Source organism: Argentina silus (assembly GCF_951799395.1).
Source record: "Argentina silus genome assembly, contig: scaffold_75, whole genome shotgun sequence".
Lineage (NCBI taxonomy): Eukaryota > Metazoa > Chordata > Actinopteri > Argentiniformes > Argentinidae > Argentina > Argentina silus.
In genome coordinates, this window is record NW_028152565.1 from 132,345 (window position 1) to 276,523 (window position 144,179).

The window sequence follows — 144,179 nt, forward strand, 5'->3', positions numbered from 1 at the left end:
AATAGGGTAACAAGGTTAGGGTGTTAGTTAGTGGGTTTAGGTGTGTGAGTAAGTGGGCAGGGTTATATGGATATTTAGGTTAGGTAATAAGGGTAAATTAATACCTATTTAATGAATGGTAGGGACAATGCTTATTTACACCGATCACAATTGTGACCACCAACAAAAGCTACTTTTTCACATACTATTTCATTGATTTCTTAAAAAATGATGTTAAAGAGTTACTAACAGCATATGATTTGCATAGTTTCATGTCTGGATAAAAAATGGGAACAAATAGGGTAACATTTTGACTGGTACAAGTTACTAAGTTTTGTTATTAGTCTTGAATGGTTTGTGAGCCAGCTTTACGATACACATTTGATTTGTTTGAGGCAAATATGTTTTATTTTGTGTGTGTTTAAATCATTGAAATGTGTCCTAAGATGTTTATTTTCATGATATTGTTTGCAGTGACAATACTTTAACAGATTTTTTTTTTACAAACGGAGTACACTGCCAGGAGAATGCCATTAGATGAATAATAGATTGCACTGAAAGTATTTTCCTTTAATTTATAGTTTAATAGTTTTTAACATTCATTGAAAACAGTTCAAAAGTTATCTTGCCACTCTAAACAATAGGTACATCATCAACCCTGTTTTCAATTAAACAAATTGCAAACAGACATATCTTTGTTTGTTTGATGGGAAAGTGTATGAAAAAAGCAACATACTGTAGTAGAATAGGCTGGTGAGTTTATATCAACATGCTCCTCCACTCAGTCTCTGATAGCAGGTGCTGTGTTGTTTCTCATTCCACTCTTTTCTTTCTAAGAGGAGAGGCAAGGACAGATCCAACCCCAATAAGAGGGTGGGGCCTAGGACAAGGGCCCCTTTTCCCCCCACAGGAACATTTCTTCTCACACTTGGAGTCAGACTTGCTTCTTCTTGTCCGAGTCCTCGGCTGTTATCAGGATGAAATTAAACAACTTTTTTGTAAACAAAACTACTTTTTATTACTATTACTTTGCAGCTCTTACCTTTTTACTGACGAGCGCTGTGAAAACAGATATGTGCCACTGCCTCCTCTGTTACGCTGTACCACTGCATATGTTTAATGTTCTGTCTAAATGCTAAATTGTGGGCTACAGGCGTTCTACTGTCACCAGACGCTTCCGAGTAGTCGGCTACGTTAGCACTACTGAAGGTATTTACAGCCCATTTGTATTACTGGTTGGTTAACATCAGGCTGCCTTGTTCAGAGGTTTCTGCGTACATTTAATAGCATGTCTTAACGTAGGTCTCGAGTGAAAAGACGCTCAGCGACAGTACTGCAGTGTTGCCTTGGAGACAGTCAACAAAGGTAAAATTATCCATACAAATGTTGTCTGTTAACTACGGAATTGGTATTCTGTCTTAAGCTGAAGCACAGCCTTTTGGTTATTGAACAGCTCTTGTGAGCTTACCATGTCATTAGTCTGTTATTTAAGTGTATAGTAGGATAATGCCTAGTGCACATTGTAATTAATATTGTTAATTATGTTCTTGCTGTGTATTTATGTATGGCTTACTCTGTCTGTTTGTGTCCTCAGGTAGCAGTTGCCACTGCTGTTTTGCCTACCATAAGTTCACGATGTAATGGTAGCTTTTGCCCCTTTTGGTTTGGTTTCTTTCTCTTGTTGTTTAGTTTTATATTATCTGAATCGGCCTTCTACTTAGTTGCCTCTTTTTGGCTCCCTCCCCCACGGCATTGAGATACATGGGGTATTGGCTGTCCCGGTAGTCTGCTGCATTTAAGACACCATCTAATGTCCAGCTTTCCTTGTCCCTTCTCCCTTCCAGAGCTAGTGAAGCTGTTCATGGGACAGGTCGCCGGAGTCAAGTCTTCCCCCTGCACTGCGCACCGTGTTTTTGTAGTGGTAATCTGCACTTATTCACCATATCTGTGATCACCTACATTTTGCAGTGTCTTGTGCCTGTGTGTGTTTGTGTGGATAGGCACTGGAAACGAGAGCACGAGTGGTGTGTCGCCCACTTCTCATGGACAGGTAACCGCCCCTTCCCCAACAGCTCTACTATATCTTTGCTGTGTTGTAACAGTTACCTATCTGGTGGCAGCCATTACCCCCCTCTCTTTGCTAAGGCATAACTAAACGAATGAGTGGCCTTTTACTGTTATTTATAAATAAATCTTGTTTATTTTTATAATTGAGATCACGTCTCTGTCCTTACTTTGTTTCGTATCTGTGTGGGAACCCGCTTGTCTCAAGCAAGGTGTGTAACAGCTTACCTCTGTAATATCCTGGTGGGAAAGGCCCCAGGTGGCGTTGTCGTGCACTCTAGAGCCAAGACCTTATAAACTACCAGTTGGTCACACATAGTTCTGCTGCAGCCGCATCTTACCCTTGACCAGCAAGATAGCCACCGTGAGCAGGAGAAATGATTTCATCTGCGCCTTCATCTTCCAAGTCTGTGTGTCCAACACTGAGAGTCTCAAGTTTTTTTTATAGTCCTTTGTCAAGTGCCAGTGTTGAGCAATCACAGGCTTCTGTGGAACCTCTCCTGCAATGTATTTTCATCCTTTGTACGTTTGCTTTCTGTGCTAGAGTCAGCATTTCTTTCCTGCTCTCATCAGAGGTGCATGTTTAAGCAAGAGCTGCTCTCCTTCGAAAAAAAAACACTGGTGAACTTAGCAACCACAAACATGCTGGTAAGCCATGGATGACTTCCACAGTGGATGACTGAAGAATACTCACCATAATTAAGAAAAAACCCAAAACAACTGTCACACAGATCAGGAACACTCTCCAGGAGGTAGTTGTGAATGTGTCAGAGACTACCATCCCCAAAATACATCACCAGCCAAACTACAGACACTTCACTGCAAGGTGCAAACCACTAAATCCTCAAAGAGGATGATACAGTTTGCTAAAAAGTACCTAAAAAGCCTGCAGAGGTCTGGAAAACGGACAGATAAGACGAATATTATCATGTACCAAAGTGATTGCAAGAGGAATGTTTGGAGAAAAAAGGATCTGCCCAAGATTTACAGCATACCACCTCATCTGTGAAACACGGTGGAGGGGGTGCTACCAAAAAGTGGAAAGTTTCTGACTGGCTAAGTCAATCTTCAGATTTAAATCCAATTAAACATGCATTTCATTCGCTAAAGAGGGAACTTAAGGCAAAAAGACCAAAAAACAAACAACTACTGAAGATGGCTGCAGTACAGGCCTGGCAGAGGATCACCAGAGAAAATATACCAAGTGCCTGGTGGGGTCAGTGGGTTGCAGACTTCAGGCAGTTATTGCATGCAAAGGATTGTCGACCAAATACTAAACATCAGTACTTCATTTGGATATCATCAATTTTTTCCCATTTCGTTCAGAGCCCTGAAATAGGGGGAGTATGTTTCAAAAAGGTTGTACTTGATACTAAATGATGAAGCCAATCTGAAAAAAAAACATTGAATTAAAACTGAGAATCTCTACTTTGACCCCATAGTAATTGTTTGATTTCAAATCCAAACTGTTGGAGCATAGAGCTAAAAGAAAGTCAAAATGCTTCCTCTTTCCAAGACATAAGGAGGGCATAGTATATACAGTACCTGTTTTTATTCGGCCTTATGTCCAGGGATACACCCGGTTTGTATTAGTTATTGAGCGTATGAGTATTCCTGGATCATACAGATATAATGGTATGCACTGCCAGAATAGTGCCCCAGTAATATTTCATATTAGTTTTGAGCCAACTTTACAATACACAGTGTATTTGTTTGAGGAAAATACATTTTATTTTGTGTGTTTTGATCATTGAAGTGTGTCCTAAGATGTATTTTTTCTTGATATTGTTCACAGTGGCACTTATTTCACAGATTGTTTTACAAACGGAGTACACTGCCATGAGAATGCCATTAATTGAAGACAGTTCAAAAGTTATCTTGCCACTCTAAACAATAGGTACATCAACCCAGTTTTCAATAAAACAAATTGCAAACACACAGATCTTTCTTTGGTGAAAAAGTGTATGACAAAAAAAGCAAACAGCAACATAGTAGAATAGGTTGGAGAGATTATATCAACACGCTCCTCCACTGATTCTCTGACAGAAGGTGCTCTGTTCTTTCTAATGCCACTGTTTCCAGAATAATTATAATAATAGCTTTATTTGTATAGCACCTTTCATACAGACTATGCAGCTCAAAGTGCTTTGACAGTTCAGCACGACCATATCACAATCATAATAATGAATAGTTCAGCAAAACCACATCACAGTAATGAATAGACCAACATTAATAAAAAGAAAAAAACAATAAAATATTTCTTTTAAAAATAAGAAGAGTAGGAAAAAAGTATTAATATTTATGTATGCCAGGTTAAAAAGATATGTTTTCAGCTGTCGTTTAAAAATGTCTACTGAGTCCACCTTTCTAATACCTTTTTCATATACAATGAAAAAAATGATAGGCGTCAAGAGAGCCACGCCCAGGAGAAGAGGCACAGAGAGAGCCAAGACTCCCAGTAAGAGTGGCAAACCCAGTAGAAGAGCCCTTGCTTTCCCCACTGGAACATTTCTTCCCCCTTCTGGAGCCTCTGCCATTGCTTCTTCTTGTCTGTACGGGCTGTATTCTTGACTGTATTCACGAAGAAATTAACATATTTTTGTTGGAAAAACAACTGTACTGAGATTATAACATAATGTAACCAATGTAGTGAGATGTTGCACAAGGATTTCCAATGCACTCAGTACCTGCAAAGCCTCTTTTGGCTTCATAGTTTCACAAACCAAGTTTCAGCTGAGAAGGTCCCTTTGACCCTGGATTGGATGAGTGACATCCAAATTGCACAACTTAAGTTCCTATAGAGAGAGATTGACAGTTAGCCAAGAATTAAGAGTGCTTCACTACTGCACTAATAAGTTGTGGTCATCACTCATCAAGCAAAGCCCTTGGTCAATCTCTTTATAGAATCAGAATCAGAATCAGAATCAGATTCAGAATTCTTTTATTTGACCAAGTATATTTGCACATACAGGAAATTAACTTGGTGAGGTTGGTGCATGGGAACAATAGCAAAAACAATAGCAAATATTGACAAAAGATTTACAAAATAGCAAAATATTAACAAAATAGCAATAACAAATTTACAAAATAGAACAATAAAACATTACATTTTGTAGGCTGTGCGAAGTTAAATGGCAATGAGGCTAAATGAGGAGGGGCGGTTGGGGCTGGGCTTCTCCTGAAGTCTACTACCATCTCTACAGTTTTTGGGGCGTTCAGCTCCAAGTTGTTCTGGCTTCACCAGAAAGCCAGGCTGTCATCTTCCTCTCTGTAGGCGGACTCATCCTCATTGGAGATTAATCGAATACATTTGGGATTGAGTGAGTGGTGAGTAAATTAGTTTAATCTTGTTTCTAGTCAGAGTGCTCTTAGTACTAGTTTGTTTTGCTGTGGCTATCCTTCCTTAAGCCTGTTCTTGAGTCTGAGTAAGTTAGTTTAATCTTGTTTCTAGTCAAAATGCTGTTAGGAGTTGTTTGTTTTGCTGTGGCTATCCTGCCTTACGCTCTGATAGTAGTTTCTGTTGGAAGCTATCTGTTTGAAGTCAATTGCTGTGACGTGCTGTCAATCTCCAGTGGGAGGGCCTAAACACTATTCTGCCAGGTAGTTAACTCTTCCTCACCCTGGACCAGGACTAATACATTTGGGATTGAGTGAGTGATAAAACCTGTCTGGTCGTTAACTGATCGTAAATAAAGGGGAGGGGTTGCTACCCTGCTAGTCATCAGCAATCACAGAATCTACATTTATATTGTGATGATTGCAGAGCGACAGCCTCTGCGACAGCCTCCTGACACAAAGACGAAGGAGTCTATCTGTGGAGTCCACTGGGGAAGGCCTGAGAGGAAGGCCATACAAATAAGTATTTTTTATTCTATTTTGATAATTTTTTCATTACCTTGAGTGTATTGAGCCTACCTATATCCTACATTTCCCACTAACCCTCTCCCTCTATACCGGCAAAAAATCACAATGTGCTTTCTCCCCATTCCTGTTATTTCATCCATCAGGAGGACACATCGAAGCTACACCTCCACCTGCAACCCTTCCAATCTAATCTACCCACCATGCTCAACTGACCACGACCTCACTGTCATGGGAGGACTTTGGAACTGCCAATCAGCGGTCCAGAAAGCAGAAGCTATCAGAAGCCTGCTTCATGTCTCTCCACTTCCTTGCTCTCACAGAGACATGGATTACACCGGATAACACAGCTACTCCGGCAGCCCTCTCTGATGCCTACTCCTTTTCTCATTCCCCTAGATTCTCTGGTTGAGGAGGAGGAACAGGACTCCTCATCTCACCTAAAGTGGTCACTGTAACGAGTCCCTTGTACAGAGAGGCGGACGCAGTGTGGTGATGAGGGAATGGTCCCGTTTATTTAAGATAATAATTGTAATTCCCACGTTGACTTTCCAGTCCTGGCTTTCCAGCCTTCCCTCCCGAAAGCAGAGGCACACACATCTTAAACCTTTTCGTCAACGAGGCTTCATTCGCAACAGGTGCACAACGAAGCCTCGCTTCCGTAACCCTGGCCACGGTCCTGTAGCTCCCTTTACAGGCCAAACGCTGCATGTCCCCCCACAGTCACATAATGTCCTTCCCCTGTCATATATCCACCTTTGATTTCCATGCTGTTTCTATCACCTCCCCAAACTCAAACTTCACATTGTTGTTATCTATCGTCCACCAGGTCAGCTTGGCCACTTCTTAGATGAGATGGATGTCCTTCTCAGCTTCTTCCCTGAGGACTGCACACCGCTCACAATACTGGGTGACTTCAACATCCAATCGGAGAAGCTTCACTCGTCTGGAGCACTTGACCTTCTCTCCTCCTTCGGCCTTACCCTGTCCCACTCTCCTCCCACTCATAAGGCGGGCAATCAGCTCGACCTTTCTTCACAAGATCCTCCCATACCTCAAACCTCACTGTTACCCCTCTTCCGGTTTCTGATCATCATTTCATATCCTTCTCCCTCCCTCTCAAATGCTCAACCCCCCCAAGCAGTCTCTACCCACACTGTATCCTCTCGTTGCAACCTGCGCACCCTCTCACTCACCGCTCTCTCTTCCTCTGTCTTATCCACCCTACCCTCTGTTGAATCCTTCTGTCTTCTATCCACTGATGCAGCTTCCTCCACCCTCCTGTCCTCTCTTTCCTCATCCTTCGACTCTCTCTGCCCACAGATCTCAAGGCCAGCACTATCCACTCCACGCGCTCCCTGGCTGTCTGAAACCCTGCAAGTTTGTAGAATTGGGCTCTGAGCAGCTGAGAGGAAATGGAGAAGATCTGGCCTTCCTGATGATCTAGACCCTTATCTCTCTCTCCTACCCAACTACACCTCATCTGCATCAGCTGCTAAAGCTTTATACTACCATTCCAACATTCAATCCTCTGTCTCTGACCCAAGGAAACTGTTCTCCACGTTTTCCTCACTCCTCAACCCTCCTCCTCCCCCCTCCTCTCTGTCTGCCGATGACTTTGTCACCTACTTTGAAAAGAAGGTTGATGACATTAACCCCCCTCCCTCTACCTCTCACCAACAATGCTACCTTTCCTCCCTAACCCACTGTGCAACACCCAGTTGGTTTATCAGATTTCTCCCCCCTCTCCCCTGATGATGTTGTACAACTGGTCACATCCAAGCGGGCAACCACCTGCCCCCTCGATCCTATCCCCTCCCCTTTTCTCCAATCCATCTCCAAAGACCTCCTTCCGTTCCTTACCACCTTAATCAATTCCTCTCTATCCACAGGATCTGTCCCAGCTGCCTTCAAGACAGCCAGAGTCAAGCCTCTTCTCAAGAAACCAACTCTTGACCCGTCTGCTATCCATAACTTCAGACCGGTATCTCTTCTCCTTCTTATCTAAAACCCTTGAACGTGCTGTCTCTAAGCAACTGTCTAACTACCTCCTTCAGAACAACTTCCTTGACCCTCATCAATCCGGCTTTAAAGCTGGGCACTCTACTGAAACTGCTCTCCTCGCTGTCATGGAGGCCCTCCACTCTGCTCGAACTTCCTCCCTCTCCTCTGTTCTCATTCTTCTGGACCAGTCCGCTGCATTCAACACAGTAAACCACCCTATCCTTCTCTCCACCCAGAGATGCCCTCAGAATTGGGCATCTCTGGCTCTGCACTGTCCTGGTTTGCATCCTACCTGGCCGGTTGGTCCTACCAGGTGACATGGAGAGGATCGCTGGCCTTTCCACGAGCCCTCACCACTGGGGTCCCCCAGGGCTCTGTCCTGGGGCCTTTACTGTTCTCTCTCTATATCAAATCTCTCGGCTCTGTAATTTCTTCACATGGTTTCTCCTACCACACCTACGCAGATGATAGTCAACATTTTCTCTCTTTCCCCCCTTCTGAGTCACAGGTGGCAACACGTGTCTCGGCATGTCTTGCAGACATTTCTGCTTGGATGTCAGCCCACCACCTCAAGCTCAACCTTGACAAGACTGAGCTGCTCTTCCTCCCAGGGAAAGCCTGCCCTCTCCAAGACTTCTCCATCACAGTAGAGAACTCTTCTGTGACCTCCTCCCATACAGCCAAGAACCATGGGGTGATCCTTGACAACCACTTATACTGTGTGGCGAAAATCACAGCGACAGCACGCTCCTGTAGATTCTTCCAAAACTTTAACGTGTTCCAAGGAGTCTGTCTTTTCAAAACGGGTTTCCACCCCATTGTAGCTACTTTCTGAGATCACTCGGCAGGCCTCAACTGTGGCATCTGGGACTACTCTGCCTCCTTCGTCAACAAGTTTGGTGAGCCCTCACTGAGTCAGATGTCAATGCTAAAGAAATTCAGGGGTTCATCCACAACATGGTAACTACCCAAGCCATGTTGTGTTAGAAAGGGACATGTTAAAATTCCCTTTGGAATGCTGTTCTGTACACCCTAGGCCAGTTTCCCCAACACAGATTAAGCCATTTTCAATCGGAAAAACTATCCATTGAGGATTCACTTTAGGTTACCATGGATTATGGTTACTGCTGTTTGTCATGGGTTATGGGTAATGGAGGTACTTTGTCGAGAAGACATGTCATGTAAGGGTTACTGATAATACTACATGGTTTTCTCTAGATCAGAAGACACATGTCATAAAAGGAGACAAATAATTTCATTCACTGGTTGGGGGGATATAGGTGTGTGATACCGTACCTGACCACCAAGAGGTACCAGTTGTACAGCAGGGCCGTGGCGATGATCACCAACCAGTGGTAGTACAGGTTATCAGCAGGAGCCAGGACCTTAACATCTGTCCTCTTCCTGTCAATGTAGAAAATATACCCACACATGCTCATACCCGCATGTCCGCACGCACGCACGCAATAGCATTAGAGTTATCCTTGACTCGATATTGACTTTCACTTCCTGAAAGTCTTGGTCATTAAAACTGGACTTTTGTCCCAAGTCAATCAGTCACCAAGAAACAAAGGAGCTTTGGCGCAATATCCTCACTAATGCATTAACAGTTATGAACATTTATCTAAATACTTTTCACATTATTCTGTGAAGACAAAATCATGACATTGGAATTGATGGAATGTGGCTAGCTGGGCCATAAAAGTAAAAGTACAACTGTTTAATGATCTAGTTGTTCATTCACATCCACTGTTTCATGCCCAACTGGGATGTGCATTGTTGGTCTATCTGGTCCAACCAGGGCTTTTACTTTTATCATTGAGGTACAGCTTAACCTTTTCTAGACATCGCTGAGTCAATCATTTTCATTTTGTAATGAAATCATTTTTTAATTTTTCAATATTTTTTCAATGCAAGAATACTTTTATTGGTGAAGTAGGTTTCAAAGTCCGGATATGATTTTTTGTGTTAGCCGCTTGGACCTCAAGCTGGGATGTGGCCAGATTTCTGTGCAGCCTCCTCAGCCCAGTGGGCCTTCAGCACAGCGACAGCTTCATCCACCTTGGAGTGCAGGGACTCTGGAGACTCCAGCATGTGGAGAAGATCACAGTTGTCCATCTCCAGCAGCATGCCGGTGATCTTTGGAGCGATGCTGGGGTGCATGTTGTGGACAGATGGGAAGAGACGCTCACCTGGAGGCAGGGAGAATAAATATCAGTAACAGTAACAGCTAATGGGGATCCATAGAAACAAACAAGCAGACTCACCTATCGTCTATTTCTGGTCCTCATGGGGAATGGCAGCCAGTATGGAGGCAATCAGAGGCTCCAGGTCCTGGACATGGACAGCAGGCTGCTGCATGAGGACCTGTGGCTGGGGAGCCATGTGCTGCTGGGAGTAGTGTACACCAGCTGTGTACTTGTTCTGGGGCACGACGCGGATCCTGGCTGTAGCTGCATCTGCACTGGCAGGGCGCTGTCTTAAGGCCTGGGTAGCTGAGAGGGAAGATCATCATAATCAAAGGGATATTCATGGCAAATACTGGCATATTGGTATTGTGTCTATGAGCAGCGTTGCTTCACTAAATATACTGACCTATGCGCTGAGAGGTCATCATACGGGGCACCTGGGAGAGTGTGGCCTTCATAGCATTGAAGATCTGAGGCCTGGGAGCCGATAGACACATGGTGTTGGGCATGTTTTGGAAGTGTTGAGGTTTCACACTCTGGGTAGCCAAGCAAGGAGTGGGTCTCAGCTGAGCCAGCTGGTTGGTGAAGTAAGGGGCAGCACAGTTCTGGGCCTGTGGAATGGCTGCCATGAAGAATCCAGGTGGGGGAGCAACCTGGTAGAGGTTGATGCCTGGTTTGGGAACGGCACAGACGCTGGCCATCCTCTGCATGTGCTGGTTGGTTCTGTGAGCCTGGCGCTCCTCCTTGCGCTTGGCCAGGGCCACATACAGGGGCTTGGTGGCCACGATACGGCCGTTCATCTCAGTCACAGCCTTGGTGGCTGCCTCAGGGGAGGAGAAGCACACAAAGCCAAATCCCTTGCTGCGTCCACCCTCCATCATCACCTTTGCACTGGTGATTGTTCCAAAGTGGGAGAACTCTTTGTGCAGCTGCTCATCATCCAGGCGATCATGCAAGTTCTTCACATACAGATTGACACCCTGCTAGAGAGAAACCCTGTTTAGTGAGATATTTTTCATGTCTCAAATACATCAACAATGTTTACCAAGACTATCAACTTCTTTTTCTTATATAGTCTTTTTTTTTTTAAATCTTTTTTTCTTATACACACACCTGGTATCTGGTCCTGCGGCCCTGCTTCATTTGCTCAAACTGGCGCTTCAGCACAGTCTGGCGCTCTCCTCTCTTCTGGGCGCGGCCCACATAGACCCGCCCCCCATTTATCTCCCGGCCATTCATCTCATCAATGGCCCTCTTGGCATCCTCATGCCTTTGGAAGTTGACAAATCCAAAACCAATGGACTTACCAGTGTCATCAGTCATGACACGGACGCTCAGGGCTGGTCCAAATCTCTCAAACCTCTCCTTAAGGCGCTGGTCATCCATATCCTCTCCAAAGTTTTTGATGTACACGTTAGTGAACTCTCAGACCCTGCATCCAAGTTCAGCCTCTCGTTCTTTGCAAGATTTGAAGTGTCCAATAAACACTTTTCTGTCATTCAATAACGTTCCATTGAGTCTCTTAATAGCTCTCTCAGCAGCCTCCTGTCTATTATACTGCACAAAGCCATAGCCTTTAGAGCCATTCTCATCAGATACTACCTTGCAGGAAAGGATGTCCCCAAACTCAGAGAACCTGTCGTAGAGGTCCTTGCTGTCAAAAGTCTCCACTAAATTCTTAATGAAGATGTTGCCTACCCCACTATTCCTCAGAGAAGGGTCACGCTGAGACCACATGATGCGTATAGGTCTTCCATTGACATCATCAAAGTTCATGGTGTCCAGGGCACGCTCTGTGTCAGCTTGCTGTTGAAAGTTGACATAGGCATACCCAAGAGATTGGTGTGTTATCATGTCCCTGCACACTCTTATAGAGATGATTGGACCACAAGGGCTGAATTTCACATGCAGCATTCCCTCAGTGGTGTCCCTGTGGAGATCTCCTACATACAAGGAGGCCATTGATTGAATGGGCGCACTAGGATTCATGTCTGATGGCCCTTTCAGACAGCAAAAGTTTAAAAAACTGTGAAAAGAACAAATAACATCTACCTATCTTGCTCTACACAGAGGAATTGCAGGTAAATGAATGTCAGGAGTACTGTAGCTGGATTTTAGAACCCCAGCTGCGTGTTCTACATTATGTCATCACATTGTGACATCCTTGACGACTGTATGTGTTGTGTGTAATGTTTTTGAAAAATTCAAACTCCAGTCATTGTTACCTCACAGACCACAGCCAGGGTCCATTTTGTAGCTACGGCCCTGGGTCCAACCATGGTGGCAGGGCCTTCTTTGAAAGTATCATTTCATAGGAAGCTTTGATAGAAGTTGAAACATTTAAAACATAACAACACTATTAATTGAACTAACAGACATTTGTTTGTTGATTCTCTAAACAACTGTTCAACATAGACACATACAGCACATTGTAAAATGTTTAAATAACTTTTTCCTACACTTTGCAAACACTGTATAGACATAGAGCTTCAGATGTAGGATTGACAAACATTCAGATATTTCTTCTAGCTGTTTCCCTTTTTCTTTTACTCTTTTATGGTTTGTAATAATAATAATACATTTATTTATAGAGCACATTTTCGTACAGAGACTGCAACTCAAAGTGCTGTACATAAAAAGTCAGAGAAACAATAGTACAATAGAAGACACAACACCCCCCAACTTTAGACCCTCGCAGAGGACGAGGAAAAACTCCCAAAGAAAAAAAAAAGAAAAAAAAGAAAATGGAAGAAACCTTGGGAGGGGCTACTCAGAGTGGGATCCCCCTACCAGGATGGTCAGGCGTGCAATAGATGTCGAGTTTGGGCAGGCAAAAAGTACAAAATACAAATTGTCATGATGAGTGTGGGACATCCCGATCTGACGTGACATCACAGCAGACAGCAACTCAGTCAGTGCCGCCCTGTGGGAGGGGGGTCTGGTTTAGGGAACTTGTGTAGGGAAGGTGTAGAATGGTGCAGGGTAGAAAGGAAGTGTTGATCAACTCAGGGTCCTTGGCTGGTGCTGGTGATGCTGGCTGGGACCGGGGCTTGATCTGGAGTCGATGGGTTGGGTCGTGGAGTGTGTGCACTGCTGCTCTGGTGGTGTAGGCAAGGGGTTAGTAAGGCAGTGTGTGTGTGAGGGAAGGTGCAGTGAACTTCCCTGTTGGGGCGGGGTGTTGCTCCTCTCCTGGTCCTTGTGCTGGTGCTGGTGTTGGAGTTGTTGGCCAGGGCTTGTGCTGGTACTGGTGCTGGTGGTGTTGCTGGTACTGATACTGATGGTGCTGTTGCTGGCGTTGGAGAGTGTAGATCATCGAGGGTGGGCGATGTGATGTGTGTGAAGGTGTGGGGGGACATGCAGCGTTCGGCCTGTAGAGGGAGCTACAGGACCGTGGCCAGGGTTATGTCGGCGAGGCTCCGTTGCACACCTGTTGCAAATGAAGCCTCGTTGACTAAATGGTTTAAGATGTGTGTGCCTCTGTTTGGCAGGAGAACGGCGACTGGGAAGTCGCCGAGTGTTTTGAGGAGGCTGGAAAGCCAACGAACTGACTTTATGAATAAACGGGACCTTTCCCTCACTACACCACTGCGTCTGCCTCTGTGTATCACGGACATTGTTACAGAAGGCAAGTTTAAATTAGTGTGTTTTGTTTCTTAAAGGTGTTAAGAGTTTCTACCTCTCTGATATGGCCTGGTAGGGCGTTCCAAAGCTTAGGGGCATAGCAGCTAAAAGCCGCCTCACCGCTTCTCTTACGGTTTGGAGTCACTAAGAGAGAGGCAGTGGAGGATTTAAGGGTTCTATTAGGGACATATTCCTGAATGCAATCACCCAAGTATCTTGGTGCTAAACCTTTCACCATTTTGAAAACCAGAAGAAGAACCTTAAAATCTATTCTAAAGCTCACAGGCAGCCAGTGTAGTGTACGGAGTGCTGGGATAATGTAGTCTCTCTTTTTTGTGTGAGTCAATACCCTTGCAGCCGCGTTCTGAACTAACTGTTGGTGTTTAATACTTTTCTGGGGGAGACCAGAGAGAAGGCTATTGCAGTAGTCTACACCAGGGGTTCTCAACCTTTTGCAAGCTGGGCCCCCCTAAAGCTGGTTCATTGCAGTTGGGGCCCCCCCTCCTCCCGGCGCCACCCCCCCCCCCCCTTCCCGGCGCCACCCCCACTACACCACCTTGCATAGATAGATAGATAGATAGATAGATAGATAGATAGATAGATAGATAGATAGATAGATAGATAGATTTCTAATGTGAGCTTGCAGGCATTATTATTATTATTATTATGAGTAGTGGTAGGCCTATTATCATTACTAGGCTATTGCTATATAATTATATGAGGTTACATGCTTTATTGTTGTTGTTGTTATTATTATTATCATCATCAGTAGGCCTATTATCATTACTAGGCTATTGCTATAATTGGGAATTGGCACCAGACCTCTGATATGAATTCATGCTTTATTATTGTTATTATTACTAGGCCTATTAGTAGGCATATCATCTGCATTTTTTACAGAAGCTTGCAGGTAGGCGATTTTAATGTGAGACCTGAGCCTGCTTTGCCTTGCAAAGATCCTCAATTCTTGGCGCAATGTCTGATAAACATAGCCTCAAATCATCCTCGATTTGTGCACGATTGCGGTATTTCATTTTGAGTGCAGTAATTTTTGAGAATCTTGCCTCACACAAATATGTCGACGCGAAAGGGAGGAGAATCTTCAAGGCGACGTCACAGAGTTGAGGGTATTCCTGCATCAATGCTGCCCAGAATGACGAAAGAGGGCAGGAGGTAAAGAGTTCCTTCAGCCTACTGTCACTCTTCAGCTCAATAAGCTGTTCCTGCATATCAATTGACAGCTCGTTTGCTGTGCACACAAATGGATCTCGAACCCACGCAAAAGAGCGATAATCCTCTTTAAAGTACGTCGCATATTGTTTTCTCATTGCTGACAGGTGCTCAGACGCTGATTGAAATAGAGAGGAGAAATCGTGTGACGTGCCTGCATCAGTGATAAAGTCTGCAAGGCTGGGGAACATGTCGCAGTTCCCTCGACTGATGCGGCCACGCCAGAGGTCAAGTTTTTGTGTGAAGGCGTCCACTCTGTCTGCGAGGAGCAAAATATGAGTTTCGCGGCCTTGCAAAGACAGGTTGAGGCCATTCAAGCGGTCAAATATATCGACCAAATAGGACAGAGACGCAAGCCACATAGTGTCATCCAGATGCTTCGCCAGATCTGATTTGATTTCTGTCAAAAACCACTTCACCTCCTCTCGCAGCTCATACAACTGCTGTAACACCCGCCCCCTGGAGAGCCAGCGAACTTCAGTGTGCAGAAGCAGCTGTTCGTGCCCTGACCCCATCTCCTGGCAGAGGACCCCAAACAAGCGAGAGTTTAGCGGCCGTGATTTGATGAGATTCATCATTTTCACGGATTGGTTCAGCACGGAGTCAAAGAGAACCGGCATTTTTTTAGCAGCTAGTGCTTCGCGATGGACCATGTAATGTGTCCATTTCACAAGTGGAGCTACTTGCTGAACGCGAGCAGCTAGGCCACACTCACGGCCCGTCATTGCCCGCGCACCATCCGTGCATAGGCCAACGCATCGGTCCCAAGCCAAACCATTTTCATTGATAAATATATCGAGGACATTGAAGATGGCTTCTCCTGTAGTGTGCGACTTTAGAGGCCGGCAAAACAGGACATCCTCCTCAATCGCCTTGTCCCGCAGATACCTGACATAGGTGAGGAGCTGGGCCTGCCCAGCAATATCAGTGGATTCGTCCAGCTGCAGCGCGTAGTAAGGACTCTTTTTTATGAACTCTATCAGTTGCTCTCTGATATCATTATCATGTCTGAAATTCTCCTAGCGACTGTGTCATTGGACAGTGGTACTGTACCGAGTTTGGCTGCTGCACTATCTCCTATCATTATTCTGCACATGTCTTGCGCGGCCGGCAAAATGAGAGTCGGCAATTGTATGCGGTTTACCCAGTTTACCTATTCTTTTGGCCACTGCATACGATGCCTCCAAACACTGTTTAGACACAGTGCTGTGCATTGAAATGGTTGCCTGTTGCTGATGGAGGCCATCAAGCTTTCTTTTAAAATATTCAGCCGGTTTATCCTTAATGCCAGCATGCTTTGTTTCGAGGTGCCTTTTTAGTTTGCATGGCTTCATGCTGTCGTTTGCCAGCACCTCGGCACACACGACACACTGAGGTCTCAGATCAGCCGTGACTGTAAACCCAAACTGCAGGTATGCTTCATCGTACCTTCAAAGCTTTTTTGCAGCTGGTGGTGCGTCGGTTGCCTTGTTGGTCCTCACAAGAAATCTCCCCATTTTTGTTTGGTTTTGAAATAATTTGGATGTGGATTAGTTGTGTTTTCAATAAAGTTTATGCTATGATGTAACGATGTGTGCGTGTGTGTGGCTATGTTGAGAGACTAGTATCGGGGGCTAATCAGTCGGGACTTAGGCACGATCTTTAATACAACAGTACACAATAACGATTTTGCAGGCAATGCAGATTTTATTTTAAGACTTAACAATTGTAGTCCTTTGTGAGTGAGTGAGTGGGTGAGTGTGTGTGTGTCTTAGTCGCGTGGGTCGTATAGTTGTGTTGCAACACGGTGAAAAAGTTGCTAGCTAGTTAGCTAAGTGCACGCCTAGCAGTTAATTTGGCTATGGCTGAGATGGGGATAATCTTTAAAAAGACAGTTTGTGGGGTTAGTCTTTAAAAAGACTGTTTGGGTTTTGAAGTATAGGCCTAAGTAAATCGATATCGATAACAGATAGACTAGCGAGAGCTGGCACAAGCGAACTTGGCAAGAGACTAGACTAGAGTGAATGGAGCTACTACGCGTGTGCGGACGCTTATATAGTAGCACTTACGTGACGTCGCGTCACAGGCTCAAAATACTACCCCCTGTATTGGTAGATTTGAAATGAAACTGTGTGGTTGATTTGTTTGTGTGTTATAATAGTCCAACCACTTGCATTTCGACATGGGGGGAATCTGTTGCATCTCCTTTGTTGGTCTACTAATAGTCTGTGAGTCCGTGTTTTTTCGTGTTTTTTTCCCCTGCCATCCTGTAGCCTACTCGCGCCCCCCCCGGGAGGGTGGATTCCAGGTGGAACATCATCTTAGCAGCTGTGAGGGGAGAATAAGGAGCCTATTTTTACTTCAACTTTCCACAGAGCCTGACTGTGTAATAGGAGTGTGTGTGTGTGTGTGTGTGTGTGTGTGTGTGTGTGTGTGTGTGTGTGTGTGTGTGTGTGTGTGTGTGTGTGTGTGTGTGTGTGTGTGTGTAGGAGTGAGTGTGTACGTGTATGGGTACGGGACAGACTATTCGTTATCAATCAAGTGTTGTTGCCAGTAGTTCTTGGGGGTTGGTAGGACTATTTTTCAGAGAGTTGTTGACTATGCCAGCTTGCAATATTGAAGAAAACTTTTTGGAGCTCCACTCAAGCAGGTATTTGATCGGTTTAACGCACATGTGTCAAACTCAAGGCCCGCGGGTCGAATACGGCCCGCCACGTCATTTTATGTGGCCCGCGAGAGCTTAAAAAGTACATAATTGTCTTAAAATAAAAGTCTACGCTGCTTTATAGCGTACAGTGACCATGAACTCCATCTCCCACAATGCATGTGAAATTTGTGACCCGCGAAATGACGGGATCCTGCCGCTAGATCGCATATCAGCTTTTGACTAAACCGGTGATGGATATGAAAAAGATCTACAAATAATCCCAAAATGTCCAAGAAGAGAAAAGTCGATGCAGAGGGAAGGCAATTTAATGAAAGGTGGGAAGGCGAATACATGTTTTTGCTTCAAGGAGAAAAACCGATGTCTTCTGTGTTACGAGGCAGTGTCGGTGATGAAGGAGTACACTCATTAGTTGGAGGTAAGCCTCTGTAAGGCTGTCTACAGCTATTTGTTTTTGTTAAATGCCACACATGTGCCACATGTTTTAGCAGCTCACAATTATTTGTTCTACCATAGTTCTGCCCTTCTCAACTGTGACAAAAAAGGTTTTTTAAAAAGTTGATTTGTAATAACTTGTTTAATCATATTTGTCTTTGTTATTCACTTGAAAAGTTTGATCTTTGATTGATGGAGTAATGTGGGTTTCTTAACCTGATAAATGTTATTATAAATGTTATAATAACAGTGCAATGTGCTTACATATATTTTTACATTTATGTAAATGCATGTACAATATTTGTACACTTGAATAAATAATAATCAAATGCAGAGTTATTTGTTACAATATGTTAAGGAGAAGTAACATGTATACAGTCTTACAGTTACAACCGGCCCTTTGAGGGCAACCATGATGCTGATGTTGCCGGGGGTGAAAATGAGTTTGACACCCCTGTTCTAGACTGACAACTATGAACTATGAGCTGTCGAGTGGTAAAGCAATGTTAATTGCAGTTTTGGTGTTTTCCGTGATAACTCCCTGCCTTCTGCGTATCAACTACAGTATTGTTTGTGTTGTAAAGTGGCGGGCGTCTCCTTTCCTTGACTTTATATACAGTACAGAGGGCTGTAGCTTCCGTTTACGGCCACACCGCCCTGAACACACCCGATCTCGTCTGATTTCGGAAGCTAAGCAGGGTCGCGCCGGGTTAGTACTTGGATGGGAGACCGCCTGGGAACGGCTCATGACCCCCCCAAGTCCCTATTGCTCAACCTGGGATCGGACGAAAATTGATCAGAAAGAAGGACGCCCCCTGGTGTTCACTGGCCTCAAGTTTTATTTACAGAAATGTCATGTATAAGAATTGATTGAAATCCACTTGGCTGCTGAATGTTGTTTGCATTATTTGCATAGTTTGAGTTGATGTAGATTGATGAGATTGATATATTTAGGTGGAAAAGTGTACATAAAGGGTGTAAGAATGTATTTAATGCACTCTCACTTTGTCTGGATGACATTTGAGCCATTCACACGACTCATTGTAATGACCACCCAGGGGGTGCAGCCAGCACAATCTAATTAGCAATGCATATTGACACCTCTGAGTCTGGGAGAAGACACAAAGACAACTTCTCTGTTTTATCTGGTTTTAACCTATGTAACTTGATTTCTTTCATTTGGTTTACTTGGTCACATTTAAGGTTATTGGTAACTGTTAAATAAACCACCATTCATATCTCTTTCCTCCGTAGCCCTTCTTAGCCTTACTCATGTGTTATTAGTTGATAAACTACATTCGAGGTCAACCTACTAATCTTATTGGAGTGTTAGAAATTATTTTTATAAAAACAGTTTATTATTGCTATAATAAAAATACATTACTGCAGTGTGCTAAATTTACTAATGTGATGGCCTGTTGATAAATGAGCGATGGATCAAGCATTAGTCCCATAGTACGTTGGATTAATACATGGAGAGGTTGAGCCAGGTCATCAAGAAAGATGTTGCAACACACGCTTACACAAAGAGCTATAGTGGAATAATACCAGGCCAGGGAGGACAGGCTAGGGAGGACATACCAGAGTAGGTATCTTATCTCTTACAGGGTGCTGACTCCGCAGATAGGACAATGGTGTGACCAGCCCGTGAACAACAAGGGATGCCAAGTCTAAACCGCGGTTCCTCCCCAACCAAATAGCCAATCACAATCATTTTGTATACTGTAAATACTTTGTTTGACTGTTTGAATGCATCCATTTTTGGAGGGTTGGTTACAGATTAACAGCTTGCTGACTGTGATTTTCTTCGCCAAAAGTGGTCCTTGTACAAGCCTAGAATTCTGACATATAATTAAATAGCTAAAAGTAAGAAGTAGTTTGTCTTCTCTTCAAATAAAGAACACATTTTCTCACAGGAGTCAGAGTAAATTGTAGTCTATAATACTTGATCACCATTGATGCATTGCTTTGACCAAAAAATACCATAGTGTATTTCCCCTTTATAAGGGGAAACTGATCATACAAACCATACCATTTCTGAATGCTTGCACCTCGTGTTATGATGTGTGACATGAGATATGCCCCACCATCCTACTTACCATGCAGCCCATAATTAATAAACTGGGTGTTGGTAAAAGTATTTTCTTAGAGCTTATACTCTAGGTGTTTGACCTACAATCATTTTTGACATGTCCCACCCTCCTCTTTTTTTCTGAAACCCAAGCATACAGAGATTCCAAAATAGTTTAAATACTTTCATAATACTTTTATTTATATTTTTACTTAAAAATGTTATTCACAAATTACCAAATAGTATTACAGTTTTATTCTTTAACTAGAATGTGTTTCGTCCCAACGAACTGCGAGAGTGTGGTTGCTAAAATGCCGCAGATGGTCACCAACAGTTACTGAATAAGACATGAGAACAGTGCATTTTGTGAAACGAAAATGCATTCAAAATTTACAAAGAACCCAATGTAAAGGTTTCAACATGCACATTTTTCCATTTACTACATATGCACTCAGATTCCATGTATGGGGCACAGATATATTATTTTTATGACACACAAACACAAGTAGGCAGACCTGTTTAGTTGAAAGCCCACTCACCACGTCAAGGTACAGGCCATGAGTGAGATGACGAGAGACAAACATTTACAAACATTTGTAAACATTTAGTTAAACATGGAGCTGACAAAGACATACAAACATCACAAGGACATGCACACAAAAACATTAATAATTGAGAACACATAAGATACAAATTCACAATAGCTTTGTACAGGCCAAAGCCCAATAAAGAACTACAAGATTATCCAAAGACACAGGTCACCAAGCAACAAATGCTCAAGCCATTCCTCTCTGTTACATTTTTTGTGTGTGTTTTTTTGGCAAACTTTTGTTAAACATGAAGCGGACAAAGACATACAAACATCACAAAGACATGAAGCTGACAAAGACATACAAACAGCACGAGGACACGCATGACAAAAACACAGGTTAATTGAACATAAACTAACAATAAAGGGTATGTAAATTAATTGTGTTAGATTGAAACAGAGGTTAGATTGGACCGGATATTGGACATAGACCAGAACATGTTTGTATAAAAAAGATACTACAAAGTGCATTTTTAACTACAATATAAATAATAAAAAAAGACAAGAACATTCTTTAATTAAACTACAAAGTGCATTTTAACTACAATATAAATAAATAGGCTGACTGTATTGCTCTACTTGCTAAAACACTTTGAAACACTTTGACTCAAACAAACAAACAAAAACAAGCTTTTTTTCTCTTTCTTTCTCTCTCTTAAAGATGGCATAGGAGAAGTGGCATCACACAGGTAAGTCACAGGTATTTTTAAATAGTTTTTCCTCTTTTCTAACTCGGCATGCTTCATCCACCACACTTTTGAAGTGTTCAAAACTATCGTACACAACATCTTCAAAACCAGAGGTAGTGGATTTTCTAGTTGCCGGGCAATAGGAGAAGATTTTCTGGAAGCTTCCAGCTGCTTTGTCTTTGGAGGGTGTGTACCTCTTACGCTGCCCACCACACTGAGGCACTTGGCAAGCCCCACATGGCCGCAAGGACTTATTAGGCATGTATGGCTTGGTTGTTGGTGCAGGGGGCTGTGCCACAGGTACAAAGCTCTGACTGCATGATGGCCCACGAAATATGATGGAGGGAGCCTGTGGCTGTGCAGGAAGAACCAGGAGTACGGGTGCTGCCGACACAGCGGGTGGTTGTTCCACTGCACAGCAAAGGCCATCAGGTATACCTGAAACACATGACCATTTTGACTGTTATTGGATATGCTTAGAAGTGATGACTAAAGCTGTGAAATAAAATGCATCATTGAAACTACGCTATATCGAAGTGTTTTTTTTTTTTAATTACTCACTTGGAATGGCATAATCCCACATCTCTGTGAAGGAATGGCATTGTACAGGTGTGCGTGCAACCCCTCCAAAGAGTTACTGCCTCGCCGGCACCTGTGCTTGTTCAGCCGAACGCCATTCAGCACCACCACCTTCACAGAAACATACAGCTGTATGCCAGGGGGATCCTGTAAAGCACAACGAATTGCAAGTTCCTTATTTATTCTGGTGTCCTTTGAAATGTTGCCATACAAGTTTGAATGGTTTTATAATGACACAAGATGACTGCAAAGACATTAACCCACCTGCATGCAACTGAGATGCTTGCTTACAGTTGCCCAGTGAGCATCAACTGCCTCTGTCGACTTGAACAGGTGGATTCCGTCAATGTCAAGGCCTGCTGGTCCCCTGAACTCGGCAATGATGGACTCAATCACCAAAGCGGTCTCCTGTAACATATATATTCTCAGCTTTGAGTGTTGTCACAACTAGAATGAGTGTAACACAACTGATGGACGGAGTAGGTTTTACCAATAACAAAACTGGCTTTATTTTCCCATATGGTGCAATTATCAAACAAACAAATGCACAAAACGTCTGCACCAAATCCAAATGACAAAGACAAAAGATAGCAAAGGCAAAACAAAGGAAACAGCATGACACGCCAATGCTGGGCCAAGACCAGCGGCGTAGGCAGTGTCTGCTGCAGGTCGAGTCTGCCGAAGGAGGAGGAGGAACCAGAGCTTTTAAACAGTCAGGTGAACCTGCGCGTCGGGTGCACCCAATTAAGGCTTGTCACCTCCAATCAGGCAAACTGCACACCTGGAACACTCACAGAAACAACGAGGACAAACAGAGGGTTAAATATGGTGAAGGGAAAGGCACAGGCCAGCGGGCCGTCACAGTGTTAAATCAGTCGTTACTCCTAATGATCTTACATTTATTTTCAAAACTAGATCTGAGTGACACCTTAGTCCAGTACAGTTGAATCCATATTGACAAATAAGCAAGTATGTTTGCTTCTTATTCATGAAATTCATACATGGATCAATATCACACTTACCACAACCCCACAGGTAATGCGCCTGACATACGACCTGACCTGGTGAGGCTTGAGGAAGGCCATCATCTCCTCGTCCGAATACCTGGCGTACAGCTCTTGGTTGCCGCTCCTGACCGCCTGGACTAGGAGCATCATGTCCGCCTTGTTGTAGGCGAGCACCGCACCTGCCAAGGCACTCATGAACACCCCGTACTTGGCGTGGCTCTGTTTGATGACAACAGCATCCCAGCGGTGCAGCCAGGGTCGGATGTCCAGTCTGACCACAGTACCCCTCTGCACCCAGTCACCAAACAGATTCTCCAGGAAGGATGAACCGCTGAAATTATATCAACATTTTGTGTACGTGTGTTACATGTTTTGATAACTGTGTTATCCATGTGTGTCTTGCAAAAAAATTATATGAAGTTAACTGATATGTACATCACTTGGATTATCAATTTCATCATAGGTTTCAATGGAATTGTTATTAAACTTACCGACAGCAGTTGTTGTCTGCATATAAGACTTTTGGCGCAGGAGCATTGGCACGTCGAAACCGGGCAATGAGACCTCTCGCCATGCTCTTGTTCTAAGTGTGTGGGTACACTTTTTATGGGATGTTTGTTCGTTCTCAACTCCGTGTCACCAGACCCGTTAGCTGCTAGCGCTAGCCAGCTAGCCTACTGACAGGTTGTCAATACGTTGTCATTACACATTAACAAGCCAAATCCCGCATATGTCAACGATGGTATGGTCAGTTGCTGATTTCCAGACAATCTTTTATCTTTTGACAAAATCGGCACAGGCATACATGCCTAACAAATGTCTAACTAGCGAAGGATGAAGAGGATAAAACTTACCTGAGTAACAGTAACGTCGTACATGAGATTCACCGATAGTGGCCTCCGGAGCCGTATAAATTAGATGACGTTTGAAATTCCTCGCTCAATGATTGGTGAGTTGAGCGCTACAAAATATTAAAACATCTTTCAATTCAACAAAAAAACCTGATCAGCTGGTTCATTTAGGAATAGAAAAGACAAAGTCATTGGTGGGTTAGCGCTCAACTTTGCTCAACGGCGCTCAACCATTGGTCGGTTGAGGATCCGGTGCCGTAAGCTTTTCCTCATTTCGACCAGTAGGGTGTACTATTGTATCACCACTGTAGTTATAACAGTGCTGTAGTGTGAACACAGCTCCAGTTTCATATTGCTGTTTTGAACAGTTTATCCAATTTGCTCCAAAACCACCTGCTAAGAATTGGTGACTCACTCAGCCTTCTCTTGATCTAGATTCTAGAGTCTATGGTCACGCACACCACTGCATGTCAGACATGCTTTTAAGGTATATACCCTGTAGATCCCTCAGGTCCTCAGGTACTGGCCTTTTAACTATTCTGAAGATTCCAACAACACCTATCTACTTCGTGTTTCAAATGAATAGCACTGGGCAGAAGTCTGCACAGGGATGCTACAGACACATTAGCACACTGCAAAATACTGTCACCTATCTAACCATCTGTTCCAAAGCAACAGTAATATATACTGTAGGAGTCTGCAGTGCACAGGGGTTACACACTCATCAGTACCCTCTAAAATACTGTCACTATCATATTTCCTGTTCCACATGAATAGTACTATATAGGAGTCTGCAGAGGGGTTACCTTGTTGGGAAACACAGTGTTTATCTCCTGCAGCTTGGTCATGATGTGAGGGTTGGTTGCCAGATTGTAGGCCAGGAAGGACAGAGAGCTACTGGTGGTCTCATAGCCAGCAAAGATGAAAATCATCGCCTGTGACAAGATCTCATGATCGCTCAATCCTATGACGATGGAGAGAGTGGGAGAAATGGGGTGGTAGGTGTGAGAAAGGGACTTATTAGAGTGTTTCCACAGTGTATGTCAGTCTAATCAATGAAATCGATAGCTTCATTTATTAAGCACAAAATGATTTAGACTGAAAGCTATATGGGGGCAGTTTTACCGACTGTGAGGAACAGTGGGCTGAAGATGTCAAACTTGAGCATTTTCTTGATGTTGGTCATAAAGGGGTCAGAGGGGTTGTGGACTGAGTCGATGTCGACACTGAATGAAGTGCTGACGACCACATCCATACTGTATGGTCCAAAGACCCTGGAACACAACCACACAATCTTTGACCACCAGAACCACAACCACAAAATTAAAGGGGGAGTTCACTGAAATTACAAATTCACCTTATCTTCTCGGAGAGAAATACTCACTCTTTTAGTTCAATGGGCTCTTCGTTATCGGACGTCTTCTTCAGATTGCTGACCAAATTACCAGAGTGCTGCTTCATGATCCCGAACATCTGAGTTGGGAAGGATACATGGAAAAACATGATGATTGATACATGGATTAATATGTGCAAAACATGGGTTAATATCATGTTTGAAACAGGAATTATTTTAATATTTATATAGCCTGAGAATATACATTCATACAGGATACATTATGTATATAGTCAAGGAATAAGTGACTCCAAAGATGAACTATTATTCTATACTCTGTCATCTGACCACTGAACTTATCTAAGATAAGATTAAATATGCTTTATTGTCCCGGATAGAAATTTGTCTTGGACAATTAAAGTTGCTGCTTCACACAACAACAAACAACAATGAATGCACACTATACACATAGTACAAATCACATAAACACACACATACGTCAGAGTTGTTAGTCATTCATTTATTTGTGTTGTTGGAATGAATAAAAGAAGGAGAGGAGAGATGGGACTGTACCTCTTTGATCCGCCCACTGGTGAAGGAGGGAGACAGGACACTGCGGATCCGTCTCCATGTATCATCCTCAGCGATAAACACGGCGTCATACAGAGGCCCGTTGAGATAGAAATTCTAGAAAAATAATAATAATTATATACTGCAAGATTAACCTAATATTAATAATGCTATAATAACAAGGATATTATCTATTTAAGAAGCCCTTATGTTTTTTCCCCATACAACAACTTCAATTTAGCGTATTACCCTCCTGTTACTGAAAAGATGGTAGCATTCCTTGATGAGGATGGTTTAGATCATGGCTGTGTCCATGATACACAGGACGGGCTGACAGCCATCATAGATCCTACAGACCAGCAAAAACAAAGATAGTTAGATACACACTCACCCAACACTTTATTAGGAACACTATACTAATACTGGGTAGAGCCTCCCTTTGCTCTCAAAACAGCCTCAATTCTTTGTGACATTGATTCCTTTGAGATTCTGGTCCATGATGACATGATTGCATCACGCAATTCCTGTACATTTTTCAGGTGCACTTTCAAGATGTGAATCTCCCGTTCTGCCACATCCCAAAGGTGTTCTATTGGATTCAGGTCCGGTGACTGGGAAGGCCACTGAAGAACACTGAACTCATTGTCATGTTCATGAAACCAGTTTAAGATGACTTTTGCTTTGTGACATGGTGCATTATCATTCTGGAAGTAGCCATTAGAAGGTGGGTAAATTGTGGCCATGAAGGGATGCACATGGTCAGCAACAATACTTAAATAGGCTGTGGCATTCAAGCAAATATACCGTGGATAGAGACAGACAGACCCATCACAGATCCTGCACTCTTAGAAAAAAAGTGCTACCTAGAACCAAAAAGGGTTCTTCTTCCACTGTCCCTTTGAAGAAACCTTTTGGGTTCCATGTAGAACCCTTTCCACAAAAGGTTATACAGTACCGTGCGTAAGTAATGGGACAGTGAAGCATTTTTTCTTCTTTTTGGATTTGAAATAAAAACGTAGAGATTTATTTTTTGATGCCCGTGATGGGCCTAACCCAAAACTCAAAGAATATCTCGCTGTCCCTCTCCTTAAATATCATTCCCAACAAAGGACAAGGTGTGAGATACATTACAATAGCAAAGCAATTGACAAATGGTGAAAGCTGAAAAATCTGAAACATAGTCAAAACCTTAGGCTTGCCAAAATCAAGCACTGATGAGCTCAGCAATCGCAAATGGCTGAGGCTTTACTGCAAGATGCAAACCACTAGTTATCCTTAAAAAGGATAGTCAGGTTACAGTTTGCTAAGAAGTACCTAAAAAGCCTGCAGAGGTGTGGAAAAAAGTCTTGTGGACAGATAAGATGAATATTATCAGAGTGATTGCAAGAGGAAAGTTTGGAGAAAAAAGGATCTGCCCAAGGTTTACAGCATACCATCTCATCTGTGAAACATGGTGGAGGGGATGCTATGGTTTGGGCATGTATAGCTGCCACTAGAACTTGCTAACGTATCATAATTGATGATGTTACTGCTGACAGCAGCAGCAGAATGTATTCTGAAGTGTACAGAAATATCTTGTCTGGTCGAGTAAAAGCAATGCTTCCAAATTCATTGGATGGCGCTTCGTCATACAGTAAGACAATGACCCAAAACATACTGCCATTGGAACTAGGGAGATTTTCAGGGCGAAAAAGTGGAAAGTTCTTGACTGGCCATGTCAATCTTTGGATTTAAATCCTATTGAACATGCATTTCATTTTCTGATGGTAAGATTATGGGCAAAAAGACCTAAAAAACTGAAGATGGCTGGCCTGGCAGAATATCACCAGAGAAAATACCCAGCACCTGGTGGGGTCAATGGGTCCCAGACGGTTAGTGCATACAAAGTATTGTCGACCAAATACTAAATATGAGTGCATCATTTCGACCATGTATACCAATACTAGACAAAAGAAAAGAAAAGAATCTAGCAAAAGCAAACTATGTTCTGACAGGGTTTGACTCATCTAATACGACATCAGATCTGGATAGGTTCCTTGATTTCCTCTGAAAGGTGACATAGGCATGAAAACATGTACACAACATCAAGAAGAAACCATTGATTAAAGCCAAATCAATTGACAGAGGCATGGCAGAAAATGTGTGTTGTCTCTTTAAAAGAAATGTTAAAAATCTCTTTGTTTTCCCTGAATGAAACAAAGCACAGGTGTTTAAGAGGCCAGCCCCACCCCTGATTACAATGATCCACACATGGAGACAGCCAAAGCAACATAGATCAATAAGACATCCCACATGTCACACCAGAATGTGTGTTGGCAAGAGTGTGCCCTTATAGCCAGGATCCACTCTCTGGTCACATCTCCCTGATGTTGGTTATGAAGAACTTTATCAAACGTTTGGATTTGAAATTAAACAATTACTACAAGGTTAAAGTAGAGATTCTCAGCTTTTATTTGATGGTATTTGTATACACATTCGTTTCACCATTTAGAAATTACCCCACTTTTTATGCATAATCCCCCTATTTCAGTGTACCCAAAAGTAATGGGACAGACTTATCAAATGTCCAAATGAAGCAGTCATGTTTAGTATTTAGTGGACAATCCACTAGTATTTAGTGGACAATAACTGCCTGAAGTCTGCAACCCACTAACCTCACCAGACGCTGGGCATCTTCTTTGGTGATGCTCTGCTAGGCCTGTACTGCAGCCATCTTTAGTTGTTGTTTGTTTTGAGGTCTTTTTGCCTAAATTCTTATCATTAGGGAAATGTAATGCATGTTCAATTGAATTTTAATCTGAAGATTGACTTGGCCAATCAAGATCTTTCCACTAGTTGCTATGGCAGTGTTTTGGGTCATTGTTTTATTGTATGGTGTGGCTCCATCCAATGCATTTGGAGGCATTTGCTTGCACTCAAGCAGACAAGATGTTTCTGTGCACTTCAGAATACATTCTGCTGCTGCCGTCAGCAGGTACAATCATCAATTAAGACAAGTTAGCAAGTTCTAATGGCAACTATACATGCCCACACCTAACACCCCCTGCACCATGTTTCACAGATGAGGTGGTATGCTGTAAATCTTGGGCAGATCCTTTTTTCTCCAAACTTTTGTCACTCTAGTCCATGATAATATTCATCTTATCTGTCCACAATACCTTTTACGAGACCTCTGCAGGCTTTTTAGGTACTCTTTTTTAGCAAACTGTGACCATCCTTTTTGATGATAACTAGTGGTTTTTGATGTGTGAGAAAACGTGTTCTTTATTTGAAGAGAAGACAAACTACTTCTTACTTTTAGCTATTTATTTACATGTCAGAATTCTAGGCTTGTACAAGGACCACTTTTGGCGATGAAAATCACAGTCAGCAAGCTGTTAATCTGTAACCAACCCTCCAAAAATGGATGCATTCAAACAGTCAAACAAAGTATTTACAGTATACAAAATGATTGTGATTGGCTATTTGGTTGGGGAGGAACCATGGTTTAGACTTGGCATCCCTTGTTGTTCACGGGCTGATCACACCATTCATCCCAGCTGCGGAGTCAGCACTCTGTAAGAGATAAGACACCTACTCTGGTATGTCCTCCCTAGCCTATCCTCCCTAGCCTGGTACTATTCCACTATAGCTCTTTGTGTAAGCGTGTGTTGCAACATCTTTCTTGATGACCTGGCTTAACCTCTCCATGTATTAATTCAACGTACTATGGGACTAATGCTTGATCCATCGCTCATTTGTCAACAGGCCATCACATTAGTAAATTTAGCACACTGCAGTAATGTATTTTTATTATAGCAATAATAAACTGTTTTTATAAAAATAATTTCTATCAGATGATAAATGTGTCTTCCTCTTAGTTATAAACAAACCTGAATTAAATGCATAGGTCTATGTATGTATGGATGGATGGATGTATGTACTCATTGGAACAGCTGGAAGACTTTCTCTGCATCCCCGAAAAAACACATGTACGCAAGCACACACGCACGCACGCACGCACGCACGCACACACACACACACACACACACACACACACAGGCATGTTTAAGATATGCGTAACCCATGTTTATTAGTTGACTTAGTTGTGGGGTTAGTTTAGATACAGCGCACGATGCAACAAACAGGTACAATATCAGCACACCTCAGCATTGCTACACCCACGTGCTACCACAGGGAACTGGTACCCGCATAGTTAGATATGGTGCTGGTCCCACACCAGAGAGAACTGGTATGTTCCAGATCATTATACGAGGTAACTAGCTAGTAAATTATTAATTACTAGAAAGTGCTCAGTAGTCCTAGGGCTACAAACACAAGCTGACCAACCCTCCTGCAAACAGGGTGCTAATATTTCTCAATATTACCTTGTCAAAGCTAGCCAAGGTTCTCAGCTGTCCGGAAACAACAAGTAACTTAGTTAGCCGTCCGTCCCAAGTGCTAGCTGTAGCCTACACATGTGACCTTGCAAGTTCTAATAATAACCTGAGGAATTATCGTCGAGCTAGGGTTCAACAATAACAAAGAATTGAGAGCTCACAGGTTAGCCTGCTAGCTCAGAGAGTTAACAGGTGCTCAGAAGGTGAAAATCGTCGTTGAGCTGAACCGTAAGATTCTATCAGAGACAATCTAACGCCCCGTGAGAATCATAGGCTGAGGTGTAGCCAGCTACAACAATACAACTACAGTACACTTTTCAACCAAATGCCCCATGAGAATCATGGGCTGAGGTGTAGCCAGCTACAACAACACAACTACAGTACACTTTTCAAACTAACGCCCCATGAGAATCATAGGCTGAGGTGTACCCAGCTACAACAACACAACTACAGTACACTTCAGACAGTCAGAGAGTGAAGAGTGGAAAGGATGAAATGGCGCGCTTGTAGCATCCCTTTATTGGGACAGGTGATAGGCGTTGCTATCACTTGCAAGTGTGTACGAGGTGTGATTATGTGAATCAAGATGTAAATACAGTGCTCTCGGAAAGTATTCATACCCCTTCACTTTTTCCACATTTTGTGATGTTACAGCCTTTTTCCTCATCAATCTACACACAATACCCCATAATGACAAAGCAAAAACAGGTTTTTAGAAATTGTTGCTAATTTATTCAAAATAAAAAACTGAAATATCACCTTTACATACGTATTCAGACCCTTTACGTTTTTTGTTGAAGCACCTTATTGCGTATTGTGTGTAGATTAATGAGGAAAAAAAATAATTTCATCTATTTTTGAATAAGGCTGTAACATAACATAATACGGAAAAAGTGAAGGGGTCTGAATACTTTCAGAATGCACTGTATGTGCCTGTTATAGTCCCATTGTGTGATTGGTGTGTGTACTGATTTCTGGCACAGGCCTTAACTGATCCAACAAGTTCACCAATCATCAATGGTGTGATATGAAGTTGATGGATTTTAATGTTACATGCTACACCAGTGTGTGTCTAAAGTGTTGACATTGCGCGGCTGCTGCAGCAGCAACGCAAAATGATTCTTGGAGTGCTTGGAAATGGTATCAATGCTTTTTGGACGCTTAAAAACATATTCAATTAGTTTCATAGTATGGTAAAGTAATAGAAACATAGATTATAGAAATACATACAATAGTGGTACCTGTATGAAAAACAAAGTGATTGTCCTCGTTTATATTTGGAGGTAGAGGACAAACCCCAACTCTAAGATATTCAGACTTGACAAGACAGAATCCATGTACAGAATCCATAAATTAGAAGTTCCTTGCAGAAACAGATTGGGAGGCTATTTCTTCTGCATCCACACGTGAAACTGGTCACGTTTCTGGTGTAAGAGTAAATACTGCCATCTAGGGTTTAGAGATGGTTAACAGGAAATGGATACATTATTTTACGGATGTACTTTAGGCCTACGTTTGAGTAATTTAGCAGAAGCTCTTATCCAGAGCGACTTAAAATAAATAGCTACATTCATCTTCAGCTACATACATCACGGTCATCACAAGTAAGACTTTCTATAATAATAAATGCCACAAGCAGTCACAGTGGTAGAGAAAGGAAGTCAATTTAATTTAATGTTCAACTTAATTTATTGAACTTAAGACAACTATATAACTTGATTTGCTATGTATCCCTAAATAGCGGCCAATTGTGTTGAGGTTTCCAGGCTAACGGTGTCGGCATGTGCAGTCCCCTGTCTTATCTCTGCACCCCCACACGCTCTCAGCCAGGGCCACATCAACAAGGCTTTTGACAGAAAGGCTCGTCCCCTGGTTTGCCTGATTGTGTACCAGCTGAGCCATCAGAGGAGTCGCTCTCAACGAGAACATGAGGGTTGGGGCATATCTGGAGCCATCGTTCATCTGAAATTAAAAAAGTAACATCAGAGGGGAGTGCAAGGTGAGACAAGAATTGGACAAATTCAACTGAGAGTTGAAGGTCATGGACTAAATGCTATAGTAAACTAGCAACAATCACCTTCATCTACTTAGTCTATAGGTTCTCTACCATCTCTCTAATCGTCACCATGCTCACCTTCTTCAATGTCTCCCTCTCCTGTTCTAGCTTCTCTTTTTCCAGACTCTGTTTCGCTCTTTCTTCAGCCACCATCACCAGGGCCTCTCTCCTCTTGATGGCCTCTATCTCTTTCTCCATCTGTTTCTTATCCTTTTTAAATGTCTCCTTCTCCTTCCACATCTTGAGCATTTCTCGCTCCACATCCTGCCCGTCTCTTTTGATTTTCATCCACTCCTTCTTTATCATTTGCAACTCTGCTCCGACCTTCTCTGTCTTTCTAAGCATCTCTATTGAGGTCTCCTTTTCCTGCTCTAGCGTCTCCTTTTCCTGGCTCAGTTTAAGTCTTTCTTCGGCCTCCATCACCAGGGCCTCTCTCCTCTTGACTGCCTCCATTTCTTTTTCCATCTGTTTCTTGGCCTTGAGAAATGTCTCCTTCTCCTTCCACATCCCGAGCATTTCTTGCTCCACCTTCTGCCCGTCTCTTTTGATTTTCATCCACTCCTTCTTTATCATTTGCAACTCTGCTCCGACCTTCTCTGTCTTTCTAAGCATCTCCTTTGAGGTCTCCTTCTCCTGCTCTTCCTTCTCTTTTTCCTTGCTCAGTTTAAGTCTTTCTTCGGCCTCCATCACCAGGGCCTCTCTCCTCTTGACTGCCACCATATTTTTCTCCATCTCTTTCTCCATCTGTTTCTTGGCCTTGAGAAATGTCTCCTTCTCCTTCCACATCCTGAGCATTTCTTGCTCCACCTTCTGCCCGTCTCTTTGGATTTTCACGCTCTCCTTCCTCATCATATTTAACTCTGCCTCTGCCTTCTCAGCCTTTCTAAGTATCTCCTTTGAGGACTCCTTCTCTTTCTCAATCTCCATCATGAGGATCTTGATCCCACTGTCCATCTCCTCCCTCTCCCTATTGAACTCATTCCTGTCCTCCTGCAGTCTTTCTGCCTTTCTGGCCAGGATCTCCTCCTCCCTCTGCCTAACTTTCTGGTCCCTTCTCTTTTGTTTCTCATATTCCTCTATCTTTTTCTCAAACTCTGCCTTCTCTGTCTTAATCCTCTCATGCTCCTTCCTGATATCCTCAATACTCATATATATTTTCACCTCCATTGTTTTTATGCACCTACAGTAGATAGAACACAAACAAAAATTATTGAAATAATCTCCACACACCCATACTATAATGCAACAGGAATGTCAGAAAGATTCCCCAAATGAGAATGGGATAACAATCTTTGAGTTTGCCCTCCTGAATCAGTCAACAAATACCAATACACCGATTGGCAGCAAAGAAATGTTATTATCTATAATGTGTGTTCGGCTGGCGTCATAATGGGTTTGGAATGACTATCATGGTAATTCACTGCCTAACAACTCTTATCAGCGTTCGATGCAATGGTTCGAAGTGACTTGGTCCTGTCAGAGGCCTATGTTAGAGTCAGCAAAAGCTTCCAGTGTGGGTTGGCTGGCTATGTTTGTTGACACGCCTTGAAATATAGCCTACAATTGTGGCCAACAGGTCAAATATCAGTGGCCATATAATGGGCACATTTTATTAACTGGAATCGGCCTGGTACAGGTAGGAGCCTATAGGCTAATAAGCAGAAGACCTCGGCAAAATTAAAATAGCCCTAATTCAATTCATGGGTTAGGTCTGGGTTAGTTCATTTAGGTCTCTCATAATAATAATAAAAAATATATTTTATTTGGAATGTGTTTTTCATTTGTAGCTGACAATTTCAAAGCCTGTGCAGTTGAGTGCAATAGACACACGAACAAAAACACAAACAAAACACTAACAACAACAAGAGGACAGGACCTAAAGGAAGGCCTTTCTAAAGATGTGAGTTTTTAGGCATATAGAAATATCCAACGCTGAATTCGATTTAATGGGAATATCATCTCCTAGTGACAGATATCTCTCAGTGACATTTTTACGCGTCCCTTGTCCAAATGCTGTAAAGGTAGTCGGCCTATGCCGTCTCAAGTATTTACAAATACAAGTGTTATAAAACTATACTATATGTCAACTATACTACATCTCTGGCCTACATTAGCCTACCTCAGTCAGTAGGCTGTGTATAAGCGCCGAATCTTCCGGTTATAATCTCTTTATATCTCACTCTGGTAATACTGATTGCACAGGTTCAGGTTGCGTCTTAGCTCGTTATGCCACTGAACTAAAAGTTCAAGAACTTTGTGTATTATTGCAGAACATTCTCAATTCTGTGTACATATCAACGTCATAATGATACCAATAGCAACGCATTTTGGGTGGAATCCTAACTCCAAATCCGCGCGCGTAAATCTTGCATTCATGTCAATGGGAAATTGATTCGATTTACACGCGGATCGGATTCCACTGCAATACACATTTAAGTTTAAGTTCATTTGAATTTATAGTGCATTTTACCCACAATATACGGCTTACACAAAAGTAGCCTACAAGACAAATACAACATTTGAAAAAACATATTGCATAGAATCAAATTTGGGGATATACAGGTTTTTTTTCTTTATAAAGTACATTACAAACATAAAGTCTCATAAAGTACATTACAAATACGAAACAATTATTAGTCATATTTTTTATTAGTAATAATAATAAGTATTTTATATTTAATACAAAATAGATTAAATGGTGAAATTGGTGTGTATAAATATATAAAACTTGACTCATAATCCGTATAGTGCTGTTTTTGGAGTAATTACTAATTACTAGTAATTACTAGTGTGTGCGGACTGAGCTCCCTGTCCCGTCTTTCTGCTGTGGGGCAGCGGAGCACTCTTGCCCCATCGTTGCGAGGGGAACAACGTGAGCGTGTTTGGCGTAAGCAGGAAAAACCTCACGCAAATTATATTGGGTATGAATTCTGCCTAGCAACAGGTGGCGAAAAACTATTAAACGCTAATGTCGTTAACGTGGTCTGACATGACAGGAAATAATCATAAAGCAATTCAGTTCATCTACTGTACGTCTATCGCTAATGCTAGCTAGCTAAAGTTTTCACAATGAATCGTGTAGATTATTTGTTGACCATGCGGTTTAGTACATTGCCTTTGGAAGAGAAGTTGGAGATAAAACGTTTAGGGCCAACAGGAATGGTTTGACAAAAAGAGATGGCTAACCGCTACCACCTCGAAACATGCGCTGTTCTGTTTCCCATGTATGATTTTTGGTGGAGACTATTTGGGCATCGGCTGGATTCAAAGACATTATACATCTGTCAGAACAGAACAGACACCAGCGACTGAACGGCCTTGACATGATTTCCATTGAAAATGCATTGATCCAGGGACAGATGGATTTCAACAGTAAAGTCATCGAGAGGTTTGCTGAAGCAACGAACCGCCGCGCTACTTTCCTATTCAAGTGAGCAGGTCTGTTTGGACATGTATGACAAATGGACAATGCGCCGTTCACTGTAGACTATATTGCTTTTGTTTTGTAGTCATTTTAAACGTTATACTACCTGTGATATAAAGTGGAGGACTAAATGTTACGTATAGGCCTAATATCTAGACAGTTGATGGGCACACTTGTTACTTGTCGCTTTCAGAACCCTGGACTGGGCTCGGGCTGTATATTCATATAGTTCCGTTAATTAGCCTAGCCTACTTTCCGTGATTTAATGTGACTTTTGTAGTGTGTTATAGCCTCTGCACTGATGATATTTATTTCACATTTAAAATAATACAATTGATAAAACCTGATTAAACTTTCCTACAAGTTAACGATGTGCCGAATGCTTGTATTTTGATTAAACATGCAAGTTATTGAAGACACGTGTCTGTCTCATCTTTTTACTTTGTTGCAGTATAGGCGTTCTGTGTCGCGCTGAAGCGTATGAAGTGTATTCAGTTATGGGGTTTACTGTACATACTTTTTCTCTGCACTGTTCCTGCTGCAGAGGATGCGTAAACGATTTTCCCATGTTGTTTTTTGGTTGTGGTCTGTGTTTATACATTTAGGCTATTAGTTGTATCCTACTTTTCAGTTTTACAAGTCAAATCTTATGACAGATGAGATGGCACTTCAACCGATAAAATGCAGGTACATTTTGACTACTGCTGCACTACGATACCCATAGATAGACCCAATACATTGGTAACTGCACTACTTATACAGCTCATATACTGCTTATACTGTTCATACTGCATTCTATATTTATTCTGCTTATAATGTTACTGTTAATACATATATTGCTTATACTGCACTACTTATACTGCTCATATACTGCTTATACTGCTCATATACTGCTTATACTGCACTACTTATACTGCTCATATATTGCTTATACTGCTCTACCTGTATATATTGTTCACATTGCACTTTTCTGCTTTTTTGCACTTCTGGTTAGACGCTAACTGCATTTCGTTGTCTCTGTACTTGTACTCTGCACAATGACAATAAAGTTGAATCTAATCTAACACCTATTTATTGTCATGTTTTGATGGCATGTTGTTCATTCTCATGTTATGATTTAGTTTGTGATTATACACACGTTTTTAGCGTGATGATAGAGACCCACTACCAGACGAGTACAAAACATGCACAAGTCACATGCAAATCCCTGCCCTGCAGACGACAGACAACAACTGTCTCTGTACAACTAGTCCTGGACCTCCACTATTAGACAGATACAAAGAGAGCAGCATACAGTAGCAGCAGAGCCCAGAGGCAAGGCGAGGCAAGGCAAGGCAAGGCAAGGCAAGTTTATTTATATAGCACATTTCATACACAGAGGCAATTCAAAGTGCTTTACGTAAAATAGATAAAAAGGAAACAGCATGAAAAATTTTTTTTGAATAAAAACGCATAAAAGACATAAAAAAATAATAAAAGTCACAGTGCATTTTAGGGTCACAGTGCAATTATTAGCGCCAATTTAGTTTCAATTTAAGGCAAAAGCGAAGCCCTTTTTTTTTTTAAGCCCATTTTTGAAAGTAGCCAGTGTTGGGGCTGATCCTAGATCTATGTGTAACATAATAACTGAGAGACCTGCAGCAGGGCAGGTCCTCATCACTGGCTGTCTGCTTTGAGCTGGTTGTTGTTGGACTCCTGGCAGCGGAACAGCAGCTTGAGTTTGATGGGCCGTATGGGCATCAGAGTGTTCTGTAGGTCCATCTCAATGGGGATCTGGTGAGAGTTGACACACAGTTAAAGTATGAAGGAACGAGTAAAACAGATGTCAGCGTTACACTATGAATGTTACCTAATACAGTGTCACTGTTACGTTCGGGTAGCATTGCACTATAAATTCAAATAAACTCAAACTCCTGGACAACCTCTCTTGGGTCGACATACATTAAAATGGCCCTATGAAGTCTCGAGGGAGTTTTGCAGAAATACAAATAGCTTTTTTTTAAATCTCACACTTCCATCATTTAGTAGGTAGCCTATACTGAGGATGATTGGCGCCTAGTACTGAAAAATGCAATCTGGGAAATTAAATGGGGAGTACATACTCATGCAGTACGCAAGTACAGAATTGTAGTATGGGGGTTCAAACCCGGGTCTCCCATGTGGAAGACACAAACGCTACTATTAAGCCAAGAGGACATCCTCAAGGTCTGAGGGCGACACTTCAGTTTACATGTCTCAGGCAGGGCTACCTCATCACCCGAGTGTGATTCCAAAATCACCTCTGCTACATATAGAAACGCAACAAAGTCATAGGTACAAAATTATATTTACAATCATTGTATCATTATTTTGTCTCACCTCTGTCTCTTTGCAGACGGTGAAGTTGAACCTCTGTAGAATCTCCACCATCGCCAGTTTCATCAATACCAGAGCGAATCGCATCCCGATACAGTTCCGTGGGCCCAACCCGAACGGCATGTAGGTGTATGGGTCGATGCTCTCCTTGTTCTCCTTACTGAACCTACACACGGAGAGTTCAGAGGAGGAGGGGTTAAAGAACATATCAATTAAATCACAGTAATATGATGGTTATACATGGTTGAAGAAACCTGTTTGTGTTTGGTCGTCGCATTTAGGTTTGTTTTATGGTTGTTTGTGGAACACTGCTCTTATCGTTGCTGTTGTGATTGATATTGTGGTTGTGGTTAAGATGTGGCCCATTACCTCTCTGGTTTGAACTCCTCTGGGTCTTCCCACACATCGGGGTCACGGTGCAAGGTCCAGATGGGTATCATGATGACCATACCCTTGGGGATGGTGATGCCGCAGATCTCAACAGATTTCTTGGCGACTCTTTCAAGTCGATGGGGTACGACCTGAGAGACTCGTTGATAACGCTGTCTAGATAGTCCATCTGCATCAGAGCCTCGTACTGGATAGGAGCCTGCACAGGGATATTACACTCACATGAGCACTAGTGATTGGTCGTTCACGTAGCCGTAGCCCAGAACTAACTCTTTTTCGTCGCAAATCTGAAGAGCTGTTAGTTTTTTGTGTTTTTTTGCGGGGAAATGAACACAGTACTATACTTATTCTAATCTGCATAGCCTAATTTCATGACACCCGCATACAGAACGCCATTACTTTCAATGTACATGTGTAATAGTGTCTTGCTTTTTTGTTATACATGAATAAACAAAAAAATCGCTAAATAATGTTATCTTGATAGTTAGAAGAAAATACATTTAGATTCCACTGAACAATGTAAATGATAGATGTACACAAGGATCAATCAGAAGTCAAAATGCCACTAAACTGGGCTGCTTTTAGTGGATTGACTGCTTGGAATACTGAATGTGCTATAGTCTATTATTTCCTATCACAGTCGACAGACTACAAGAAAACTGTCAGGTGGTTCAAATGTGAATAACTTGGTATCCATTCCATTAACTGTGGCCGGGCAGCAACGAACAGCCCAGAGAACATTACCATGGTGCTTTTGAATATTAGGTCCCTATCTGGCAAAACCTTTATTGATCTTATCTCAGAGCGAAAGCTGCACTGTAATGTTTTTATCTGAAACCTGGCTAAACATGAATGCATGTCAGTCTATAAGAAGTGGGGAAAAATATATTTTCACTCTATTATTTATCTAGCCATGTCGCTGAGCAGATGAGAATTTCATGATGAATATGAATATGAATAGTACACCATCAACAGCTTCCTCCTGTGATAATGATTTAGCAACCAGCTTCAACACCAAACTAAGGGCAACTATCGACTCTGTAGCACCAGTCAAACTGAAAAAGGCTGTGGCCAAATTTAAAAGAATTTGCAGAAAGTCTGAGCGGACAAAAACTGCAGGTCCACCTTGATATTCTTCGAGAGCATCTTTCTGCTTTTAATAAGGCAATAAAAAAACGCCAAGACAGACGGGATCATTTCTCAAAATTGATAATGAATCATAACAACTCAAACAGTGCTCTTTTCAACGATTGACAGCCTTATAAATCCCACCCACAAGACACCTGGTGATCTGCTCTCCACCTACAAATGTGAGGAATTTGCAACATACTTCTGAGATAAGAGAACCAATATTAGGTGAGGAGGATCACTCAGGCAAGACCTGAAGATGTGTTTGATGACTTGTTACCCCACCTTCCACCACACGGAAGCACTATGAACTCTTTTGCAGTGGTCATACAGAAATGCTCAGCAAAGTGGGGGTCTGTTCATCTGCACCTAAAACTACCATGGTGAAACCCCTCCTGAAGAAAAGTAACTTAGACTCTTCAGTCCTTAGCGATTTTAGGCCAATCTCCAACCTTCCCTTTTTAAGCAAAAAAATAATAATTCTTGAAAAAAAGGTGTTCAAACTGTTAAATAATCTCCTTATTCCCATTTGACATGTTCCAATCTGGCTTTTGTGCCGATCATAGCACTGAGATAGCACTATGTTGTTAAGTTATTAACTAGGTTCTTAATGACCTTAGAATTAATTAATTAATGCTGATGCCAAAATGCTCTTTGTCCTTGTCCTGGTCAAACTGTCTGCACACTTAAAGACACTACTTACAGTAACACTAAGCACCAGGCAAAAAAACAAGGTGTCACCATTGACTCAGATCTTAATTTTGAAACCCATATCAAGAATGTGACTAAAACATATTTGTATCACTTAAAGAAGAGTAAGTAAGTTTGCCGGAAATCTGCCATCGTGGAGAAATTCTGTCTGAAGTTTTCCAAACAACAACATCCTCCCTAATAATAATATATCCCCCCGAAATGAACTTGCAGTGTTGGACATTAGCTGTTGTTTTTCTGCATGCGCACACGATTGGGAGAGGCAGCCACCAGAGAAAGGTCAGTCTACTCCCCTAGAACACCCCTGGCACTCACAACATGTTTATATGCAAACCGAATGTCAGGTAGGACACTGCATTTTAAAAAGCGTGTTTTCCGAACCAAAACAGCGTTCGTAAATGAAATATTTATTCATAAGGGATTTATTATAAGGGATCTTGTTCCCTGATCGCTACCGATTAAAGATAGTCATTACAACCGTTAGGAAGCTTTTAGAAAGCTTGAATATTACATGGACCTTTACAGAACACAGCTGTAAAGGTGCAACCTTTCCTCTCCCAGGCTGACACTGAGAGACGAATGCATGCTTGTATTACTAGCAGCCTTGATTACTGTAACACTCTCCTGTCTGGTCGACCAAAGAAAGCTCTTGGCAAATGATACAAAATGCAGCAGCACGAGTCAGATGGAGAGCACATATCACACAAGTCTCTGCACTGATTACCTGTTAGTTTTATAATTTATTTTAAGATGATTGCATTAGTTTAGAAATCACTCTATGGTCATGCACACCACTGCATGTCAGACATGCTTTTAAGGTATATACCCTGTAGATCCCTCAGGTCCTCAGGTACTGGCCTTTTAAGTATTCTGAAGATTCCAACAACACCTATCTACTTCCTGTTTCAAATGAATAATACTGGGCAGAAGTCTGCACAGGGATGCTACAGACACATTAGCACACTGCAAAATACTGTCACCTATCTAACCATCTGTAGGAGTCTGCAGTGCACAGGGGTTACACACTCATCAGTACCCTCTAAAACACTGTCACTATCATATTTCCTGTTCCACATGAATAGTACTATATAGGAGTCTGCAGAGGGGTTACCTTGTTGGGAAACACAGTGTCTATCTCCTCCTGCAGCTTGGTCATGATGTGAGGGTTGGTTGCCAGATTGTAGGCCAGGAAGGACAGAGAGCTACTGGTGGTCTCATAGCCAGCAAAGATGAACATCATTGCCTGGGACAAGATCTCATGGTCACTCAATCCTATGATGATGGAGAGAGGGGGAGAATGAGAGGGAGGAGAGGGAGAGTGGGAGAAATGGGGTGGTAGGTGTGAGAAAGGGACGAAGTAGAGTATTTCCACGGTGTGTTTGTAGGTATAGGTGTTTGAGGCAGGTGTGTGTGTGTGTGTGTGTGTGTGTGTGTGTGTGTGTGTGTGTGTGTGTGTGTGTGTGTGTTTAAGGCAGGCACCTTTACTCTGCTCCTCTCCCTTTGAGTTGCTGTCTTTCTGTGAGTCTATCATCAGCTGCAGGAAATCTACCCGACTCTGGAAGCAGGCTTACGTCAGATCAAAATCACATGAGAACTACCAGATGCTACCAAATCTCTACAATTGTATTACACAATACTGGCTGAAGATCGTATATTTGATCAGTTATATTTACATACCTTCCTGGTGCTAGCCACGCGATTGGACTTGATCTTCTGAAAGACAGCGTAGAAGAAATCTGTGACCGAGGCAGGGAATAGGGATACCTCCATGTTTGCCATAACAGGACCCATGAAGGGGAAGAATGCTGGACGGACAGGAAATGCCACGGTTACAAACAGGAACAGGAAATACCATGATACGTGACTCCAATCCTATTCAATGCACAGCCCTGTCCAGAAACAACTCCTAGGCTCTATCCCTAGACACTTCTGTATCCAGTCCACTCAGATCTCCAAGTGTCCAGCATTTAGGAACTAGAGGTTGGTTCTGGACAGGGCCCATGTGTTTGTCAAATGAGTAGAGCGCAAACCATTGGCAGTGTGGTTTATGTCAGTCTAATCAATAAAATCGATAGCTTCATTTATTAAGCACAAAATGACTGAAAGTTATATGGGGGCAGTTGTACCGACTGTGAGGAACAGTGGGCTGAAGATGTCAAACTTGAGCATTTTCTTGATGTTGGTCACAAAGAGGTCGGAGGGGTTGTGGAGGGAGTCGATGTCGACACTGAATGAAGTACTGACGACCACATCCATACTGTATGGTCCAAAGAACCTGGAACACAACCACACAATCTCTGACCACCAGAATCACAACCACAAAATTAAAGGGGGAGTTCACTGAAATTACAAATTCACCTTATCGTCTCGGAGATAAATACTCACTCCTTTAGTTCAATGGGCTCATCGTTATCAGCCGTCTTCTTCAGATTGCTGACCAAGTTACCAGAGTGCTGCTTCATGATCCTGAGCATCTGAGTTGGGAAGGATACATGGAAAAATATCATGATTGATACGTGGATTAATATGTGCAAAACATATATTAATATCATGTTTGAAACAGGAATTATTTTAATGTTTATATAGCCTGAGAATATACATCCATACAGGATACATTATGTATATAGTCAAAAAATAAGTGACTCCAAAGATGAACTATTATTCTATACTCTGTCATCTGACCACTGAACTTATCGAAGATAAGATCAAATATACTTTATTGTCCCGAATGAAAATTTGTCTTGGATTAATTAATTAAAGTTGCTGCTTCACACAACAACAAACAACAATGAATACACACTATACACATAGTACAAATCACACACACACTCTCACACACACACACACACACACACACACGCGCGCGCGCGCGCGTCAGAGTTGTCTGTCATTCATTTATTTGTGTTGTATAAAGGAATGAATGAAAGAAGGAGAGGAGAGATGGGACTGTACCTCTTTGATCCGCCCACTGGTGAAGGAGGGAGACAGGACACTGCGGATCCGTCTCCATGCATCATCCTCAGCGATAAACACGGCGTCATACAGAGGCCCGTTGAGATAGATATACTAGAAAAATAATAATAATTATAAACTGCAAGATTAACCTACTATTAATAATGCTATAATAACAATGATATTATCTATTTAAGGAGCCCTTATGTTTTTTTCCCCATACAACAACTTCAATTTTGGGTCTGTTCATCTGCACCTAAAACTACCATGGTGAAACCCCTCCTGAAGAAAAGTAACTTAGACTCTTCAGTCCTTAGCGATTTTAGGCCAATCTCCAACCTTCCCTTTTTAAGCAAAAAAATAATAATTCTTGAAAAAAAGGTGTTCAAACTGTTAAATAATCTCCTTATTCCCATTTGACATGTTCCAATCTGGCTTTTGTGCCGATCATAGCACTGAGATAGCACTATGTTGTTAAGTTATTAACTAGGTTCTTAATGACCTTAGAATTAATTAATTAATGCTGATGCCAAAATGCTCTTTGTCCTTGTCCTGCTGGACCTGAGTGCAGCTTTTGATACTGTGGACCATGATATCCTTATTGATAGACTTGAGAAGTGGGTTGGCCTCTCTGGTCCAGTTCTTAACTGGTGTAGGACCAACCTAACTGGCCATTTTGTTTCCCATTGGTGACCACACCTGTGGGGTTCCTCAAAGTTGAATTTTATGGCCTGTACTCCTCGTCAGTGTCATCAGGAAGCACAATATTAATTACTGCAGTTACGAAGATGACACCCAGCTGTACATTTCTGTATCACCCAACAATTTCAGTTTGATTGATTTCCTGGTGAAATATGGATGTCACAGAACTTCATACAGCTCAACCAAGATAAGACAGAGGTACTAGTCATTCGAGCAAAAGCCGAAAGAGAGAAACTGTCTGCACACTTAAAGACACTACTTACAGTAACACTAAGCACCAGGCAAAAAAACAAGGTGTCACCATTGACTCAGATCTTAATTTTGAAACCCATATCAAGAATGTGACTAAAACATATTTGTATCACTTAAAGAAGAGTAAGTAAGTTTGTCGGAAATCTGCCATCGTGGAGAAATTCTGTCTGAAGTTGTCCAAACAACAACATCCTCCCTAATAATAATATATCCCCCCGAAATGAACTTGCAGTGTTGGACATTAGCTGTTGTGTTTCTGCATGCGCACACGATTGGGAGAGGCAGCCACCAGAGAAAGGTCAGTCTACTCCCCTAGAACACCCCTGGCACTAACAACATGTTTATATGCAAACCGAATGTCAGGTAGGACACTGCATTTTAAAAAGCGTGTTTTCCGAACCAAAACAGCGTTCGTAAATGAAATATTTATTCATAAGGGATTTATTATAAGGGATCTTGTTCCCTGATCGCTACCGATTAAAGATAGTCATTACAACCGTTAGGAAGCTTTTAGAAAGCTTGAATATTACATGGACCTTTACAGAACACAGCTGTAAAGGTGCAACCTTTCCTCTCCCAGGCTGACACTGAGAGACGAATGCATGCTTGTATTACTAGCAGCCTTGATTACTGTAACACTCTCCTGTCTGGTCGACCAAAGAAAGCTCTTGGCAAATGATACAAAATGCAGCAGCACGTGTCAGATGGAGAGCACATATCACACAAGTCTCTCCACTGATTACCTGTTAGTTTTATAATTTATTTTAAGATAATTGTATTAGTTTAGAAATCACTCTATGGTCATGCACACCACTGCATGTCAGACATGCTTTTAAGGTATATACCCTGTAGATCCCTCAGGTCCTCAGGTACTGGCCTTTTAACTATTCTGAAGATTCCAACAACACCTATCTACTTCCTGTTTCAAATGAATAATACTGGGCAGAAGTCTGCACAGGGATGCTACAGACACATTAGCACACTGCAAAATACTGTCACCTATCTAACCATCTGTAGAAGTCAGGGGTTACACACTCATCAGTACCCTCTAAAACACTGTCACTATCATATTTCCTGTTCCACATGAATAGTACTATATAGGAGTCTGCAGAGGGGTTACCTTGTTGGGAAACACAGTGTCTATCTCCTCCTGCAGCTTGGTCATGATGTGAGGGTTGGTTGCCAGATTGTAGGCCAGGAAGGACAGAGAGCTACTGGTGGTCTCATAGCCAGCAAAGATGAACATCATTGCCTGGGATAAGATCTCATGGTCACTCAATCCTATGATGATGGGAGAAATGGGGTGATAGGTGTGAGAAAGGGACGAAGTAGAGTATTTCCACGGTGTGTTTGTAGGTATAGGTGTTAGAGGCAGGTACTGTATGTGTGTGTGTTAGATGCTAGTATACAGTGTGTATGTGTGTGTGTGTGTGTGTGTGTGTGTGTGTGTGTGTGTGTGTGTGTGTGTTTAAGGCAGGCACCTTTACTCTGCTCCTCTCCCTTTGAGTTGCTGTCTTTCTGTGAGTCTATCATCAGCTGCAGGAAATCTACCCGACTCTGGAAGCAGGCTTACGTCAGATCAAAATCACATGAGAACTACCAGATGCTACCAAATCTCTACAATTGTATTACACAATACTGGCTGAAGATCGTATATTTGATCAGTTATATTTACATACCTTCCTGGTGCTAGCCACGCGATTGGACTTGATCTTCTGAAAGACAGCGTAGAAGAAATCTGTGACCGAGGCAGGGAATAGGGATACCTCCATGTTTGCCATAACAGGACCCATGAAGGGGAAGAATGCTGGACGGACAGGAAATGCCACGGTTACAAACAGGAACAGGAAATACCATGATACGTGACTCCAATCCTATTCAATGCACAGCCCTGTCCAGAAACAACTCCTAGGCTCTATCCCTAGACACTTCTGTATCCAGTCCACTCAGATCTCCAAGTGTCCAGCATTTAGGAACTAGAGGTTGGTTCTGGACAGGGCCCATGTGTTTGTCAAATGAGTAGAGCGCAAACCATTGGCAGTGTGGTTTATGTCAGTCTAATCAATAAAATCGATAGCTTCATTTATTAAGCACAAAATGACTGAAAGCTATATGGGGGCAGTTGTACCGACTGTGAGGAACAGTGGGCTGAAGATGTCAAACTTGAGCATTTTCTTGATGTTGGTCACAAAGAGGTCGGAGGGGTTGTGGAGGGAGTCGATGTCGACACTGAATGAAGTACTGACGACCACATCCATACTGTATGGTCCAAAGAACCTGGAACACAACCACACAATCTCTGAAATTACAAATTCACCTTATCGTCTCGGAGATAAATACTCACTCCTTTAGTTCAATGGGCTCATCGTTATCAGCCGTCTTCTTCAGATTGCTGACCAAGTTACCAGAGTGCTGCTTCATGATCCTGAGCATCTGAGTTGGGAAGGATACATGGAAAAATATCATGATTGATACGTGGATTAATATGTGCAAAACATATATTAATATCATGTTTGAAACAGGAATTATTTTAATGTTTATATAGCCTGAGAATATACATCCATACAGGATACATTATGTATATAGTCAAAAAATAAGTGACTCCAAAGATGAACTATTATTCTATACTCTGTCATCTGACCACTGAACTTATCGAAGATAAGATCAAATATACTTTATTGTCCCGGATGAAAATTTGTCTTGGATTAATTAATTAAAGTTGCTGCTTCACACAACAACAAACAACAATGAATACACACTATACACATAGTACAAATCACACACACACTCTCACACACACACACACACACACACACGCGCGCGCGCGTCAGAGTTGTCTGTCATTCATTTATTTGTGTTGTATAAAGGAATGAATGAAAGAAGGAGAGGAGAGATGGGACTGTACCTCTTTGATCCGCCCACTGGTGAAGGAGGGAGACAGGACACTGCGGATCCGTCTCCATGCATCATCCTCAGCGATAAACACGGCGTCATACAGAGGCCCGTTGAGATAGATATACTAGAAAAATAATAATAATTATAAACTGCAAGATTAACCTACTATTAATAATGCTATAATAACAATGATATTATCTATTTAAGGAGCCCTTATGTTTTTTTCCCCATACAACAACTTCAATTTAGCGTATTACCCTCCTGTTAGTGAAAAGGGAGTTGCATTCCTTGATGAGGATGGTTTTGATCATGGCTGTGTCCATGATACACAGGATGGGCTGACGGCCATCATAGATCCTACAGACCAGCAAAAACAAAGATAGCCTCAATTCTTCGTGGCATTGATTCCACAAGATGTTGGAAACATTCCTTTGAGATTCTGGTCCATGATGACATGATTGCATCACTCAATTCCTGCAGATTTTTCAGGTTCACTTTCAAGATGTGAATCTCCCGTTCTACCACATCCCAAAGGTGTTCTATTGGATTCAGATCCTGGGAAGGCCACTGAAGAACACTGAACTCATTGTCATGTTCATGAAACCAGTTTAAGACAACTTTTGCTTTGTGACATTATCATGCTGACATTATCATACTGGAAGTAGCCATTAGAAGATGGGTCAATTGTGGCCATGAAGGGATGCACATGGTCAGCAACAATACTCAAATAGGCTGTGGCATTCAAGCGAATATACCGTAGATAGAGACAGACAGACCCATCACAGATCCTGCACTCTTAGAAAAAAAGTGATACCTAGAACCAAAAAGGGTTCTTCTTCCACTCTCCCTTTGAAGAAACCTTTTGGGTTCCATGTAGAACCCTTTTCCACAGAAGGTTATACAGTACCGTGCGAAAGTAATGGGACAGTGAAGCATTTTTTCTTCTTTTTGGAGTTGAAATGAGAACGTAGAGATTCTCATCTTTTATTTGATGTTATTTGTGTACATATTGGTTTATCATTCAGAAATTACAACACTTTTATGCATAATCCCCCTATTTCAGGCTACACAAAAGTGATGGGACAATTGGCTTGACAGGTGTGTTCGTCAGGTGTGTTCCGTCACATAATTTGTGCAGTCTGCTATTGGTGTCTTGTCAACATGAGGACCAAAGAGATGTTATTGAAAGTCAGGGAAGCCATTATGATGCTGAAATATCAGAAAAAAATGAAACATTAAAACCTTAAACCTACCAACATCAACAGTTTGGAACTTCATTAAAAGGAAAGAAAGCACTGGTGAGCTAAGAAATCGCAAATGGCAAGGAAGACTTCCAGTGGATAACCAAAGAATGCTCACCATAATAAAAAAAACAAAAAAAAACAACAACTGCCCCATAGATTAGGAACACTCTCCAGGAGGTAGGCGTCAATGAGTCAGAGACTACCATCCGCAGAAGACTTCACCAGCAGAACTACAGAGGCTACACTGCAAGGTGCAAACCACTACTCAGCCACAAAAACAGGCTGGCCAGGTTACGGTTTGCTAAAAAGTACCTAAAAGAGCCTGCAGAGTTCTGGAAAAACATGTACCGGAGAAAGTGTGGAGAAAAAAAGGAACTGCCCAATATTCACAGCATACCACATCATCTGTGAAATATGGGGGAGGGGGTGTTATGCCTTGGGCATGTATGGCTTCCACTGGAACTGGCTCACGTCTCCTTTGATGAGGATGAATTCGGAAGTGTTCAGAAACATCTTGTCAGTCCAAGTACAAGTTAATTGCTCCAAACTCATTGGACGGCATTTCACCATACAGCAGGACAATGACCCAAAACATACTGCCATAGCAACTAGGAAATTATTCAGGGCCAAAAAGTGAATCCTATAGAATCCTATAGAACATGCATTTAATTTGCTGAAGAGGAGGACAAAACATCCTAAAAAAACAAACAACAATCGCTACAATATAGGTCTGGAAGGAAGTGGAAGCCTAAAGAGGCAGTGCAACAGGCACAGGCAGCCCTTAGCCATAGGGATATCATTGGGCAGGTTCAGCATGGACGTGGAGGTCTAGGGCTGTGTGCAGGAAAACCTGTGTGGAGTAAGGCAACAGCAGTAGAAAGGAGGAAACTGGTAGTGGAAGAAATACACAGACAGGAGGAGATGATAAGATGTACAAGGGCGGTGGCACAGGCAAAACAAGGCCAGTGGGTAAACTGGGAGAGTGTAGTGAAGAGAAGCTTGAAGTGGAAGGATTTGTGGAGCATGGAGGCAAGCAGAATTAAATTTATCGTAGGGGCTACTTATGACGTACTGCCATCTCCCCAAAATCTTAATCAATGGTTGGGTGAGGATGCTGCCTGCCCGTTATGTTCCAGCGTATGCACACTTAGGCATATAATGACTGGGTGTAGAATCAGTCTTTCTCAAGGGCGATACACGTGGCGTCACAATCAAGTGTTGAAATGTTTAGCTGCTGCAGTTGAGGGAAAACGGCTAGAAGTAAACTCGCTAGCTAGTAGTGGCCAGCGGAAAGACATTGCATTTATAAGAGAGGGAGAGACTGGCGTAAGGAGGCCAGGGCGCAGCTGCGCGCAGGGACAGTTGCGAACTGGCGCAGATTGGAAGTTAAAGGTAGATTTAATTGAACAGCTAATCGTACCGGCTGAAATTGCTAGCACTAATTTGCGGCCGGACATGCTGCTGTGGTCTGAAGCACAGAAGCTAGTTTATATTATCGAACTCACGGTCCCTTGGGAAGACCGGGTTGACGAGGCTTATGAACGAAAGAAAGCTAAATATGCAGAATTAGCGGCAGACGCGACACAGCGTGGGTGGACCGCTTTTGTTCGCCCAGTGGAAATTGGTTGTCGAGGATTTGTGGCCAAGACAACCTATGCACTGCTAACGGAGCTGGGTATTCGCGGACGAGAATTGAAACTGGCGATAAAGAATATGTCGGTAGCAGCGGAGAGCGCTAGCCAGTGGCTGTGGCTGAGGCGGAAGATCAGTAGCTGGGGTTCCCGTTAAAGGTAAGATGCAACAGCGACTTGACTAGAGCATGAGGTAGCATAGCTTGGCATTGTTTGGCTATATTAATGAGAAGGCATCGTGTCATATTGTGGTGGTGAGGGGTCTTGTACTGCCATTGTTTGGCTATATTTATGAGAGGATATCGTGTCATAGTGTGGTGGGGGGGGTTAGTACTGCTAGCCAGTGTAGGCTAGCCATGAAGTTGCACGGACACAAACATTCCCCCACAACATAAATAAAGGGCACACTCACCCCTCCTTTCCCTAATCCGGGACCGTATCCACCCGGGGGCTTCCCCACCTCTAACCCTTCCCTCTACCCTAAATTAGGGTTTGAATCCCTGCATCTACACTTATATAAAGACATAAACATAAACACATGCACACACTATTTAGGCCCCCACATACACCGTTCCCTTACCTTACAGAAAACATTTACCCTAGATAGGGCATCACACACACACACTGATGGGGTGGGTAGGCTGATAGGTTGGTTGTAGGGTTTAAGTTAAAGATAGTATTGAGGTAGTGGTGTTGAGGGGGGTGTTTCCAGGACGCTGGACTACACAGTTAAGCCTTCTCGAGGTGTCGTGGGCCTAACTTAACGAAACACCGGTGACAGAAGGTGCCCACTTGATAACCCCAATGACATGCTGCTTACCTCAGTTGGCTAGAGTAGGTAACCGGTGAATGGTACCACCTGAGGAATGACTCCGTAGACCTATGACGGCGTAGCCTGATGTTTGCTATGGTGTTGCATCGAATGGTGGATATATCACTCGCTTTGTTGGTTTGATTTGGCCTTCTACATCTGTTTTACCTTGGATCATGGCACAAGGGATTATAACATCTTGTCCTGTGTATTAATAAATGGCAGAGCATTACCAGAGAAGATACCCAGCGTCTGGTTGGGTCAATGGGTCACAGACTTTTGCACTTTTGCATACAAAGGATTGGGGACCAAATACTAAACATGAGTGCTTAATTTGGACATTTGCATAATGCAAAAGAAGAAAAAATGCTTGTCCCATTACTTACGCAGGGCACTGCAAATGGAACCCATAAGAGTTATTCAACCAAAGAATCCTTTTAGAACCCTTTTTTTCTTTATTTTTTTAATTACATTTTTGCCCTTTCAATGACATGGAGGGAAGACACAATCACTTCCGATTTGAATTCTGACGTGTCGTGGCTCCTCTTTATTCATGCAGTTTGAGACGTGCTCAGAGGCAATATAGGAGCCTCAACCAATGAGAATCCAGGATGTTGTCAAACATTGGCAACGCACAAGTTGTGTTTGGGACTGTAACAAGTCCGTGACACAGAGGCGGAGTCGAGGTACTGTTTTCTGGGAGTATCCCGTTTATTTTCATAAAATGTTAGTAATAATTCCAATGTTCGTAATAATTTCAATGTTCGTAACACAACGCCACTCGGCGACTTTCCAGTCGCCCTCCTTCTCCCTCGAACGCCGAGGCACACACATCTTAAACCATCTAGTCAACGAGGCTTCATTTGCAACAGGTGTGCAACGGAGCCTCGCCGACGTCACCCTGGCCACGGTCCTGTAGCTCCCTCTACAGGCCGAACGCTGCATGTCCCCCCACATACCCCCACCACCCGACACAGGCCGGGGACACGACGGCTGACAACCTACTCCCCCCCCCCCCTGCACGGGAGAGGAAGTCTGCCACGACCATCTGCGCCCCCGGTCTGTGCACGACCGAAAAGTTGAAGGCGAGATACCACCGGTGGAGCCACTGGAGGGGAGCATGGTCGGAGTAGAGGGTGAAAGCGCGACCCAGCAGATAGTAGCGGAGGGCGCCGACCGCCCACTTGATGGCCAGGCACTCCTTCTCCACAGTGCTGTACCGGCCCTCCCTCTCCGATAGTTTGCGGCTCAGGTACAGCACCGGCCGGTCAGCCCCCTCCACCCGCTGGGTCAGCACTGCTCCCAGGCCTCTATCCGACGCGTCCGTCTGTAGGGAGAAAGGGAGGTTAAAATCAGGCGCATACAGGACCGTTTCTCCACAAAGAGCTCCCTTAAGGGCCTCGAACGACCCCTGGCACTGGCCCGACCATTGGACCGGATCCGGGGCACCCTTCCGGGTGAGGTCCGTCAAGGGACTGGCCAGCTCTGAAAACCCCGGCACGAACTGCCGGTAATAGCCAGCCAGCCCCAGGAAGGCCCTCACCTCCTTCTTTGTCTTGGGCCGCGGAGTGGCTGCGATGGCCGCAGTCTTTTCAATCTGTGGCCGCACCTCCCCCCGACCCAAGTGGTACCCCAGATACCAGATCTCCCTCCGCCCGATCACGCACTTCTTCGGGTTGGCCGTCAGCCCCGCCTGCCTCAGGGACCTCAGGGTCCATGAGGCGCTGAAAAGTGGCTGGGGCTCCGAACAACCCGAAAGGGAGCACCGTGAACTGGAATAGCCCGACGGAGTGGAGAATGCAGTTTTCTCCCGGGATACCAGCGAGAGTGGAATCTGCCAGTATCCCTTCGTGAAATCCAACGTCGTGAAATACTTGGCCGTGCCAAGCCGGTCCAAGAGCTCGTCAACCCGGGGCATCGGGTAGGCATCGAACTTGGAGACCGCATTAACCCGTCTATAATCCACACAGAACCGTATAGCCCCATCCGGCTTGTTGACAAGCACGATGGGGCTACACCAGTCACTGCGGGACTCCTCGACCACACCCAGCTCCAGCATGGCTTCCAATTCCCTGCACACAATGTCTCGTTTGTGTACCGGCAACCTATAGGGACGCGTGCGCACCGTTAAACCCGGCTGCGTTTCTATGTGGTGGTCGATAAGCGTAGTCCGACCGGGCAGGGGAGAGAACACGTCCGCGAACTTAGCTTGCAAATCTGCAACGTCCGTGGCCTGGCTAGCAGAGAGATGGTTATCAATACCGACCGGAGTGCTAACTTTTGATTTTGGGACTTCCGGACCGAACTCATCTCTCTCTGGAATTATTGTAGCCAGAGCAACAGTGACCACGTCGTTCCATTTTTTTAGGAGATTTACGTGATACACCTGCAAGCTATCCCCCTGGTCCGAGCGTACTACCTCGTAATCCACGTCCCCCATGCGACGTGTGACCACAAACGGCCCTTGCCACTTCGCTAGTAATTTTGTGCTGGAGGTGGGCAACAGTACGAGCACCTTATCTCCCGGTGTAAATTCTCGCAGGTTAGTTCCCCTGTCGTACAGTCACTTTTGACGCTCCTGGGCTTGCAGCAAATGCTCGCGTGAGATAACCCCTAGGGCGTGGAGCTTTGTGCGCAAGACCCTTCCTCCCAATTTTCTTTAAGAAGGTCTAGGACACCCCGAGGCTTACGCCCGTAGAGTAATTCAAACGGGGAAAACCCGGTGGAAGCTTGGGGGACTTCCCGTACCGCAAACAACAGGGGATCTAGCCATTTATGCCAATTCCGACTATCTTCGTGTACGAACTTCCGGATCATTGACTTCAAGGTCCGATTGAACCGCTCACAAAGGCCATCAGTGGCCGGGTGGTAAACACTGGTTCGAATCGCCTTGATGTTCAACAAGCCATACAGTTCCTTGAGGGTGCGTGACATAAAATTAGTGCCCTGATCGGTGAGAATCTCTTTCGGGATTCCCACGTGGGAGATTACTTGAAACAATGCCTGCGCTACACTCCTGGCAGAGATATTGCGCAGCGGTATTGCCTCGGGGTATTGGGTTGCGTAATCTATCAAGACCAACACAAATCGATATCCCTGTGTACACCGATCAAATGGCCCGATAATATCCATCGCAATGCGGTCGAATGGGTTCTCGACCAATGGTAAGGGCCGCAAGGGGGCCCGTGGAATGGGATTTACCAACTGACATTCGCGCACCACCTACGCACCTCTGCCCGAATTCCCGGCCAATAAAATCGAGCCATTATACGGTTTAGTGTCTTATCATAACCTAAATGGCCCGCCATGGGGTTGAAATGAGCCGCCTGGAAGACCATTTCCCAGCGGCTACGGGGAACCAACAACTGGGTTACTTCCTCCTGGCTATGTGAGTCACAACTTACTCGGTACAACCTGTCGCTGATAATCGCGAAATAGGGGTGGGCGCGTACTGCGTCTGGCCGTACCAAAGTACCATCAATCGCTATCACTTGGTCATAGGCCGATCGTAGGGTCTCGTCACGAGACTGCTCGAGGGGGAAGTCACCTAGCAACGGATAGTTCGGCGGGGGAATCTCGGGTTGAGACCCCCCCGCCCGCTCCGGCTCCTCGGCAGTGTCGCGAGGCGCCGCCTCAGCACAGAACACATTACCCGCCTCACACCTCCCTCTCTGTCGTGCACGCACCCCGGTAGCCCTGCTTACCGCTTGAGGAAACCCCTCCCAATCTACACCCAGAATAAGGGGATGCGTGAGGCGCGGGCTAACCGCCGCCTGTACACTATGCTTTTTCCCTTCAAAATGAATCTTGATCGTGACCACGGGATATTCGTGAATGTCCCCATGCACACACTTCACCAACACCCTCGATGCCTTTAACAATGCCCCCGGTCGAACCAGGCGCTCCTGGATCATGGACTGCATGCAGCCCGAATCCAAGAAGGCCTGGTGCATATCATGTTGTATCCTTACCGGAACACGATACGCCGCTCCTGGTCCGGGGGGAGGGCCCGGTATGTCGCCGATGCGGACGACCTGCCCCACCTCCCTCACTGGGCACTCCGCCTGTACATGGCCCGGCCGTCCGCATCGCCAACACACCCCCCCTGTCGCTCGGGGTGCTTCCTGTGGGGCCAGGGCTGGTTCTCGACATGCCTGCCCCTGCCATCTCGTCCTCGGGGCCGGCGCCGGTCTCTCCTCCTCCGTCACCATGGCTCCTTCCGGGCACCGGACCCCCGCCCCCTGGCGCGGGGCCGGGGTTGGTCATCGGGGCTCCTGCGGCGGGAAGGAGAGATCGTCCTCCACCAAGGTAACGGCGGCCGCGAGATCCTGGGGCCGGTGGTACTGGACCCAGGCGGCGGTCCGGGCCGGGAGCCCTGTGGGGAATTGCTCCAACACCACCCGGTCCCCGACCTCCTCCGACGAGCTGTTCCCTGGGTCCAGCCACCGCCGCGCGCTGTCCCGCAGCTGCTGGGCGTAGGCAAAGGGCCGGCTCCCCTCCTCCATCATCAGGGCCCTGACGAGCTCCAGGAGGAGGGTACGGTCCTCAGCCCTTGCCGTCACCATCTCCCTCACCGCGGTCTGGTGCTCCTGCTGGAGGTGGGCCTGCTGCTCCAGTATAAGGGCCATCCTTCCGATAGCCGCGCTTAACGCCTCCATTCCCTTTTTTTCTCCGCCTTTGCTGTGCCCCACGTTGGGCGCCACTGTAACAAGTCTGTGACACAGAGGCGGAGTCGAGGTACTGTTTTCTGGGAGTATCCCGTTTATTTTCATAAAATGTTAGTAATAATTCCAATGTTCGTAATAATTTCAATGTTCGTAACACGCCACTCGGCGACTTTCCAGTCGCCCTCCTTCTCCCTCGAACGCCGAGGCACACACATCTTAAACCATCTAGTCAACGAGGCTTCATTTGCAACAGGTGTGCAACGGAGCCTCGCCGACGTCACCCTGGCCACGGTCCTGTAGCTCCCTCTACAGGCCGAACGCTGCATGTCCCCCCACAGGGACCATACTACAGAATACTTAAAAGCTTAAAACTTAAATCGCTCAATAACAGATTCAAATTATTAATGTGGAAGCATGAAATTGTTGCTTGGGCAGTGTACATTGCATCAAGACAGATCATTTGTCTTGGTGTACGAGACCATTTCGTCGGTTGGATCGTCTGTGTTTGTGAAAATCGCACGGTGTCCGCCTGGTTTAAGAGTGTATACTGTAGACACTGAGAGATACATATATCCATCATAGTTAACAATAACCAGGATCAGTTTAGCAGACTCAGCCCCACAGTTTCCCATATTTCTGGAAGCTCTCTGTGTCAAAATTGGTGAAACCACCCTGGGAACAAAAAACAAAACAAAAAAATAGCCAGATCATAAATGCTTGTCATAAACCTGAACTGTGGCTTAGTTTATGATGGCCCTTTTCCACTACAGACCGGCTCCCACTCCTCTCTTTTCGTTTTCGTTCAAAAGCTTTATTGCCCATTTTTCTGGGTAAAACAATTCATATTCAGCTCCCATGGCTTTCACCACAACAACACACATCATGGATGAGTCTACAATGTTGTTGTTTATGGGCTTAATCTCTACAAACCTTCTTATATCCCATCATCGTCCCGAGGAAAGGGATGGGTTTGAGACAAGGAATGCCTAGTTTTTTTAATATTCCATATGGCCAGTATCCATACCTGGTCAGAACAAATATAAATCAACAATCTGACTTGAAACAAAAGCAAAACGATCAAGTCATAGGTATCATTGAAACTGTTAGATAACTGTAATTATCAATACTATCATTTGTATGTATTATCACAACTAACTAACTAACAAATAATATTTTTTATTAAAACTTCTTACACTACGATCAGAGTGATGAGTAAGGCAAGGAGAGTTCATGTCTCGGTGGAGAAGTACGGAAGGTAACCCATCTTTACAGGTTCAATCGCTTCTTCTGAGTAACCCCGGACACGTCTGCTGAAGTGATTATTTTATCCCGTCATGACACCTGTGTTTCAGATCATGAAACACAGGCGAAAGAGTATGTGAGAGGTGAAGTTGAAGCCATGGCTAGTGAATGATTGAAAGGGGATCCCTGCGCAGAGGGCAACACTCAGTGATGTTATTGTCGGCCTTTATCTTAACATCCTGCTAATAGTTGCTGCCTGTTTGATCCCTATCGGGTTTTAATAGTTTGCAGACCCATTGATTCAAGAAGGACTATGGGGCAAATATTTTTGGGCAAATATTTTCTTTCGAGTAATACTGAATTTTACATATTTGAACTCCTCTAAAAATGTGTTATGTTCTTTACATGTATGCACTTGTTTTATATCATTGGCTCCTAAAAACAGTATTTCAAAATACTAGTTCAAAACACATCACATATTACAGTAATGAAGCAACTGATTAACATGAATACAGTGCTCTTCATAAGTATTGGAAAGAGGAAGCATTTTCGGTTCTTTTAGCTCTACACTTGGATTTGAAATCAAACAAATATTATGGGGTCAAAGTAGAGATTCTCAACTTTAATTCAATGGGTTTTTAAAAAAACATTTGTAAACATACTCCCACTATTTCAGGGCTTCAAAAGTATCATATAATGTCCAAATAAAGTACTAATGTTTCGTATTAGGTCAACAATCTGCCTGAAGTCTGCGACCCCACCAGGCACTATCCACTATCCACTATCCACTATCCACTATCCACTCATCTTTAGAAAATCATTGACATTTCCACATGGTATTGTGTCATAGAGTAGCTTCCCTACAGCAATATTATCTTGACATTGGGATCCTTTGTCCAAACCATATTTCAGGGTGTATGTTTGGTTGCAGGGGCCCAGGCTGTGCTCTCTGACTGCTCCAACTGTAGTAGACCCTGCAGTGAGGAAGAGGTCAACATGCTGCAGTACCGTCAGCCAATCACACACAAGAACCAACAGATCGCCAAGACCTCCATTGCACCATGCACGCACGCACACACACACACACACACACACACACACACACACACACACACACACACACACACACTGTCTCAACAGCCCCTTCCTTCACTCTCACTCTCTCTCTCTGTAGGTGGGTCAGGCTGCGTATTCAGCCTCTAAGGGGGGTATTGTTGGGATGACTCTACCCATCGCCCGAGACCTGGCACCCATGGACATCTGTGTGGTCACCATCGTACCCAGTCAGTAAACACACACACATACATACGCACTCCTTCACACACTCCTCCCCCCCCCCTTCCTCTCCATATCAGACAACCTCTCTCTCCCTCTCCTTAGGTTCTGTTCTCCACTCCTCTCCTGGTGGGTTAACCTGAGAAGGTGCGTTCATTCCTGGCCCGCCAAGTGCTCTTCCCCTCGCGCCTGGGAGACCCTGCAGAGTTTGCCCACCTGGTGACATCACTGGCTGAGAACCCCATGATCAATGGAGAGGTCATCAAACTGGATGGAGCTATCCGCATGCAGCCCTGAGAGAGAGTGAGTGTGTGTGTGTGTGTGTGTGTGTGTGTGTCTGTGTGTGATCCAAGGTATACCACTGTGACAGCTCCGATGTGTGTGTGCATGTGAGGTGTGTGTTCATGTCTGGTACTCCAAGCACTGCTGTACTGTACGCTCCATGCAGTTTTGTTTTGTTTTGTAAACTGATCCAGTAATAAACTTCTAATGAGTCTGAGTCTCTCCTCCTCTGTGTCTGTGTAAAGTGAGGTCAGTAGGAGCTAATAGGACAAATGAAACAAGAATGAGCCTTATGAGGCAAGTGTACCTTCATTTGTCCTATTAGAAGTGAATAGAACGCCTGGACACAGGAAATGCTAAATGCTAAAGCTCTCATAACATCACACCTGCACCAGTGTGTAGCTTTATGTACATGTCATCCACAACATTTGAGTGAAGGGAAAGGGACACATTTCTTTTGGAATGGAAAGGAGTCGAGGTACAGTATCTTGGTATACACACGTTTGCTCCAGTTTTGTACCCATTGACTGTGACCCTGTTTGTGTAAGAGGCTGACCCATTCTGATTCAAGATGTGTAAAAAAGGTATTTATTGCATATATTGTCCACTAAAAAGCAGATGATGGTACAAGTGTAAGGGACCAAGTGCTCCAACCTCAGTCTAGCCTGAAGATCATTCCATATCTGAGGAGCACAGCAGCTAAAACGTTCTTCTCAATTCTGTAATCACTTGTAGCACATTAAATAGTAACAAGCTGCAAGTTTGATCGCCAATAAGTCGCCATAAAAGCAATGATGTGAGGTAAAATGGGAGTTTTAAAAGAACTGCTTTATATACAGATGAAATCCAATGATAAGCCCTTCTCAACGTCAAAGAATCCCAACCCACAGACAGATACAAAAGACAATGGTGGGTACAGAAAACATGCCTACAAATGAACTGCAGAGCAGAGTGATAAATCGGGTCTAGTGGTTTAAGAATTGAGGCTGTCGTGTGATTTTAAATTGTGTCACCATAATCACGAACAGGGAGGAGCGTTGCCAAGACAATCTTCCTCCTATTATCAAAGGTGAAGCAAGACATTTCTTTACAAAACAAGTACAAGTCTAACTCGCAAACTGTTGATCACTTTTTCAACATGTATTTTAAAAGTGTATCATCTATCTAAATGCCCAGGTACTTATAATGGGGAACTTGTTCAGTTTGGGTTCTTTTCAGGGTACAAATATGTTGATCATTGTAATCAATATTATGGGATATAGAGAAAAACATAACAGACCTCATGCATACCTCTTCAAATTAAGGTTTACCCAGATTGTTTCTAATCTAACCCATGTGCATACATGTGCCATGTTTTTTCTTCCTCAACTTGTAAATGTAAAAAACACAAACACCACCACTTTGTCTTTTTGTGGTGTTAGGAATACAGACCTCACAGATAAAAATGTTTTGATAAAGGTCATAAACCGAAACGTCGACACAATAAATAAGCAGAGGGAACAATCGTGTGTGCAGGAGTATTCATTTTTTTACATACCTTTTCTTCCTAAACTCATCATCACTCAACATAGTTTACAGCTATGCAACTTGTAAAATACAGCATTTCAAACATGACACACAGTTTGCCTTTGAATATGACTTTAATGAAAGAGAATTGAAACGGCAAGTGTAGTTATAGTGGTAGTATGCAGGGTAGTTATTGTGGTAGTAAGTTTGGGATAGTTGTGGATTTCCAGAATTGTCTCTGTGTTGAAATATCTGAAAGAGAAAAATTGTCTTATCATTTGTATAGATAAAATCTAAATTATTTTGAGGTGATTTGAGAAGCCAAAATGATCATGCTTAGAATGCACTGTAAGCAGATAATGGAGGGCATACCTGTATTTTGTTTCCCTTTATGGAAAGCCCTCTCCATGCTCTCTCTGGCAAACTCCAGGTTCGCCGCCATTACTCTTTTCTTTTCAGTCTTCTCCTTCTCTCTCTCCATTTCTGTCTTCATCCTCTTCATGACATCTTCTGTAATCTTTGTCATCAACTCTTTCACTTCCCTCTCCCTCCTTTCCACCATATTATTTATCATCCCATCCATCTCTTCTCTCATGCGTTTAACGTCATCTTCTTTCTCCTTCAGGATTTTCTCCATCTCTTTCTCGACCACTTCTACTCTCTTCATTGCCTCCAATTCCTTTTTCACCCATTCAATATCCTTTTCTTTCTCCTGTTCATTCCTGTTTCTCTGTCTCTCCTCCTCTGCCCATTTCATCACCTCCATCCTCTCTTTCACTTGTTTCACCTCCATTTCTTTCTCCTCCAGGATTCTCTCCATCTCTTTCTCGGCCTCCTCTACTCTCTTCATCGCCTCCAACTCCTTTCTCATCCATTCAAAATCCTTTTCTTTCTCTTTCTCACTCCTGTCTCTCTCTCTCTCCTCCTCTGCCCATTTCATCATCTCCATCCTCTTTTTCACTTGTTTCACCTCCATTTCTTTCTCCTCCAGGATTCTCTCCATCTCTTCTACTGTCTTCATACCCGCCTCCATCTCCTTTCTCATCCATTCAATATCGTTTTCTTTCTCCTTCTCAATCTTCTCCATCTCCCTCTCCATCTCTGTCTTCATCCACTTCACGACATCTTCTGTAATCTTTCTCATCTCCTCTTCCACTTCACTCTCCCTCCTTTCCAACATATTCTTTATCACATCCATCTCTTCTCTCACGTGTTTAACGTCACATTCTTTCTCCTCCAAGATTCTCTCCATCTCTCTCTCCATATCTTCGACTCTCTTCATCGCCTCCAACTCCTTTCTCATCCATTCAAAATCCTTTTCTTTCTCCTTCTCACTCCTGTTTCTCTCTCTCTCCTCCTCTGCCCATTTCATCACCTCCATCCTCTCTTTCACTTGTTTCACCTCCCTTTCTTTCTCCTCCAGGATTCTCTCCATCTCTCTCTCCATCTCTTCTTCTCTCTTCATACCCGCCTCCATCTCCTTTCTCATCCATTCAATAACCTTTTCTTTCTCCTTTTCAATCTTCTCCCTCTCTCTCTCCATCTCTGTCTTCATCCTCATCTCCTCTTTCACTTCCCTCTCCCTCCTTTCCACCATATTCTTTATCATCACATCCATCTCTTCTCTCACACGTTTAACGTCGCATTCTTTCTCCTCCAGGATTTTCTCCTTCTCTCTCTCCACCTCCTCTACTCTCTTCATCACCTCCAACTCCTTTCTCATCCATTCAATATCCTTTTCTTTCTTCTTCTCATTCCTGTCTTTTTCTCTCTCCTCCTCTGCCCATTTCATCACCTCCATCCTCTCTTTCACTTGTTTCACCTCCATTTCTTTCTCCTCTAGGATTCTCTCCATCTCTCTGTCAACCTCTTCTACCCTTCTCTTCATCACCTCCATTGTTTCGGTCTCCTTCTCACTCATCTTTAATCTCTCTTCGCTCTTCTTTACCTCCTTCTCTCTCTCCTGCACCACCCTCTCTCTCTCCTCCACCTCCTTCTCTCTCCTCTTCATCTCATTTCTTGTTTTTTCCATCTCCCTCTGGAAAGTCTCCTCCATCTCCTTTGTCACTTTCTCCACCTCCTCCACCTCTTTCGCCTTTATTTCCAACTGGACAATCCTCTCCTCCAAATCCTTTTTGTTATTTTCCTGCGTCTTTTGAATGCGACTGAGTATTGCATTGCATTCATTCACTTTCTCAGTGTCTCTATCCAACACTTTCCTCTTCCTCTCCATATTATCTTTAAGATGGTTGACTATCTTCCTCTTCCTCTCCACCATTTCTCTGTCCTTGTCCACCATTTCTCTGTCCTTGTCCACCCTCTCTCTCTCCTCCTTCAGCCTCTCCTTCTCTGCATCGGTGTGCTCCTTCACCTTATGCAGAAGGTTTTGGGCTCCCTCCACCTCTTCCGCTCTCTCCTCCATCTCCCTCCTCCAACCCTCCTTCTCTTCCTTTCTTTCTTTAGCCACTCTGGCCCTCTCTCTCGTGTGCCTGGCCCGTCTTGATGTCCTCTGTGGGAGTGGGGTGTAGGCTGCGAAAGCTGCCGGTCCTGCTGCCTCCATCATCAGGGCAGCCTGATCCTCTTTACACTCCTGTGGACATACAGTGAACACACTACAGGTGCAGTCTCGAGAATGTCTCTATGAATGTATTTGTCTTTTCTGAGTATAAAACCATTCAATTGTCTCCAGTGATCTTTACATATTGTCTATGTTTAGCCATCCTGAATGGGGTGAGTGGGTAGTTATCAAATACAGTAGCATAGGGCTTTGAAACTTCCTGATGGAGATGACAGACACAATGACAGGGAAACGTCAAGAAATATGATTGCGTTAGATAACAGGCTTCCCTCGCAAAGAGATTGCAGTACCTCACAATGTTCTCAAGAATAGGCTGTTGCGTTCCCAATTTCCCAAAAGGGGCTCTCTAGTTTTGCCTTTAAAAAAGGCCTACATCTACCTTTTATTCAACATATCCGACACAATTTATATTGCAAATCATGTAGGCCTGTACAGTAAGTAATTGTAGGCCCTTTGCAAAGTCAACTTACGACTTACTTAAGGAAAGGTCCTGTCGATTAAGACCTATTAGTGCCAACTATGTTTGGTTATATTTTAGATAGGGCCTACCTGAAAACATCAAATTAACCATTTTGATATTGTTCTGTCAATCATCTTTCTTCGATAGTCCATCCTCTATAGGTTATTTATAAAGCTGTCTCGTTTTAATGTTGATCTTTAAAATGGTTGATTTTGCAGCCACATTTCTCTCTGTAACAACGATTGAGCTCGTCCCGTTTCACTTTTTAGGCTGTTACGCTGCTCTTTCACTGACAAACAGCTGTTTTTGGAATTGCGCGCTCACCGAAATTACCGCGATTTGACTTGATGTTGGGATCAAACTGTCTGCCGAGTCGGATGAATTACTTCCCAGAGATCTAACAACAAAGAGTAGCCAATTAAGGGTATTTCTTTGCAGTAGGTCTAGGTCCTGATTGTGGGGGAAATGTTGCTTTGAATTGTAGGCTACTTTGACTGGACGATAACATACGAATACAAACAAGTGTACAGTAACATGTTGTCACCACGGATGATAGAGCTTGATTTGATTAAATTTGATTAATTTTCAGCCCTGCTTCTGAAAATATACAGGAGCTTGTCGGCCTAGTGCTTATTCGATTAAGGTAGGGGGGATCTGCGCGAAGCCCACACATCGTGTCGCTCACCGGCCCCGCAGCCCACAGATCGACCGGCCCACCAGCAGCCATGGCACAGCCCTTTACACAACATTTAGGCAGCACCCCCTCTCTAAAGATACATCCTACGTCCTTGGACATTTGGCCCAAGTATTGGGGCAATTTAATGTAAAGTATTCCCGTTTATTTAAACTAAAATAGAGCAAGGCAAACTTACCTGCGGCGGGTCCCACCAGTTTTTCTCCATTGTGTTGAAATGTAATTGAATCTATTTCCACTAATGAGCGTACCACATTACAAATGACAATCAGCAAAGGCTATTTGACAACAACTGGAGGTTCAAGTGACCAAAGTGACTTTTACATAAATTTACGTCATTGCTAGCAGCGTCATCAAGACAACAGCATTATGACGCAGGAGATATTTATTTGATTACAGATATGCTCATGTTGTTTCTTGGAAAATATACGTCGTTGGGATTAATCATCATCATATTATTAATTAATAGACAAAACACAGACATAGATATAGGTATATAGATCAGTGCTAGGGGCTCGGGGTCGTTTCTGGACATGGCCCTCCATTGTAATTTACATTTACATTCATGGCATTTAGCAGACGCCTTTATCCAAAGCGACTTACAACAATACATTTGTTTAAGTAATTGAATCATCTATCCAACAGTCATCATAAGACAAAGTAATCAATGCTCACACCAGGGGCCATAGGCAGTCGGCTATTTCATTTTATTTGTATTAGCAGGAGAGAACTTGTACAAGGGGGGTAGCGGGGATGAAGAGGTCTCTGGGTGGGGTTGGGGTTAGGGTTAGTATAGGGGGAGGGGGGGGGGATAAATGGAAAACATACTCGTGGTTCAGGTATTAACTGCCAACTGAACTTAGTTGGAACAATACAAATTACAATGTAAAACAATAACAATATAATATCAACATTTCAGTATTATATCAAAATAATGATTTAGAAATATGGTACAACCTGTGAGCTGCCTGGTTGCCTTGGCAACGGTAAACTACAGCGCTGTTCATCAGCGGTTCGGACTCTGGCTCTAACCGTCTACCTTCTCTTAACCGTTAGGAGAAAACGAAGAAAAACAAAGAAAATGTAAACTACAAAACACTCTAACATTAAATCCTACACATACATCTGTATCAGTGGAGTCAGGCAAACGTTACACCAGACTCCCTTCGACATGTTTTGTCAGGTGTCATTTGACAACAACCACTCATCGTAAACGGCAAGCTAGTGCTAACTCGTCCTCGTTTAGGATACCAAGCTAGCGCAATTACCGCTAACAGACTACAAACTTCATATGCTACTATGCCTAACGGTACACTAAATAGAAAGCCTACATTAATGACAAACTGTATTAATGCTTATGCTTAAGAATAAATGGAAAACACACTAGTGAGTCGTCTGGTCCTCAGTCTTTACTGGTTCAGGTATTAACTGCCAACTGAAGAACGCAGCGCAAGCCACAGCTTATATACCCGCAGGTGATCTAGTGCCTTTTATACTCCAAATAGAAATGCGTGAAATTGAATGGGGGGAGTCTGTAAACATGCAAGATAAAGTGCATACATATAAAATAACACATTTGGGCGATTCTTCAACTACAGGCACTTTTGGCCTTGTGAACTTGAGGGAAAAAAAAATGTTCAAATCTAAATTGTCACAGTCTAATAGGTTAATATAAGTAGTCTAGTTTCATGATCCATAAGAGAACGCACTAACATTACAAGACAAATTGATGTTTTTTTTACATATTGTCCGACCCGCATTGAACAAATGTAATTTACATCATATGTAAACATTTGATTATTATTTTAAAAAAGTATGATATACATAATTTCTCAACAGTGTAAGACCACTTTCACACATAGTTTTACCAGTTTATACCTATATTGCAATTACCATACATTTGTGGATTAGGTAAATTAATTGAGATGAGGACCAAACACAAAGCTTACATCAACCACAACCTGAAATATAATATTGGATTGGTTAGATACATTTCAGGAAATAACTACTTGTGTTATTACATTAAGTGGAACATTATCCCATAAACTATGCAGAAGTTTTTAATGAGTGATTAGAATTTTGTAACTATTTTTAAAAAAAGGTATGAGGTGGTGGAAATGACTGGGTCATTTCTGGGTCATTTCTGGGTCAACCCCTCTTTCTTTTTTCCTCAGGTATCTCTCCCTGTCTCTTTTCAGTCGCTCTTCATATTTGACAGGGTCCTCTTTTATTCTGTCCCTATAGGCCTGAGACCTTTCTGCAGAGAGGTCCGTGGCATCTTAAAAATAGATGAAAATGCATTTCAACAAATATGCATTTGAATAAAACATTAACATTGTACATTTTAATAAATAAATTACACATATGTAGCCTCACAATCTATGAATTGCACCTTGTAAGCATAAATGTAATTTCAACCTCACCTTTGTCATTTCCACCCAAGAAGGTAATGTGTTGGAAATGACGGAGGTGGAAATGACAATCTTACAGTATTTTGTAAAAAAATCCAAGCTAGCATCACAGATTAGCTATGAATTGGTACCTAGCATTTCATGCATGCAAAATACATCTATGTACGTTAAAAAATCGATTTATTTACAAACTCAATTGATGTTACGTCATGTTTGGAAATGACATACAATAAAAATATTTTCATTTCAAGCAATATTTACCTTGAGTTTTCTTCAAAAGTTGGTGAAGAAATCCAAAATATCCTCCATATCAGACATGTGCTGTGATGTAACTGTTCATCTCCATAGAAACTACCCAAACCATCTTTCACACAAACCTTTTAAAGGGACATTACAGTGTTGTGGTGGAAATGATGGCAATACTGTGGGACAACTACATTTTGTATATAAAATCACATAAATAGTTGTTTGACCTTAAATACCCCAATTATGTGTTGATTATTTTACTGATACTTTATTCAGTCACATTTTAAAAAAAATAGATAAATCATTTTTTTACACTTCATTTTCATTATTGAAGATCAGAAGTCTGGGTGTGAGACAGGCACAAAACAGCAATATTTGCATCTATAACGATGTTGAAAAAGGTGAAAAAATCATCATAGACTACCGGTAAAAAGTTCCTAAAGTACTTTCATTGTAAAGATAACTATGAAAGTGTGAATATTCCCTTTTTCTTTTTTTTTTTTATAAAATATGATCAAAGGACATGAAAGTGCCCGTAGTAAGAATCGCCCATTTACGTAAGTGGCCAATTACATATAAATATCCTATGTGCCACATAAACAGTGGAAAAAGCAGTGAAGCCCTTAGCAGACATAGGGGAAAATGTACAGTATATACAAACATGGACAGGAGCAGGACGTATTGTGTCTCTGTTAACACAGTTGTGTCATGTGTAATTGTGTTAAATGATCCATAATAAGTGCTGTCCAGTTTCCTCTATATTATATATAACATGGTGAATAACTCTTCAGATATTTCTTTAAGGCCAATATCAGATATATCTGTCAAGCTCTAATTACAATGAGCTGTCCTCCCATTTCTACCTCCATCAGCCTCCTGTTGCACAGTAATGAGTGATAAAGACACCTGATGACAAGGATGAGAAATGTAAAGATCACGGTTTCATCCAAGGCCCATCTACCTTTCATTCAAATTATGCTAAGATTATTATCATTGGTGATTTTAACCTACATGTGGACAATGAGACTGACTCGACAGCCATGGATTTGATGAATCTCTTGAATTCTACGGACTTTATTCAGTGAGTTACTGGGCTCACCCATAACCACTGCCACACCCTGGACCTAGTGATTACAAAGGGTCTTACTCCTGTTGCATCCTCTTTATCTAGCCATGTCGCTGAGCAGATGAGATTCATGATGATGAATATGAATAGTACACCATCAACAGCTTCCTCCTGTGATAATGATTTAGTAACCAGCTTCAACACCAAACTAAGGGCAACTATCGACTCTGTAGCACCAGTCAAACAGTTTGATTGATTTCCTGGTGAAATGCATTGCGGACATATGGATGTCACAGAACTAGTCATTGGAGCAAAAACCGAAAGAGAGAAACTGTCTGCATACTTAAAGACACTTCTACTTACAGTAACACTAAGCACCAGGCAAAAAACAGAGGTGTCACCATTGACTCAGATCTTAATTTTGAAACCCATATCAAGAATGTGACTAAAACATATTTGTATCACTTAAAGAAGAGTAAGTAAGTTTGTCGGAAATCTGCCATCGTGGAGAAATTCTGTCTGAAGTTGTCCAAACGACAACATCCTCCCTTATAATAATATAACCCCCCGAAATGAACTTGCAGTGTTGGACATTAGCTGTTGTGTTTCTGCATGCGCACACGATTGGAAGAGGCAGCCCTCAGAGACAGAAAGGTGAGTCCACTCCCCTAGAACACCCCTGGCAGTAACAACATGTTTATATGCAAACCGAGTGTCCAGGTAGGACACTGCATTTTAAAAAGCGTGTTTTCCGAACCAAAACAGCGTTTGTAAATGAAATATTTATTTCAAGGGATCTCGTTCCCTGATCGCTACCGATTAAAGATAGTCATTACAACCTTTAGGAAGCTTTTAAAAAGGTTGAATATTACATGGACCTTTACAGAACACAGCTGTAAAGGTGCAACCTTTCCTCTCCCAGGCTGACACTGAGAGACGAATGCATGCTTGTATTACTAGCAGCCTTGATTACTGTAACACTCTCCTGTCTGGTCGACCAAAGAAAGCTCTTGGCAAATGATACAGAATGCAGCAGCACGAGTCAGATGGAGAGCACATATCATACAAGTCTCTGCACTGATAACCTGTTAGTTTTATAATTTATTTTAAGATAATTGTATTAGTTTAGAAATCACTCTATGGTCACGCACACCACTGCATGTCAGACATGCTTTTAAGGTATATACCCTGTAGATCCCTCAGGTCCTCAGGTACTGGCCTTTTAACTATTCTGAAGATTCCAACAACACCTATCTACTTCCTGTTTCAAATGAATAGCACTGGGCAGAAGTCTGCACAGGGATGCTACAGACACATTAGCATACTGCAAAATACTGTCACCTATCTAACCATCTGTTCCAAAGCAATAGTAATAGATACTGTAGGAGTCTGCAGTGCACAGGGGTTACACACTCATCAGTACCCTCTAAAATACTGTCACTATCATATTTCCTGTTCCACATGAATAGTACTATATAGGAGTCTGCAGAGGGGTTACCTTGTTGGGAAACACAGTGTCTATCTCCTCCTGCAGCTTGGTCATGATGTGGTCTGTCATCTGACCACTGAACTTATCTAAGATAAGATTAAATATACTTTATTGTCCCGGATGGAAATTTGTCTTGGACAATTAAAGTTGCTGCTTCACACAACAACAAACAACAATGAATACACACTATACACATAGTACAAATCACATAAACACACACACACACACACGTCAGAGTTGTTAGTCATTCATTTATTTGTGTTGTTGGAATGAATAAAAGAAGGAGAGGAGAGATGGGACTGTACCTCTTTGATCCGCCCACTGGTGAAGGAGGGAGACAGGACACTGCGGATCCGTCTCCATGTATCATCCTCAGCGATAAACACGGCGTCATACAGAGGCCCGTTGAGATAGAAATTCTAGAAAAATAACAATGATTATATACTGCAAAATTAACCGAATATTAATAATGCTATAATAACAACGATATTATCTATTTAATAAGCCCTTATGTTTTTTTCCCCATACAACAACTTCAATTTAGCGTATTACCCTCCTGTTAGTGAAAAGGGAGTAGCATTCCTTGATGAGGATGGTTTTGATCATGGCTGTGTCCATGATACACAGGACGGGCTGACGGCCATCATAGATCCTACAGACCAGCAAAAACAAAGATAGTTAGATATACACTCACCCAACACTTTATTAGGAACACTATACTAATACTGGGTAGAGCCTCCCTTTGCTCTCAAAACAGCCTCAATTCTTCGTGACATTGATTCCTTTGAGATTCTGGTCCATGATGACATGATTGCATCACGCAATTCCTGCACATTTTTCAGGTGCACTTTCAAGATGTGAATCTCCCGTTTTGCCACATCCCAAAGGTGTTCTATTGGATTCAGATCCGGTGACAAGGAAGGCCACTGAAGAACACTGAACTCATTGTCATGTTCATGAAACCAGTTTAAGACGACTTTTGCTTTGTGACATGGTGCATTATCATTCTGGAAGTAGCCATTAGAAGGTGGGTAAATTGTGGCCATGAAGGGATGCAAATGGTCAGCAACAATACTTAAATAGGCTGTGGCATTCAAGCAAATATACCGTAGATAGAGACAGACAGACCCATCACAAATCCTGCACTCTTTGAAAAAGTGCTACCTAGAACCAAAAAGGGTTCTTCTTCCACTGTCCCTTTGAAGAAACCTTTTGGGTTCCATGTAGAACCCTTTCCACAGAAGGTTATACAGTACCGTGCGTAAGTAATGGGACAGTGAAGCATTTTTTCTTCTGTTTGGATTTGAAATAAAAACGTAGAGATTTTTATTTTTTATTTGATGTACATATTGGTTTATCATTCAGAAATTACAACACTTTTATGCATAATCCCCCTATTTCAGGCTACACAAAAGTGATAGGACAATTGGCTTGACAAGTGTGTTCGTCAGGTGTGTTCCGTCACATAATTTGTGCAGTCTGCTATTGGTGTCTTGTCAACATGAGGACCAAAGAGATGTTATTAAAAGTCAGGGAAGCCATTATGATGCTGAAATATCAGAAAAAAAATAAACATAGCCAAAACCTTAAACCTACCAAAATCAACAGTTTGGAACTTCATTAAAAGGAAAGAAAGCACTGGTGAGCTAAGAAATCGCAAATGGCAAGGAAGACTTCCAGTGGATAACCAAAGAATGCTCACCATAATTGAGAATCATTTATTTACATCTTGTCAGTCCAAGTACAAGTAAATGGCTCCAAACTCATTGGACGGCATTTCATCATACAGCAGGACAATGACCCAAAACATACTGCCATAGGAACTAGGGAATTTTTCAGGGCCAAAAAGTGGAAAGTTGTTGACTGGCCAAGTCAGTCTCCAGATTTAAATCCTATAGAACATGCATTTCATTTGCTCAAGAGGAGACTTAGGGCAAAACATCCTAAAAAAACAACAACAGTCACTGCAACATAGGTCTGGCAGAGCATTACCAGAGAAGATACCCAGCGTCCGGTTGGGTCAATGGGTCACAGACTTTTGCACCTTTGCATACAAAGGATTGGGGACCAAATACTAAACATGAGTGCTTAATTTAGACATTTGATAATGCAAAAGAGGGAAAAATGCTTGGGCAGCAAAATGGCTAGAGCCAGCCCTGATTAACAGAACCTTTATCGAGCGCACAACATCACATTAATGCCCATAGGAAGAATGAGAATAGAGTATCAACAAAATAACCAATTTAACACAATTTAAAACAACATACGTCTGTAAGTTTTAACCATACGTTAACGTGCGTCAAGGACAACGCGGGAGAATGATGCCCGTGATGGGCCTAACCCAAAACTCAAAGAATATCTCGCTGTCCCTCTCCTTAAATATCATTCCCAACAAAGGACAAGGTGTGAGATACATTACAATAGCAAAGGAATTGACAAATGGTGAAAGCTGAAAAATCTGAAACATAGTCAAAACCTTAGACTTGCCAAAATCAAGCACTGATGAGCTCAGCAATCGCAAATGGCTGAGGCTTCACTGCAAGATGCAAACCACTAGTTATTCTTAAAAAGGATAGTCAGGTTACAGTTTGCTAAGAAGTACCTAAAAAGCCTGCAGAGTTGTGGAAAAAAGTCTTGTGGACAGATAAGATGAATATTATCAGAGTGATTGCAAGAGGAAAGTTTGGAGAAAAAAGGATCTGCCCAAGGTTTACAGCATACCATCTCATCTGTGAAACATGGTGGAGGGGATGCTATGGTTTGGGCATGTATAGCTGCCACTAGAACTTGCTAACTTATCATAATTGATGATGTTACTGCTGACAGCAGCAGCAGAATATATTCTGAAGTGTACAGAAATATCTTGTCTGGTCGAGTAAAAGCAATGCTTCCAAATTCATTGGATGGCGCTTCATCATACAGTAAGACAATGACCCAAAACATACTGCCATTGGAGCTAGGGAGATTTTCAGGGCGAAAAAGTGGAAAGTTCTTGACTGGCCATGTCAATGTTTGGATTTAAATCCTATTGAACATGCATTTCATTTTCTGATGGTAAGATTTTGGGCAAAAACACCTCAAAAACTGAAGATGGCTGGCCTGGCAGAATATCACCAGAGAAGATACCCAGCACCTGGTGGGGTCAATGGGTCCCAGACGGTTATTGCATACAAAGTATTGTCGACCAAATACTAAATATGAGTGCATAATTTCGACCATGTATACCAATACTAGACAAAAGAAAAGAAAAGAATCTAGCAAAAGCAAACTATGTTCTGACAGGGTTTGACTCATCTAATACGACATCAGATCTGGATAGGTTCCTTGATTTCCTCTGAAAGGTGACATTGGCATGAAAACATGTACACAACATCAAGAAGAAACCATTGATTAAAGCCAAATCAATTGACAGAGGCATGGCAGAAAATGTGTGTTGTCTCTTTAAAAGAAATGTTAAAAATCTCTTTGTTTTCCCTGAATGAAACAAAGCACAGGTGTTTAAAAGGCCAGCCCCACCCCTGATTACAATGATCCACACATGGAGACAGCCAAAGCAACATAGATCAATAAGACATCCCACATGTCACACCAGAATGTGTGTTGGCAAGAGTGTGCCCTTATAGCCAGGATCCACTCTCTGGTCACATCTCCCTGATGTTGGTTATGAAGAACTTTATCAAACGTTTGGATTTGAAATTAAACAATTACTACAAGGTTAAAGTAGAGATTCTCAGCTTTTATTTGATGGTATTTGTATACACATTCGTTTCACCATTTAGAAATTACCCCACTTTTTATGCATAATCCTCCTATTTCAGTGTACCCAAAAGTAATGGGACAGACTTATCAAATGTCCAAATGAAGCAGTCATGTTTAGTATTTAGTGGACAATCCACTAGTATTTAGTGGACAATAACTGCCTGAAGTCTGCAAACCACTAACCCCACCAGACGCTGGGCATCTTCTTTGGTGATGCTCTGCTAGGCCTGTACTGCAGCCATCTTTAGTTGTTGTTTGTTTTGAGGTCTTTTTGCCTAAATTCTTATCATTAGGGAAATGTAATGCATGTTCAATTGAATTTTAATCTGAAGGTTGACTTGGCCAATCAAGATCTTTCCACTAGTTGCTATGGCAGTGTTTTGGGTCATTGTTTTATTGTATGGTGTGGCTCCATCCAATGCATTTGGAGGCATTTGCTTGCACTCAAGCAGACAAGATGTTTCTGTGCACTTCAGAATACATTCTGCTGCTGCCGTCAGCAGGTACAATCATCAATTAAGACAAGTTAGCAAGTTCTAATGGCAACTATACATGCCCACATCTAACACCCCCTGCACCATGTTTCACAGATGAGGTGGTATGCTGTAAATCTTGGGCAGATCCTTTTTTCTCCAAACTTTTGTCACTCTAGTCCATGATAATATTCATCTTATCTGTCCACAATACCTTTTACGAGACCTCTGCAGGCTTTTTAGGTACTCTTTTTTAGCAAACTGTGACCATCCTTTTTGATGATAACTAGTGGTTTTTGATGTGTGAGAAAACGTGTTCTTTATTTGAAGAGAAGACAAACTACTTCTTACTTTTAGCTATTTATTTACATGTCAGAATTCTAGGCTTGTACAAGGACCACTTTTGGCGATGAAAATCACAGTCAGCAAGCTGTTAATCTGTAACCAACCCTCCAAAAATGGATGCATTCAAACAGTCAAACAAAGTATTTACAGTATACAAAATGATTGTGATTGGCTATTTGGTTGGGGAGGAACCATGGTTTAGACTTGGCATCCCTTGTTGTTCACGGGCTGATCACACCATTCATCCCAGCTGCGGAGTCAGCACTCTGTAAGAGATAAGACACCTACTCTGGTATGTCCTCCCTAGCCTATCCTCCCTAGCCTGGTACTATTCCACTATAGCTCTTTGTGTAAGCGTGTGTTGCAACATCTTTCTTGATGACCTGGCTTAACCTCTCCATGTATTAATTCAACGTACTATGGGACTAATGCTTGATCCATCGCTCATTTGTCAACAGGCCATCACATTAGTAAATTTAGCACACTGCAGTAATGTATTTTTATTATAGCAATAATAAACTGTTTTTATAAAAATAATTTCTATCAGATGATAAATGTGTCTTCCTCTTAGTTATAAACAAACCAGAATTAAATGCATAGGTCTATGTATGTATGGATGGATGGATGTATGTACTCATTGGAACAGCTGGAAGACTTTCTCTGCATCCCCGAAAAAACACATGTACGCAAGCACACACGCACGCACGCACGCACGCACACACACACACACACACACACACACACACACACACACAGGCATGTTTAAGATATGCGTAACCCATGTTTATTAGTTGACTTAGTTGTGGGGTTAGTTTAGATACAGCGCACGATGCAACAAACAGGTACAATATCAGCACACCTCAGCATTGCTACACCCACGTGCTACCACAGGGAACTGGTACCCGCATAGTTAGATATGGTGCTGGTCCCACACCAGAGAGAACTGGTATGTTCCAGATCATTATACGAGGTAACTAGCTAGTAAATTATTAATTACTAGAAAGTGCTCAGTAGTCCTAGGGCTACAAACACAAGCTGACCAACCCTCCTGCAAACAGGGTGCTAATATTTCTCAATATTACCTTGTCAAAGCTAGCCAAGGTTCTCAGCTGTCCGGAAACAACAAGTAACTTAGTTAGCCGTCCGTCCCAAGTGCTAGCTGTAGCCTACACATGTGACCTTGCAAGTTCTAATAATAACCTGAGGAATTATCGTCGAGCTAGGGTTCAACAATAACAAAGAATTGAGAGCTCACAGGTTAGCCTGCTAGCTCAGAGAGTTAACAGGTGCTCAGAAGGTGAAAATCGTCGTTGAGCTGAACCGTAAGATTCTATCAGAGACAATCTAACGCCCCGTGAGAATCATAGGCTGAGGTGTAGCCAGCTACAACAATACAACTACAGTACACTTTTCAACCAAATGCCCCATGAGAATCATGGGCTGAGGTGTAGCCAGCTACAACAACACAACTACAGTACACTTTTCAAACTAACGCCCCATGAGAATCATAGGCTGAGGTGTACCCAGCTACAACAACACAACTACAGTACACTTCAGACAGTCAGAGAGTGAAGAGTGGAAAGGATGAAATGGCGCGCTTGTAGCATCCCTTTATTGGGACAGGTGATAGGCGTTGCTATCACTTGCAAGTGTGTACGAGGTGTGATTATGTGAATCAAGATGTAAATACAGTGCTCTCGGAAAGTATTCATACCCCTTCACTTTTTCCACATTTTGTGATGTTACAGCCTTTTTCCTCATCAATCTACACACAATACCCCATAATGACAAAGCAAAAACAGGTTTTTAGAAATTGTTGCTAATTTATTCAAAATAAAAAACTGAAATATCACCTTTACATACGTATTCAGACCCTTTACGTTTTTTGTTGAAGCACCTTATTGCGTATTGTGTGTAGATTAATGAGGAAAAAAAATAATTTCATCTATTTTTGAATAAGGCTGTAACATAACATAATACGGAAAAAGTGAAGGGGTCTGAATACTTTCAGAATGCACTGTATGTGCCTGTTATAGTCCCATTGTGTGATTGGTGTGTGTACTGATTTCTGGCACAGGCCTTAACTGATCCAACAAGTTCACCAATCATCAATGGTGTGATATGAAGTTGATGGATTTTAATGTTACATGCTACACCAGTGTGTGTCTAAAGTGTTGACATTGCGCGGCTGCTGCAGCAGCAACGCAAAATGATTCTTGGAGTGCTTGGAAATGGTATCAATGCTTTTTGGACGCTTAAAAACATATTCAATTAGTTTCATAGTATGGTAAAGTAATAGAAACATAGATTATAGAAATACATACAATAGTGGTACCTGTATGAAAAACAAAGTGATTGTCCTCGTTTATATTTGGAGGTAGAGGACAAACCCCAACTCTAAGATATTCAGACTTGACAAGACAGAATCCATGTACAGAATCCATAAATTAGAAGTTCCTTGCAGAAACAGATTGGGAGGCTATTTCTTCTGCATCCACACGTGAAACTGGTCACGTTTCTGGTGTAAGAGTAAATACTGCCATCTAGGGTTTAGAGATGGTTAACAGGAAATGGATACATTATTTTACGGATGTACTTTAGGCCTACGTTTGAGTAATTTAGCAGAAGCTCTTATCCAGAGCGACTTAAAATAAATAGCTACATTCATCTTCAGCTACATACATCACGGTCATCACAAGTAAGACTTTCTATAATAATAAATGCCACAAGCAGTCACAGTGGTAGAGAAAGGAAGTCAATTTAATTTAATGTTCAACTTAATTTATTGAACTTAAGACAACTATATAACTTGATTTGCTATGTATCCCTAAATAGCGGCCAATTGTGTTGAGGTTTCCAGGCTAACGGTGTCGGCATGTGCAGTCCCCTGTCTTATCTCTGCACCCCCACACGCTCTCAGCCAGGGCCACATCAACAAGGCTTTTGACAGAAAGGCTCGTCCCCTGGTTTGCCTGATTGTGTACCAGCTGAGCCATCAGAGGAGTCGCTCTCAACGAGAACATGAGGGTTGGGGCATATCTGGAGCCATCGTTCATCTGAAATTAAAAAAGTAACATCAGAGGGGAGTGCAAGGTGAGACAAGAATTGGACAAATTCAACTGAGAGTTGAAGGTCATGGACTAAATGCTATAGTAAACTAGCAACAATCACCTTCATCTACTTAGTCTATAGGTTCTCTACCATCTCTCTAATCGTCACCATGCTCACCTTCTTCAATGTCTCCCTCTCCTGTTCTAGCTTCTCTTTTTCCAGACTCTGTTTCGCTCTTTCTTCAGCCACCATCACCAGGGCCTCTCTCCTCTTGATGGCCTCTATCTCTTTCTCCATCTGTTTCTTATCCTTTTTAAATGTCTCCTTCTCCTTCCACATCTTGAGCATTTCTCGCTCCACATCCTGCCCGTCTCTTTTGATTTTCATCCACTCCTTCTTTATCATTTGCAACTCTGCTCCGACCTTCTCTGTCTTTCTAAGCATCTCTATTGAGGTCTCCTTTTCCTGCTCTAGCGTCTCCTTTTCCTGGCTCAGTTTAAGTCTTTCTTCGGCCTCCATCACCAGGGCCTCTCTCCTCTTGACTGCCTCCATTTCTTTTTCCATCTGTTTCTTGGCCTTGAGAAATGTCTCCTTCTCCTTCCACATCCCGAGCATTTCTTGCTCCACCTTCTGCCCGTCTCTTTTGATTTTCATCCACTCCTTCTTTATCATTTGCAACTCTGCTCCGACCTTCTCTGTCTTTCTAAGCATCTCCTTTGAGGTCTCCTTCTCCTGCTCTTCCTTCTCTTTTTCCTTGCTCAGTTTAAGTCTTTCTTCGGCCTCCATCACCAGGGCCTCTCTCCTCTTGACTGCCACCATATTTTTCTCCATCTCTTTCTCCATCTGTTTCTTGGCCTTGAGAAATGTCTCCTTCTCCTTCCACATCCTGAGCATTTCTTGCTCCACCTTCTGCCCGTCTCTTTGGATTTTCACGCTCTCCTTCCTCATCATATTTAACTCTGCCTCTGCCTTCTCAGCCTTTCTAAGTATCTCCTTTGAGGACTCCTTCTCTTTCTCAATCTCCATCATGAGGATCTTGATCCCACTGTCCATCTCCTCCCTCTCCCTATTGAACTCATTCCTGTCCTCCTGCAGTCTTTCTGCCTTTCTGGCCAGGATCTCCTCCTCCCTCTGCCTAACTTTCTGGTCCCTTCTCTTTTGTTTCTCATATTCCTCTATCTTTTTCTCAAACTCTGCCTTCTCTGTCTTAATCCTCTCATGCTCCTTCCTGATATCCTCAATACTCATATATATTTTCACCTCCATTGTTTTTATGCACCTACAGTAGATAGAACACAAACAAAAATTATTGAAATAATCTCCACACACCCATACTATAATGCAACAGGAATGTCAGAAAGATTCCCCAAATGAGAATGGGATAACAATCTTTGAGTTTGCCCTCCTGAATCAGTCAACAAATACCAATACACCGATTGGCAGCAAAGAAATGTTATTATCTATAATGTGTGTTCGGCTGGCGTCATAATGGGTTTGGAATGACTATCATGGTAATTCACTGCCTAACAACTCTTATCAGCGTTCGATGCAATGGTTCGAAGTGACTTGGTCCTGTCAGAGGCCTATGTTAGAGTCAGCAAAAGCTTCCAGTGTGGGTTGGCTGGCTATGTTTGTTGACACGCCTTGAAATATAGCCTACAATTGTGGCCAACAGGTCAAATATCAGTGGCCATATAATGGGCACATTTTATTAACTGGAATCGGCCTGGTACAGGTAGGAGCCTATAGGCTAATAAGCAGAAGACCTCGGCAAAATTAAAATAGCCCTAATTCAATTCATGGGTTAGGTCTGGGTTAGTTCATTTAGGTCTCTCATAATAATAATAAAAAATATATTTTATTTGGAATGTGTTTTTCATTTGTAGCTGACAATTTCAAAGCCTGTGCAGTTGAGTGCAATAGACACACGAACAAAAACACAAACAAAACACTAACAACAACAAGAGGACAGGACCTAAAGGAAGGCCTTTCTAAAGATGTGAGTTTTTAGGCATATAGAAATATCCAACGCTGAATTCGATTTAATGGGAATATCATCTCCTAGTGACAGATATCTCTCAGTGACATTTTTACGCGTCCCTTGTCCAAATGCTGTAAAGGTAGTCGGCCTATGCCGTCTCAAGTATTTACAAATACAAGTGTTATAAAACTATACTATATGTCAACTATACTACATCTCTGGCCTACATTAGCCTACCTCAGTCAGTAGGCTGTGTATAAGCGCCGAATCTTCCGGTTATAATCTCTTTATATCTCACTCTGGTAATACTGATTGCACAGGTTCAGGTTGCGTCTTAGCTCGTTATGCCACTGAACTAAAAGTTCAAGAACTTTGTGTATTATTGCAGAACATTCTCAATTCTGTGTACATATCAACGTCATAATGATACCAATAGCAACGCATTTTGGGTGGAATCCTAACTCCAAATCCGCGCGCGTAAATCTTGCATTCATGTCAATGGGAAATTGATTCGATTTACACGCGGATCGGATTCCACTGCAATACACATTTAAGTTTAAGTTCATTTGAATTTATAGTGCATTTTACCCACAATATACGGCTTACACAAAAGTAGCCTACAAGACAAATACAACATTTGAAAAAACATATTGCATAGAATCAAATTTGGGGATATACAGGTTTTTTTTCTTTATAAAGTACATTACAAACATAAAGTCTCATAAAGTACATTACAAATACGAAACAATTATTAGTCATATTTTTTATTAGTAATAATAATAAGTATTTTATATTTAATACAAAATAGATTAAATGGTGAAATTGGTGTGTATAAATATATAAAACTTGACTCATAATCCGTATAGTGCTGTTTTTGGAGTAATTACTAATTACTAGTAATTACTAGTGTGTGCGGACTGAGCTCCCTGTCCCGTCTTTCTGCTGTGGGGCAGCGGAGCACTCTTGCCCCATCGTTGCGAGGGGAACAACGTGAGCGTGTTTGGCGTAAGCAGGAAAAACCTCACGCAAATTATATTGGGTATGAATTCTGCCTAGCAACAGGTGGCGAAAAACTATTAAACGCTAATGTCGTTAACGTGGTCTGACATGACAGGAAATAATCATAAAGCAATTCAGTTCATCTACTGTACGTCTATCGCTAATGCTAGCTAGCTAAAGTTTTCACAATGAATCGTGTAGATTATTTGTTGACCATGCGGTTTAGTACATTGCCTTTGGAAGAGAAGTTGGAGATAAAACGTTTAGGGCCAACAGGAATGGTTTGACAAAAAGAGATGGCTAACCGCTACCACCTCGAAACATGCGCTGTTCTGTTTCCCATGTATGATTTTTGGTGGAGACTATTTGGGCATCGGCTGGATTCAAAGACATTATACATCTGTCAGAACAGAACAGACACCAGCGACTGAACGGCCTTGACATGATTTCCATTGAAAATGCATTGATCCAGGGACAGATGGATTTCAACAGTAAAGTCATCGAGAGGTTTGCTGAAGCAACGAACCGCCGCGCTACTTTCCTATTCAAGTGAGCAGGTCTGTTTGGACATGTATGACAAATGGACAATGCGCCGTTCACTGTAGACTATATTGCTTTTGTTTTGTAGTCATTTTAAACGTTATACTACCTGTGATATAAAGTGGAGGACTAAATGTTACGTATAGGCCTAATATCTAGACAGTTGATGGGCACACTTGTTACTTGTCGCTTTCAGAACCCTGGACTGGGCTCGGGCTGTATATTCATATAGTTCCGTTAATTAGCCTAGCCTACTTTCCGTGATTTAATGTGACTTTTGTAGTGTGTTATAGCCTCTGCACTGATGATATTTATTTCACATTTAAAATAATACAATTGATAAAACCTGATTAAACTTTCCTACAAGTTAACGATGTGCGGAATGCTTGTATTTTGATTAAACATGCAAGTTATTGAAGACACGTGTCTGTCTCATCTTTTTACTTTGTTGCAGTATAGGCGTTCTGTGTCGCGCTGAAGCGTATGAAGTGTATTCAGTTATGGGGTTTACTGTACATACTTTTTCTCTGCACTGTTCCTGCTGCAGAGGATGCGTAAACGATTTTCCCATGTTGTTTTTTGGTTGTGGTCTGTGTTTATACATTTAGGCTATTAGTTGTATCCTACTTTTCAGTTTTACAAGTCAAATCTTATGACAGATGAGATGGCACTTCAACCGATAAAATGCAGGTACATTTTGACTACTGCTGCACTACGATACCCATAGATAGACCCAATACATTGGTAACTGCACTACTTATACAGCTCATATACTGCTTATACTGTTCATACTGCATTCTATATTTATTCTGCTTATAATGTTACTGTTAATACATATATTGCTTATACTGCACTACTTATACTGCTCATATACTGCTTATACTGCTCATATACTGCTTATACTGCACTACTTATACTGCTCATATATTGCTTATACTGCTCTACCTGTATATATTGTTCACATTGCACTTTTCTGCTTTTTTGCACTTCTGGTTAGACGCTAACTGCATTTCGTTGTCTCTGTACTTGTACTCTGCACAATGACAATAAAGTTGAATCTAATCTAACACCTATTTATTGTCATGTTTTGATGGCATGTTGTTCATTCTCATGTTATGATTTAGTTTGTGATTATACACACGTTTTTAGCGTGATGATAGAGACCCACTACCAGACGAGTACAAAACATGCACAAGTCACATGCAAATCCCTGCCCTGCAGACGACAGACAACAACTGTCTCTGTACAACTAGTCCTGGACCTCCACTATTAGACAGATACAAAGAGAGCAGCATACAGTAGCAGCAGAGCCCAGAGGCAAGGCGAGGCAAGGCAAGGCAAGTTTATTTATATAGCACATTTCATACACAGAGGCAATTCAAAGTGCTTTACGTAAAATAGATAAAAAGGAAACAGCATGAAATTTTTTTTTTGAATAAAAACGCATAAAAGACATAAAAAAATAATAAAAGTCACAGTGCATTTTAGGGTCACAGTGCAATTATTAGCGCCAATTTAGTTTCAATTTAAGGCAAAAGCGAAGCCCTTTTTTTTTTTAAGCCCATTTTTGAAAGTAGCCAGTGTTGGGGCTGATCCTAGATCTATGTGTAACATAATAACTGAGAGACCTGCAGCAGGGCAGGTCCTCATCACTGGCTGTCTGCTTTGAGCTGGTTGTTGTTGGACTCCTGGCAGCGGAACAGCAGCTTGAGTTTGATGGGCCGTATGGGCATCAGAGTGTTCTGTAGGTCCATCTCAATGGGGATCTGGTGAGAGTTGACACACAGTTAAAGTATGAAGGAACGAGTAAAACAGATGTCAGCGTTACACTATGAATGTTACCTAATACAGTGTCACTGTTACGTTCGGGTAGCATTGCACTATAAATTCAAATAAACTCAAACTCCTGGACAACCTCTCTTGGGTCGACATACATTAAAATGGCCCTATGAAGTCTCGAGGGAGTTTTGCAGAAATACAAATAGCTTTTTTTTAAATCTCACACTTCCATCATTTAGTAGGTAGCCTATACTGAGGATGATTGGCGCCTAGTACTGAAAAATGCAATCTGGGAAATTAAATGGGGAGTACATACTCATGCAGTACGCAAGTACAGAATTGTAGTATGGGGGTTCAAACCCGGGTCTCCCATGTGGAAGACACAAACGCTACTATTAAGCCAAGAGGACATCCTCAAGGTCTGAGGGCGACACTTCAGTTTACATGTCTCAGGCAGGGCTACCTCATCACCCGAGTGTGATTCCAAAATCACCTCTGCTACATATAGAAACGCAACAAAGTCATAGGTACAAAATTATATTTACAATCATTGTATCATTATTTTGTCTCACCTCTGTCTCTTTGCAGACGGTGAAGTTGAACCTCTGTAGAATCTCCACCATCGCCAGTTTCATCAATACCAGAGCGAATCGCATCCCGATACAGTTCCGTGGGCCCAACCCGAACGGCATGTAGGTGTATGGGTCGATGCTCTCCTTGTTCTCCTTACTGAACCTACACACGGAGAGTTCAGAGGAGGAGGGGTTAAAGAACATATCAATTAAATCACAGTAATATGATGGTTATACATGGTTGAAGAAACCTGTTTGTGTTTGGTCGTCGCATTTAGGTTTGTTTTATGGTTGTTTGTGGAACACTGCTCTTATCGTTGCTGTTGTGATTGATATTGTGGTTGTGGTTAAGATGTGGCCCATTACCTCTCTGGTTTGAACTCCTCTGGGTCTTCCCACACATCGGGGTCACGGTGCAAGGTCCAGATGGGTATCATGATGACCATACCCTTGGGGATGGTGATGCCGCAGATCTCAACAGATTTCTTGGCGACTCTTTCAAGTCGATGGGGTACGACCTGAGAGACTCGTTGATAACGCTGTCTAGATAGTCCATCTGCATCAGAGCCTCGTACTGGATAGGAGCCTGCACAGGGATATTACACTCACATGAGCACTAGTGATTGGTCGTTCACGTAGCCGTAGCCCAGAACTAACTCTTTTTCGTCGCAAATCTGAAGAGCTGTTAGTTTTTTGTGTTTTTTTGCGGGGAAATGAACACAGTACTATACTTATTCTAATCTGCATAGCCTAATTTCATGACACCCGCATACAGAACGCCATTACTTTCAATGTACATGTGTAATAGTGTCTTGCTTTTTTGTTATACATGAATAAACAAAAAAATCGCTAAATAATGTTATCTTGATAGTTAGAAGAAAATACATTTAGATTCCACTGAACAATGTAAATGATAGATGTACACAAGGATCAATCAGAAGTCAAAATGCCACTAAACTGGGCTGCTTTTAGTGGATTGACTGCTTGGAATACTGAATGTGCTATAGTCTATTATTTCCTATCACAGTCGACAGACTACAAGAAAACTGTCAGGTGGTTCAAATGTGAATAACTTGGTATCCATTCCATTAACTGTGGCCGGGCAGCACCGAACAGCCCAGAGAACATTACCATGGTGCTTTTGAATATTAGGTCCCTATCTGGCAAAACCTTTATTGATCTTATCTCAGAGCGAAAGCTGCACTGTAATGTTTTTATCTGAAACCTGGCTAAACATGAATGCATGTCAGTCTATAAGAAGTGGGGAAAAATATATTTTCACTCTATTATTTATCTAGCCATGTCGCTGAGCAGATGAGAATTTCATGATGAATATGAATATGAATAGTACACCATCAACAGCTTCCTCCTGTGATAATGATTTAGCAACCAGCTTCAACACCAAACTAAGGGCAACTATCGACTCTGTAGCACCAGTCAAACTGAAAAAGGCTGTGGCCAAATTTAAAAGAATTTGCAGAAAGTCTGAGCGGACAAAAACTGCAGGTCCACCTTGATATTCTTCGAGAGCATCTTTCTGCTTTTAATAAGGCAATAAAAAAACGCCAAGACAGACGGGATCATTTCTCAAAATTGATAATGAATCATAACAACTCAAACAGTGCTCTTTTCAACGATTGACAGCCTTATAAATCCCACCCACAAGACACCTGGTGATCTGCTTTCCACCTACAAATGTGAGGAATTTGCAACATACTTCTGAGATAAGAGAACCAATATTAGGTGAGGAGGATCACTCAGGCAAGACCTGAAGATGTGTTTGATGACTTGTTACCCCACCTTCCACCACACGGAAGCACTATGAACTCTTTTGCAGTGGTCATACAGAAATGCTCAGCAAAGTGGGGGTCTGTTCATCTGCACCTAAAACTACCATGGTGAAACCCCTCCTGAAGAAAAGTAACTTAGACTCTTCAGTCCTTAGCGATTTTAGGCCAATCTCCAACCTTCCCTTTTTAAGCAAAAAAATAATAATTCTTGAAAAAAAGGTGTTCAAACTGTTAAATAATCTCCTTATTCCCATTTGACATGTTCCAATCTGGCTTTTGTGCCGATCATAGCACTGAGATAGCACTATGTTGTTAAGTTATTAACTAGGTTCTTAATGACCTTAGAATTAATTAATTAATGCTGATGCCAAAATGCTCTTTGTCCTTGTCCTGGTCAAACTGTCTGCACACTTAAAGACACTACTTACAGTAACACTAAGCACCAGGCAAAAAAACAAGGTGTTACCATTGACTCAGATCTTAATTTTGAAACCCATATCAAGAATGTGACTAAAACATATTTGTATCACTTAAAGAAGAGTAAGTAAGTTTGCCGGAAATCTGCCATCGTGGAGAAATTCTGTCTGAAGTTTTCCAAACAACAACATCCTCCCTAATAATAATATATCCCCCCGAAATGAACTTGCAGTGTTGGACATTAGCTGTTGTTTTTCTGCATGCGCACACGATTGGGAGAGGCAGCCACCAGAGAAAGGTCAGTCTACTCCCCTAGAACACCCCTGGCACTCACAACATGTTTATATGCAAACCGAATGTCAGGTAGGACACTGCATTTTAAAAAGCGTGTTTTCCGAACCAAAACAGCGTTCGTAAATGAAATATTTATTCATAAGGGATTTATTATAAGGGATCTTGTTCCCTGATCGCTACCGATTAAAGATAGTCATTACAACCGTTAGGAAGCTTTTAGAAAGCTTGAATATTACATGGACCTTTACAGAACACAGCTGTAAAGGTGCAACCTTTCCTCTCCCAGGCTGACACTGAGAGACGAATGCATGCTTGTATTACTAGCAGCCTTGATTACTGTAACACTCTCCTGTCTGGTCGACCAAAGAAAGCTCTTGGCAAATGATACAAAATGCAGCAGCACGAGTCAGATGGAGAGCACATATCACACAAGTCTCTGCACTGATTACCTGTTAGTTTTATAATTTATTTTAAGATGATTGCATTAGTTTAGAAATCACTCTATGGTCATGCACACCACTGCATGTCAGACATGCTTTTAAGGTATATACCCTGTAGATCCCTCAGGTCCTCAGGTACTGGCCTTTTAAGTATTCTGAAGATTCCAACAACACCTATCTACTTCCTGTTTCAAATGAATAATACTGGGCAGAAGTCTGCACAGGGATGCTACAGACACATTAGCACACTGCAAAATACTGTCACCTATCTAACCATCTGTAGGAGTCTGCAGTGCACAGGGGTTACACACTCATCAGTACCCTCTAAAACACTGTCACTATCATATTTCCTGTTCCACATGAATAGTACTATATAGGAGTCTGCAGAGGGGTTACCTTGTTGGGAAACACAGTGTCTATCTCCTCCTGCAGCTTGGTCATGATGTGAGGGTTGGTTGCCAGATTGTAGGCCAGGAAGGACAGAGAGCTACTGGTGGTCTCATAGCCAGCAAAGATGAACATCATTGCCTGGGACAAGATCTCATGGTCACTCAATCCTATGATGATGGAGAGAGGGGGAGAATGAGAGGGAGGAGAGGGAGAGTGGGAGAAATGGGGTGGTAGGTGTGAGAAAGGGACGAAGTAGAGTATTTCCACGGTGTGTTTGTAGGTATAGGTGTTTGAGGCAGGTGTGTGTGTGTGTGTGTGTGTGTGTGTGTGTGTGTGTGTGTGTGTGTGTGTGTTTAAGGCAGGCACCTTTACTCTGCTCCTCTCCCTTTGAGTTGCTGTCTTTCTGTGAGTCTATCATCAGCTGCAGGAAATCTACCCGACTCTGGAAGCAGGCTTACGTCAGATCAAAATCACATGAGAACTACCAGATGCTACCAAATCTCTACAATTGTATTACACAATACTGGCTGAAGATCGTATATTTGATCAGTTATATTTACATACCTTCCTGGTGCTAGCCACGCGATTGGACTTGATCTTCTGAAAGACAGCGTAGAAGAAATCTGTGACCGAGGCAGGGAATAGGGATACCTCCATGTTTGCCATAACAGGACCCATGAAGGGGAAGAATGCTGGACGGACAGGAAATGCCACGGTTACAAACAGGAACAGGAAATACCATGATACGTGACTCCAATCCTATTCAATGCACAGCCCTGTCCAGAAACAACTCCTAGGCTCTATCCCTAGACACTTCTGTATCCAATCCACTCAGATCTCCAAGTGTCCAGCATTTAGGAACTAGAGGTTGGTTCTGGACACGGCCCATGTGTTTATCAAATGAGTAGAGCGCAAACCATTGGCAGTGTGGTTTATGTCAGTCTAATCAATGAAATCAATAGCTTCATTTATTAAGCACAAAATGACTGAAAGCTATATGGGGGCAGTTGTACCGACTGTGAGGAACAGTGGGCTGAAGATGTCAAACTTGAGCATTTTCTTGATGTTGGTCACAAAGGGGTCGGAGGGGTTGTGGAGGGAGTCGATGTCGACACTGAATGAAGTACTGACGACCACATCCATACTGTATGGTCCAAAGAACCTGGAACACAACCACACAATCTCTGACCACCAGAACCACAACCACAAAATTAAAGGGGGAGTTCACTGAAATTACAAATTCACCTTATCGTCTCGGAGATAAATACTCACTCCTTTAGTTCAATGGGCTCATCGTTATCAGCCGTCTTCTTCAGATTGCTGACCAAGTTACCAGAGTGCTGCTTCATGATCCTGAGCATCTGAGTTGGGAAGGATACATGGAAAAATATCATGATTGATACGTGGATTAATATGTGCAAAACATATATTAATATCATGTTTGAAACAGGAATTATTTTAATGTTTATATAGCCTGAGAATATACATCCATACAGGATACATTATGTATATAGTCAAAGAATAAGTGACTCCAAAGATGAACTATTATTCTACACTCTGTCATCTGACCACTGAACTTATCGAAGATAAGATCAAATATACTTTATTGTCCCGGATGAAAATTTGTCTTGGATTAATTAATTAAAGTTGCTGCTTCACACAACAACAAACAACAATGAATACACACTATACACATAGTACAAATCACACACACACTCTCACACACTCTCACACACACACACACACACACACACACACACACACACACACACACACACACACACACACACACACACGCGTCAGAGTTGTTAGTCATTCATTTATTTGTGTTGTATAAAGGAATGAATGAAAGAAGGAGAGGAGAGATGGGACTGTACCTCTTTGATCCGCCCACTGGTGAAGGAGGGAGACAGGACACTGCGGATCCGTCTCCATGCATCATCCTCAGCGATAAACACGGCGTCATACAGAGGCCCGTTGAGATAGATATTCTAGAAAAATTATTATTATTATATACTGCAAGATTAACCTAATATTAATAATGCTATAATAACAATGATATTATCTATTTAAGGAGCCCTTATGTTTTTTTCCCCATACAACAACTTCAATTTAGCGTATTACCCTCCTGTTAGTGAAAAGGGAGTAGCATTCCTTGATGAGGATGGTTTTGATCATGGCTGTGTCCATGATACACAGGATGGGCTGACGGCCATCATAGATCCTACAGACCAGCAAAAACAAAGATAGTTAGATATACACTCACAGAGCACTTCATGAGGAACACTATACTAATACTGGGTAGGGCCTCCCTTTGCTCTCAAAACAGCCTCAATTCTTCGTGGCATTGATTCCACAAGATGTTGGAAACATTCCTTTGAGATTCTGGTCCATGATGACATGATTGCATCACTCAATTCCTGCAGATTTTTCAGGTTCACTTTCAAGATGTGAATCTCCCGTTCTACCACATCCCAAAGGTGTTCTATTGGATTCAGATCCTGGGAAGGCCACTGAAGAACACTGAACTCATTGTCATGTTCATGAAACCAGTTTAAGACAACTTTTGCTTTGTGACATGGTGCATTATCATGCTGGAAGTAGCCATTAGAAGATGGGTCAATTGTGGCCATGAAGGGATGCACATGGTCAGCAACAATACTCAAATAGGCTGTGGCATTCAAGCGGATATATACCGTAGATAGAGACAGACAGACCCATCACAGATCCTGCACTCTTAGAAAAAAAGTGCTACCTAGAACCAAAAAGGGTTCTTCTTCTACTCTCCCTTTGAAGAAACCTTTTGGGTTCCATGTAGAACCCTTTTCCACAGAAGGTTATACAGTACCGTGCGAAAGTAATGGGACAGTGAAGCATTTTTTCTTCTTTTTGGAGTTGAAATGAGAACGTAGAGATTCTCATCTTTTATTTGATGTTATTTGTGTACATATTGGTTTATCATTCAGAAATTACAACATTTTTATGCATAATCCCCCTATTTCAGGCTACACTAAAGTGATGGGACAATTGGCTTGACAGGTGTGTTCGTCAGGTGTGTTCCATCACATAATTTGTGCAGTCTGCTATTGGTGTCTTGTCAACATGAGGACCAAAGAGATGTTATTGAAAGTCAGGGAAGCCATTATGATGCTGAAATATCAGAAAAAAATGAAACATAGCCAAAACCTTAAACCTACCAAAATCAACAGTTTGGAACTTCATTAAAAGGAAAGAAAGCACTGGTGAGCTAAGAAATCGCAAATGGCAAGGAAGACTTCCAGTGGATAACCAAAGAATGCTCACCATAATTAAAAAAAACAACTAAAAAAAACTGCCCCATAGATTAGGAACACTCTCCAGGAGGTAGGCGTCAATGAGTCAGAGACTACCATCCGCAGAAGACTTCACCAGCAGAACTACAGAGGCTACACTGCAAGGTGCAAACCACTACTTAGCCACAAAAACAGGCTGGCCAGGTTACGGTTTGCTAAAAAGTACCTAAAAGAGCCTGCAGAGTTCTGGAAAAACATGTACCAGAGTGATGGCAAGTGTAAAGTGTGGAGAAAAAAAGGAACTGCCCAATATCCACAGCATCCCACATCATCTGTGAAATATGGGGGAGGGGGTGTTATGGCTTGGGCATGTATGGCTTCCACTGTAACTGGCTCACTTGTCTCCTTTGATGAAGATGAATTCAGAAGTGTTCAGAAACATCTTGTCAGTCCAAGTACAACTTAATTGCTTAATTGCTCCAAACTCATTGGACGGCATTTCACCATACAGCAGGACAATGACCCAAAACATACTGCCATAGCAACTAGGAAATTATTCAGGGCCAAAAAGTGAATCCAATAGAATCCTATAGAACATGCATTTAATTTGCTGAAGAGGAGGGCAAAACATCCTAAAAAAACAAACAACAATCGCTGCAATATAGGTCTGGCAGAGCATTACCAGAGAAGATACCCAGCGTCTGGTTGGGTCAATGGGTCACAGACTTTTGCACTTTTGCATACAAATACGAGTGCTTAATTTGGACATTTGCATAATGCAAAAGAAGAAAAAATGCTTGTCCCATTACTTACGCAGGGCACTGCAAATGGAACCCATAAGAGTTATTCAACCAAAGAATCCTTTTAGAACCCTTTTTTTCTTTATTTTTTTAATTACATTTTTGCCCTTTCAATGACATGGAGGGAAGACACAATCACTTCCGATTTGAATTCTGACATGTCGTGGCTCCTCTTTATTCATGCAGTTTGAGACGTGCTCAGAGGCAATATAGGAGCCTCAACCAATGAGAATCCAGGATGTTGTCAAACATTGGCAACGCACAAGTTGTGTTTGGGACCATACTACAGAATACTTAAAAGCTTAAAACTTAAATCGCTCAATAACAGATTCAAATTATTAATGTGGAAGCATGAAATTGTTGCTTGGGCAGTGTACTTGCATCAAGACAGATCATTTGTCTTGGTGTATGAGACCATTTCGTCGGTTGGATCGTCTGTGTTTGTGAAAATCGCACAGTGTCCGCCTGGTTTAAGAGTGTATACTGTAGACACTGAGAGATATATATATCCATCATAGTTAACAATAACCAGGATCAGTTTAGCAGAATCACCCCTACAGTTTCCCATATTTCTGGAAGCTCTCTGTGTCAAAATTGGTGAAACCACCCTGGGAACAAAAAACAAAACAAAAAAATAGCCAGATCATAAATGCTTGTCATAAACCTGAACTGTGGCTTAGTTTATGATGGCCCTTTTCCACTACAGACCGGCTCCCACTCCTCTCTTTTCGTTTTCGTTCAAAAGCTTTATTGCCCATTTTTCTGGGTAAAACAATTCATATTCAGCTCCCATGGCTTTCACCACAACAACACACATCATGGATGAGTCTACAATGTTGTTGTTTATGGGCTTTATCTCTACAAACCTTCTTATATCCCATCATCGTCCCGAGGAAAGGGATGGGTTTGAGACAAGGAATGCCTAGTTTTTTTAATATTCCATATGGCCAGTATCCATACCTGGTCAGAACAAATATAAATCAACAATCTGACTTGAAACAAAAGCAAAACGATCAAGTCATAGGTATCATTGAAACTGTTAGATAACTGTAATTATCAATACTATCATTTGTATGTATTATCACAACTAACTAACTAACAAATAATATTTTTTATTAAAACTTCTTACACTACGATCAGAGTGATGAGTAAAGTTTTTACAAAACAAAACAAAACTGCATGGAGCGTACAGTACAGCAGAGCTTGGAGTACCAGACATGAACACACACATCGGAGCTGTCACAGTGGTATACCTTGGATCACACACAGACACACACACACACACACACACACACACACACACACACACAAACACTGTCTCAACAGCCCCTTCCTTCACTCTCACTGTCTCTCTTTGTAGGTGGGTCAGGCTGCGTATTCAGCCTCTAAGGGGGGTATTGTTGGGATGACTCTACCAATCGCCCGAGACCTGGCACCCATGGACATCCGTGTGGTCACCATCGCACCCAGTCAGTAAACACACACACATACATACGCACTCTTTCACACACTCCCCCCCCACCCCCTTCCTCTCCATATCAGACAACCTCTCTCTCCCTCTCCTTAGGTCTGTTCTCCACTCCTCTCCTGGTGGGTTTACCTGAGAAGGTGCGTTCATTCCTGGCCCGCCAAGTGCTCTTCCCCTCGCGCCTGGGAGACCCTGCAGAGTTTGCCCACCTGGTGACATCACTGGCTGAGAACCCCATGATCAATGGAGATCAAACTGGATGGAGCTATCCGCATGCAGCCCTGAGAGAGAGTGAGTGTGTGTGTGTGTGTGTGTGTGTGTGTGTGTGTGTGTGTGTGTGTGTGTGTGTGTGTGTGTGTGTGTGTGTGTGTCTGTGTGTGATCCAAGGTATACCACTGTGACAGCTCCGATGTGTGTGTTCATGTCTGGTACTCCAAGCTCTGCTGTACTGTACGCTCCATGCAGTTTTGTTTTGTTTTGTAAACTGATCCAGTAATAAACTTCTAATGAGTTTGAGTCTCTCCTCCTCTGTGTCTGTGTAAAGTGAGATCAGTAGGAGCTAATAGGACAAATGAAACAAGAATGAGCCTTATGAGGCAAGTGTACCTTCATTTGTCCTATTAGAAGTGAATAGAATGCCTGAACACAGGAAATGCTAAATGCTAAAGCTCTCATAACATCACACCTGCATCAGTGTGTGGCTTTATGTACATGTCATCCACAACATTTGAGTGAAGGGAAAGGGACACATTTCTTTTGGAATGGAAAGGAGTCGAGGTACAGTATCTTGGTATACACACGTTTGCTCCAGTTTTGTACCCATTGACTGTGACCCTGTTTGTGTAAGAGGCTGACCCATTCTGATTCAAGATGTGTAAAAAAGGTATTTATTGCATATATTGTCCACTAAAAAGCAGATGATGGTACAAGTGTAAGGGACCAAGTGCTCCAACCTCAGTCTAGCCTGAAGATCATTCCATATCTGAGGAGCACAGCAGCTAAAACGTTCTTCTCAATTCTGTAATCACTTGTAGCACATTAAATAGTAACAAGCTGCAAGTTTGATCGCCAATAAGTCGCCATAAAAGCAATGATGTGAGGTAAAATGGGAGTTTTAAAAGAACTGCTTTATATACAGATGAAATCCAATGATAAGCCCTTCTCAACGTCAAAGAATCCCAACCCACAGACAGATACAAAAGACAATGGTGGGTACAGAAAACATGCCTACAAATGAACTGCAGAGCAGAGTGATAAATCGGGTCTAGTGGTTTAAGAATTGAGGCTGTCGTGTGATTTTAAATTGTGTCACCATAATCACGAACAGGGAGGAGCGTTGCCAAGACAATCTTCCTCCTATTATCAAAGGTGAAGCAAGACATTTCTTTACAAAACAAGTACAAGTCTAACTCGCAAACTGTTGATCACTTTTTCAACATGTATTTTAAAAGTGTATCATCTATCTAAATGCCCAGGTACTTATAATGGGGAACTTGTTCAGTTTGGGTTCTTTTCAGGGTACAAATATGTTGATCATTGTAATCAATATTATGGGATATAGAGAAAAACATAACAGACCTCATGCATACCTCTTCAAATTAAGGTTTACCCAGATTGTTTCTAATCTAACCCATGTGCATACATGTGCCATGTTTTTTCTTCCTCAACTTGTAAATGTAAAAAACACAAACACCACCACTTTGTCTTTTTGTGGTGTTAGGAATACAGACCTCACAGATAAAAATGTTTTGATAAAGGTCATAAACCGAAACGTCGACACAATAAATAAGCAGAGGGAACAATCGTGTGTGCAGGAGTATTCATTTTTTTACATACCTTTTCTTCCTAAACTCATCATCACTCAACATAGTTTACAGCTATGCAACTTGTAAAATACAGCATTTCAAACATGACACACAGTTTGCCTTTGAATATGACTTTAATGAAAGAGAATTGAAACGGCAAGTGTAGTTATAGTGGTAGTATGCAGGGTAGTTATTGTGGTAGTAAGTTTGGGATAGTTGTGGATTTCCAGAATTGTCTCTGTGTTGAAATATCTGAAAGAGAAAAATTGTCTTATCATTTGTATAGATAAAATCTAAATTATTTTGAGGTGATTTGAGAAGCCAAAATGATCATGCTTAGAATGCACTGTAAGCAGATAATGGAGGGCATACCTGTATTTTGTTTCCCTTTATGGAAAGCCCTCTCCATGCTCTCTCTGGCAAACTCCAGGTTCGCCGCCATTACTCTTTTCTTTTCAGTCTTCTCCTTCTCTCTCTCCATTTCTGTCTTCATCCTCTTCATGACATCTTCTGTAATCTTTGTCATCAACTCTTTCACTTCCCTCTCCCTCCTTTCCACCATATTATTTATCATCCCATCCATCTCTTCTCTCATGCGTTTAACGTCATCTTCTTTCTCCTTCAGGATTTTCTCCATCTCTTTCTCGACCACTTCTACTCTCTTCATTGCCTCCAATTCCTTTTTCACCCATTCAATATCCTTTTCTTTCTCCTGTTCATTCCTGTTTCTCTGTCTCTCCTCCTCTGCCCATTTCATCACCTCCATCCTCTCTTTCACTTGTTTCACCTCCATTTCTTTCTCCTCCAGGATTCTCTCCATCTCTTTCTCGGCCTCCTCTACTCTCTTCATCGCCTCCAACTCCTTTCTCATCCATTCAAAATCCTTTTCTTTCTCCTTCTCACTCCTGTCTCTCTCTCTCTCCTCCTCTGCCCATTTCATCACCTCCATCCTCTTTTTCACTTGTTTCACCTCCATTTCTTTCTCCTCCAGGATTCTCTCCATCTCTTCTACTGTCTTCATACCCGCCTCCATCTCCTTTCTCATCCATTCAATATCGTTTTCTTTCTCCTTCTCAATCTTCTCCATCTCCCTCTCCATCTCTGTCTTCATCCACTTCACGACATCTTCTGTAATCTTTCTCATCTCCTCTTCCACTTCACTCTCCCTCCTTTCCAACATATTCTTTATCACATCCATCTCTTCTCTCATGTGTTTAACGTCACATTCTTTCTCCTCCAAGATTCTCTCCATCTCTCTCTCCATATCTTCGACTCTCTTCATCGCCTCCAACTCCTTTCTCATCCATTCAAAATCCTTTTCTTTCTCCTTCTCACTCCTGTTTCTCTCTCTCTCCTCCTCTGCCCATTTCATCACCTCCATCCTCTCTTTCACTTGTTTCACCTCCCTTTCTTTCTCCTCCAGGATTCTCTCCATCTCTCTCTCCATCTCTTCTTCTCTCTTCATACCCGCCTCCATCTCCTTTCTCATCAGAGAATATAGTATACACTTTGTGACAAAAAGTGATGACGTCACATAAATTTAATCATCGAAAATAATACTTGAAAATTATAAGTCCCGCCCCCTTTGAGGGCGGATGTGGTGTGCTGTTGATGCTGGTCCAATGAGACGTGGGGGGAGAGGCTAAAGGTGTTCTGGTGTTTGTCGGAACTTGACATTTTTATGAGGCTGTGGTCACCCCCCATAGGATGTAGATCCGTGAGAATGGAATGTATGGGTTAGGGGGGAGGGGAGGGGAGGGGAGGGTAGGGGATGTGGAGGGGGCCCCCATGGGGGGCCCTGAACTGCCTGAAGAACCATAGGGGGTTCAGCTAAAGTTTGTCACTGATAAGGGGTGTTGGGAAGGGTGTTTATTGCCCTATGAGACATGGGTGAGAGTCTAAGGTGTTCTGGGGTTTGTCGGAACATGACATTTTTATGAGGATATGGTCACCCTCGTGCGCTATAGAACCGTGAGAATGGATTGGATGGAATAGGGGGGAGGGGAGGGGGCCCCCATGGGGGCTCTGAACTGTCTGAAGAACCATAGGGGGTTCAGCTAAAGTTTGTCACTGATAAGGGGTGTTGGGGTGTGATGATGATGATGATGATGACTTTATGCTGCATACAGGCCTCTATGTCAAAATTGCATGTGAGGCTTAAAATAAAACTTCAATACTGGGGGTTAAAATGAGCAATTAAAAAATGGCTAGGCTGCTACTCTAGTGCTAGTATTGTGTTCAATAATGAAGGGATAGGGTTGGTAAAAGGGGGGGGGGGGGGGGGGCTTAAAAAAAAAAAAGGTTCAATTTTTAAAAATGTTTAGTTTCAAACGTGGGTCTGACCCGTGCCTCGGACGTGACGTTGATAAGATCACGTGTTTCCCGGGCAAAAAAGGTGTATATATATGACCCATGGGTGGGAACTGTAGTAGTAAGTAGTTGTGGCTGTATGACATTGTCTAAAATGGCGTCTACAAGGAGGATGGGGGAAATGGAAGGGTGTTTATTGATCCATGAGACAAGGGTGTGAGGCTAAGGTGTTCTGTTGTTTGTAAAATTAGTTGTAGCATCTTGACATTTTTATGAGGAAGGGGTCACCCCCGTAGGATGTAGAACCGTGAGAATGGATTGGTTGGATTAGGGGGGAATCACAGGGCCCTGAACTGTCTGAAGACCGACCGACCGAAGTTTGCCTCTGATAAGAGCATGTGTTTCCCTGACAAAAAGATGTATATATATGGGACCCTGAGAGCTGGTCACAAAGGGCCGAAGACTTGGGACTGCTGAATCTGACCAATCTCTCACTCTCTCAGCCATGGAAGATGTACGTACGTTTTTCCTAAGGGGTTTCCCATCCAGAGGGTGTAAGGGAGGGTTTCTGTAAGAGAGGTAATCTTTAATCTTTCCAGATCAAACAATTGACTCTACAAGTCTTCAATCGTCACCTCATCGTGAACGTCAAATAGCACGTGTTTCTCCATATCGTCCCTGGAGGGATGCTGTAGGTATGTTAAATAAATAAATAAATAAATCAACAAATTATTAAATACATAATTAAATAAAAACAATCTGTAACCTGCTTCTCTTCTTTTTACAATGGAAGCAGAGGGTTACAACGTTGAAGATTCTGGACCCCTTGATACATTCAGGCAGTTCCTATCGGCTGAGAGCGACAGTGAGGCGTATTTGCCGACGTCACCACAAGCTTCTCTCCACAGCGAGGATGCGCAGCTGCCTGGACTGAACCATCTTGAGGAGAATCGCCAAGGTTTTTATAATAATGATGATGATGTTCAACTGTCTCCCGTCCCCAGTCAAGATGCGCATGACGATGATGGTCGCCCTGATGCGGTTCTCTCAGCTTATTATGAAGGTCTTAATGAAGGTCTGGCTCTAGCAGAAGTGTCTGATGAAGATGAGGATTCAGAGACCGATTCTGTGAATAGTCTAGATTTTGAACAGAGTTTGATCAGTATTGAAATGAGATTGCATACGGCCCGGTTGTTACGGGTGAGATCCAGAAATATAGCACAACCTGTTGATCGCCGTAGTAGGCTTAGACATATACGAAAGCGTACAGGCGTATTGAAACGTATCGCAAGACGTCTGTTTACTGTTTAAAAAGTCACAGTTTCATTCAAATTAATAATATAAAAAAAAAAAAAAAGAAAAAAAAAAAAAAAATGGCTGAATCAGACAGGGTTAATCATCATGATATTCCACATGACCTCAGGCAAATGGTCAATGATCTTAATACGTCTAGTGTTGTTAGAGAGTTTGAACCTGTAGACCGTCCATTACATCAGATGCTTCCCGATGTCCCTGTAAACAGGCCTCAGGAGCACTACTTCCTCCCGACCGAGGAGGCGTTAGATGATATACTCGCCGCTTATAGATATCCTTTATCTGACACGCTTCCGTCGTCTACCTGTATGGAGGATGGGTCTGATTCGACAGAGGATGTTATGGATCCCAGTCGTGATATGGACATGGATTGGAGTCCTATACCCCTTTCCCAGATAACTGACTATGAGTCCCCCTGGACTCCAATACCCCTTTCCCAGATAACTGACTGTGAGCCCCCCTGGACTCCAATACCCCTTTCCCAGATAACTGACTATGAGACCCCCTGGAGTCCCGCTGATAATGTATGTTGTCAAGCCCTCAACGATGTTGAAACTCAACACGGGAGCGGTGGAGGTGTTGGAGATGGAGAAATTAATGATAATGTAATGGGTAATAACAACCAGCAATTACCAGAGGAGGGTGAAGCCGGAGTGTCTGTACCGTCCTGTAATGGAGGTAACGGGGAGGATTTTGCGGAGCGTATGGAAATTGACCGAGGCTCTATTGACACGCTTGATGGCATGCAGGTAATAAACAGAGATAGCTTCAATAATGTTGAGGTGAGATCATTTTTAAATTTCCCAATGCCAGATAGGGCACTTACCAACCCTAATTTTGGAGAGTTTTACCACGCTGTAGTAAATGGTTTTCAGAACCGAATGTCTGCGATAATCGAAAGAGTTGGGGTAAACCCTCGCGATATTATCCAGCTCAATTTACGAGCTGATAGCTTACAAGATGACGTCTCAATGACTGTGCGTTACGGTGAAGGTAGGCTAACAGATTTCAACCAAATTCTTGACCGTCTTGTTCAGTCTAACATGGCTATTTTCAGTGGTTCTGGAATACATCTTTCCGTGAACATTGTCAGGCCTCCGGGCGGTTCAGGTAGGCGGAAAATTAATACATTATTTATCACGGAGATCCTAAAAAAAAAAAGCAAACATTTATTTGTAATTCCAAATCTGAACCATGCATGCTTCGGAATAAACCTAGCTCTACTTGCAAATCCCGGTTTAACCGTTGAAGAGGCAGGGAGGGAGGGTTACAATATTCATGTCGAAGCCGGGCTCGGGGCTAATGATAGGACCACATTTGAAGATGTGATCAAATTTGAACAGCTGTTAAACTGTAAAATCGTTATTTTTTACAGAGCCTCAGATAGAGTTAATCTGATTACGTTCCATACTGAAACAGAGTCAGAGACAATCCGTTACATGCTTTTGCATGACAATCATTTTTACGGGATAAAAAATGTTAAAGGATTCCTTGGCTGTGCATTTTTCTGTATTCATTGTTACACGGGGTATAGTCGAGAAGGAGGACACTATTGCGAAAAAGCTTGCAACGTCTGTCTTTCAGACTGTAAACAACAAGCTGCATTTCAAAAAGTCCATTGTAATGATTGCAATCGTAACTGTTCAAATAGTGTGTGTTATAGGCTGCATAAGGTGTGCAGATGGCACCCAAAAGCTAAAAAGATGGCTAGCAATTGTCAAATAAATAAGAAATGTCTTAAATGTGGATTTACATACCGTATAAACCTCATAGACTCTAAACCCCATGTCTGTTCAATTAAAGTTTGTCACATCTGTAAACAATTCCTTCAGCCCGTTAAACCCCCATCTTTGTCAGCTGTTCAGACTTCTGAAGAAGTGTCAGAGTGCGTGGATATTCATCAATGTTACATGCAATCTAAACCTCGTGTAGCAGAGGAGAGGATTAATCAGAAGCTGGTATTTTATGATTTTGAATCAAGCCAGACAACTGGAACACATATCCCTGTCTATGTGGCTACACAATCCCTGCAAGGGGCTCGATGGTGTGCGCAGGGTCCTAATTGTGCTCTAGAGTTTTTATTGCATTACCGGCAAAACCAATTCAAAGGCACGGTGTTCTTAGCCCATTATAGCAAAGGTTATGACAGTTATCTAATTTTAGAGGCATATGTAAAACAGGGGATAACACCGTTCGTCATAGCCCATGGGAGTAAAATCATACTCATTATTGATAAACAATTCCGGCTCAAATTCATTGACACATATTCCTTCATCCCCATCCCCTTAAGACAGTTTCCAAAAGCGCTAGGATGTAAAACTGAATCGAAAAAGGGATATTTCCCTCATAAAATGACAGATTATTCAAAAATGTTAAATAAGTACAAGGGGCGCTATCCAGAAGCAGAAATGTACGGATGTGATGAAATGTCGATAGAACAGAGAAACAGTTTCTTTAAGTGGTATAACACAGTAAAAGATCAGGAATTTGACTTTTTAACCGAGTTAAAGGCTTATTGTCAGAATGATGTGGAGATTTTAGCCGAAGGTGCCAGCAATTTCCGCAATGAATTTATAAAGACAACTCAATGCGATCCTTTTGCGAGCGTGACAATTGCGTCAGCAGCTTTAGCTGTTTTTCAAACCAATTTCTTAATCAAAAACACAATCGCATTACCAGATGCTAACAACTACAGACGACAATTCAAGGCCAATTCCCATGCTTCGATACAGTGGCTTGAGTATCTAGCGTTTTCACGCTGCATAGACATTGAACACGCATTAACACCTCAGGGTGAACGTTGTTTCGGCCCTCTTCATGTCGATGGGTATGCTGTGATAAAAGGTGTGAAAACAGCATTAGAATTCTATGGATGTTATTTTCATGGTTGTCCGACTTGTTATAACCCTCACGACATATCGCCGCTTACAGGAATAGAGTTTGGCGTGATGTACTCTAACACTCTGAAAAGGCTAACTCGGTTAGAAACAGAGTTTAAGCTGAAAACAGAGGTTATATGGGAACATACATGGAATTCGATGAAACAACAGCAACCTTCTGTTAAATTATTCCTAGAGAGATACCGGGAGCCTAGCCCTTTAAATCCTAGGGCCGCGCTATTTGGAGGCAGGACTGAGGCTATTGTCTTAAGACGCAAAATTGAACAAGGGCAGACCATCCAATATGTCGATTTTACCAGCTTATACCCGTATTGTAATGCAGAGTTTGATTATCCAATTGGTCACCCGGTTATAATCAGGAAAGATTTTAAACCGGTTGAAAATTACTTTGGCTTTATACATGCTAAAGTTCACCCGCCGAGGGGTTTGTTTTTCCCTGTGCTACCTATGAAAAATGACGAAGGTAAATTGCTTTTTACACTCTGTCGAACATGTGGGATTGAAAATAATCAGAATTCGAATTGTTTGCATTCTCTGGATGAGAGATCGCTTCAAGGCGTATGGGTTAGCATTGAGTTATTAGAAGCTCAAAAAAGAGGTTACATTATAGCTGAAATTTATGAGGTCTGGCATTTTGAACAGAGATCCGATAAATTGTTTAAAGATTACATCCATACATTCCTTAAGCAGAAGCAGGAGGCCTCGGGGTATCCTGAGGATGCCACAGACGAGGTTAGTAAACAGGCTTATATAAACGATTATAGAGAGAATCAAGGTATCCAACTTGACCCGCATAAAATTGTGTACAATGCTGCAAAGCGTCAGATCGCAAAACTTTTACTTAATTCCTTCTGGGGAAAAATGGCTCAAAGATCTAATCAACTTACAACCAGTATCGTGAAAGAACCCAAAGAGTTTTTTCAGTACCTCTTTAGCAGTAAGTATGATATAAGCCAGTTCCATTTCATAAATAATGATATTGCAATCATTCAATGGCGTCATAATTCCAAGTGTGTCTTACCACCCGGTGACTCAAATATTTTTTTAGCGGCGTTTACGACAGCATATGCAAGAGGTGTATTATACAAACAGTTACATTTATTGCAAGAGCGAGTACTATACTATGACACCGACTCAATTGTTTACCTCTCCAGCCCTGAAGATCTTTACACCCCTCCGACAGGCAATTATCTAGGTGATTTGACATCGGAATTAGCGGCTGATGATTATATTTGTGAGTGGACCGCAGCGGGTCCGAAATCCTACGGCTTTCTCACCCTGCAAGGAAAGGTGTGTTTGAAAGTCAAAGGTTTTATCCAGAATTATGAAAATTGTAAAAAACTTAACTTTAATAATTTGACTGCTCTGGTAGAAGACTATATTATAGATCCTAACACGCGACGCGAGATCCCTGCCCGTTACAATAGAATTAAACGTGATATCAAAGCTTTTTCGCTCGCTAATAAACATCAAGTTATCAACTTTTCTGTTGTTTTTGATAAGAGACGCCTTCTCCCCTCGGGTAGAACATTGCCGTTTGGTTACTGAGTTGTTATTACCGGTTATCATCTGTTATTACCTGGGTTCACAATAGCCTGTGTTCACAATGTATCCTAATGATGTTTTATAGTATTTGAAAAAATGTATTCTACAGTGTATTCTACAAAGTGTCCTAATGGTGTTTTATTGTGTTTGAAAAATGTATTCTGCATTGTATTCTACAAAGTGTCCTAATGAGGGTTTTATTGTGTTTGAAAAATGTATTCTGCAATGTATTCTGCAATGTATTCTACGAAGTATCCTAATGTTGTTTTATCGTGTTTGAAAAATGTATTCTACAATGTATTCTACAATGTGTTCTACGAAGTATCCTAATGCTGTTTTATTGTATTTGAAAAATGTATATCTCATTAAATTCTTATTCATACGTCACCCCACCTCGTCGTTTTTTACATATTCTGGGCTGGATATAATCAGGGTTCATCGTTAACCATGCGGTTAGTCTGTTTTAGTACAGTTGTAAGAATGGATGTGACTGTCGATCTGGCATTCCAAATGCCATGTAGCATGCTAATAGTGGGGCCTAGTGGCTCAGGTAAAACTTTTTTTGTAAAACAATTACTTGAAAACATGGAGAGTACATTTTCAAAAGTGCCGGCTCGTATAATCTGGGCATACTCTTCATATCAGCCAATGTATGACGAGCTCAGTCAAAATGTCAATATCGAATTTGTAGAAGGTATTCCCGCAAACTTTAATGATGAAAATCTATTCCCCCGGAACCAACACAATCTTTTAGTGGTAGATGACTCCATGGATGTGGGGGGCAATCATGAAGAATTAATGAAAGCGTTCACAGAATATCGCCATCATAAAAAATTGAGCGTATTTTATCTGCTTCAGAATTTGTTTAATCAAGGGAAACATTCGCGCACGATTAGTTTAAACACTAATTACATGGTGCTGTTTAAATCACCACGTGATAAAATGCAGATCCGGGTTTTAGCTCAACAAATGTATCCCGGCCTGAAAAAATTCTTTTTAGAAAGTTATGAAGATGCTACAAGGGAACCGTATACATATTTAATCGTTGACCTGCGTCCTAATTGTCCAGAACCCCTAAGACTGAGGAGTGGAATACTCCCTGGAGAGTGGCCGGTGGTCTATCAAACTAAAAAGTGACAAGAGACTTTTTAAATAAATAAATAAACCATGTCTCAACGGATGAAAAGAAACCTTCCCATTTTAAAAGCTTTGCTCGCTCTAAAACCCTCGGAGAGAAGAAGTTTTCTATGTAGGGGGTCGGAAGATCTCATACTAGCCCTGTGTGAGATTGCTTTAAACATATTGAAGGGAAACATACCTCTCACCCCTGGACAGTTCACTAAATTAAAAAAACAGAAAAAATTTATCAAGCTTTTTGCCCAGCGTAAAACCGGATTTAAACACAAGCGGAAAGTGCTGACGCAATCGGGGGGCTTCCTATTGCCCTTATTAGCGACAGCCCTACCCTTTATAACTAGTCTGTTCTCTCGGCAGAGATAGTCAGAGACATTCTGGGCATGTCTGCGTTTAATAAAATGTACATGATTTCTCCACAACAGCTGGATAATTTAACCCAAAAGAGTTCACAGAGCATTGGCGAGCGAGCCCAACATGTCTTGCAAAACAATATGGAACGAGTTCTGAAACAGACAAGTGTTGACTCGCATACTAAAGCCAAGCAGTTCAATGATTTACTCGATAAATATCTAACCTTGCACCGCAAGGGGGCGACTCAAGATCGCGAAATCGTTTTTAAACTACCTGACAAACCCTCTGAGAAATCAGGTGAAGCCGATGAGGGCTACATAAGAGTGGGGGAGGAGGAAGAAGCTTCAGACACCCTGGAGGAGGAGATTTTGGAGAATATAGGTTCTCGCAATCGAAAAAACGCCGCCTACATTCTGCAGAAGCTTCGTCAATCAAACCTTCTAAGTTGGAATCGTTCAGGCGAGATAATTGTCCAGGATAGCCCTATTAAAGGATCTCATATTTTCGATTTGATGAAGACGTTGTCAAACCGTCGGTTCCATTCCGGAACTCTACCGCGAGGCTGGGATGTTTTTTTAAATACAATTTCCGAATTAAATATTCCAATCACAACGGTTACGAACACACACGCTCGCCAGCAATTACGCCTTAAACCCTCCAAAACCGCGAGTGAATCAATTCCTCAGATACGTCATAGCAAGAGAAACCGTGGAGAAAAAAAAAAAAAATCTCCATTGTCAACATCATTATTATTAGACATGTCTTACGCCATGACCCCTTCTAAAAAAAACCCAATGGACATGTTACAGATGGCTACACCTGCAGACTCTGAATGGTCAACGCCCACCGAATGGCAACTCTCTACACCCATCCATTCTAGATGGTTAGATTTCAATCGAAAAAAATGAATTCAAACAGACTGTATGATGTTTTAATCAATAAAATGATTTATTGAAATTAATATATGTTCGAAAAGAGTATTCATTCATGACAATTATAACACTCATTAAACAGTTTTAAAGAGCAGGCATTCTGATTATACATTTTAACAGTCTTCATCCGTGAAATACATTTAGCATATTTCTTGACAAACTTGCTGACCATAACATCATTCTTTTTTAAATGATCTGAATACAATCGCATTGTTTCTTGAAAGGAGAGTCCTTTAAATCGATGACATAGGTAGAATACTACATGGGCTCCACAAGTCGTTGAATAATCATCTTGAACCTTCTGTTTGTTATAGAGTATTTCTTGAGCATTCCTTGATAGAAAACGCATAAACGCTTCAGGGTAGAATCTGTGATCTGGAGGATTTGCATATGAATCAAAAAATGTTGCCTTGTCTGGTTCAGCTTCGATAATCATACCCACCCAATGTTCGCCTTCTCGGTTCTGATCGTGCGTGTTAACGACTAGATAGCTGGGGCGTCTAGCTATCTTGGAGGGTAGTAAATCACTAGGCCAAACACCGGCAAAAGCATCACCTAAAATTGGCTTTAATATAGACTCCAGCTGATGGTTATCCATCCTTTTATCAGGTTTAAAGGTTTCCAGGTTTAAAGGATTACTGTCGTAGCAGGCGTACACTATCAGGGTCATTGTCTGAGGGAGGGCTATTCTGAATCTTAAATCCAGACGACATGTGCCATGCACCGAGGGTGAGAGAGCCTCGCTGTCTAATTCATCATCCCTTGACAAATTGAACAGGAACAGCGAGTATCCATTTTCAAAGTTGTCACGGTTGATGCAGAGCGGAGAGTCTCTGATATGTCGGTTTGTACCCACATATAAGTTGTAAAATTCTCGAACACTCTGATGGGTGTCAAAGTGGGGTTGGTAGGGTTTTGCGGGAATATAGCGTGAATTTACACTGAGACTGAGATATTCAAGATCCGAGTGATGGAATTTGAAAGGGTTCTTATCTCTTGCGCCTACGAAAGCTCGATGATCAACTAATCCCGCTACTATATATTTAGGGAGCCTCCCTAAATATAAATTGTCTTGCGCGCACACCCGGGAGCCTCTAGGGATTGTATAATTCTTAACGACTACCCGGCTTATAGGGTATAACGCATTGGATTTCATCAGAGCAGCCGAATGTCCTAACATGACATCGGGTGAAACCTGTACTTTTTTCGCAAAAATACTTGCAGATAGGATTTTTAATGCATACTCCTGGTCAGCAGCTGACACCAGTGTAAAAGCACTTTTGGCTTTCACCAGTTTCAAACGAACATCGACATTGTTTAACAAGAGTCTTTCGGAGAAAAATATGTCACTGTGTAGAGGTCCCATTACTTCGAATGCGCGTGAATCTCGACAGAAGCTCGCGCGCTTAACAAGTCCTGTGTTAGGACCATCAGCGGCAATAGATACAGAGTCCAAATCTACACCTTCATCTTTGTACCATAGACCCGCGGAAAACTGACTCTCCAAGGTTTCTTTTGAAAAGTTGAGCAGAGTTTCAATAATAGATCTGTAAGGATGTGTAGCGGACGATGAGCTAATGAGAACATCATTTAGACTAACATCTACCTGGGAGAATATAGTATTTAAGGGGTATTGTATTATTCCACAATTATCACCGCCCCCCAGATCTGTTCCATCAGCCTTGGTAATCTTGAGTCGTAGATATAGCAATGTTGAGTTTAGATCTAGATATGCACTTCCACTTCCTGATATCTGAAAATCCAGAACCTCTTGATCCACAATAGAGTTTAGAGGATGGATCTCCACGTAACCGCTTTGTTCTATAGACAATTGGGTCATGGGCGGTGCAAAAAGGTCAAGTTCCGATTTGGTGCACTCTGCTGAGAGATGATGTACAAGAGACATTCTTCTTATTCTTATTCTTATTATTTTTAGAATATATTTCCGTCAGTTTGTTTTTTAGACTTTCTGGGTTTTTTTGATATGCGTTTCTTAGAGGTGCGATGCTCTAACAATGCCACAGATCTTTTTCTTCTTCTTCCTCTGGCAAGGCGTCCTATTCCAGATCCTTCCTGAGACCTGCTGGCGCGATCGGCGATATGACGGGTTACGGCCCCCACAACGTCAGATGCTATCCCCTTCGCTGCTGTTTTCAAATGCGGTTTAACTATATATGCGCCGCGCTTAAGAAACGGTAGGACAAATCTGAACGCCCTACTTAAGATAGACCCTAACCCTCGACCATATTGCACAGGAGTACCTACAAACCCACTTAGACTGCCGCGCCCTGTTTGGTTTACGTAATAATTCACAAATCTTTGTGAATCCATTTTTTTTTTTTTTTTTTGCTGCTGTTTTTGCTTTGTTCTATAGATTCAGATGAGAGACTTGGGTTTAAAGTGCAGCTTGCAAATTGTCTTCCCGTATGTGAATCGAATCGGCTTGTTTAAATCCGTTTTTAGCTCAATCTGTATATCCTGAATGCGCTGTTTATTAACAGTAACGTAGTGTAGCCTGCTGTAGGAGAGAGTGATTACATCCCCGTAAGATCCTTCTTTTTTAACGATTCTTAGAAGAGGAACCGCATAGTCACCAATATGCTGTGCTTCCACGATATTCGTATAGACGAAAAAATTATACTGCCCCGCATTAATATCGCTGGGATATTTACTCATCGGTTTTCCACCCGACCGTGTCCAAGCGTCGGGTTCAAACCCTAGCATGTAGGCTAGTGGAGCCTTGAACCTGAGAGAATATTTGTCAGGTCCTAATATAGAAATTCTTTTATGTATAGAACTGTAATATAAAAGTAGATCTGTTTTTTGTTTCTTAAATACGGCATTTATCTCCTTCACTATCGCATCGACACTGTCATAATAGCCTGTAGGGATTTTCTGGTAGAATGGAGGGTCCCGCGGTCTCGAATGGTCTTTCAGGTCATAGGTATCTTCTAAACTTAAAATATTATTCCAGGTATGACAGTACATTATCTCTGCTAACGCCACCTCATAAGGTCCATGTAACTCTATAGGGTGAGACAGCGTTATCGTATAATTTGAACTGTTATTGCTAGGGTAAACGCTGTGACATGCATTTGAAGGGAGAGTCACATAGAAAGATTCTCGCTCCTCCATCCTTGCTTCTTCTAGTTTGGCTTCTTGTTTTTCTTCCTCCCGAGCTCCATGACCTCTTTAGCCGGGAGCCATGAGTCAAACTGACTAGGCCAACCTTGCCAGTGGACTAAAACCATCTTCCGGCCCTTTTGAATTTTCTTGTCTAAAATCCTTTCTACCCGAAAGACTGTGTCAGAGGTGATTCTCACCTTCTGCAGTTCTGCTTCATAGAACGTGCCAGTAAGAATTTCACCTTTTATATCCCTTAATTTATAAACGGGCGGGAGTCTAGGGATACATTCGTTAACGATAAAGTATTCATCAGTGAATGATTGTTCGTACATTTTATCGAATATCCCCCTGTATTTGGAAACCCGCACAATGTCACCCTCTTTGAATTTAAACACAGGGGTCATACTGTTCAGAGGTAAAGTCCCGTATAAATTCTCAAAGACTTGCATGCTATTGGAGGATGTTACCTCAACAGGTTTCATTTTGATACTGCTATGATAACTATTATTATAGCTATCAAGCAAATCCCGAATCACATCAATATATCTGCGGGTGTTCTTAGCTGTGAAAAACCTCCACATCTTTGTCTTCAGCGTACGGTTAAAACGTTCCACGACTGACGCCTTCAAATCACTACCCGTTGCAAAGTGTTGAATATTATGTTTCTTCATTAGTTTTTCAAAGATACGGTTAAAAAATTCTTTTCCAGCATCCGTTTGGATTTTAACTGGTATACCGCTCTCTTCTAAGACTGCTGCAAAGGCCTCCGCAACTACGACGGCCGTCTTGTTTTTTAAAGAGCGTGCATAAGCTTTTTTTGAAAATACATCTATTACTGTAAGCAGAAATTTAAAATTATCATTGTCTTCAGACAGTGCACCCATATCGCAAAGATCCGCTTGAAATTGATACATAGGACGTGGCGCAAAAACACGATTTCTAGCATAGGTTTTTCTAGCCGTTTTGTGTAAGGTATACGCCTCTTGACCAGACAGCCACTCTCGTACTTGATCACCGCTAACTTTTTCAGCCGTCTGCTCTTCGACGGCTTTTTGAAGTTTTTCTACCCCTCCAAAAGATCCCGGGTGTGCCGGGTCATAATATATTCTCTTCATTACACGCTCGGCCTTTTTCGAGGTCATGACGACTAGCAATCAAGCGAGATCTGAGTACAATGTCAATTTTGCATAATTATTTATTGATTACAAGTCATTACATCTGAATGATTACATGTCATTACATTTGAATGATTAATACAAGTTTTTAATACATCCCCACAGAAGTGTGTAAGACATTTAGGGCCCTATCAACATCAAATGCTAGACCATTCTTAAAGCGATATGTTGCTACATCAATTATATAGGTATACAACACCATGAAATGACTAAATTTGAAGCTATGCATAGACACTTCTCTAATAATTCCATCTAATGTTTTTTCAAATTTCTCCGCATCGGAGGCATTTGAACCAATATACACCAATTCCTTCCAACGGTTAAAAGACACACAATCTCTCACAATTTCCAATGACCTCTCAAAACGGACAACTTGTTCAATGTCAACATCGCTACATGTTTGAAATAAAGATTCATCATTAACCCGATTAGCAATAGCCCGTTTTACAAGAGAGCTGACCCCAGGATGACCTGAAGCGGAATTTAAAAAGTTAAAGAATAGTCTGAAAGCATTCCCCATTTTTGAACAGTTTAGACTTGTTCAAAAGAGGGTGTGAACTATTTCAACACTATTCCAGTAGGATACGAGTTCATCTATCATATGATCCCGGTCCCTGTTAACCCCCACATACGCATCAATGATTTCTTTAAGTTTCCCCTGGATGTTTTCTTCATACTTCAGACCGTATAGAAAGGCCTCGGCTGCTCCTTGAACACGGCCGGTTGCTATTCCCCCTAATCCAACCGTCTCCAGAGCAACCATAAGAGTCGGGAGAAATTTCCACGTCCACAGGGCGGTCATCAGCGCCTCAAAGTTGTGGTAAAAGTAATCACTCTCTAGAGGGTACAGACAAGCATGTCGTCGTTGGCTTGGATGACCGGTTTTACACCCATAACATTCGTTTTTCATCTGAACGTCTATCACCATTGTTAACACCATGGCTACGCCGGCCTTCACCGTGTCCAGAAAAACATCAACATCCTGACGCTGAGATTGAAGCCGGTTCTCTAGAATTTCTTTAACCTCTACAACCATCGGATCAACCAAGGGAGGGTTCTGAGGTGTCCCCTGGGCAGTGATGCTAGCTTCCGCAGAGGGTTCGTTCTGAGACCCAGCGGACCCTGGTACTTGCAGGCTAGGCGAAGTCGGAGGTGTCTGATGGCCGTTGAGGACAGCATGATCTTCTGCCACAGGGGCTGCAAAATCTGAAGCCTGACCTCCGGGGGTGTATAGACCGGGTCCTTTGTCAAATGTTGGCCTGCCGGTATACGGCCTATATCTTCTGACGGGGAATTCAAGAGTCTCGAACAGAGTATTTGACGCGTCGCTGTCGGGTGAGACGGGTGAGTAGGTGACCGGGGTAATAGGCTCCTCGGAATCGCTCTGAGGCTCTAGGGCTTTCCACCTTGTGAGGTCGTCCGTCTGGGCATTCCGGTAGTCTTCAAGAACCGGTTTATACAAATCAGCGTAGCCGCTAGATTCCTGAGAAAGGCTCGGAAGATAGCTGAGAAGCTTAGACTCTTCATCTTGAGATTCTAAGGGTTTACATTCCCCACCTGTAGAGTAGCCTTCGTCTTCACTTGAGGATGGCAAATCGTTGACTGTGAAAAAATCAGCCATGTTGAAGTAATAAGTATTGTCGCACAAACTCGTTTTTCCAAACTTCTTATATAGATTGTAGGTGAGGGGGCGGGGTAAGGGGCATGTGTCTAGTAGGCGTGTCTAGTAGGACTGGATAGTAGAGGTGTCTAGCACGATTTACTATGATTCAACACCATCTGTTTCAAGCGTGTCTTCAGGAAAAAGATTACGACTGCATAACTCTAAGTCAGACCGAGATCTAGGGGTTAAACGCCTGGAAGGGCCTGAGATCCGTTTACCTGAGCACGTGTTCAGACTTTTTGCCAGCTGGAGGAGTCTCTGTCTCTGACTTTCCAGCTTGAAAAACCCAGTGATAGATTTCAGGAGATTTCTCAAGGTTGAGAAGTCTACCACTTTGAACGCCAGTTTAATAGGCCAGTAGCGCTCTTTCTCCATCACCGTCTTTGGTCTTTCAGAAGACTCTGCCTCTGTCTGGAATCGCACCAACAGCCATATGTGAGATCTTGAACAGTCAACAAGAAAAGCTTCCTGCGGGTTACGGCACGGTACTCTAAGATCCACGCCCATCTCTATAGAAGCTTTCATACCCTCCAGGGGCACACTTTGTGTGTCGTGCACAGATTGCATGTAGCGGATGAATTCCAAGATGTAAGCCTTCAATGTATCGAATTCTGATGAATAGATTCTCAGACGATTCTCTGATTCTTTTTCGAAAGCGTATATGTCCGCATAGGGGTGTGCACCTCCAGATGCATACTCTACATACACTACACTACCATCCATCAATTCCCACATCATACTTGTAGACGCCATTTTAGACACTGTCATATAGCCTCAACTACTACAGATCTCACCCTTGCTCATATATATATACATACACCTTATGCCCGGGAAACACGCGTCTCATTGGGCCACCCTCATCAGCCCACCACATCCGCCCCCAAAGGGGCGTACGCCTCCAAAGGGGCGTCCGCCCCCATAGGGGCGGGACTTATAATTTTCAAGTATTATTTTCGATGATTAAATTTATGTGACGTCATCACTTTTTGTCACAAAGTGTATACTATATTCTCTCTCATCCATTCAATAACCTTTTCTTTCTCCTTTTCAATCTTCTCCCTCTCTCTCTCCATCTCTGTCTTCATCCTCATCTCCTCTTTCACTTCCCTCTCCCTCCTTTCCACCATATTCTTTATCATCACATCCATCTCTTCTCTCACACGTTTAACGTCGCATTCTTTCTCCTCCAGGATTTTCTCCTTCTCTCTCTCCACCTCTTCTACTCTCTTCATCGCCTCCAACTCCTTTCTCATCCATTCAATATCCTTTTCTTTCTTCTTCTCATTCCTGTCTTTTTCTCTCTCCTCCTCTGCCCATTTCATCACCTCCATCCTCTCTTTCACTTGTTTCACCTCCATTTCTTTCTCCTCTAGGATTCTCTCCATCTCTCTGTCGACCTCTTCTACCCTTCTCTTCATCACCTCCATTGTTTCGGTCTCCTTCTCACTCATCTTTAATCTCTCTTCGCTCTTCTTTACCTCCTTCTCTCTCTCCTGCACCACCCTCTCTCTCTCCTCCACCTCCTTCTCTCTCCTCTTCATCTCATTTCTTGTTTTTTCCATATCCCTCTGGAAAGTCTCCTCCATCTCCTTTGTCACTTTCTCCACCTCCTCCACCTCTTTCGCCTTTATTTCCAACTGGACAATCCTCTCCTCCAAATCCTTTTTGTTATTTTCCTGCGTCTTTTGAATGCGACTGAGTATTGCATTGCATTCATTCACTTTCTCAGTGTCTCTATCCAACACTTTCCTCTTCCTCTCCATATTATCTTTAAGATGGTTGACTATCTTTCTCTTCCTCTCCACCATTTCTCTGTCCTTGTCCACCATTTCTCTGTCCTTGTCCACCCTCTCTCTCTCCTCCTTCAGCCTCTCCTTCTCTGCATCGGTGTGCTCCTTCACCTTATGCAGAAGGTTTTGGGCTCCCTCCACCTCTTCCGCTCTCTCCTCCATCTCCCTCCTCCAACCCTCCTTCTCTTCCGTGTGCCTGGCCCGTCTTGATGTCCTCTGTGGGAGTGGGGTGTAGGCTGCGAAAGCTGCCGGTCCTGCTGCCTCCATCATCAGGGCAGCCTGATCCTCTTTACACTCCTGTGGACATACAGTGAACACACTACAGGTGCAATCTCGAGAATGTCTTCCTGACGCCTTTACGCATACAGCTTTGTGATGCTTAGACAGTAATGACATAATTCATGTTTACATTTCTTTAATTTTCGACGCATTGTCGTTATTCGTGACGCATCAATGACCAATTGATTATCTGGCAATGCAATGAAAAAAGCGTGTGGAAAACAGTCGTTAATGATGTAGTGGAATTTAAATCATGGTATTTTGAAATAACATACCGTTAACCAGAGCTGTTGATTCATTCAGAGACTTTATTCACAGAGAACAAAGCCGGGTCAGGTTTGCAAAGTTGAACACACTTTTCACTTCCGTTACCTGTCTTTTTATAGACTTCACATAGGTCAACAACCTTCATTCAACAAACGTCTACTTCCTGTTTACATACACCAATAATATTCAAGAACTACATTTCGTCATCCCGGGGCTACGCCCCCTTTGGCTTGGCGCCGATCAGTCTACTGTAGAGATCAATTGATCTAGGCTGTTTTCTAAAGCCCTTTTGTCTTGGCTGTTTACAACTGTGTTTATCACCCATCCATCCTGTCCCCAGATCACCTGATCATGTTTACACAGCTGTATACCACTCTACTTCAAAGCATCCATACCCCCTAGTCAGCCCCCACCTAAGTGATCTCACCCCTCTGAGATGTTCCAGGACCATCTGGTGTCCTTGTGACCTTTTCCCCTAGGTGTGGGATTACTAAGGCTAGTATTTGTCTTTAAATTTACTATATATTCCCCCCTTTGGGACTTAATAGTCCCACATCAATGACACAGCAATAAAACATATAAGTGATTTCAAGACAACATACATAGGCGACTCACAGAAGTAAACATAACCTGTATGACATCAACAGCATGACATTCTATTAGCTCCTGGGGACACGCCTCCTTTACAGGTGGGGGCGAAAAACCCATTCTTTCATTATGGAAAATTCCCCCACGGTTCTCACCATATCCAATCATTGAGCAACCACTTTACAGGTCTGCAAACGAGCACCCGTCCCCATGAGCAACAACTAAACTACATTTAAATGATTACACAAATTGTTAATAAAAATAAAACAACACACAACACATCAACCTATAATGGGACTTTATGTCCAACACAGGGGACCATCCCCTGTCTCTGATCCATAGCCATCCCATTGTGTCTCTATGCATACATTCAACATGGTCATTCTATCAGTACTACACACAATAATTGTCACACATAAGACTTTAAAACACGTCAATGTCCATTCAAATTGTCAATATTCCCAAAGGGAATATAGTCCTTGTATGGCCAGGGTTTCGTCTTTCTTGAGGATTGTAGCAATGCTTCTCCCATGTAGGTGTAGCTGTTAGCGCTGGCTAGTCCTGGCTGGGAGTGTAGACGATCTCGTCATCATCGGATGAGGGGGCAGAAGACTCACTGCTGCCTCCCCAGTCGAGAACAGGATATAGGTCTAGTTGGCCTCCCATTCTGTTGAGTGCCATTGGAGCTATCCCTCTGGTTACACTCATCTGCTTAATTGTGCTCTGTATAAAAAAGGATCTCAAAACAGGCATTATACAACAAAATAACAGTCCTAACACTACAATCACTATCACAACCATTATTCCCATTTTCGCCAACATTCCTCCCCATGATCCTAGGATGTTGTCAAACCAGTCTAATTTCCCAAAGTCTGTGCCCTCATTCCTTCTGTGCTCCTGTACAATCTCACCCATTCCTTCGTCTTCTTCTCTGGTTTGCCTGAGTTCTTGCCTCGGGACCCTGGTGCTGTGGTTCTAGTGGTACCAGGTTAGGCTCCCTCGATCTTGTATTGCAGTGGGGGTGGCTCTCACTACCTCGTACAGTCCCTCTCTCCTTGGCTCGTTCCACTTCCTTCTGAAGACTTTGATGTACACCTGGTCTCCTGGAGTTCTCGGATTGGGCAGGGGTGTCTCCGGCTCCAGCTGCTTGTCTTTTTCCTGTGAACATATAACTTTGTGTATCTCAGTTAATCAATTCATATATTGTATCAATTCTATCTGGCGTTGTTCAAGCGGTGGTCCTTTGTAAGGTCCTCTTATTGTTGCATGGCAATGGCATGGGTCGACCCGTAAGCATTTCATGCAGCGTTAAATTCGTGTTTCTGTTAGTCTGCATGCGATAGTTCATTAATACAAGTGGCAAGCCATTTACACAATTAAGCTTTGCGCTGGCACATATCTTATTCAGCTTTGTTTTGAGGGTACCATTTATTCATTCTACCATTCCTTGTGATTGTGAATGGTAGACACAACCCAATCTTTGCATTATTCTTAACTGCTGTATGACTTGTTTCACAGTTTTCTGAATAAATACTGCACCATTATCTGAGCTAATCTCATTAGTTATTCCAAATCTGGGTATTTCTTCTCTTGTTAGAAATGTAACCCCTGTTCCCTGCTTCTGCCCATCTTCTGAATCTATCTATATCAACAAGCATGTATCTCTTCCCAATTACCTTTTTTATCATGTCTCCATATTCCATTACCAAATTTGTAATTTAAATGTTTTTAATAAATTAACCTATAAGTTTAAATGCATTTTCTACCATTGCCTGTACATAGGGTGCCCAATACCCTTGGATTTTTATCTTTCTCACAACTTCCCCCCTTGCGCAATGGTCAAAACCATGCGCACCAGTGATCAAAAATCCCCAGTAGCCCAGTAGGCGCTACTATAGTACCCTCATATGATCTCCACAATCCTGTAGAGTCCACCTTCGCCCCCCTTCAGAGCCACATGGATTGCTCAAATGGCCCTGCAATCCGATGCATGCGTATCATATCCTCTAGTTGCGTTATTGGTTCTATTTAATTGATTATCTGACTTTTCTTTCATCTGAACCTGTTGTTCAACCAATATGGCTACTTCCTGTGGTATATATTATTTTTATGAATTCCTTATCCGCAAAATGTTTTACCAATGGGTTACTTGTTTCTTTCCAAATACTTTTTAATGTGGTTCTCATCATTGGTCCCAAGACTCTTGCTCTATACCCTTTATTTACCATTTATGACCCATGATGAGCAGCATTAGGTCTATTATACCACTTTTGTACGAATTCTAATTCATCTATTTGTATAGCTGCTCCCTGTTTTCCCCTATAATATATTGTGACATTAATGGGACAACCAGATTTTTGGTTTGCTCCTGCCAGATTTGTTCTTGGCAGGAGTTGCAATTTAAGTCAAATCGTGGTCTCCTTGCATCTGGCAATTGGGCTTCAATAAATTTTCTCCATCTTAACCAATTTTGCTCTATTTCATCATTTATTTCCCTTAACCAGTAAACATTTGCGCTTGCAGTTATTGGTATTTCTTGTATCTTTATTACCATATTATCTACATATACACCTTCTGGGGAACACCATATTTTCATCCCCAGCATGCATATTGCATCCCTCCCCAAGAGATTCACCGGAGTCCGGTCAGAGATCAGTATGGGCAGGGTTGTGGCTCTATCTCCTATCTTCTATTTGAACCTACAGCATTGGTTCTTGATCAGCTTCTGTGGTTAATACTGGAAGCTAGTAACCATAATTTAGTCCCCTATATGGATTGGCCGGTCCTTGTGGAGGCCTCTGCTGTTGCTGACTATAGCCCTGTTTACTATTCTCCCTCGATTTCGGATTAGTACAATCCCTTTGGAAATGTCCAGCACATGTCAGATGGACCTTTTGGGTTTGTTCTTTGGAACCGTCCTTGGGGTCTCTTTCTGCCCTTCCCTGGCTTAAACTGCTGGGGCTGCTGCGTATGCACCTGAACTACAAGTACGGTGGGTTGCTCTTGTCCCTGAGGTCTCAGCACTGGAAGTGGTTCTGGTATGGCTCTGTATGGAACTGGTTTCTTGGTTTCGGCGCCCATTACGCCTTGTTTTCGTTTTGTGAGTTCCCCCAGCTGGAGCTGTGTTAACCTTCTCTGGTCCCCCTTTTCTTGCTCCTTTAGCCTTGACTCATCCTTGTGTGTTTTGGACGTGAGTCCCACCACATCCTCTAACCTGCTTTTCACCGGAGGGGACATGGCATCTACCACTGCGGTTCTGAACAGAGTTGTCATCAGTGGGTCTCCCTCTGGGTCTACTTCAGTCTCTAGTTTCCACTTCTTTGGTTGCTGGTGCAGGTATGTGGCAGGATCCTCAGTCTCTTCCAGTGGGTCTCCCTTCAGGGTCTTAATATCCATCCTTTGTGGATATTCTTCTCTCAGGGTTGTCCACCTCTCATTTCTGGTCTGGTCAAATGACATCCCATCGGCTCTGGTATTGTCCTTTGCTTCTTTCAGTCCACAGCTTATGAGAACGTCTTCCATCTTTGCCTCCCCCAGTACCTTGGCCAACAGGGCTATGAGGTCTCCCACCGCCAGCAGTTTCCCTGCAGTCTCTTCCTCAAGGCTTCTAATCCCTTTACCTGCTCCATCATGTATGTTAAGTAATCCGCTAACTATTCCCTGCACATCCTGCATACCCCAGGGCACATAGTGTCCTTGATTTCCTTTTATCAGGATGGGGCAATGATATCTATCTGGGTGACCTATCTTTTACCTATTCCTCAACTCTCGTTCAGTATTCCTGGATCTTTCCTCATGTCTTCTCCTAATATTTCTCTCTTACTCCGGCTTCCAATGGTTTAGTCCTCTTCTCTTGCCTTGACTCTGACCTCCACACACCTTTTTCTAATTTTGCATAACAATCCAGCTCTATGGGGCTTCTAGATCCCCTTCTCACTTCACTTCCCTTCTCTTCTTTTAACATTGCTTCTCCTTCTGTTTTGAACAATTTTAACATATCTATTTCTCTCTTTCTTGACTTTACTCGAGTTTTGGGGTTTCTTATCAGTGTTCCCATTTCCTTACCCACTGCAACATCAAATGTCCCTTCTTTTGGCCACTTAGTATAATTCTTACTGGTTAGTTTTTCCCATTTTTCTGACAGCTCTTTTATTTGGTTATTTAAAAGAGGGTTTTTATTCTCTAATATTTCTACTGGAGTTACCAGGGTAATCCCTTTCTCCATTTTTCCTTTTGCAGTAATTATTTTTTAGGGTTATTGTAAAATGTCTTACTTTTCACTCTTTTCTGTAATTTTTCAAAAGAGAACAATATTGTATTATTGGTTATCTAGGATTCTACTGTATAATTAAAGAAATATGTTAGGCAACCACTTTGGACTCAACTTGAGATATCCTAATCACAATTGGTGTCTTACACCTTGGGAATCAAATATAGATATAACCAACAACTTATATACTTGCATGTATGTATATGTGTTTGAGAATGTGGTTGTATGTATGACAATGTATGAATGAGTATGTGTCTATATTGGTATAATTATGTGTATGTGTCTATGTCTTTATGGGTAAGACTCATGTACGTGTTCCACCGCGGAGGCCAAAGGTCCAGGGCGATCTATACAAATTTTCTATAAAAAAAGCACGAATTCTGCTTACTTTGTTTTTGAGCTCATTAAATTTGTATAAATTGTCCGGTCCCCTTCTCAACGATAGTTCACGATGCGAGCCTTATTTATCCATCCTGTTCGTGACGCCAAATATGTAGTGGAATTTAAATCATGGTATTTTGAAATAACATACCGTTAACCAGAGCTGTTGATTCATTCAGAGACTTTATTCACAGAGAACAAAGCCGGGTCAGGTTTGCAAAGTTGAACACACTTTTCACTTCCGTTACCTGTCTTTTTATAGACTTCACATAGGTCAACAACCTTCATTCAACAAACGTCTACTTCCTGTTTACATACACCAATAATATTCAAGAACTACATTTCGTCATGCCGGGGCTATGCCCCCTTTGGCTTGGCGCCGATCAGTCTACTGTAGAGATCAATTGACCTAGGCTGTTTTCTAAAGCCCTTTTGTCTTGGCTGTTTACAACTGTGTTTATCACCCATCCATCCTGTCCCCAGATCACCTGATGATGTTTACACAGCTGTATACCACTCTACTTCAAAGCATCCATACCCCCTAGTCAGCCCCCACCTAAGTGATCTCACCCCTCTGAGATGTTCCAGGACCATCTGGTGTCCTTGTGACCTTTTCCCCTAGGTGTGGGATTACTAAGGCTAGTATTTGTCTTTAAATTTACTATAATGACAGATTTGAGAAGCACATTTCTTCAATGGTGGCCGCATGGCATTCCTGTGCAGGTGACAATGGTCATTTTTCAAAATGACAAGGATATTTAAACACCTGATTATTTGTTTGGTATGCTCTATGGCAGGGGTGGCCAACCAGTCTGAGACTATGAGCCAAAAAAATTGCCATGGCTACTGCAAAGAGCCACATAGTGCGCACGCACACACACACGCGCACACACACACACACACACACACACACACACACACACACACACACACACACACACACACACACACACACACACACACACACACACACACACACCTTGCAATTAAATAACTTTTTCATAATTATAATGTTTCCCCCCCCCCCCCTATAAATGTAAAAAAAACTGTGTGGCGAGAGAGTTGTATGTCTGAAACCATTTTTTTCATATTTTCATTTTCTGGGGATAAGATTGCAACAACTTCGCCGATGCATTTCTTTACAAACTCTCCTTCGTTATATGGCTTTTTCGCACGGGCAATGTTCCACGCGACCTGATAGCTGGCCATTGTAACGATATCAGCGTGTTTGGCGAATTTGCGAAACAACTGCGTTTGTTTTTCGGACTGACCTTTCAACATGTTCAGCTTTTGCGTGCGGAGTACTGTACCTTTTGGGAATTCCTGGTCTAAAAAAAATACAAACTCTCCCAATCCTCTAAAAACGTTCGGTGTTCTTCTTCATATTTTCGTTTGGTTTCACTTTTTCCTGCCATTTTGAACGATGATTACTAGCCAAACAATTCAGACATGTCATGCAAAGACCTCACCAGCAAAATCATGAACCCGAGCTGAAGCACTTTTTTTTTCAATTTCAAGGTATGTGATTGGTTCGCTAGTTCAGTGGATTGGTTCCGCTGCTACAGCAATAAGTTAACGTTACTCAACTAATTCACACATTCGGCAGTGGGATGCAGATTTAAACGTATAACTCCCAAATTAAAATGAGTAAAAATATGACAAATACAAGTTAATGTAAGATGTAATGTGTATTCCATTTTTTATTTTTATTTTATTATTATTTATGTTTTTAAATAGAAAATAATTTTTAAAAAGAAGAGCCGCACATTAATGAGCAAAGAGCCGCATGCGGCTCGCGAGCCGCGTGTTGGCCACCCCTGCTCTATGGCCTTGGCTACAGACCTCATCGAAGTGACACATAGATATCTTAGGGTGTACATATCAAGTCTTCCCAAATGGTCTAGCGGATAGGAATCTGCCTTTTAACGCAGGGCGGCCCGGGTTCGATTCCCGTCATGGTAAATGATTCTTGTAGAAAAATAAAATGAGTCACAACGTGTGCAACAGAACAGTTCGAAATCTCTTTACATTTGCATCGTCATGAACATGAGTTATATCAGGCTAGCTAATTTTTTCTTTGTTCATTTTAAGTGTAGAAACAATATTTCGTTTGTGACCATTTTTTTCTGCCGTTTTGACAAGTCTCATGACTAAAGAACACGGCTGTCTGCTGAAGGACGCTTGACTGTAGATTTTTGCTTCGTGTCAAAAGCACTCCCTGACGCACACTTTTTCAAAGCAGGTGAATTCATCAGATCTGTTTGAAACATTGCATTTCATCCAGTCAATACGACTGCTTAGATACTCGCAGCACAGTTGCCCCCTATAAATTGCCCATGAGCGCGGAGCTTGTCTTTGTCAATGTAACAACTTTGCTCCATCAAGGGGAGCCGCCGGTTCGACGCCCCTGTAAGCACATGTGTCTCCAATTTGTAGCCCTATGGAAAATTAGGCCTAACTATTAAAAGTTCTTTGATTAATAAATAGGAACTAATAAATAGTATAAATAGAATAAGTTCATTAATAGAATACATAGGACTTAAAAAGGGTAAAACTATTACTATGTTTGATATTGAATAGAGTTTCATGGGTTAAGTTCATGTATTGAATTATTTACCTGATGTAAAATGTATTTTGTTTTCTTAAATACTGTGTTCTTTCCGTTGTAAAGGAATTTATTTTTGATTTCTGTGAGAAAAGATTCAAATGTAAAGTTTGTGCATTTTGTTTATTTTCATGAGCCAATGAAAAAGTGAGATGAAGGTCAGGTGTCAGGTGGATGAGAAGGAGAAGTTAGATTCGGGATGGCGAACGAAGAGAATGCATGGAATATGCTGCTGTGCTGAGTAAGGTTAATATTGTGGAAATAGGTAGCCCACTTATTTCTGTGTTTAGAACAAGGTAATAATGCGAGTGCACAACCCGTGCATCTTATAAGTTATTACGTTCGACGTATGACCTGTTTTGGAACAATTTCTCTGCAGAGGAGTAACCGTTCCGACGGTCAACCACCTGGCTTAGCCTAGCCTAGCTCAAAAGTGAGATAGCTAGTTTTTCTTCGGAGGCTTATGGGCTGTGTGTTCGACCAACACGGGAGTTCAAAACGTCGATAGCCACCGGGAGAGACAGTAGCACCAAAGATTCCTGCCGTTTGAGAAAACTACCCCGGTTGCCGAGAGAGGAGCTTCGCGAGGCTGCCGGCTTAAGGAACTGGGAGTTTGGTGTTGGTCGTCTAGCTCGTGAGAGTGAAGGAGCCGCCATTTTAGGTGAGCTACAACGCACGCAAGCTACACGCGCCAGGCCTGCAACGCACTGGACTTTGGTATAGTTATCATAGTTATCATTGCCGGCTTTAGAATAGGTTTTATTTCTTTTCATTGAGGTTTACAGTGTTTACCATTTACATTTGGATATTTGTGTGTGCACGTTAAGTGTTACTGTATTTCATTTCATGCAATCTATTTTGGGGATTTAATATCAGTGAAAGAAGACTGATTTGAATAAAATAACAAAAGACATGTAATTGGTGGGACTGTGTTAATGTGAACAGACAAAGTAAAAATACAATAATAGTTAGAGATTACATTTTATTTAAAGAATTCAGGTTAGCCACCCCTATTAATTGCTCAGACCAGCAAAGGGGCGCTACACTTATATATACAGTGCCCTCCATTAAGTATTGGAGAGAGGAAGCATTTGTCTTCTTTTAGTATTCTATACTCCAACAGTTTGGATTTGAAACATTAATTCAATGTTTAATTTTTTAAGATTGGTTTGACCATTTAGAAATGACAACCCTTTTATGCATAGTCCCCCTATTTCAGGGCACCAAAAGTATTAATTGGCTTGACAGGTGTTTCTGGTTAGTCAGGTGTGTTCCGTCACATAATTTGTGCAGGCATAAGAGAGCTGTCAATGTCTAGTCTTGATTCTCGGCTTGCATTTGTCTTTGAAGTCTGCTATTGCTGTCTGTCAACATGAGGACCAAAGAGACGTCAATGAAAAAATCTGTAAACATAGCCAAAACCTTAGACTTACCATAATCAACAGTTTGTAACTTCATTAACAAAGAATGAAAGCACTGGTGAGCTCAGCAATTGCAAGATTTTCAGCATACCACCTAATCTGTGAGCCATGGTGCTATGGTTTGGGCATGTATAGTTGCCACAAGAACTGGCTAACTTGTCTTAATTGATGGTGTTACAGCAGCAGCAGAATGTATTCTGAAGTGTAAAGAAACATATTGTCTGCTCGAGTACAAACAAATGGCTCTAAAATTCATTGGATGGCACTTCATCATACAGTAAGACAATGACCCCAAACATACTGCCATAGCAAATAGGGAGGTCTTCAGGGCCAAAAAGCGGAAAGTTCTTGACTGGCCAAGTAAATCTTCAGATTTAAATCCAATTGAATATTTATTGGACATTATATGATTTTTCCAATACTTTTGAAGCCCTGAAATAGGGGGACTATGTTTAAATTGAATTAAAGCTGAGAATCTCTACTTTGACCGTAGTAGTAGTAATTGTTTGATTTAAAATCCAAACTGTTGTATAAAAACTGGAATATAGAGCTAAAAGAAGACAAAATGCTTCCTCCTTCCAATACTTATGGAGGGCACTGTATATACTTATTTAAATGAAGCCCACATATTTGGGTAGGTTGGGAGCCAGTTTGAAGTCATGATAAACGGGAGAATGAGAGGCGCATAGTTTGTCTGTCTGCCTATACTGTTCGAATCACGCCTAGTACTCAGTGCCATGGGGAAAATGTGCTTACAGAAAAGTTTTGTTTCCAAAATAAGATTTTCTCTCCTGTCCCATCCCGTCTCTTGCTATCGAGGGGTTGTTGCCTCTTGAAGGCCATGTTGTTGTGTTTATTTGATTCATTAGGAGCCCAGGGATAGTATTCAAGCATCAATCAATGTATATTATTTTTGTAAACCGAAGGAGCTATTGGTCATCTGTCCTACAGAGTCTGGCGTCCAGTTAACCCACATTACGTGCCCTATAAAGCTTTGATGATTTACATGACTGATTCTTTGATTTGTGTGGATGTAGTGATTTAACCTTGCTTTAATAGCATTATTTGAAATCAGCCCACAGTTTTGGGTAATATGGTAGTCATGATGAGAGCACTGTTTGTGTGAGGGACATTACTATATTCGTAGCCCATGGCTCAGCCTGTTTAATTCAGTATCAACCTTGCTTTATTTTAACATTAGGTCTACTTGAGAGGAATCCCATTGAGCCTAAGCATTTCAGGGTTAGTTTGGAGTTGAGGTGATAGCTCGACCTCATCTGCACTCATCTGTCTTGTTCCTGGTGGTCATGGGACAGATCAAAAGTAGTCAGTAGTTTAGTCAGCACTTAAGAATCATTGGAATACCACATTTTGTATTTTAAAGAGCAAATAAAAGCTTACATATTGAATATAACTTATCGACAGATATAATTGGTGTAACTGTACAGTACAAATAACACAGTAAAATGTGAAGCACCAATACTTGATAACAAGTAAAGCAGAACACAAATCTGAAGCAATAATGACATGTGCAAGAAGGTTTGTACAATTTGCTAGTGTAAAAAAAAGAACAAAATCGCTTCTTCTTTCATTGGCTATGCGCCTTTACGCAAATGTGTCTGTCCACAGACAAATCCAGCAGCTCTTATACTCCACCATGCAAACCACATTCAAAACAAATATTGATGTTTTCTGCTTGGTTATAACAAGCAATTGAGTTATATGCAAAAGTGTTCCAAATGTCTGTAATCGTGACAAATTTGTCCATCTCCACGCGCATGGATCTCGTGCCCTTTTCTGTAGCCCATATACTGTACACACACAGGTGGGGAACAATAAGGTCTAATAGGCTGAAATGGGTAAACTGTTCATAACAGTGCCATTTAGCTGACGCTTTTATCCAAAAGCGACTTACATTGCAGTGAGTGCATACATTTCAGTATATATGGTCCCAGCAGGAATCAAACCCACAACCTAAGCATTGTTAGCACCATGCTCTACCAACTGAGCCACAGAGGACCACATTTTGGGTGGGCCATTTTGGCCATTGTAAGGACCATTTTGAAATTGTAACAACGGTATTATGTTAAAAACAGGGTAAGTCAGGGAAGGAGTGGGACATGGGTTTCACAATGACTTATTTTATTATACAGTGGGCCAGTGGTTAATCGGTTCACGCCACTATCCCAGCGGTGGTCTACCTCAATGGCGCTGCTGGAGGAGACACAAGGTTTGAAGTGCTGCCGAAAGCCACCACAAGGCGGTGACAAGAGCTTTGAAGGATGTTTTTTTAGCAGCTCATGAATTACAGAGTCGAAATGGTTAAAATATCAGGTTATTTTAATGAGGACCAAGCAATGGGACAAACTCCTATCCACTCATAACATTGTCACACATTCTCTTTCAGCACAGACAAGTTTTAGCGCAATCTGACATGAATAAGCCTGAGTCGACTTTAACCCATTTGTGCCGAATGCTGCGCGACATCTACCGCATTTGAATCTACCGCCATTTTTGATTTGTCGTAATTTTCATGAGTGCAGCATATAATGCACTGTCATTGGTTCAAATACACATGAGGTGGGTCTTGTTGATTTTTTAAAACCACGTGAGCGGCCAAATGTTCGCCGAAAATCAATCAGACATACAAGTGCGTTCGGCGAACCACACGACATTTGGGTGCTCACGTGGTTTTAAAAAATCAACAAGACCCACCTCGTGTATTTGAACCAATGACAGTGCATTATATGCTGCACTCGTGAAAATTACGACAAATCAAAAATGCTGCGCTACGCAGAAACTGGCGGTAAATTCAAATGTGCGCAACGCAGCATCCGGCGGTAGATGCAATGCTGCGTAGCGCAGCATCCGGCACAAATGGGTTAATAATGAAGTTAGGGATTTTCATGCCAGACAGGAGTAAAGATTTTGGGTTTCAGTGGGATTGAGACTGGATAGAAAAATTGTTGTTGAAACAGTTGTTATCATTAAAAACATCATAATACTATGTGAATTTTCAGCAAGGGCAGCCTTCTCTCGTCCACTCAATGTAATAACAATAATAACAATAACAATAATAATAATAATAATGCAATTATTTTGTATAGCGCTTTTCATAATACTCAAAGATACTACATTTCAAACATTTATCATAACTGGCATCATGATTTAATATTTGGCGGATATTAAATAAAAATGTACCAGCCATTGATAACTGACAAATCCACTATTGACAGTTGAAGTTAATTTTTTATACTTTTTGACTAGTCGTCTGTCAAACAGCAGAGAGATGCACCACCGCTAGCTGCCTAAACCAGCTAACAGTAAGGGATTGCAGTAGGCCTCCCTAACATTACATGGAAAGAAACTTGCGAGCTGGCCAAGCGGATGGCTCTCTCAACTAGCAGACATTACTTTGTTGCGAACGTATGGCGACTGTATGAATTTTCCAACAGACAAATTCGCTCACCTTCCCCCACTCCACCTTCCCCCCCTATTTTGTAATCCACTGCCCATCACCGAAATTTTAAAAGACAGTTTGTTCTGTCAGTATAAATTACAGAACCCCCATCATCCTGATTGCCCCACTTATGGCAGCAGAGATGTTTGTCATGCTTCTGTGATCTGTCTAATGTTAGCCCACGTTTGTTGCCATATTACGATGCAGTTGTCATAGAGAACACAAGTCTTTCTGTCTTAGCTCACTCCTTAATATACCGATAGCAACTTGCGCTTTGATATCACACTGGTTAGACTACTCCTAAAACCCATGCTTCCAAGCTGGGTAACCTAAAAATAATTTGAAATCCATAAATGAACACAACCATTTTATTATTTCCGTGATGTAAAATGGAATTGATTACCTGTTTTCTAAAATATGCATAATTTTGCCTACAGTAAAATCAATGTTTGCATGTCAATCTTCTATGAACTAACAGAATTTGTTAAATGAAGAACATTACTGTACTCAGCATTCAAATTGTGTCTCTCAAAGACTGTCTAGTGGCTAGGTAAATTGTCACACATTTGTTTTGTTTGGGAAACGATTTGAGCTTGTTGTAAACGGAGCTCAAGGAAGCACACATAGTTTGTAGCCAATTATGATACATGATATGATGGACAGGGTCGAAAAAGAACAGCCAAATACAGACAGTAGGCAACTACAAATGACTTGTTGGATATGGGCAGTAAAACAGTGAATGTAATTTGTTAACAGATTAACAGTTGTGAGTTTTATATATAAGGCTATAGCCTACAGAATAATATGAATAAAAGCATGTCAACATGACAGCTTAATGTCCCTCACCTGCCTGTTCGACATTATCCCTTGACTTCTCAGATTTATTCTCATCATTGTAAATGGCATGTAAACATTTTTGATTGATTCATAAAAGCTCTCATTTCAATCATGTGAAATATGTTCAACGTGAACTTGCAGTGCCAGAGTGGAAAATTAATGTCACAAACTGCGCTCTTTGCTTTGTGAGCGTGCTGTGTCCATATAGCCTATAGAAATGCGCGGAATCAACTGAGAAACATTATATCGCTATGAGTTAATTAATATGCAATTTCGCAGACACACTGCCACATATATTTCATGTCTTCACATTTGATGAAGAGTTGATCGATTTATTCAAAATTAAGGTTTATCCAAGGACATAATTTCTCCGACCAGACAATAATATGCCCTTTTCCAAATTGAAACAATAACTCAAAAGCTACTCTTCACATAATTCATCAGGCGGCAATGTTTGTAAACACAGAAAGGCCTCGAAAACACACTGTAAGCATATCCATTCAAATTCCTCCTCAACGATGCCTCCTGGTGGATGTTTTGCCAAGGTTAATTACCTGAAATAAAACATGGTAAATAGTCGTCGCGCGAAGCTTTTAAACTCTGACATACTACCCCGTGGACCTCTGACGACTCGTGTTAATGACATATCCATGTTACAGGACAGCACACAATGATATTATCTTATCATAAAAATGTTAAAGGTACAAGATTGTGAAAAAATAGCACTATACAAACTACTATATATATACTAGTATATTCCAAGACAAAACACCAGTGCAAAGAAGTCATCACTGAAGCTAATGTGATACTTTTTATAATGTGAAAAAATATGATTTAGGTCTGCAATATCAATACAATATAGTATAAATATTACAAATTAAGAGGGGTTCACATAAGCAGTATGCAGGTACGCATGCATGGTCAAAATCTGAAAAGCATACTAGAAACATTGTGCACCTAAACTCCTAAAGAAGAATTGTTTTGCCATTTGTTCTGAAGATAAACTACATTGGGCAAGCACATCCAGAGACAGGAGCGACAGCTGTAGACCTAGGATAGTTTACAATCTCAGCAAACTCTAAGTAGAAGAGTAGTAATATTATTATAGGACCAATACGTTTAACTTCTATAAGTCCCCTCGTCATTGAAACACAAACTGTAATATAATACAAGGCACAAAAAGCAGAGCTTGCACTGACTGTTGAACTTTGGTTCTATGGAAAATAGAATCGAAGCTTTTAATGGTGAAGCAACACTATTGTCAGTATATGAACTGTTAATGTGTCTGCCATATGTGTGGTTTTAATGTATTATTTAATTTACAATAAATTAATTTAATTTATTGTGCAAACACAATTCTGACTTTTGGGATAGATACACAAATGCATTCTACAGTGCAATGTCTAGGAAATTGTGGCATGGCTATTGATAATATGTAATAGTAACTAGAGTCATTTGATCACCTGACGACCACAGTACAATGAAAAAATGGTAAACTAATGCTCTCTGTACTTTTAAAATATATTTATTTTATAATAAATGATAATGCATTATATGTGTGTGTCTCATAGAAAGTGTTAGGGGTATCTATAGGATGTGTGTGTGTGTTGTAAACCCTGGCACACAACCACAGCTCTGATGAATATGTCTTTGAGGTCCTATGTTTGGCAGTCAGCATACCCCTCAATAGACCCTAAACAATGGCATCAGAAGGTGCCAAATGGCCAGCACAGGCCTTACATTGGGACCAGCACACATTTCAAACACACCCACCCTCCTGATGACAGGAGAAAGGCATGAGGAGTTTTTGCTCAATTTTAACAACAGAGCAGTAACCAGCTCTGCACAACTGAAGACGAAGGCAGCTTGCTCTCTACCAGGGAGAGGCCCAACCATGAAGCAAGCCCACTAATAATAATAATAATAAGTATGAGCAATAACAATAGTTTGACTTGCTGAAGCAAGCCCATTAATTCTGATCTACCATGCAACAACGGAACACTGCAACCCATTAAACATTGTTATTGGAACAACAAGAAGAGGCCACATTTTATAGGGATTCCATGAGAAAATCAATGGTTTGAGATCATTGTGTAACACATAAATTGTGATTGTAATGTGATGATATGTAGGTAATTGTCCATGTGTGAGGAGTCCTCCTCATCCTGCTGCTTCCCCTACTCATTGTTTTCCTTATTCTTCTCTTTTAGTTAATTGTCCTCACCTGTGTCTTGTTATTCTGCAAGCTTATAAGCCTGTTTTTTTGCTTCACCTGTCGATCAGTCGTGAACTAATGTTCCATGGATGTACCTGTACCTGTGTGTGTGTGTCCGTCCGTCCGTCCGTCCGTCCGTCCTGTGACGGTTTAAAGTAAAGCTACATTTGAGTTTGGTAACTCTTGAGTCCTGTCTCTCTACACTTGGGTCCACCTTAAGCCATCTGTTACACCATGGACAGGATAGAGTGTGGTGAATGACTGTTTGTATTATTTCTATGTTTTACTATAATGTTTTACCTTATTGTTCTAGCCTGACAAAGAAATGAATGAAGATTAGGCATGAGATCTATTAGCTTAGGGGACAGTTAGTGTAGCCAGGGGCAACTATGTGACTAACCAAGCTATTAGTCAACTTGCTTTGGTGGCCTGCATGGCCAATTCCTCTCTCAATGTCATGCTCCAAGAAAACTGAACAGTGTAAATGTTTATATCCCTACGACCAATAACATAGAATAAGAGTGTGTTATGGTTTGGAAATGTTAGCCCTTATTCAGTGGGAATAATTATACGTGCACATGCAGCTAGAATGAAAGATTGAGTGTGTTGTCATTTGAAATGATCACGCATGTGACAACTGCTTACTCTGGTCCATGATCGAATTAAACTTCTATCAAATGTGCACTGGGAACCGCAAACTCATTCAAACCTGCACTATGGAAAGAAACATTTTCCACTCTGCAAACTGCCAAGACCAAATGAACATGTGGTTTTGGATGGACAGGATTTCTTTGCACTGTGGGTTTCCTACAGTGCTGGTTTCATTGAACAGCGTTTGACTGCTGGTGTTCCAGCCTTAGATAGCATACATGTGATCAATTAGCATTACGTAACATACAATAGAAGCGCTTTATGATTTAGAAATAATAGTATATGGTCCTGGAATGCTGTGTACTGCTCATGATTACACAACACAATTACACTCACACACACTATAAAAATATGTATGGAGCGATTTCGCAACATTAGAGGTTTTTAATGGGGAATAACTTTTAGCCAGACCTGGCAACCCTGCTGTGCGGTAAGCCACAGGCTAAAAGGCTGGAAATTAAATCAACACAAGACGTACAGCAAAGTGAGTCTATAAATGCAGATTTGTATGTGATTGTCTCACCGAAGAAAATCCCATTCATAGTGTATTCATTATTAAAAGGCCAAAAATAAAATCACATCTAAAAATTATCATTTGCCTGTACTTTGTGCACACCTCAAATTTGTTTTTTCTTTTTTTTACTACTTTATAGAGGAGGCTTTTCATTTTGTCGTTCATTTGTAATTGTGTGTGTGCAAATCAATAAATAAAATAAAATCACACCTTGTAAGACACTTACTACACTAGTAACTTTACTCATGACTCAAAAAGTACATCCAACTTCTGAGCATAGAGAAGAGAATATTATATTGATAACTTTAAATACAAACAAAACAAAAGTATGAAAAAAATTAAATTCAAATATTTAATTTAATACACAACACTTAATAATCAACCCAATTAACAAGTCTAGACTATTCAGAGACTAAATAACCAAAACTATATTCATGCACTGGCATATCCAGATTATTACAGTTCCCACAACAAACCACATGTCCAACAGACAATTCAACACTTAAGACATTTTACTGGTCAAACACCTCCTTAGAGTAGGGGATCAAATTGAAAACAAATAGTCTCCACGCAACTGTTAGGGCTTTGAATCTAAATACATACTCTTCATTGGCACAAAGAAGGAAATTTGACATATTAATGAGTTAACTCACCCACGAAAAGACTATCCAGGGGCTGACACACTGAGAGAACTTGCCACTGAGCCTTTCAACATTCTGACAGTGAAAGATTATGGAATGTAAACTCCCCCCTGATAAATGATTAACATGCACTGAGAAAATGGTTTTGAGCAAACGCATACGTACAAATACTTTAAAGTGTTGAAACTTTATATTTTAAACTTATAAACTTTCTTTTTATTTTATTATAAACTTTCATAAGAGTATGAAAGTTTCAACACATGATAGTATGTTATGGAAGATTTTGCAACTGAGAATGCTCTTCAGCCAAAAGGGTCATGCCTTTGGCCTGGAGGGCTAACCACATAATTGACCTCCTCCTGTATGTATGACCCCACTGCCATCTCCTTGACCCTCTCCTGACTCTCTTTGACTGGCATCTGAGAGGGAGCAACCACATCGGCTAGAGATATTCCTTCTCCACGGCCTCAGATTCTCACCCTCGGAGTCACACAAACATGCACCCCAGCCAGGTCATTACACAATAACAAACTCATCCCCCTAACTGGCAACCTGGTAGCCTCATAGATCGCCTAACAGAAAGTCTAAGTTTGCTTCCTGGAGTAGTATCAAGTGTCAAATTCGTCATCAAATCATTCAAGTGTCATAAACTGCAGAATGTAAACATAACTGGAGACACTCTTGTCCATTTTGGAGACAGGCCGGACTGATAAATAATTAATGGTAAACATGTCTATTACTATTCTAAGAGGACTGTTTCGCCACAAGAATAACAACGTTTTCAAGCTATATACTGTATTTCGTCATTCACTTGTATTTTGCCCCCAAGGTTAAGTTTGCCATGTAAATATTACAGGTCACAAATTAACTCTGTTAGTAGAATCACCCTGAATTTACGGTGGATGTTTCTCCCCAAGGTTAAAAATGTTTTCAAGCTAAATATTTACCGAAAGGGCCACACCTTGCAATGTCCATGAGCATCAGCCTTTCTTTCTAAAGTTTTTAGCCTAAAACGAAGGATTGTCTGGTTTAATGAGGCAATATATTTATTTGTATTATATCATAGGAGTATGATAACCGTAAAGCCAAGGCTCAAAGTCTGAGGTTAATCGTTTAACAATTAACCTTCCATAGTGTACTTTTAAAGGGGCAATCTGGGATGAAATGTATAAATCACTCATGACCCTAACCCTAACCTTAACCCTTAGTTCAACTATTTTACCCCATCAGAACCCAAAATATAAATTAGTTTTACTCCATTGTATGTAAACAATGCAATTGTAAAACTGTATAGCTTCAAAACATGGTTAAAACTATCATTTTGATCTCATGGATGGTCAGTCCTTGCATCCATAGCTGTCATATATGTCTATGTAATTGTCGTAGAATTTAAATAATAGTATTTTGAAATAAAATACCGTTAACCAGAGCTGTTGATTCATTCAGAGACTTTATTCACAGAGAAAGAAGCCGGTTCAGATTTGCAAAGTTGAACACCCGTTCCTGTCTACATACACCAATAACATTCAAGAACTACATTTCGTCATCCAGGGAGCTACTCCCACCTGACCTGGCATCGGTCAGTCTGTTGAAAGATCAATTGGCCCAGGCTGTTTACACAAGCCATCTGTCCTGGCTGTTTACAACTGTGTTAATTATTCATCTATCCCTGGCTGCTAATCCATTGTACTTATTGTATTCATTGTATTCACACCCTCTAGGTGCGAGGACCCCTCTTTTATTGCACTCTTCAAATATTTTAAGACTATCTGTTGTCCTTTGATCTCTTCACTGGGTGTGGGATTGCTAACCCTGCAATTGTCTTTAAATTTACCATATAATTGAGAGTGGTTACCTTTCTCGAACCCCATCCCTCAGCTTTTTACCAAAAAAGTGGTGGGAAGACCACTGTGTTGTTGTTTGTATTCCGGATTGCCCGTTTAATTATAGTATTAGTCTAATTAGTCTACTTATACTCACTTGCCCCTAACCTCATGACTGGATGATCATACTCTGCCCACTCCTCTATTCCACCAGGCCAATTTTTGTTTGGTCAGTCTCACATGGATTCTCTCTGTTGGCACTATCCATACTGTAAAGAAAAACTAAAAAAATCATTGCATTTAATCACAGATGTTTCGGTCAAGACCTTCAGAGTGTGCAGGTAAGCAGTGTTGCATGGCTTTTTTTCTATTCCTCTCTAACTGCACCTGCAGTTAGCTAACCCCCTATTATCAGTTATGCCCACGATCAGCTGTTTTCATTCACTGTTTACATTCATTTGAAAAAGACCAGAAAAATAACGGTAAATTCTCTCCTGCATAACCCCAAGGTATCTGATTACCAACTCTCATAACAATTCATTAACATTTAGCTAAGTTGTGAGTTTTAAAATATATCATGTTTTAAAGTAATGCGGGACTTGCTGCGAATCTTAAAATGTGACATTTGCGACAACTTTTTTTAGTTACTATTTAGTCAACCTCTGTTACAGATAAAAATCACATTTCATCATAGAAAGGTGGGTATTGCTTTCAGTTTGTGAAACCAATTATCATAATGATAAATTGTCATCACACTAACATACCACAAATTACATTTCATATATATATAATATATATTTATATATATATATATATATATATATATATATATATAGAGAGAGAGAGAGAGAATTTATATATATATATATATATATATATATATATATATATATATATATATATATATATGCACACTATTAATTTCCTATTTTCTGCATAGGTCCATGGAGTGGCCATACACCAGAAGAGGCACCCAGGGGAGAGAATCCCACCACTCAGGAAGAAGTGGTGGGAAATGTTCAGGGAGAGGCATGAAGACAGGCTCAGCATGAGGCGGGCATGAAGACAGGCTCAGCATATCTTAATCAGGTGGAGAGCAGAGTACACCACGCAGCCGATGGTGGACACCTACTTCCAGCTCTTGGAGAAGACCTTGGAGGAGAGCGGTTTGAGGGAGAAACACAGACAAGTCTATAACTGCGATGAGTCAGGGTTTCAGTTGGACAGGAGCAGGCACAGAGTACTGGTCCCTGAGGGCTGTAGACATCCCTATCACCAGTCACCGGGGACCAGAGACCACATCTCTGTCATGGCCTGCTTAAACACAGCTGGGGATGACATTCCGCCATTTATAATATTTGCAAAATAATTCGCCAGCGACCCCTACACACAGGGAGGTCCCCCCAGTGCCCTGTATGGAAAGTCACCATCAGGGTACATCGACAAGGAGATGTTCAGGAAGTGGTTCCAGCATTTTGAAACATGTGGTCACGCAGAGCCCTCTCCTTCTGGTCTTTGACACACAGAAAAGTCTCCTGGAGGTGATTGTGGCGGCTAAAAGGGAAGGGCTTATACTTCTTTGCCTTCCACCACATTGCACCTATGTGTTGCAACCGCTGAAAATGTCAGTCTTTGGGCCGCTGAAGGAGTTCTCCAAGGTAACCGGACACCTCAGCCATTTCAAGAACTCAAACTTGATTAGCAGGTATTCCGCTACCCGTACCAGCAGTGCAAGGACCGGCGTGTTGTGGTGGAAGGTTTTAAGAAGTGTGGCATCTTTCCTTTTGACCCATCAGCTCGGGTCACGTTTGATGCCGTCTTGGTTCCTGTCAGGGCCCCGTGCCACCACCACCGCCTCTCCAGGAGACAGCCAAGAGCCATCCACCAGCTTGTCCTCATCTGCAGTCACAGACCTTTCGTCCCATCACCTGTCTGGCAGCACCCGCTAGTGGCAGCAGGGTTGATCCCAGAGGTCCTGGCGAAGACCCTCACTGCCATTCACTAACCATGGCAGAGGGATCTCAGAAGGTATCCTGTGACTGCCAGAGCCATCACTGACGAGGAATAAACAGAACTTATCCTGGAAAGGGCAAGTAGCAGTGGGCAGCCCTCACAAGAGAGAGGGGGCAGGAGAGGGCTGCCATCGACCAAACCATAGATGCCGTCATTGCCTCTGCTGGGACCCTGACAATGGCAACACCACTGTTATGGTTCCCCCTCCTAACCATCCCTCTGGCGCCACCTTGAGGCCCAGACGATTATCGCTGGAGCGTCCAGCTCCCAGTCGACAGCGCACTTGTTTCCTGTCTCCCCTCAGCACACCTGCAAACCATCTGCAATCACCGCCCTATAAGAACCCTGCCTGAACTCCACTCCAGTGCCAGATCGTACTGTGTCCATGATACCTCGTCCTCCCTGGTTTTTCCCTCGTCGACCCTTCCACGGACCTAGCCCCCTTACCGACTACTGGACCTCCCTGCCTCCCGACCGTCTGCCTGCCCAACCATCTGCCTGTCCGACTACCCGTCTGCCTGCCTGACCGCCTGCCTGTCCGACTACCCGTCTACCTGCCCGACCTCCTGCCTGTCTGACTGCCCGCTCTCCTGCAGACCCCTGGACCGAACTTCGACTACTCTCTTTGGATTATCCACTTGTCCCCGTTCACTATTACCATTATTAAATACGCCTTCGGGCTCTCTGTGTGCCGTCGTTTGGTTCCTCAGACCTTCTGTGTAACAACCATAGGGGCACCCAGCTGCAGTAGCAGGCTATGTGCCTACTTCCCAGGTCATGCCATCAACACCCCTTAACTCCATTGGTACCACCAACTCCTCCAAGCCACCATCGGTGACTCTTCACACCACCACCACCTAGGAAGACACCACCAACTATGTCTAAACTCCTCTGGGACCACTGCCTCTCCCACCTCCTGTGTCCATGCCACTGTCACTGTCTCTTCCGGCATGAATCCTACCTCCTGTGAAGGTACAGAAACCTTCAAAGGTAACCACATGACATTGTATAATGAAGTTATCATTCATCTGTTTATGTAATAAATTATGTCTAACAATTTTAACATTTTTAGCCCAGACCACTAGGAAGTCCACCTCGGTAGCTTCCTCCAAAGGTAAGGTGGAAAAGTAGACATTTGTAGCAAGGTGTACTCTACACTTATTCATGTACAAGTAAAAAGTGGTTGTCATGTATGCTTTTTGCCTAACTTGCTCTGTTTAACATGAGTTAACCTTTCCCCTCTGCAACCGAGAATAAAAGATCATCTCCTTCTGCCTCTGCTGCACCACCCATGGCATCACCTTCGTGTACTTAATGATTTGCTTTTAAATTAAATAAGTTGTTTTTTCTCTTTTTTTCTATTAGACCACAGGCAAGCCACTTCCTCCTCTGCCAAAACCACAGTTTGTAGTCTCTGTGGGGAGCATAACCCCCACAAGAAGAGGTGTGCTGCAACCTCTGCCCGCACTGGTCCCACTGCTGGTGTGTGCAGTGAGCAGATACTTTTAGTACAAAGGGACACTCCATACCCACAAAGAGACAAACTTTACTGGATACATATTCAATCAGACCTAGTAACGGTAACAAGGTTTCCGGGAAAAATCCGGGGGTGCGGTTAGGGTTGGGTTCATGTGTTAATAGAATAGAAATAGTATAGTACATAAATACTTTATTGTCCACACAATGTGGAACATTTCTATTTGCACACTTACAACAGTTTCATTACAGCTGTACAAATTGTGCAAAGTAGAAAATGTGCACAGTGGAAATACATCAACGTACATTATGTGCTTGAAAGCAAAGATTAAAAAAAATAATAATAAAACGTTTTTGGTATCTTGTAGCATTTCCTTGAGGATTTCAAGTTGAGGTAACTGGGTGATAATGGAAATTTACAATGTGAACAAAACCATCTTGACACACACCGAGGGGAAGTGATGTCTAATGCAAAAGTCCATCAACTTAAATAAACAAAACCGTGTGAAACGAAAAAAAGCATTGCATTTGAAAATTGTTGTTTAGGACACTAGATTTTTTGGTCTTTGGGAGTGTGTGATTGGTTACGCGAGAACACGATAACTGGCTCAAACAGTACACCAGTTTTAAAAAACTATAGGTTTTAGTGATAATAACCAATAACAGGGAAAGCGATCATAAACCTTTAAGTTTGGTACAGTAATAAAAACATGACGTAAAGTTACTGAGCCATCATTGCAGTTCTTCTTCATAAAAAAATGTTTATCAATACCTACATACCTGAGATGATTAGATTAGATTAGATGAGACACTGATGTTCTTCAACCAGAGGCAAACCGGCATGCTACTACTTTCCCCATCTTAACACTGCTAAGCAATCCCTCTCTCTGAGAAAATCCCCAAGTCACAAATCCTTTTTTGTTCCCTTGGATTCCTAGGCCTTTGGTATGCGAGGGGAGGCCTAGGAATCCCCCAGTGAAATATGTGGTGGGTCTTGTATTACCCAATCCAAATATGAATATGAACCAATGCCAAAAAAATAAGATATGCACTGTGACGGCCGCCGGGGTGTGCGGGCGCGTCACAGACCCAAACACAGTGTAAGCAGAGAGGTCCACACCAGAATTATAATCAAAGATATTTATTCGGTTAGCGGGGAGAGGGAAGTGATAGAGAGAGGGTGGGGGTGAGAAGGCGTCGTGTCGTGAAGATAGCAAGGGGGTTCGGTACACGGTGGGTGGTCCTCTTACGTTCCAGGTCGGGGCGGCAGCGGGGTAGTCAGACAGGCGAAGGTTGGCAACGTAGCGGGCTCTCGGACGTTCTCGGGCTTCAAAGGGGGCTCTCCTATGGTCAGGGGTCATACACTGGACAATGGTGACTTGGCTTATTCTCTCTCTCATCAACTGCTCCTTGGTTCACCGTAGCAACTCCCTCCACTGGGTGCTCCGTTGGCTCCTTTTGTACGGTCTCTGCTGCTCCTGCTGATGCCCTTCAGCTGTGCCTTGACGAGCAGGAACTCCATGTATGGGCATACGGTGATTATCTCCACGGGTTGCAGCTGTGGCCCCTTGGGGCGCAGGAACTCCATACATGGTCCTGCCAAAGACAACACGGGGCAAGAGAGGGACAGCAGAAACAGCAGAGACAAAGCGAGGCGAGATATACACTCCATTTACCACCTTCCCACACTCGCGCATGGGCTTTGGCACGGGGCGGGCGCCACAGCACATTGATATGTTTGCTCACCAGAACTATCTACATATGGTTGTTTCAGCCTGCAAAGATCCTTTTTATCATTGCACGATTCCTAGACTTTTGTTGTTGTTAATTTGGTGGTTTACCCCAGGAAATAACAGAGCAAAGTTATCATAGTCATAGACTTGCATCCACTGGAATCATGCTTTACACTTTCAACATGTGACCCACACTGATACTGGATATGCACCAGCTCTGCCACTGACAAACACACTACAGTGCCTTCGGAAAGTATTCAGACCCCTTTACTTTTTCCAAAATTGATTAAATTAAAAGAATTTGCCATCAATCCACACACAATACCCCAGAATGACAGTGAAAACAGGTTTTTAGAAATTTCAGTAAATGTATTCAAATTGAAATACAAGTAGGCTTGGTGGTAAAAACCTGAAGCGGGACATTAGACTACTCTCATATAAGCGTCTCTGTCACAACCATACAGTAGAGGCATGGGACAGAAAATTGTATCTTCTCTACCCAGCCTATATTGCATGAACATTCATAACTTTATTCTATAATCCATAGGTTGCATTATCAAAGCCAAATTACAACTAAAATATTTCCCCCGTTTCTCCACACTGTTGTGCGTTGCTGCTGTGCATATGAGAGAATGCTTGATGACTATTACAAAAAGTGTGACGGTGGACAAGGATATTGTAAAAACACAAGTTGGTCCCTGTTAAGATAACATGATATTTAAACAATTTCCACTCTTCATCTCCCTGTAATTCATGATCTAACCTGCTATCTAATAAACTGTTACATTTAGGAGATATTCTGTAATATGTATAAGTCTATCTAGCACGCTGATTATGCGAAGCTCTGCAATCACAAACAATTTTAATTTGAGTGATTAGTTTGTTACAAGGAGGGAACACAAATGTCAGCGCTGTCATTAATTTCAACCACAGAAGGATGGGTATTTTCAAACATCCTTCACAGCTCTTGCCTCTAAACTATTTGCGATAGCCCACCTCTACAATGACAAAATGTAGCAAAACGTTTTTGGTCTACCTTTCCTGTGTTGGAGACATGCAAATACAAACTAGGCTAATGTAATGGGGCTTATAAAACATGGCACTACTAATCTGGACTGAATCTTTGTAGCAGGTCATTTATAAACATTTGTATATTAAAGATAATGCCCGCTTTAGACGAGGTACTGCAAAATAGTACAAGATATATGTTTTACATACTGTGTTTTGACCCTTGATACTGAAGATCACACAATCTACATCTACTACAACATCCCCCAGCTAATCACAGATAGATAAATAAAAGACAAAAAATATGACATACTGTTTTATTCCTATCTAATTGACATGTCAACACTTAGGATAATTTACAATAACTCCCATAACAAGCTTGTTACTTCAATTGCTCTTTTTATAAACCTAATAATACTTAAATAATTAAAGCACAAGAATTACTGTAAAGTGTGGGATTTGTTGGGTTCCCACTCCCTCCCCAACAACCACTCTCGATAAGTGCATGACATGAATGGATGCACTATGTCAAGGCACTCCTGGTAGAAAGTTGCCCCCAAACATTGATCCCAAAACAGCTTATCCAGATACTCCGTCCTCCCTGGTGTTTCCCCTCGTCGACCCCTCCACGGACCTAGCCCCCTCCCCGACTACTGGACCTCCCGCCTTCCCGAACATCTGCTCGTCTGACTACCCGCCTGCCTGCCGAACCCCTGCTCGTCTGACTACCCGCCTGCCTGCCGAACACCCCTGCTCGTCCGACTACCCGCCTGCCTGCCGAACCCTGGACCGACCCACGATTACTCTTTTGGATTATCCTTCTCTCCCCTACCCCTTTTCCCCCTCTATTATTAAATACGCCTTCGGGCTAAACCCCCCACCATCTCTGAGCGCCGTCATTTGGTTCCGCTGATGTTCGAGTGTAACATATCCATCCCAATCCTTACAGGCCAAAAGCAAAATAGATATGTAGAATTACCATAAACAATCCCCAAAACCGTACAGAAACACATTCATGTGTTTCTAATATGCTTTAGTGTATTGTTTTTTTCACATGGGGTTTCCTTTTTGGAGTCATAGGCGAGATATGTAGCCTCGCCCCCCCTCAGCGTGCGCTGAAGTTCCTTACACATTACACGCTGCATACCAGAGGCCCCTCTGTGCGCGTATGCCACAAAATTCCTTATGTGTGCATACCACACTCCCTGCACACTGCATATCTTACCACCCAAACTCCTCCAACCTGCCCTCTGATGCTGCCACCTCACTATCTCATCAACCCCGCACCCCCTTCCCACTACAAACATACAGTAATCCATTCAAATCTAAACATGATAGCAAAAACACAAACCACACTTGCTTTAGAACAAACATTTTCTTTATTATATTTCCAGACAGCTTTTCATGATTTTTCCCCCATTTACTAGTGTGCTGTAAAAGTTGTGGTGGTGGCAACTTCTTCCATTCTCTCTTTTCGGAAAAGTTAATTCAGATTTTATTTGATAGGGTCTTCTGCTTACAAACTCTGTTCTCACCTTATCAGACAGGGCTGGCCAGTCAGCAGGAACTATAGGTGCTGCCTTAGAGGACTTACTAGAGTCCTAGAGGACTTTGCTGTAAGCTATGTTTCAGTGGAGGTAGATGGAGTGGATGGTTGTACATAAACATGGGGCTGGTGTTATGATAGGTGTCCTTTCACTTGCAGGTAAAGTCAAACACAGATGTATATAGTTATATACCCATTGTGTGTGTGTTGCTTAGACATATAACTTATATATTGGTAATAAAAGTGCTAATGCATTGTGCAATTCACAGGGCTCACGTGGTGCAGGCTGTGTTTCAGTGGAGGTAGATGGGGTGGATGTCTCTCCATCTATAGGTTGTGTTGTACTTAAACATGGGGCTGCTGGTATGATTGGTGTCCATTCACCTGCAGGCAAAATCAATGTAGTTATTGGTAATAAAAGTGCAACTGTAATATGCAATAATAATAACTCAACACACAATTTCACAGTAAATAAATAAACTTGACTCGACCCACCTGTTGCAGGCTGTTATGCAGATGGAGGGTCTGTACCTTGACTCCTTTCCCAATAGCAGGGCCCCCGGGTTGTGCATTGGTGGGCTGTCCCAGATATTTCGTAAGTATACCTGGAAAGTTATGTAAGAGATGTAAGCCAAAACAAGCATACATGCATACATATGCAGTAGATTTATGTAGGTCCCAATCTGCAATAATACTGAGCAGCCTGACTAATCATTATGATTAAAGCAGCTGCAAAGTTTCAAATATGCCTGTCCCTTTTAATTGCCTGGCAGACAATTTATGCAAAACGCATTTTTATAAGTGGTTATGAATTAGGCTATTCATAACTAGGGATGGGTATCGTTAGGATTTTATCGATTCTATACCATTATCGATACTGCTTAAGGAGTAGATTATTATATTATATTGATAACATTATCTATACTTTTTGGAGGAAAGAAGACAATTCTTAAGAACATAACTGGCATTGCTTTTATTGCTTAACATAACAAGCATACACTTTTCACAGCAATATTGTAAATAATACAGAAAAAACTGAGTGAAGGAAGTTTGAGATAACGTCAAACCATCTGGAGCAGCAGTGGTTTGGTGAGGGGTGACCATCTAAATTAATTAAATTGGCGAATGTTTCATATATTTTTACATTAGCATTAATTACTTTGTCATAGTCAAGGTAAGGGGCTTGCTACTTGCATACCCGTGCCCCACCCATTGCCCCCTTGCAAAAGAACGACCGACTACATATATTTCATTTCATTTCCTCCTTTTCTTTATACTTTTGTGAAAAGTAGCGAAGCCATGTTGTTAACTAGTGAGTGATGGATGAGCACACTTAAGGCCTCTACATGCTTCTGCGTCACTTGTGCGACTAGTACGCGGTTCGCGCTACGCTACACTGTAGCAAGCACTCCGTAAAGGCCTCTACAGTATTGTTTGTGTTGTCAAGTGGAGGGCGTCTCCTTTCCTTGACTTTATATACAGTACAGAGGGCTGGGACTTTCACTTGTGGCCATACCACCCTGAACACGTCCGATCTCAGAAGCTAAGCAGGGTCGGGCCGGGTTAGTACTAGGATGGGGGGCCGGGATAGTAGCTTGATAGAGACCGCCTGGGAATACCCGGTGCAGTAAGCTTTTCCTTATTTCGACCAGTAGGGTGTACTATTGTATCACCACTGTAGTTTGAACAGTGCTGTAGTGTGAACACAGCTCCAGTTTCATATTGCTGTTTTGAACAGTTTATACAGTTTGCTCCAAAACCACCTGCTAAGAATTGGTGACTCACTCAGCCTTCTCTTGAGCTCGATTCTAGACTGACAACTATGAACTATGAGCCGTGGAGTGGTAAAGCAATGTCAATTGCAGTTTTGGTGTTTTGTCCCCCCCAGATAACTCCCTGCCTTCTGCGTATCAACTGCAGTATTGTTTGTGTTGTCAAGTGGCGGGCGTCTCCTTTCCTCGACTTTATATACAGTGCAGAGGGCTGGTTCCTTCGCTTACGGCCATACCACGCTGAGCACGCCCGATCTCGTCCGATCTCGGAAGCTAAGCAGAGTCGGGCCGGGTTAGTACTTGGATGGGTGACCGCCTGGGAATACCCGGTGCAGTAAGCTTTTCCTTATTTCGACCAGTAGGGTGTACTATTGTATCACCACTGTAGTTTGAACAGTGCTGTAGTGTGAACACAGCTCCAGTTTCATATTGCTGTTTTGAACAGTTTATACAGTTTGCTCCAAAACCACCTGCTAAGAATTGGTGACTCACTCAGCCTTCTCTTGAGCTCGATTCTAGACTGACAACTATGAACTATGAGCCGTGGAGTGGTAAAGCAATGTCAATTGCAGTTTTGGTGTTTTGTCCCCCCCAGATAACTCCCTGCCTTCTGCGTATCAACTGCAGTATTGTTTGTGTTGTCAAGTGGCGGGCGTCTCCTTTCCTCGACTTTATATACAGTGCAGAGGGCTGGTTCCTTCGCTTACGGCCATACCACGCTGAGCACGCCCGATCTCGTCCGATCTCGGAAGCTAAGCAGAGTCGGGCCGGGTTAGTACTTGGATGGGTGACCGCCTGGGAATACCCGGTGCAGTAAGCTTTTCCTTATTTCGACCAGTAGGGTGTACTATTGTATCACCACTGTAGTTTGAACAGTGCTGTAGTGTGAACACAGCTCCAGTTTCATATTGCTGTTTTGAACAGTTTATACAGTTTGCTCCAAAACCACCTGCTAAGAATTGGTGACTCACTCAGCCTTCTCTTGAGCTCGATTCTAGACTGACAACTATGAACTATGAGCCGTGGAGTGGTAAAGCAATGTCAATTGCAGTTTTGGTGTTTTGTCCCCCCCAGATAACTCCCTGCCTTCTGCGTATCAACTGCAGTATTGTTTGTGTTGTCAAGTGGCGGGCGTCTCCTTTCCTCGACTTTATATACAGTGCAGAGGGCTGGTTCCTTCGCTTACGGCCATACCACGCTGAGCACGCCCGATCTCGTCCGATCTCGGAAGCTAAGCAGAGTCGGGCCGGGTTAGTACTTGGATGGGTGACCGCCTGGGAATACCCGGTGCAGTAAGCTTTTCCTTATTTCGACCAGTAGGGTGTACTATTGTATCACCACTGTAGTTTGAACAGTGCTGTAGTGTGAACACAGCTCCAGTTTCATATTGCTGTTTTGAACAGTTTATACAGTTTGCTCCAAAACCACCTGCTAAGAATTGGTGACTCACTCAGCCTTCTCTTGAGCTCGATTCTAGACTGACAACTATGAACTATGAGCCGTGGAGTGGTAAAGCAATGTCAATTGCAGTTTTGGTGTTTTGTCCCCCCCAGATAACTCCCTGCCTTCTGCGTATCAACTGCAGTATTGTTTGTGTTGTCAAGTGGCGGGCGTCTCCTTTCCTCGACTTTATATACAGTGCAGAGGGCTGGTTCCTTCGCTTACGGCCATACCACGCTGAGCACGCCCGATCTCGTCCGATCTCGGAAGCTAAGCAGAGTCGGGCCGGGTTAGTACTTGGATGGGTGACCGCCTGGGAATACCCGGTGCAGTAAGCTTTTCCTTATTTCGACCAGTAGGGTGTACTATTGTATCACCACTGTAGTTTGAACAGTGCTGTAGTGTGAACACAGCTCCAGTTTCATATTGCTGTTTTGAACAGTTTATACAGTTTGCTCCAAAACCACCTGCTAAGAATTGGTGACTCACTCAGCCTTCTCTTGAGCTCGATTCTAGACTGACAACTATGAACTATGAGCCGTGGAGTGGTAAAGCAATGTCAATTGCAGTTTTGGTGTTTTGTCCCCCCCAGATAACTCCCTGCCTTCTGCGTATCAACTGCAGTATTGTTTGTGTTGTCAAGTGGCGGGCGTCTCCTTTCCTCGACTTTATATACAGTGCAGAGGGCTGGTTCCTTCGCTTACGGCCATACCACGCTGAGCACGCCCGATCTCGTCCGATCTCGGAAGCTAAGCAGAGTCGGGCCGGGTTAGTACTTGGATGGGTGACCGCCTGGGAATACCCGGTGCAGTAAGCTTTTCCTTATTTCGACCAGTAGGGTGTACTATTGTATCACCACTGTAGTTTGAACAGTGCTGTAGTGTGAACACAGCTCCAGTTTCATATTGCTGTTTTGAACAGTTTATACAGTTTGCTCCAAAACCACCTGCTAAGAATTGGTGACTCACTCAGCCTTCTCTTGAGCTCGATTCTAGACTGACAACTATGAACTATGAGCCGTGGAGTGGTAAAGCAATGTCAATTGCAGTTTTGGTGTTTTGTCCCCCCCAGATAACTCCCTGCCTTCTGCGTATCAACTGCAGTATTGTTTGTGTTGTCAAGTGGCGGGCGTCTCCTTTCCTCGACTTTATATACAGTGCAGAGGGCTGGTTCCTTCGCTTACGGCCATACCACGCTGAGCACGCCCGATCTCGTCCGATCTCGGAAGCTAAGCAGAGTCGGGCCGGGTTAGTACTTGGATGGGTGACCGCCTGGGAATACCCGGTGCAGTAAGCTTTTCCTTATTTCGACCAGTAGGGTGTACTATTGTATCACCACTGTAGTTTGAACAGTGCTGTAGTGTGAACACAGCTCCAGTTTCATATTGCTGTTTTGAACAGTTTATACAGTTTGCTCCAAAACCACCTGCTAAGAATTGGTGACTCACTCAGCCTTCTCTTGAGCTCGATTCTAGACTGACAACTATGAACTATGAGCCGTGGAGTGGTAAAGCAATGTCAATTGCAGTTTTGGTGTTTTGTCCCCCCCAGATAACTCCCTGCCTTCTGCGTATCAACTGCAGTATTGTTTGTGTTGTCAAGTGGCGGGCGTCTCCTTTCCTCGACTTTATATACAGAGTGCAGAGGGCTGGTTCCTTCGCTTACGGCCATACCACGCTGAGCACGCCCGATCTCGTCCGATCTCGGAAGCTAAGCAGAGTCGGGCCGGGTTAGTACTTGGATGGGTGACCGCCTGGGAATACCCGGTGCAGTAAGCTTTTCCTTATTTCGACCAGTAGGGTGTACTATTGTATCACCACTGTAGTTTGAACAGTGCTGTAGTGTGAACACAGCTCCAGTTTCATATTGCTGTTTTGAACAGTTTATACAGTTTGCTCCAAAACCACCTGCTAAGAATTGGTGACTCACTCAGCCTTCTCTTGAGCTCGATTCTAGACTGACAACTATGAACTATGAGCCGTGGAGTGGTAAAGCAATGTCAATTGCAGTTTTGGTGTTTTGTCCCCCCCAGATAACTCCCTGCCTTCTGCGTATCAACTGCAGTATTGTTTGTGTTGTCAAGTGGCGGGCGTCTCCTTTCCTCGACTTTATATACAGTGCAGAGGGCTGGTTCCTTCGCTTACGGCCATACCACGCTGAGCACGCCCGATCTCGTCCGATCTCGGAAGCTAAGCAGAGTCGGGCCGGGTTAGTACTTGGATGGGTGACAGCCTGGGAATACCCGGTGCAGTAAGCTTTT

The 144,179-nt window shown here is 42.3% G+C and overlaps 1 protein-coding gene and 1 pseudogene across 2 annotated transcripts; both read right to left on the minus strand.

Annotated features, from left to right (window-relative positions):
* Positions 1–9,891: 9,891 nt before the first annotated feature.
* Positions 9,892–12,086, minus strand: LOC310824746 (polyadenylate-binding protein 1A-like; annotated as a pseudogene). Its single transcript has 4 exons — positions 11,211–12,086; positions 10,504–11,077; positions 10,176–10,403; positions 9,892–10,100 (listed from the first exon to the last, which is right to left on the minus strand). The product of its transcript is annotated as a polyadenylate-binding protein 1A-like (transcript).
* Positions 12,087–13,097: 1,011 nt separating this feature from the next.
* On the minus strand, positions 13,098–110,110 carry LOC310824747 (uncharacterized protein; the record flags this gene model as incomplete). Its single annotated transcript, XM_083698003.1, is given in 25 exon segments — positions 13,098–13,386; positions 15,099–15,889; positions 37,934–38,096; positions 38,300–38,441; positions 38,444–38,519; positions 45,186–45,346; positions 45,547–45,622; positions 45,745–45,872; positions 46,194–46,342; positions 46,410–46,498; positions 46,971–47,084; positions 47,218–47,317; positions 81,364–81,476; positions 82,062–82,224; positions 82,428–82,569; positions 82,572–82,647; positions 85,399–85,559; positions 85,759–85,834; positions 85,957–86,084; positions 86,406–86,554; positions 86,665–86,753; positions 87,270–87,383; positions 87,517–87,616; positions 90,023–90,072; positions 110,060–110,110. Coding segments are annotated over 25 exon segments (3,690 nt in total).
* Positions 110,111–144,179: the final 34,069 nt, after the last annotated feature.